Source organism: Hippopotamus amphibius, chromosome 11, assembly GCF_030028045.1.
Source record: "Hippopotamus amphibius kiboko isolate mHipAmp2 chromosome 11, mHipAmp2.hap2, whole genome shotgun sequence".
NCBI lineage: Eukaryota > Metazoa > Chordata > Mammalia > Artiodactyla > Hippopotamidae > Hippopotamus > Hippopotamus amphibius.
The window spans coordinates 94,985,979-95,130,157 of NC_080196.1; the positions used below are offsets into that span (position 1 = coordinate 94,985,979).

The 144,179-nt window shown below is 37.4% G+C and overlaps 4 protein-coding genes and 1 long non-coding RNA gene across 16 annotated transcripts in view; 4 read left to right on the forward strand and 1 right to left on the reverse strand.

Annotated features, from left to right (window-relative positions):
• Positions 1-10,827, forward strand: part of POLI (DNA polymerase iota) — a 23,285-nt gene extending 12,458 nt beyond the window's left edge. For both annotated transcript variants that reach the window (XM_057698231.1, XM_057698232.1), the window contains exons 7-10: positions 392-483; positions 2,732-2,862; positions 7,973-8,178; positions 9,751-10,827. In XM_057698231.1, the coding sequence (XP_057554214.1) occupies positions 392-483; positions 2,732-2,862; positions 7,973-8,178; positions 9,751-10,572 (1,251 nt within the window). In that variant the 3' untranslated portion in view covers positions 10,573-10,827. The remainder of the gene's footprint in view (positions 1-391; positions 484-2,731; positions 2,863-7,972; positions 8,179-9,750) is intronic.
• Positions 10,828-26,045: 15,218 nt separating this feature from the next.
• Positions 26,046-53,642, forward strand: LOC130830961 (uncharacterized). Its single transcript, XR_009047921.1, has 4 exons — positions 26,046-26,743; positions 27,592-27,664; positions 28,937-29,103; positions 53,268-53,642. It is a non-coding gene; the product is annotated as an uncharacterized LOC130830961 (long non-coding RNA).
• Positions 29,056-58,060, reverse strand: STARD6 (StAR related lipid transfer domain containing 6). 8 transcript variants are annotated; one of them, XM_057698233.1, is made up of 10 exons: positions 57,259-57,398; positions 56,547-56,630; positions 54,992-55,085; positions 54,759-54,808; positions 53,825-53,889; positions 50,640-50,715; positions 39,187-39,313; positions 35,906-36,023; positions 33,489-33,582; positions 29,056-29,826 (listed from the first exon to the last, which is right to left on the reverse strand). In XM_057698233.1, the coding sequence occupies exons 3-10, from the start codon at positions 55,079-55,081 to the stop codon at positions 29,625-29,627; spliced, it is 822 nt and encodes a 273-aa protein (XP_057554216.1). In that variant the 5' UTR covers positions 55,082-55,085; positions 56,547-56,630; positions 57,259-57,398; the 3' UTR covers positions 29,056-29,624. The 8 variants fall into 8 exon arrangements, with proteins under 8 accessions (XP_057554216.1, XP_057554217.1, XP_057554222.1 ...); XM_057698234.1 differs by lacking the exon at positions 56,547-56,630 and having other exon boundaries at positions 57,259-57,384; XM_057698239.1 differs by lacking the exons at positions 50,640-50,715; positions 53,825-53,889.
• A 143-nt stretch (positions 58,061-58,203) lies between these two features.
• C11H18orf54 (chromosome 11 C18orf54 homolog) lies at positions 58,204-97,719 on the forward strand. 4 transcript variants are annotated; one of them, XM_057700536.1, is made up of 9 exons: positions 58,204-58,341; positions 58,929-59,015; positions 60,679-61,007; positions 62,064-62,846; positions 63,326-63,476; positions 71,704-71,806; positions 77,809-77,940; positions 79,248-79,315; positions 97,489-97,719. In XM_057700536.1, the coding sequence occupies exons 3-9, from the start codon at positions 60,725-60,727 to the stop codon at positions 97,613-97,615; spliced, it is 1,647 nt and encodes a 548-aa protein (XP_057556519.1). In that variant the 5' UTR covers positions 58,204-58,341; positions 58,929-59,015; positions 60,679-60,724; the 3' UTR covers positions 97,616-97,719. The 4 variants fall into 4 exon arrangements, with proteins under 4 accessions (XP_057556519.1, XP_057556520.1, XP_057556521.1 ...); XM_057700537.1 differs by lacking the exon at positions 97,489-97,719 and adding an exon at positions 84,647-88,166; XM_057700538.1 differs by lacking the exon at positions 97,489-97,719 and adding an exon at positions 80,037-80,742.
• Positions 97,720-104,930: 7,211 nt separating this feature from the next.
• LOC130830965 (uncharacterized) lies at positions 104,931-116,312 on the forward strand. Its single transcript, XM_057698253.1, has 9 exons — positions 104,931-105,014; positions 105,971-106,192; positions 106,683-106,889; positions 108,116-108,346; positions 109,243-109,396; positions 110,722-110,831; positions 111,377-111,490; positions 112,783-112,929; positions 116,178-116,312. The coding sequence occupies exons 1-9, from the start codon at positions 104,931-104,933 to the stop codon at positions 116,310-116,312; spliced, it is 1,404 nt and encodes a 467-aa protein (XP_057554236.1).
• The last annotated feature ends 27,867 nt before the right edge of the window (positions 116,313-144,179 follow it).

A 144,179-nucleotide genomic window follows, 5' to 3' on the forward strand; every position in this document is an offset into this window, starting at 1 on the left:
ATTGTTTGTTCATACCTTCTCCTCTTCCCTTACTCCCTCTCCCTCCCATTATTTTTTTAAGATGAAGATACTGTACTTTAGGAAGGTTAAGGGACTTGTCCAAGGTTAAACTCGGATTCAAGTCTTAGGAGATGAAGAGCCTCACTGTAGTCATACAGTAAAGCTTAGCATTGGTACTGGAACTTTGTAATTTTCTTAACTCCCAGTGCACTTTCTAGTGGAGTATAGTAACTTGCAGATAAAAAAATTTAATATAGAAGTGAACTGAATGGCTCAAACTAAGCACACGAGGTAAGTTAGTAAAGAATGTGTTGAATACTTGACATATACACTGATAAATGGATATGTTTATTTGGGTTTACATTAATCCTTATTTGTGCTTCTTTGGTAGTCCTTTAGTGAGGAAGATTCATTTAAAAAATGTTCATCAGAAGTTGAAGCTAAAAATAAGATTGAAGAACTACTTGCTAGTCTTTTGAACAGGTGATTTTTCCACTTTGCCATATCATCTTATAGATTCTGTGTATAGTACATGGAAAGAATACTTGATGTTCTGAACATGTAAAGATAGATCATTATAAAGTGTTGCAAGGATGGTAACAGATGTTTTTAACTAAATTTAATTCATCTACTTCCATTGGTCTTAATTTAGCAACATTGTGGTTTATGGTGGATCTTAAGCTGCTGATCGTGACCTAAGGGAGTTTTATGGGTATCTCTAGAATCACTACACCTATAAATTTCTGATGATTGAGGATAGGAAATTGATGGAGAAAGCAGAAAAACCCTTTTATCTCCTGTACCTCAGACCATGTGAAAGAAAATGGAGTCAGATGAAGGTATAGCTTAATGGACCTATGTGTGAGCAGTGGGAGTGCTTGTGGGTATGTGCAGGGTTACTGGCCCGTAAATACATGAAGAGTGTCAGTTGGGACTATGAATATCCGAATAGCATTGCATAAACTGAACAAGACATTTAGTTTTCTGATGCTCCTTTGCCATCATGTGTCTGTTTCTCAATACTGCATAGAAGAGTATTCTCTCTTTTCCTCCCATTTCTTTGATTTCTTAAAATGCGGTGTCAGAGGCCTAACAGTTTTGGCTAGGTGTGCTTCTGTAATGATGCTAGGATGGCTGCTGTGACTAGAGAAGATGGGTTTTGGATGACTCTAACTCTCAGAAAACTGATGAAGTGAAATTTCCTTCCACTTTGCTGTCACATGCATTGCAGTTCTCATGTCTTGAGCAGGGCCATGCAGCTCATCATTTGCTATATGACCCAGCTTCAGTGATATGACTCAGGCTGAGCCGGTGAGTATGCTAGTGAAACTGGGTCATTTGCTTTGCTTCAGCTAAATATAAGGCTACTATGAAATGTCTGGTCACTGGAAACAGTTCTGCACATAGAGAAACCACAAGAATTATATGTGAAGACTCAACCCAGAAATTAGTCTGATGCTCTAAACCTGTGAAATACTATTAACCATTTCCCCTTATCTCTGCTTGGCATTCTGTCTTCTACAAAGTGGCCCCTTGTTTCAGGGACTGAGGTATATAATGCCATCTAAGTGACTGGCCAAAAAAAATAAATGTGTATGTGTGAATGTTCTTGAGCATATGATGATTAATACTGTAGGTATGTGTGAGGTATAAAATCATACCTCTAGGTAGTGGTCCATTCATCCATTCTCTAGGCATTGGTCTTAAGATGGCTTAGAGTATAACCTTTTTCTAGTATGTCTTAATTAGTTAGAGGAACCAAATCACACTCTTTGAATTGCATATTAACTTAATAGAACAAGTTTAACTGGAAGATATTTAAACTAGTAACATTTACAGGAACCATTTAAGAAATTTTATCTTAATAAAGCAGCAGTCCAGAAGTTTTGTGATAAAGCAATAAGAAAAAAATTATTTACTACAAAAATCTAAATTATCTAATTCAAAATCAATTTGTGTATGTTTAATAATATTGATATTTTATGTTTGTGATACACATGGAAAGGAAAATGTTATTCTTTGATGACATTTATTTTCTCTAGTAATTAGATTTTCTACTTTTTAAGTGAATTTTCCACGTCGTTAAAACTTTTGTTTTCAACACTAAAACCAAAATCATTTGGATAGAACACTTTTTAAGATGCGTGGACATGTACTTACCCTCCTAAATATAGTATATAATTGATCTTTCACATTATTGTGTAATACGCCATATAATGGTGATATTACTAACTCCCTTGGATCTGTTTGAGGAGTGCTTTGTGACAGAATAATCTCATTAAAATTTTTTTTCTTTTTGTAATCTTATTTCTTTAAATGTGTAAAAAAATGGTCATTTTTCATATATTTTCTTGTCAGTAAATGATTCTGTTTCTTAAATTTCCTGATGATTTTAATATATTGTTTTTAGTTATGTTTTAGATTTGAATTATCAAATGGTTTGCTATGATTATATCTTATTTCTCTTCTTTTTCTGATAGCACTCAATTCAGCACAAGGCCTGAGAGTCTTACATTTCAAATTTCAGAGCTTTATTATGTAGACTTTGTGAAGTTTACTTGGGCTATTCAAGGGCCTTTATTGTCTACTGCCTAATTATCAACTGTATTTATAATTGTTACAGTTACTAAATCTGGCACCTTTAGATAAATGGGGTATGGTAGACCATTAAAAAAAAACTTTGGATAATACTTTTTCTAATTCCTTGTTTCCTCTTTCTCTTTATTTTTAGAGTCTGCCAAGATGGAAGGAAGCCACATACAGTAAGATTAATAATCCGTCGGTATTCATCTGAGAAGCACTATAGCCGTGAGAGTCGTCAGTGCCCAATTCCATCCCACATAATTCAGAAGTTAGGGACAGGTAATGGAGTGATTTTCTGATAATTTAGTTGGCAGGTTGAGCTCTTGAAAAAACAAATTTTGAGTTAGAAATATGATCCAAAGATGGGTGGTCTTCACAGGAAGTTAGTGAACTATTAAATACGAGGGTGAGTCAAAAATTATCCTCACTCTGGCTGTAAAATTTATAGAAGTTTGAACATAACTGGAGTGCAGATAATTTTTGACTCAACCTCGTGCTTTTATCTTATATGAAATTTTCACTAGAAAATTTTGTTGTTTTGTAAGAGATATTAAAAGTAAAGGGTCAGTTAAGAATGCTTCCCAACTCCAGAGAAAGCAAAACTCTGATAATTAATTATATAGCGTGAGATAACTTCTTTACGGGCATTTAGATTGTTCCCATTTTTTGGCTATTATGAGAAATGGTGCTGTGAACATTTGTGTGCAAGTCATTGGGCAGGCATATGCTTTTGTTCATCTTGGGTAGGTTATAAGGAGTGGGATTGCCGGGTTGTACGGTAAGTTGAACTCTAAGAAGCTGCCAGATTTTTTTCCAAAGTGAGTGTAACAGTGTAGATTCTCACCAACAAAGTATAGAGGGTTCCAGTTTTTTCATATTCTCACCGACATTTAGTACTATCATTTTCTTCTATTGTACTCATTCTCATGTGTAGTGGTATTTCATTGTTCTTTTTTTCTTATATGGATAGTACTTTTGATATCATATCTAAAAATTCTTTGCCTAACCCAAAGATCTTAGATATTTCCTCCTGTTTTCTTTCAGTAATTTTGTAGTTTTAAGATTTATACTTAGATCCACTTTGAATTAATTTTTATGTATTGTATAAAGTGAGAGTCTTAGTTCCTTCTCTTCTGTGTGGATATCCAGTTGTTCCACAGAATTTGTTGAAGAGATACTTTCCCCATTGAATTGCTATGGCACCTTTGTCAAAAACTAATTGACCATAAATGTAAGGGTTTATTTTTTGACTTCCTTATTCCATTGATCTATATGTTTATCCTTACACCAGTTCCTCCCTGTCTTGATGCTTTGTTGTAAGTTTTGAAATTAGGTAGTGTAAGTTCTCTAGCTTTGTTCTTTTATGAATAAGAATTTGATTTCTTGATTTGTTATAAGCTTATTCTGATTTTCTATTTGTTTTGATTATTTGTATCTTCTAGTAATGTATGCATTTCATCCAAGTTGTCTAATTTGTTGTCATGAAATTGTTAATATCCCCTTATAATCCTGATTTTTGTAGGGTCTATAGTGATGTCCTCTCTTTAATTCTTGATTTTGGTAATTTGTGTATTTTATTTTTTTCCCTTGGTCATTCTTTTTTTTTTTTTTTTTTTTATTTTTTTTTTTTTTTTGGCACACGGGCTTGGTTGCTCCGCGGCATGTGGGATCTTCCTGGAGCTGGGATCGAACCCGTGACCTCTGCATTGGCAGGCGGATTCTTAACCACTGCGCCACCTAGGAAGCCCCTCCCTTGGTCATTCTAACAAAAGTTTATCAGTTTTGTTCATCTTTTCTAAGATTCCACTTTTGGTGTCATTGATTTCTCAGTTGTCTTTCTACTTTCATTTATTTCTGCTCTAATCTTTGTTATTTCCTTCTTTCTGGTTGCTTTAGGTTTAATTTGCCTTTTCCCTCCTGGTTTCTTAAGATGGACACTCACGTTACTTATTTTATACCTACCTTCTTTTCTAATAATTCAAGTTTAAAGTTATACATTTCCTTTTAAGCAGTGCTTTAGTCGCATTCCACTAATTTTGTTGTGTTTCTTTTTCATTAAAGCTAAAATAGTTTCTAATATCCATTATGATTTCCTCCTTGACCCTTAAACTTATTTAGAAATTTGTTGTTTAATTTCCAAATATTTGATTATTTTTCAAATTTCTTTTTGTTGCTTATTTCCAGTTTGATTTTGTATTGATCAGAGAACATACTCTGAGTAATTTCAGTCCTCTTACATTTATTGAGCCTTATTTTTTCGCCCAGCATATGGTCTGTCCTGGAGAATGTTCCATTTGCATTTGAAAAGAAGAATTGAGCAACACTCTCAAACCATCTTACTTAACTAAAATTTATGGACTACTCCTCCAGAATACCATTTTTGAATGGCAGTTTATCTGGATTTATAATTCTTTACTGTTTCTTTCCATACTTTGAATATAGTATTCCATTGCTTTCTGGTTTCCTTTATTTTTGGTGACAAGGCAGCTGATAATAGTTTAATCAGGAGAGATTCCTATTAATAGTTCCAATCAAGAGAGAATAACCACACAGAAATTTGAACAGGGAAAGCATCAAACAATATTATACTGCGATAGGGGAGTGACTATAAAGATACAAAAGACACTCTAAGAGTACCCAAGTGCTAAGGAGAAGTATTCAAGAAAGGGGAAACCTGGAAAGGAGAGCCCTCCTACCCCTCAAGGGGAAGGTATGGTTGCAGGACACTGGATGGTGGAGAAATCCTTTGAGTTACCTGGCTCAGAGCTGGTGCATAGTTATTGGGCAAAGAGAATACTACCCTCTGACCCACAGATGAGCTGAGGCTGATTGGTGGGCCCACAGGAGGCATTGGGATGTTGGGAGTTTGCTCACTGGCAGGGCAGTGCGTGAGCTAGGGTATGCAGGTGTCTGTTGGGAGGGCTTGCATTAACAGTCTTCCAGGGTGTGGACAAGCTGAGACTGGTAGGTGTTTGTACTGAAGGAATCCTCATTCTTCTGCTACTGCAAAGGTAGAGGGTATGGTGCTTACATAGGAAGAGCTGGAGGAAACAACCCTCTGTGGCATGTGCAAGTCAAGCCTATCAGGTGGGTGTGCTGGAGGAGCTGGGCACTGTTTACGGAACAGGCCTTGTGTGTGCAGTCTTTGAGTTGGTAGAGCCATGGGGACATGGTCACAAGGCTTGGACTGGGGCTGGAGGTTGCTGAGTGTTACACACACATGTTGCATGGCAGAGCACTATTGGATATTTCCACACAGAAGCACTGCACACACACCATGTTACTGGAGCAAGAAAAAGTAAATGATAGAACATTGGAACCAGGAAGAGAAGCCCCCTTTCTTCTTTAATGGTCCTCCAGTTCTAATGACAAACCTTCACAATTGTGTGTTCAATGTAAAAAAAAATTTTAAAGAGTCCAACCCACTATCACACAGCAGGTACTGAAGGGTGATGTGGAGCTGAGAGGCAATAAATTGTTACCAGGCATGGTTGTCTTGTTGTTCTCCTTTATGTGATGAGTCATTCACCTCTCTTTTTCAGCAGTTTGACTGTGTATATCTGTTTTTTTGTGTTTATCCTACTTGAGATTTATTGAGATTCTTGATTCTGTAGGCTAAATTTTTAAATGAAATTTGGGGAGTTTTGGGCTCTTATTTCTTCAAATACTCTTTCTTTCATTGTTTTTCTTTCTTTTCCTTTCCTTCTGGGACTGTCATTGCACATATGATGGTGTGCTTGATAATGTCATATAGTTGTGTACAATTCTGTTCATTTTTCTTCAGACTTTTTTTCTTTTTCTTTATTAGATTACATAATTTCTTTTGAGCCACATTCAAGTTCTCTGAGTCATCCGTCACCTCAGAACTGTTGTTGCACATCTAGTGATTTTTTTGTTTGTTTCGTTTTGGTTACTATACTTTTTAACTCTAGAATTTCCATTTGTTTTTGTTTGTTTGTATGTTTGAGTCTGTTTCTTCATTGAGTCTCCCTCTTTTTTGGTAGCGGTTATCATATCTTATTTTAATTCCCTAAAAGGATTTTCTTTAATTCTTTGAAAATGTCTATAATAGCAACTTTGAAATCTTTGCTAAATAGAACTTAAAGTCAATTTCTATTGACTACTTTTCCCCCCTGAGTATGAATCACCTTCCTGTGGGTTTTTTTTTTTTTTTTTTGGTATGTATTGTAATATTTTGTTGAAAAGTGGACATTTTAGATAATATCTTGTAGCAACTCTGGATTTTGATTTTTTCCTCTGTGGGATTTCTTTCTTTGTAACTTGTTTGGACTTAAGCTGCAAAATCTACCTCCCCTGTGATGTGTTGCCTCTGATTTTTTCTGCTTTTTAGCTTTTTTTCTTTTTTTAATTTAAATTTAAATTTTTTGTTTTGGCTTCCTAGGAGGTTACCTCTGTGCATAGTTTGGTGGTTAGACAATAATTGGTCAAAGGTTTGCTCAAATATGCAGCCTGGAAGGCTTTCATTTTCTGTCAACAGATAAGTGCTTGGGTTGGAGAGCACTTTCAAAATTTAGGCCTTTTTCAAGTCTGCTTTGGCTTTTATTTCCTGCTAGTCCCTCTTGCATCTCCCTGGTATGCTTGATGCCATTCTAGTGAGAGACATGTGGAAAGCTTGGGCTGCCTCTGTGTGTGCAGCTCTCAGCTGGGGTTGTGAGGAGAGCTTATCTAGTCCCTCTATGGTTCTGTCATTTCCAGATCTCCTCGTTACATTTAGGGCTGATCCACTGATCTTTCACTCATCCCCACCACAGTTGCAACCCCAGCTTAAGAGCTATGTGATTTCCTTTGTTTCCTCCCAAGTTTGTTCATTTTTCTGGCAACACTGCTGGGTGTGGGCTTTTACGCTCTACCTCGAATCAGATCAGTCCTTTCTGACTGCAAAGCTGCTGACTTTCACAGCCAGCCTCATCCTGGCAAAACTGCTATACCAACTGCACTGTGTAAATGGGGAATACAAACAACTCCAACCAGCAAGGCTGCTGCCCCCACTTTATTACCTAGGATCCAGTGGCTTTTCATAAATCAGTGTTTCTCACTTTATTCGCCTTTGGTTCATTCCAGAATCTCAGAATGCTTATTTTTGACCATTATGTTCAGTTTTATTTTAATTTTATGGGGAGATTTTCTCACCTCATCATTTTCCTGTAACTAAAAGTTCCATATTTCATATCTTCTGAAAACTTTAACTCATTTGGCAGTTGGTGTTAATGTTGAGATGTCCCAGTTCCGTAACAGATGTCAAGATGTCTCAGTGATGTGTATTTAGGATTTTAATTTCTTAATCTAAGCAATATAAATTAGATTAAGCTCTTAATATTAATTATAATATAATGTGTTTAGATATTGTCTTCTTAAACATTTTATTTAGGAAATTATGATGTGATGACCCCAATGGTTGATATACTTATGAAACTTTTTCGAAATATGGTGAATGTGAAGATGCCATTTCATCTTACCCTTTTAAGTGTGTGCTTCTGCAACCTTAAAGCCCTAAATACTACTAAGAAAGGGACTATTGATTATTATTTAACGCCATCATTATCAACAACGTCACGCTCTGGCAAACGCAGTTTTGTAAGTACACTGTTACTGGATTTATATGGTTAAATTACACATATAAATTTGTGTTTGATATAATTTAGAGATTCTTTTGGGTGATATGATTTGAGTGACTTATATATAGTGCCTTTCAGATTATGGTTACTAGCCTTAAGCATATTGTACTGTGATCTAAGAATAAAACATAAGCATCACTGGATAAAAGAGAAAATCTTGATAGAGGTTCTCTGTTTTGAAACTGTTAAAACATTCTATAACAATATATAGGAATGTAATGATTAGCTCATATGAAAATATTTTCAAATATTGGAAATGTAATTTTGTCGTCAGTTTATACATAAGCAGCGCCCCCTCCCCAATGTTTTTATTCAAGTATTTAAATTTTCTTGGTTTTGAAATTATATTAAATTCTGGTAGCAATACTGATAGAATATACTGCTCATTTTACAGTTGTAGAAATTAAGAGTGTGGCAATAGAGATGCAGAGGCCAGTCATATTTTCAGATGACTAAAAGGAAATGCAACTTTTGTTTACCAAATGTGGGATGCTTTAAAAAATAATCATCTTTTACTAAATTGTTTGTGCCTACAATTAACTCTTAATTTTAAATGTTTTTATTATTTTCTTTATTGTTTAATCAGTCACTGTAATTTTAGTAATATATTCATTTACATTTAAGCTTATAATAAGAACAGAATAGTGTTATGGAAATACTGAATTAATGCCCTCTTCAAATTACTTTTTTTTCAGTGACCCTTTTTATCCTATTTATTAACTGAAATTTAAAAAGATGTTTACTTTTTATTTTTTAATTAGTCTGTAGGATAAGAATTAAAGGTCTTTCATTCACAGTAGTATTAGAGAGGTAAATGTAAGTGAAAGTACCTTGTACATGTCTGGCACACAGTACATGCTCAATAAATACAGTGACCCAAATCTCTTCTCCTTTTACTTTATTGAACTTACTAATGTGTTGATGTTTCCTGAACTGCATTTGACTATCTGTACATTTCTACGGTGCTTAAAACTAGAGGGAAAAGGTATGCAAAATAAAATGGAAGGTGTTTTAAAAATTTTATTTCATGTGAATATAAAAGTGTTTCATTTTAATAATGATATTGGATTTTTACCATAGAAATATTTTTTTTCTTTCTGTTAAATGTTACACTTCAAAATAGGGCATTTTAGGAAACCATGATACTATCTGTGCATATACATATGTTTTAGATACCCTTCGTGAATCATTTATTTGTACAGGCCACCGTTCTTTTATTCACAGAATTGGAAGTCTGAATACATGATTGTTAAGGTCCTTTCCAGGTCTCCAGATACATACCTACCTTCTGGCTCAGTGCTATCTAGGAAGGAAGCCCTCTTCCTGGAACAATGAGTAATAATCCACACAATTGTATGACTCATTGTGGTGGATTAATCATTTCTGGTTGTGTGGAACTGACCAAAAGGATTGAAGTTATGGAGTAGGATAGAAACATGTTGGTCAGATAATAGCTACATTCACACTTCAGCAGCATGAATATTTACAAGATATCAGATATCTAAATTATTCTGTCATCCTTATGTTCTAGAAAATGAAAGACACTCACATGGAGGATTTTTCTAAAGACAAGGAAACAAATTGGGATTTTCTACCAACTGGAAGAATTGAAAGTACAAGAACTGGGGAGTCTCCACCAGATACTACAAATTTTTCTAAAGAAAAAGACAGGCATGAATTTCCAGTCTCCTCACTTCCTGAGGGTATTGACCAAGAAGTCTTTAAGCAGCTTCCAGTAGATATTCAAGAAGAAATCCTTTCTGGAAAATCTAGAGAAAAAGTTCAAGAGAAAGGAAGTTTGAATTGTCCATTACATACTTCTAGAGGAGTATTATCTTTCTTTTCTACAAAACAAATTCAAGCTGGTTCCTTAAATCCTAGAGATCATTTATCCAGTAGCAAACAGATATCCTCCGTATCTCCCTGTGAACCAGGAACATCAGGCTTAAATAGCAGTAGTTCCTCTTATGTGTCTAACCAGAAGGATTATTCACATTATATAGACAGTAGCTTAAAAGATGAACGAATGAGTCAAGGACCTAAAGAATCTCAAGGATTCCACTTTTCAAGTACAAACGCTGCTGTATCTGTTTTCCATTCATTTCCAAATTTGCAGAGTGAGCAACTTTTCTCCAAAAACCATACTACAGACAGCCATAAACAGCCAATGGCAACAGTCTCTATTCATGAAGGACTTACAGAAAATAGAGAGCAAGATTCTACTGATGAGAAGATTACCCTTCCTTCTGACATTGATCCTGAAGTTTTCTATGAACTACCAGAAGAGGTACAAAAAGAACTGTTGGCTGATTGGAAGAGAACAGGATCAGATTTCCACACTGTACATAAATAAGCATGCTCAGAAAAAAGGGAAAGACCATTGTTCTCAGAGTAGCAGTTTATTAGGCTCTTCTAAATTAAACACTAATACTTTCAATAATGTAGAAACACAATATAAAACGTTCCAGATAAAGCAAACGTAGTTATGGGAAGTAAATTCTGGCACAAAGCGTAAGAATATTCATAACAGAAATAATGTAAAATATTACCTTCCTCTTATTTCTAAAGCTATTTTATATTGCTTTTCAATAAAAAAATATCATGGTCAGCATTAGTACATTTTCCTTTCATTGTGGAAACATTGGGAGGAAGATATATGACTGCATATTAAAAAATAGAGTAGCCAAATCATTGGTATACTATACCAAAAAACAGGTTATTTTCTTTGAAATATGGAGTTGCTCAAGAAATTCGCCTCATTAGGAAGTAGCCATAAGAAAGTCTGTTGCCAGCTAACCTGCTAAGAATGTATATGTCTTTGACTGAAGTACTATGTACTATTGGGTAAGCTGATTTTAGAAAAAATTACCAAAACAGTATATATTCAATTAATGCTTTTTAGTACACCTGGAACCTACCATTGCTGCCTGGCACACAGAGGGTACTCAGTAAGTATTGAATGAATGAATAGGCCCAGTGGGGTACTGGGCAGGGGAGTGTATATGTTGTAAAGAACTAGAAGGAACTCTGTATACAAATTGATTAAGGGAAGGGTGACACCAGAAATTCAAAGTGGTAGGTCTTTAAGAATGTCACATAATGAAAGAAGTCCATTCCCTCTGGCCAGTCTGTAAGTCTAAATGCAATGGATTGGATGTGTTTGAGTTTTCTCTACAATTTTGTAAGTGAAGATTTGGAGATGAGATTAAGGCTCTTATACCCACAACAAATATACACAGTGACTGTGTGTAAGAGATGTGTATCCTCTTTCTCCCACTGTCGTTGCACCCCCTTTGCCTTCCAGGTTAAAAACTGGATTAAAGCTTGTGGACATTTTATAGTTTGTGAGACATAGAGGATGTTTCTAGAAGACACCAAAGTATGGCTCAGCACTGGTTTGGAGGAGTTCTGTTCTCAAGTTTATATCCTTTCAGATATAATCTAAAGAAAAGATGATAAATATAAAGTATACAAACATGAGTAAAAGTTTAAAAATATTTTATTCTAGGTGATGACTTTTAATTAGTTTTAGATTTCTTGAAATCTGAAAGTTCCCTAACAAGAATTTTTAACAGGGAGTTTGGGGTTATCAAAAACAATAACTTGGAGCAAGAATATCAGAAATTATTCACCATGCAAATAGTGCTTTGGATCAAAAGCTATAGAATTTTCTACATGTAGTATTCTGGCAAGGTAGTTAAACTCATGTGGAGGAGTATATTACTTTTTTAGACAATACATTTTTTAAAAGTTTCTAGTAATCCTTGTAATTATTTCAGACTGAAATCATTGGACAACTGGAAAATTTAAAGAAAAAAAAAGGTTAAGAAAAGTAAAGTAAACAGTTTGGGACAGTTTAAAATAAAGTAGTAGTTAAAATTACACTTTCTTAAGTGAGAATGCAAGGGGTATATCACCTCTGCTATTTATTCTGTGGCCTTAAATTGGTCTTTCAATGTTTTTGTGCCTCAGCATCTGACTTTTTAGGTTATCTTTTATCTCTATCTACTTTTAATAAAATAATCTATTTTTTCCCCTTTGGTGTTATACAGGTTTACTGTAATGTTTGGAGATGCGCATTTCTTTTTATTTATTTTTGGTGTATGCTGGCTTCCTGTATCTTTCAATTCATTTTAGTTCTGTAAAATTTTGAGCCACTCTTCAAAGATTGCTTCTGTATTCTTCTAGGACTCCGATTGCACAAACGACAGACTTTCTTACTCTACCCTTCATGTCCTTTAATTTTTCATATTTTTCATCATCTTGTTTATCTGTGCTGCATTTTGGTTAATTTCATCAGCTCTGTTTCTTGTCTTCATTTTTCAGCAGTGTCTGATCAATTTAAAACGCTAATGATTTTAATGTCAATAATTATATTTTTCATTTGATTCTTTTTCCTGTTTGTTCCTTATAGTCTCTTGTAGAAGATTGTCCATGTCTAATTTTAAAATTTTCATAAATATTTCATATTGTATCTCTGATCATTTCGGTATTTGAAGTCTTACAAGTCTAAATTTTTAGATATTGTTGTGTACTGTTTTGGCTTGTTTTCTTTAGTGTGTAGCTAAGCTAAATCTGTGGACCTAAATTGTGTATGCTTCCCTTCAGATGTGATTTGCATTTGCTTGCAGTGAGGCTGTACCAACCCACTGGCACCACTGTAACCCCGGCAAGGTTCCTGACTGACTGCAGTTGTCTTTGTCTTATTTTCAGCTCTCAGACCTTGCTATACTGTCCTAAGGTTTTGTCTCTAGAGATCAATTGCAGGCTGCTATCTCCATCTGCCTTCAGGGTAAACCCCACCTTTCAAGTTTGCTTCTTGACTGATACTTCCTGCTCCTTTCCTACTTTTGTTTCAGCTTACTTTTTTCCCCCTGTGTGAGTGTAGAGGGATGGGACCTGTTATTTTCTCTTATATAGTACAACCCAGCAATGAATTAAAAAGTTTGTGTTCTTCAGAATCTAGTGTTTTATATTGGGAAAACGCTTAAGAGTATCTGTCCCATCATAATGCAGAAGTGCAAGTCTGTTTGGGCTTACTTTTTCCATCTTATTTTGTGCTTTCTGTTTTTCTGTTTTTCTATGCTATGCTTCTTTCCCATTCTTATCCCTTTCTTGTCTTCTTTTTGGATTGGTTGAATTCTCTATTTTCCTTCTACTGATTTGAAATTTAAACATTGTAAGGTTTTTATTATCCTTACAAATTTAACATGCTTAATATCTAAAAATTGTATATATCTGTACCCTCTTTCCAAACAACACAATGATATTAAAATATATTAATTTTAGTCAAATTCCTCTTGTTCTTTATATAACCTCTGGAGTGGATATTGTTAGTATTTTATATAGTTAATGTTTGGGCTTGCACACATGTTTATCTTGGGGGGGTGGGCCCCACATTTTTTTCTTGTATTGCAGATGTTTCTTCAAAGCAGAATTTTTTTTTACTTTCTCAAATTATGTCTTCAGAACTATGGATTTATATTGACTTCTCTTGGGCTGTTTTAAGATACTTTTATCTTTGGAGGTCTGCAGTTTTTACTATATGTCTAAATATATTTATTTTTATTATGTTTGGGATTGGGTGCTTTCTGAATTTGTAGATTTATATCTTTCATCAAATCTGGATTAATATCAATATTAAAAAATTTCTGTTGTGAAATATGTATACAGAGAAGTACATAAATGAATGGACATGTTACCCATGAATTACATTGGGTAATTATAAGCAACAACTATGTAACTATCCAGGTAAAGAAATAAAATATATCAAGTGATCAGGAAGTTCAGAATTTTTTTTTTTAAATTGAGATGTAATTGATATATAACATGTTAATTTCATGTGTACAACATAATGATCCGGTATTTGTATATATTGCAAAATGACCTCCATAATAAGTCTAGTTAACATCTGTCACCACACATAACTAAAAGAAAATTTTTCCTTTTGATGAGAACTTTTAAGATCTAAGAAAGTCAAGAGTTATTTTTGGAGTTTTTGTTATGTAAGGAGGATTTAGTAAATCATTGACCATGTGATTGAACTCCATCTCCAGCTTTCCTGTCCTACCCTCCCTGGATGTCAGGCTGGCTCAAAATCTCAACATTCTAATCTTTCTGATGTGAGCTATCCCCACCCTAAGTCATCTTGTTGATATAAGCTATCTAGGGGCCCACCATGAATCACCTTATTAGTATACATTGTCAGTGTCCATGATGAATAACAAAGACACTCCTATTGTTTGAGAAATTCTAAAGGTTTTGGGAGCTCCATGCCAGGAACTCTGGACAAAGACCAGAAAAATTATTCTACTGCACAATATTTTGAAATAAGTTTTGAGATGTTTTTATGGCCCCAAATGTGCTCTACCTAAGTAAATATTCTGTGTGCACTTGAATATGTATTTTGCTGTTGCTGGAGTGTTGTATAAATGTTAGTTAATTTTATTAGTGTTCAAGTCTTTTGTATCCTTACTGTTTTTTTATTTTGTATATTCTATTAATTGAGAGGATTATTCACATCTCCAACTATAACTGTAGATTCATCTTTTTCTCCTTGCAGTTTTATCAATTTTTGCTTCACGTATTGATATTTCAAAGATGCATTAATCTTCAGGACTATTACATTCTGATTAATTGACCCCTTTATCACTTTGAAATGAACTTTATCCCTGATAAATTCTTTACTCTGAAAACCAGTTTCTTGATGATAGCCATTATAGCTTTTTTCTGATTAATGCTAGTATCCTTTTGTATCCTACCTATGTGTGTCTTTATATATAAATTGAGGGGCTTTTTTGAGTACAAAAAAGATAGTTAGGTCTTGCTTTTTCATTGAATTTGATATCTCTTCCTTTTAAGTGAGGTTTTTAGACTTTTATATTTAACATGATTACTAATACAGTTTTGTTTCAATCTACCAATCTCCTCTATTTTCTATTTCCCCCCGTGTTCTTTGTTCCGTTTTCTCTCTCTTCCTCCTTTCTTGGCATTGAGTATTTTTTAAAATAATTCTCTATTATCTCTTTTATTAGCTTATTAACTATAACTCTTTGTTTTGCTATTTTAGTGGTTGCTCTAGGGTTGATATTATACATCTAATTTATCACAGTCAGCCTTCAAAGTATAAACTACTAATTCTTGTTCCAGGGCCTTGCAACAGTATACTTCCATTTCTCTCCAACTGGCCTTGTGGTATTATTAACATACACTTTCCTTCTCTGTATATTATAACCCCACAATACATTTTTTATTATTTTAATTTTTGCTTTATACAATCTACTTTTAAGAAAAGATTTTCAAATATTCAAAAAAAGCTGTTAAACATACCCACGTTTTTGATGTGCCTCATTTCTTTGTGTGTATCCATATTTCCATCTGTTACTATTTCTTTCTGCCTGTTGGATTTTCTTTAACATTTTTCTTTGTAGTGCAGGTCTGCTAGGCATGAATTCTTCCAGCTTTCTTATGGCTTATGTCTTATGTTTTTAATTTTACCTTTATTTTATTTTATTTTAAATTTTTTTAAATTTTATTTTATTTTTTTCTTATAAGAACTTTTATTGAGATACAGTTAACATACAACAAACTGCATATATTTAGAGTGTACAATTTGGTATCCCAATCTCCCAATTCATTCCCCACCCCACCCCCCCGCCCAACCCTCCCCGCTTTCCCCACTTGGTGTCCATATGCTTGTTCTCTACATCTGTTTCTCTGTTTCTGCCTTGCAAACTGATTGATTTGTACCGTTTTTCTATAGTCCGCATATATGGGTTAATATACGATATTTGTTTTTCTCTTTCTGACTCACTTCACTCTGTATGACAGTCTCTAGGTCCATCCATGTCTCTACAAATGTTCCAGTTTCATTGCTTTTTACAGCTGAGTAATATTCTGTTGTATATACGTAGCACATCTTCTTTATCCATTCATCTGTTGATGGACATTTAGGTTGCTTCCATGTCCTGGCTATTGTAAATAGTGCTGCAATGAACACTGGAGTGCATGTGTCTTTTTGAATTATGGTGTTCTCTGGGTATATGCCCAGCAGTGGGATTGCTGGGTCATATGGTAACTCTGTTTTTAGTTTTTCAAGAAACCTCCATACTGCTCTCCATAGTGGCTGTATCAACTTACATTCCCACCAACAGTGCAAGAGGGTTCCTTTTTCTTCACACCCTCTCCAGCATTTACTGTTTGTAGATTTTCTGATGATGCCCATTCTAACCGCTGTGAGGTGATACCTCATTGTCGTTTTGATTTGCATTTCTCTAATAATTAGTGATGTTGAGCAGCTTTTCATGTGCCTCTTGACCATCTGTATGTCTTCTTTGGAGAAATGTCTGTTTAGGTCTTCTGCCCATTTTTTGATTGGGTTGTTTGGTTTTGGATATCAAGTTGGATGAATTTATATATTTTGGAGATTAATCCTTTGTCTGTTGATTCATTTGCAAATATTTTCTCCCATTCCGAGGGTTGTCTTTTCATTTTGCTTATAGTTTCCTTTGGTGTGCAGAAGTTTTTAAGTTTCATTAGGTTCCACTTATTTATTTTTGTTTTTATTTCCATTACTCTAGGGGATGGGTCAAAAAAGATCTTGCTGTGATTTATGTCGAAGAGTGTTCTTCCTATGTTTTCCACTAGGAGTTTTATAATGTCTGGCCTTACATTTAGGTATTTAATCCCTTTTGAGTTTATTTTTGTGTATGGTGTTAGGGAGTGTTCTAATTTCATTCTTTTCCATGTAGCTGTCCAGTTTTCCCAGCACCACTTATTGAAGAGGCTGCCTTTTCTCCATTGTATATCCTTGCCTCCTTTGTCATAGATTAGTTGACTGTAGTTTATCTCTGGGCTTTCTATCCTCTTCCATTGATCTATATTTCTGTTTTTGTGCCAGTACCATACTGTCTTGATCACTGTAGGCTTGTAGTATAGTTTGAAGTCAGGAAGCCTGATTCCACCAACTCCATTTTTCCTTCTTAAGATTGCTTTGGCTATTGGCTTTTGCATTTCCATACAAATCGTAAAATTTCTTGTTCTAGTTCTGTGAAAAATGCTGTTGGTAGTTTGATAGGGATTGCATTGAATCTGTAAATTGCTTTGGGTAGTATAGTCATTTTCACAATGTTGATTGTTCCAATCCAAGAACATGGTATATCTCTCCATCTGTCCATGTCATCTTTGATTTCTTTCATTAGTGTCTTATAGTTTTCTGAGTACAGGTCTTTTACCTCCTTAGTTAGGTTTATTCCTAGGTATTTTATTCTTTTTGTTGCAATGGTAAATGGAATTGTTTCCTTAATTTCTCTTTCTGATCTTTAATTGTTAGTGTATAGAAATGCAAGCAATTTCTATGTGTTAATTTTGTATCCTGCAACTTGACCAAATTTATTGATTAGTTCAAGTAGTTTTCTGGTGGCATCTTTAGGATTTTCTATGTATAGTATCATGTCATCTGCAAACAGTGACAGTTTTACTTCTTTTCCAATTTGGATTCCTTTTATTTCTTTTTCTTCTCTGATTGCTGCGGCAAGGATTTCCAAAACTATGTTGAATAGTAGTGGTGAGAGTGGACATCCTTGTCTTGTTCCTGACCTTGGAGGGAATGCTTTCAGTTTTTCCTCATTGAGAATGATGTTTGCTGTGGGTTTGTCATATATGGCCTTTATTATGTTGAGGTAGGTTCCCTGTATGCCCACCTTCTACAGAGTATTTATCATAAATGGCTGTTGAATTTTGTCAAAAGCTTTTTCTGCATCTATTGAGATAATCATGTGGTTTTTGTCTTTCAGTTTGTTAATATGATGTATCACATTGATTGATTTGCTTAATTGAACAGTCCTTGCATTCCAAGTATAAACCCCACTTGATCATGGTGTATGATCCTTTTAATGTGTTGTTGGATTCTGTTGGCCAGTATTTTGTTGAGGATTTTTGCATCTAAATTCACCCGTGATATTGGTCTGTAATTTTCTTTTTTTGTAGTATCTTTGTCTGGTTTTGGTATCAGGGTGATGGTGGCTTCATAAAATGAGTTTGGGAGTGTTCCTTCCTCTGCTGTGTTTTGGAAGAGCTTGGGAAGGATAGGTATCAGCTCTTCTCTAAATGTTTGATAAAATTCACCTGTGAATCCATCTGGTCCTGGACTTTTGTTTGTTGAAAGATTTTTCATCACAGTTTCAATTTCATTCCTTGTGATTGGTCTGTTCATATCTTCTATTTCTTCCTGATTCAGTCTTGGAAGGTTATACCTTTCTAAGAGTCTGTCCATTTCATCCATGTTGTCCATCATATTGGCATATAGTTGCTTGTAGTAGTCTCTTATGGTGCTTTTTATTTTTGCAGTGTCTGTTGTAACTTCTCCTGTTTCATTTCTAATTTTATTGATTTGAGTCCTCTCCCTCTTTTTCTTAATGAGTCTTGCTAGAAGTTTATCAATTTTATTTATCTTCTCAAAGAACCAGCTTTTAGGTTTATTGATTTTTGCTATTGTTTTCTTTGTCTCTATTTCATTTATTTCTGCTCTGATCTTTATGATTTCTCTGCATCTACTAACTTTGGGTTTTGTTTGCTCTTCTTTCTCTAGTTTCTTTAGGTATAAGGTTAGATTGTTTATTTGGGATTTTTCTTGCTTCTTGAGGTATGATTGTATTGCTATAAACTTCCCTCTTAGAACTGCCTTTGCTGCATCCCATAGGTTTTGATTCATTATGTTTTCATTGTCATTTGTCTCTAGGTATTTTTTGGTTTCCTCTTTGATTTCTTCAGTGACCTCTTGGTTATTTAGTAGCGTATTGTTTATCCTCCATGTGTTTGTGTTTTTTACAGTTTTTTTCCTGTAATTGATTTCTAATCTCATAGCATTGAGGTTGGAAAAGATGCTTGATACAATTTCAGTTTTCTTGAATTTACCAGGGCTTGATTTATGACCCAAAATGTGATCTATCCTGGAGAATGTTCCATGTGCACTTGAGAAGAATGTGAAATCTGCTGGTTTTGGATGTAATGTCCTATAGCTATCTATTAAATCAAGCTGATTTATTGTGTCATTTAAAGCTTATGTTTCCATCTTTATTTTTTAAAGATATTTTTACTGACTATAGAATTCTAAGTTGACACACATTTCTTTTCTTTCTCTTTTTCTTCTTTAAAGAAGTTGGTCCACTGTCTTTTGATTTGCATTATTTTCAAGATGAAATCTACTGCTCTTTTTTTCTCTAAATAATATTTTTTGGAGGGAAGGGGTGCAGGGGGCTGGTTACCTTTAAGATTTTCTCTTTGTTACTAGTTTTAAGAAATTTGGTTGTGATATTCCTTGGTATAGTTTTCTTCATGTTTGTTGTGCTTGGGGTCTGTCAAGCTTCTTGAATCTATTAGTTTATACTTTTCATCACATTTGGAAAAAATTCAGCCATTGTTTCTTCAAATATTTTTTATTTCCCCTACACTCTTTGGGAACTTGAATAAGACGTGTTAGGCTGCTTGAAGTTATGCCATAGCTCATTGATAGTCTGTTCATTTTTTTTTTTTCTGTCTTTTTTTGTGTTCCCTTTTGGATAGTTTTCATTGCTCTGTCTTGAGTTTCACTTTTTTCTTCCATAGTATCTAATCTTATTTCTAATCAGTGTAGTTTTTATATCAGACGTTTCATTTCTCTAGATATCTGATTTGGGTTATTTTAGTATCTTCCATATCGCTACTTAATATGCTCAATTTTTCCTCTACCCTCTTCAACATATGGAATATTAATTATAATAATTGTTCTAAGGTCTTTTTCTACTAATTCTGTTGTCTGTGTAATTTCTCATCTATTTCTATTGATTGGTTTTTCTCCTCATTATGAGCCATATTCTTCTACTCTTTGCATGCTTGGCAATTTTTTAAATTGTATTGCAGACATTGTGAATTTTACATTATTGAGTAATAGATGTTTCTGTTTTTCTATAAATATTTATGAGTTTGGTTCCTGACCACTACAATTAGTTACTTTATTAGGTACAACCAGAGCAGCATTTAGTCTAGGGACAACGTTACTCTCTACTGAGGCAGAATCCTTCTGAGGACTCTATTATATGCCTTGTGATTTGTGAGGTTTTCTACTCTGGCTGGTTCTAACATGAAATATTTCTGGTCCTCTGTAGGCTTAGAAGATTGCTCCCTCTGCTCCTTTCACATGGTTCCTCCCTAAGCCTTGGGTAATTTCTTCACATGCATTTGCTAATCAGTATTGAGCTGGAGACTTGAGAGGTGCTTTCTATAGTTATCTGTGCAGCTCTCTCCTCTTCAGTACTTTGCCCTGTCAACTCTAGTCATCCTGATATCTTCACACTCCAGGCTGTGTCTCCTCAGTTCACAGAGACTACTAGATTCTCTCGCTTCTGCATCCAGTACTGCACCCTGGAAACTCTCTTCAGAGAAATAATCTAGGGCAATTGTTGGGCCTCATTTGCAGAGTTTTCATTTATGGTATTTAATTTTTTAAGAGTAATCTCTTGTTCTCTAAACATTCTTTTCTGTGGTCATGTTCTTGTTTCTTGGATACATTATATTTTCATCTCTTCAAAGATATTACTGATAGAACTGCCAAAGATTTCCTCTACTACATAATGTTTCTTGAAATTGCTTTTATTTGTTTAAGAGTATGGAACTAAAAATCTGGAAGCTCTGGTAGCTTGGTAGGACTTGTCAACTTTAAATTCCACGAAGGATGACCTTTCTGGGCCATTTTGGGGAGCACTCAGTATCTTTAGGTCTTTCCTTTGAGGCTGGTTATGTTTCTCAAAAATGATGCTTAAATTATCCTGCTTGGATTATAATTATCTGGCTACCTGTGTTATAGGAACAAAGTAGGGGAAGGCAACTAGGAGTTTCAGCATGTAGTGTACATAAAAGTCATTTAATTCTTTTAGTACACTTGCTAGGTTGCCAACCAGTGTACCTGGCATTGTCCCATTCAGAGTCCATCTGTTTTACTCATCTCTACAGAATAAACCTCCAGTCTTCTGTTGGAGCTCGGGAGAGAATCTGGGGATATAATTCTCAATTAGTTTTTACCCACTCCTCTTTAGCAAGTCCTGTTATCATCACATCACTATCGTAGCACGAGTCCTGTGGGGAAAATTAGGTTTTACCAGTTAGATATACTCCCGCAATTTTTGAAAGGTGAAAGTGCAATGAAAGTTTTATGGTGAAGGTGAGATGGAGTCTATCTTCCTGCCCCTTTTGGCTATTTTCTGCTGTCAAGTAAGGTTGTGCAAGAATGAGTCATTTTTAGAATAACATTCCTTAGTCTATTCAGTTTTCTGGAGATAGAATTGTTATGGGGTTGGTGACTAGACTCCTTGTTCCAGTGTCTGGTCATCAGCTCATGGATGTCAAGACCTATTTGTGCAAGTATAAGTAATGATTTCCTGCTATTTGAATTACAGGTATAATATATGTTCTTGCATTTAATGGTTCCAACATAGATTTAGAGGTAGTTGCTCTCCTGGCAGGTTGCCTCCATAGTATTTTGGGAGACATTCCCCAGGGCCTAGAACCTGCCCTTCCCACTCTTCCAACAATGTACTAGGTGACTAATTAGCTGGATTAAATCTATCTCTTTCTGCTTAAAATACCTAGATTGTTTCTGTTTTGTACTGTACTGAAAGGTACAAAGTTCTATTTCCTTTTCTTAAAAGTCTTTTTGAACTTTTTCTTATGCTCTGTATTAAACCCAGTTTATTAGTCCTGTCTTTATTTTACTTATTGTTTTAAACAGTCATTTTTATTCTGCATTAAGCAATACAAATGTTTGAATTCTTTGATGCAAGACTTCAATTCTTCATCTTATTTATTATTTCTACGGACAGTTTTATTCATGTTGGCCTTTTCCTTCATGCATTCTGTGATTTTGGTGTGTGGGCTCATGTTTGCTGGGCTTTATCTGTGGGACTTCTGCAATGTTTGGGTATGGATGTGTCCCTCCAGAAGATATTTATACTTGCTTCTGCCAGCACTTTGGGAAATCACAAGCTTGGACCATTTTAATTTCTCATCTTGAAAATTAAACTCTAGATCTGGGCTGAATATAGGCATGGATTCTCAGGGAATACTCCTACCCCCCCCCCCCCCCCACCGTTCCATTCGTCTTTTATTTTGCGATTGGATTCATTTTTTCAGTTCACCATTTTACTGAGAGGATAGCCCTGTGAGGTTCCTGAGCAGTCTTATCCCAATTACCTGCCTTGTATGGCCCAAGGTTTTGTCTTGTGTGCAAACTTATATTTAATTATTTGTTTTCTTATTTACCTGATTTCTCTTTTGTCACTTGTACATAAATTATTGAATTGTGGACATTGGAACAGAGGAGAAAATCCTCACCATTCCTTGTTCTTGCTGGCCAGCAGAAACAACCACAAAATAGGAAAACTGGCTTCTGCCTCACTTACAAGTCTCACAAGACTTCATGCAGTTGGTATAGCCTAATTTTCAACCAGAAGACTAAAGGCAAACAACCCCTAGGATATTTGCTTTTTGTTTTGTTTTGCTTTGCTTTTTTAGTTTTCTAACCTCTCTAACTAGAAGCAGGTAGAACGGAGGTAAGCCAACACACAGAATCTGTCAAGTGTGTGTGTGTGTGTGTGTGTGTGTGTGTGTGTGTGATTTATCTAAGCCAGACATGTGGATACACATATATTGGGATAGAAAAATTTGAGATGTTGATAAAATATTTCATCTTTAGACCTAGACTTACTCTAGTTCAGTGTCATCAACTTTTTTTGATGTAATGTCCTAGCAGTGAAAACAGTGTGGAGGCACCTACTCCCAATAGCTGTACATTTGACCAGGAATTCACCGGAATTCAGCTCTAGCCTTGATATAGGTAGTATTTAGCCAGATTCAGTTATTTGGCTTTTGGGTGGCTGAATGACCAAGTACTTCAGCATCATTTGTGGCATCACTGAAATTGTGCATGAAATTATCAGTTGATTATGTAGGTTACCATCATATCTAATCTGTTAATCTACTCATTTAGATTTGTTATGAGCTTTTATTATCACACTTAGATTTATTTTGAGCATTTGAGTATTCACTTCCAAATACAGGTAAGCATTCTAGATGTAACCAAGTTCCATTAGTCAAAGAATACATTTGTAATTATTATTGCAAAATAACATGTTGCAGTAATCAATAATTATGAGAGCTATTAATTTTATGTTGAAAACCATTAACAATGTTCAGTTATTAAGTAGGGAGATTGACAGTTAATATGAATGTTGAGAGAGTGCAAATACTCGATACCTTTATAATGAACACATATCCTTTTTGAGTCAACAAAAAAATGTATGGTTATTTGTTTTGTGGCATTGTTTTGTTAATAGATAACTATTACAAAAGTTAATACCCGGAAATGGGGAGCTGTACAACAACACCCTGAAAATATGGCATTGGCTTCAGTAGGGAGAAAACTGTTAGCAGAGGCTGGAATAATGATGAGGAAACTGCTTCATTAAAAAGCTTTTATGAGACATTTGATAAAATAACTGCCTGTGGTACCTTGGAAAACAGAAAATACACCTAATGAACTTTTGGCTTTGGGCAAGGTTATCTCCAGGCAAAATGTAGAAAGCGCCACCTGGTGGCTTTTAGCTACATGGGTTAAAGTATTAAGTACAAGAAAAAGTTGGGCTTTGAAAAAAAAAAAGAGGGTTAGGTTGCAGGAAGCGCAAGGTAATATAGAGAGCCAGAACTACTAAACTGGAAAACTTGTCATCTTATCTTCAGCCACCCCCATTAGCAAAGTCTCAAAGTGAGATGTGAGCATGTGTCAAACATCAAATCAAGATTGTGGCTGTCAGATATTTTGATAAGACTTCTGAGAGAGTTAAGGTAGGCTGAGATCTCCTAAAGTGGACAAAAGCGTAAGGGTTTTGGTTTTGGTTTTGTTTGCACAGAAGTCAGATCCAAAATTAGCAGTAGGAAAATCTAGAGAAGTGTATGCTGATGCCAATTATAGGGATGTGACTTGTGAGTATGTAATGGTCCATAACCAGACAGACACAGAAAGCTCACAAATTTTAAAGAGAGTGGTACTAGCTGCCTGGACTGAAAGGGTCGGGGGGGGGGGGGGGGGTGTCAAGCTATAAAAAAGCCTCTCGGTCCTTGACTTTCTTTAGGTAGAAAGCATCCTGAGAGTTATTCAGCTACTAACAAGGATCATTTCTTCACAAAAAATAAAGGAGGGTGATGGGAAAAGAAGGACATCTCAGTGTGACAAAAAGCTGGAGAACAGTGTCAGGGAGCAGCTCCCAGAGAGCAGGGTTGGGTCTAATCAGGGAGCGTTTCCCCGTTGTCAGAATGGTGGGCCTAGTGGGATATCAGAATTGTTATGAGCCAGTGACTCTGTGCTTCCCATTCTTCCTCTTTTCCAGTGGGACTATTTACTGTGATTATCCTGTTCCTTTTTTTATTACTGTATATTGCATGTGTGTGTGTTGAGGCGAGAGGTAGGAAAACTTTTATTTCATAGGTCTCTGGATCAAGAGAAGCTGCCTCTGAACCTGATATGTATCACAAACTGCTAGGCTTGAAGTCTGATGCTGTGATTGTATGTGGCTCTTGCATACAGTCATGCATGTAGAAGGAATGTGATTATGACCAGAGACTGAACTGTCATAGATCAGTTGCATTAATGGTCTCACTTGTTCACCTCTTGTGTTCATACTCCTTTACCACATGACTTTACAGTTTCACTAAAAAGGCAGATTGTTTCTTTGCTTATGGATTACGAGTTTGGCTGAGTGACTTGCTTTGTCAGTGGGATGTTAGACTTGAAAAAGCACTTACAGTTTTTCCACTTCCTTCCCTCCTTTGCCTTCATCATGAGAACATCCCCAGGCTAGGCTGCTGGAGGGTGGAGACTCTCGAAGCAGAGCCAAGTCCCTCCAGTTGTTCCAGCCCAGGCTATCCTTTCTTGGATGACCCACAGCCAATTGCCAGGCTTGGGATAAAGAAAGTTAATTGTATACCTCTAAGATTTTGTGATTGTCTATTATACATCATTATTGTGGCAACTGATAGTTATACATGATAAGTCATCTTAATTTATGAAAAAGATAATGTGAAGAAAGTGTTAGTGAAAAAAAGTGGTAGTGAAAAACAACTTACTTTGTTCAAGCAATTAAATCCCAAAGCAACCTTCAAATGGAGGATAAAATTTAAAGTAACTCATTAAAACGATTACTGTAGACTGCCATTTTGCTAAAGGATTTTTGAGATTTGCCAAAGCTTTGAATCCTAAGTTTCAGAAACTTCATTCTGAAACTCATATAACCGAAAAAACTTTTCCCAGATTTTATGTCCAAAGGAGTTAGTAATATTATGTGTGCCACTTGAACCTGTGTGTTGAAGGTGTACAATATAGTGTCTGCAGGTATAGTCTAGAAGTTGACAATACTGAGAAATTATTTTTCCCTGCACACCAATGTCAAACTTTAAAATGTAGACTTCTGAAAATTTTAAACAAAATAATAAATATCTTTTTATAAAACTTCAGGTTTATCCTTATATCTCAGTTCATTCTATAATGGTAATAATAGGAGCGGGCCTTGATTTGGACAAATGCTGATTTTAATACTCACCTATTTGACCAAAATGTATATTTAATTCAATGTACTTCCATTTTTACATAGTTTGAAATTATAAATTTTGTTCTATTGTTGTTAGATATCTCAAGACATGAAAGACATTTAGGATAAAGCTCATTTTTGTTAGTGGGTGTAATTTTATATTTCAAATAGTCTTGATAATTTTTGCTAGCTTTTTATGAGATCTAACTACATACATTATTATTGTTTACTTTGTAATGTTGCAAAGATCTCACATTAGCGAAATGTCAGCTCTGCTATATTCTTGTTTGTTTTTGCTTTCATTATTTGCATTTTCAATCCTTAGTTTCTTTATAGAAATCTTTTAAACTCATTTCTCCATTTTCCAAGGATTTTAATGAAAAATCATTAAAACTGTATCAATTTAACTGTACCTCCTAGAAAACCCAATTTGTCAAAATATACTGAAAGCCAGCAATCGCTTTCAAACCTTCCACATTATGGAATTTATTCTTACTCTTGAGAATGTCTTTTATAATATATGTGTCTCAGGACCCTTTCATAAATGGCAAGGTGTGACACTGGAGTCAAGGTACAGAGTATATATTAGTAATTAGTAATTGATTTTTTGAAAAAAATAAATTTAAGTAGAAGTTGTAATATTTTATTTCTGCACCCCAGTGGAACTTCCCTTTTGCTTTTTCTACCACAGATGCTGGAATACCTTTAGATGCCAGGCATGGCTGTGTGTTCCACTCTTGGCTAATGAGATGTGAACATCTTTGACTGAATGTGGGGGTTTCCAAAAAAGCTATGGAACAGGATGAAATCAATTAGAATGTCTTTTTTAGCTTTTACCCTTATTCCTCCCGCTTGGAACACTGGGACAAGTGCCACTGGGACAGAAAGACAAAAGCTACAAGCTAAGCAGAAGTGAGTGATGTAGGGAGCCTCCTTGGTCCCAATTATTATTATCTCTGTACTGCGCACGCCGAGACTTCTTGTGTGAGAGCAGTAAACCTTTCAAAATCTATGTTCTCTGAAAGTCCTTTTTTTTCTGCAGCAAAATATTTTCTTAACTGATATAATCATGTTGCACTGTTCTGGTTCATTAACATTGTATGTCCAACATCATGGTTAGATAAGATCCAAGATATAGAGGTACACAGGGAATAAGCATTTCATTCGATTAAATGTAAACATTTTGTTTTGGTAATTCCAATAATGTCTGAATATCTGAAATTATTAGGAGAGTAGCATGATTAGAAAGATTATTTAAAAGATTCACAGAAAACTCTAAGTTTAGAACTGTTAAATTATTTTTATTTTTCATATTATTTGGATGACAGTTGTGTGGGATTTTCGCTATTACAGATGACAGCTTCCATATTTCTTCATAGGGTCTTTCCTAGAGCACATGTTTTCAATTTTGATGAAGATTAATTTTATCATTTTTCCTTACATGGATCACACTTTTGGTATCCAGTGTGAGAACTCTACCTAGTTGTAGGTTCTGAATATTTTCCTCCTAAAATTTTTATAGTTTTATGTTTTACATTTATATCCATGTTTCATGTTAATTTTTGTATATAAAGTGCAAGATTAGGCCTTTGGATGTCAGTTACTCCAACACCATTTGCTGAAAGGCTGTCCTTCCTCCTTGAATTGCTTTTGCACCTTTGTCAACCATCAAATGTGATGAATATACTCCTGAGGACAGTATATGACATTTAACATTTTCACCTCTTTTTACCCATTCTGATGTTCTTTCCTTTCCGAAGGACTATGGATCCTATTGAAACTTCCATCTCAACAGGCGGTTTCCTAGTTGCGGTGTAATGCAAGGGCTGGTGGGTGAGTACATTCAGCTTCCTCACCACCCTGGTGAAAGCAGAGCACTGACCGACACTCACTGCAGATGTGTGGGGGCAGCTCAGCTCCGCTTCCTGGCAGAAATGGGCCCTGATTTGCATAGATTTGTTGCCTCCAAGTGCACGCATAAGCTCAGCTCCCCCCTGAGCCCCGAAGATACCAGGGAGGGGGAGGGGAAGTGGAGTGCTGACTGGTCCCATGCCCCACACCTCATTTTACCTCGTTGATGCAAGCGAGATGCGGAGGCCCAGATTCCCACTGAGCCCTGCTGACACCAGGGAGGGTATATTAGCTTCCTACAGCTGTTATAACAAGTTACCACAAATTTGGTGGCTTAAAGGAACAGAAGTTTATTTTCACAGTTCTGGAGGCCAGCAGTCTGAAGTCAAAGTGTCAGCAAGGCCACACTCCCTCTGAAGGATCTAGGGGAGAATCCTTCTTTGCCTCGTTCATCTGCTGGCATTTCTAAGTGTTCCTTGGCTTATGGCTGTAAAACCCCAATCTCTGCTTCTGTCTTCACATGGCCTCATCTCCACATCTATCCTTTGTGCATTTCTTATGAGGACACTTGTAATTGGATTTAGAGCCCACCCAGATAATCCAGGCTGATCTCGTTCTGAGGTCCTTAACTTAATCACATCTGCCGCGATCCTTTTTCCAAATGAGGTCACATTCAAGGTTCCAGGGATTTGACAAGGATATACCTTTTGGGGGTTACCATTTCAGCACGTTACAGAGGGGAAAACATGGATACTTGGTGGGGAGGAAGGCTCAGCATCCGTGCTGGGCCTTGGTGACACCAGGGGTCAGGGAAGCTGACTGGTGACGCGCCCTTCCTTGAACTAGCTGGTTAAGTCTTGTTGCTGCCAGCTGAGGGTGAAAGCTCACTTTACCACGGCTCCCACTAAAGCCACTCCAGCAGGGATAGCAAACCAGTGTACCTGCCTCTGCCGGTGGAAGGAAGGTGGAAGATGAGCTCCCTGTTCAACCTTGCCGACACCACGGGGCGGGGGGAGTCCAAGCACCACAGTCTGCTTCTGCAGCGCAGAGATGAGGTGGGGTGGGAGATTCGCTTTGCTCTGCTCACAGACACCACATGGTGGGGTGGGTGCAGTTTTCAGGTTGATGTTTGGCTGGTGGTCTGCTGGACCACCCTTTTGTTTGTGGACACTCCTATGGCGAGGAGGAGTGGAGGAGTGCGCTTTTTCCTAAAGCTTCCCCCGTCTCTTTTTTCTTCTATCTGCCTGTCAGCAGTTCCAGGTTGGAGGCTTCTGCAGCACCCTGTCTGGAATATATGAACGACGGCAATAAGGAAACCCCGAGAACTCACTGCTAGAACATTCCTCAAGTCCCCAGATCCTTGGCCAGTTTGCCTTCTTCTTTCCACCTGTGCTGGAGTCTGTCTGTGCTTATCTGTCATGGTAAGTACAGAGTCTTCTAGTTTTACGAGGAAGGACTTGAGAGGAACGGGCTACTACATTCTGGCCAGACCAGAAATTGATTCATGATTCAGCTGCCAATTCCAGATATTAGTCGTCAGACATTCTAGTGGAATTCTTTTCAATTTTAATGTTTATGTTTCCTGCAGTTATGAATTTAAGCAGTAAGTGAAAGAAAAACAATTTAAAATATATTTGAATCTTTAATTAATGCTGACCTCTGACTGTATACGTTTTCTTACTGATGCTTTTTGGCAGAGCATTTTCCAGGGAGGAAAACAAAAGATAAAAGTGCATTAAGAACACTTGTTATTTAACATTATTCTTATATGAGATTAAAAACTATATTTAATGCTGCTCTCTTGTACAACTATAAGCTCTTATTTTCACACAGTACCTTCAGTAATTTGTTCAAGAATATTGTTTAGAATAGTGTAACAGGATTCATGCACACTGACTTAGAAGGAAAAGGCAGTAACTGCCACACGTGATTTTAAGTGGCCTCATTTCTTCTTTAGCAATGACGAGTGCCCATTATGATGATATCCACGTCCTGATGGAATTTTGTGGGTCTTTATTCCATCTTGTACATTGAGGATGAAGCTTACTAAATTGGAAGGCATAGTTGCTTCAATTATTGAGGGGGCCAATTTTCCTCTCATTTCTGTCTGGACAAACATCACTAGTTTGGAGTAGGCTGGGTTCCTGTAAACAAAGGAGGAGTGAAAAAATATAAAGAATTTTTAAGTTCATCTATTGAATTTACAAGTTTATAAGGAGTGGGATTCTTGTCTTATTCACCATTGACTGCCCACATAGTGCTTATGACAGGGTAAATAGTTACTGAAGGAAGGAAGGGAAAAAAATATAGTGATTTGCACACTCATAAATAACTATTTTACGTAAAAATATTAAGTAGTCAGACTATATCTTAAAGTCCTTCAGTTTTAGTTATCATTTCCTTGTCAATTTTATTGACTTTTTAACATTACAAAAGTAATATATGCTTATGAAAGTTTAAACAGTAGAGCATTTTCATAATTCCCCCTCATTCTGTTCCCCAGAGATAATCACTATTTATAGCTTTGACTGTATCTTTTCAGATTATTGTCTATGGATGTGTTAATACAAAGATAGCACATATGTACCCCACATATATGCACATGTACATTCTTGTTTTTACAAAAATGAGACATTTATTTTTCTAGAACTAGTTTCATTTTCCTCTTAGTATGATATTATGCACCTCTTTCTGTGTCAGTCTATACAGGTCAGCTTAATTGTTTTTCATGATTGCATGTGGTGTTTTATACTCTATCAACCAGTCCTCTATTGACCGTCATGGGCTTTTTTCTCACTTTTTGCCACTATAAATAAAGCTGCAATAAAGCATCCTGTAATATATCCCTTTGCACTTCTATAAATATTTACGCTGAGTTTCTAGGTCAAAGTTTTTGTGCATTTAACATTTTGAAATGTTATCTCCAAACTGCCTTCCAAGAAGACTGTAGTATTTTATATTCTAAACCAGTGATCTTCAAACTAGAGTATATGAAGACTTGCCAAGGGATATAAGAGGCCGAATAACATTTAAGGGAATACATTTTCAAATCTCTAACTTTCATGCACCTTTTCATTAAACTGATCTGAGGATACACCTCTGATGGAGATGTTGGCTTTTCTTTCCCCACCAGCCTATTCACACCATCCTTCTATTACTTTACAGAACCAAGGGATGCCTGTCATCCCCCCTGAATAATACTGAATGGTACCAAGGTGCTTTACTCTGGCACATAAAAATCTTTGAGATTTTGCTAAAGGGAAAATTCAATCTATTGGAAATGAGTTGAGAAAGTGAATGACAGATGACTAGGTAATAAAACCTTACCAAGTCATGTCAATTCTTTGCTTTCAATAAAATGTAAAGATCTAATTGAGTTGTCAGCTGATAGGTCATTAATAACAATTTTTGATTATACGTCACTATGTAATCTATGGTACATAACTCAGAATAATTTCGAGGGATTGAATGACAGAGCTAGAGTTATACTCCATTTTAACTCATTTTTTGTGAACAAAGTTTTTTATGCTTATGTTCGTAAAAATGCAAAGTAGAAGTGGACTTGATATTAAATGCTGTCTCATTCTATTAGATGAGATATCTAGATCAGCGCTTTTGTCCCATGTTTTTTACAGTTAAATGGGTGTAACTGATAGAATCATGGATTCAGTCTGCATAGTTTGAAGCTGAGCTTTGCTATTAGCTGTGAGTAACCTTGAGAAAGTTATTTAATCTCTCTGGCCTTCCATTTTCTTTTCTGCAAAATGGGGATAAGTAATACCACTGACTTCATGAGGTTACTGTGAGGATCAAATAACTGACTTATTTGGTATATGTAAATTGTAACAGTGTCTGGCACTTAGTAAGTGCTAAGTTTTGCTAATAATATGTGTTTTCAATAACAATTTGCTTTTATATTTAACAATTATGTAATATATTTTTATTTTGATCAATGCATAATAATAATTTAAACCAGTACACATATATATATATTAACATTTAGATACTTAGGGTCACAGAAAATAAAACAAAGTTTAAAATTAGGTACTTATTTTTACAGAGGTATGATAGAAAATAGATAGACAGTGATTAATCAAAGAACCCAAAGCATAAAATATATTCTGTTAGGATAAAATTATGCAAGGGAAAAAGAGTAAAAATATGGGATCAAGGAGAAAAGAAATGACATAAAATTTCTGACTGTTAAAGCTCATATGTATTTTGAAATTGATAATGTAATGGTGGGTTTCAAGTTGTTACAGTATTTAGATTCCATTGGATGCACTTAGAAGGATGATATAACCATTTTTTTGAAGTGTCACGATTTAGAGTATGCTGGAAATTGTACCCTTTTAATATAATGCTATGAAAAATTTTAATATCAGCTTAACAATGTGCAAGGCAGTGTACAGCTTTACAAAATTCTCTTGGGGGGTTTGAAGACCACTGTTCCAACAAACTGTGCGTCTGTTTTCTTATACCCTTCTCTATGCAGAGTTTAGATGATTTTTACATTGTCTCAAATGGGTGGACTTACTAGCAGTTTGTATGGTCTTAAATTTCTATTTGGGTTTAATAGAGTTTTACACACTTTACACACTTTACTACAGAAAATATATCTTGTAAGTTTACTACAGGTCTTGGGCTGCATGGAAAGAGAAGGTACAAAAGAATCGCTTTTTTGTCAGTACCCTTCTGCAGCAGGATGCCAGGAGGAGTTCCCACCCTAGGTGGGATATCTACATTAGAGCTTTTGTCTCATGTTTTTTTTGCAGTGGAAAGGGAATGGTGACAAGGTGCAAAAAGGGGAATTTGCCTGTGAAGCACGGTTTAGGTTGTGTAGCTTTCCAACTAGAGTTCCCACCAGCAGCTGATTTACTCTAGCTGATTTGGAGTAATAATCCTTCCCTTGTTTTTGTTCTTTCCTGCTGTGCAGAATAAAGTCTTGGCTATAGATTCAAAATTGACAGATGGGCAGAAAGGCCATGTCATCATCATCATCTGCACCAATGATCCTGTCCATTAATGTAAATATTTGTGAATTTCTTTTAGTTCTCTAATTCAGTAGAGAAAATATTAGGAATACGGGTCTAAATGTAATTTTATTTTGACTTCCTTCACATAAGTATTTTTATCATATTGAGTGGTTTATATCTGACCAACATAACGTTTTACATCTGGCTTTATGTGCCAATATCTTTTATTTAATATAAAATCATTTAGTAAAAAATTAAAATGTAAGGAATTCGTGGAATGATATACATTGAATTAATATATATGCATTTACAGATGTATTGGATGTTAGCATCTTATCACTAGGCTGTCCACCTGTGGGCAGTGACTCATCCCTAATTTCTCCAGGTCTTCCCTTTCTGAATTTACCTACTGGTCGGCTCATTCTGCAGGTATCTATTCTCAGTAGGTAGTCCATTGGAAAGAATTTATTCAAGGTAAAGCATTCATTGCTGATAAATGTAACTGTACTACAATTCTAGAGAATTTATTTTTAATTTGCAAAGATTCCTTAATAATTCACAGAAGTGACTCTAATGTAGAAACATATAACATCAGGTTAAGGTTAATTGGAGGGGGTGAGGATGTTTGTGTAGAAATCTAAAGTCATACTTTATAGTGAATTATCCATTCTGATTATACCTAAGATGGAAATACTTGAAAAATTATTTTAAAAATTGTATTCAGGGGCAATTTTTATATACCGGCACATATTTCTGGTGAGTTAGTTAACAAATTACAAATAGAACTAAAAAAACTGTTAAAAAAATAAGTATATGGAAATATCACTTACTCTTGCAGAGGTGAACATATATAGCCACAGGCATGATTATAACCACGGATATAATTCGAAGACTGAGGATATGCTGGAAAATCCACACTAGTAGCTAAGTGATTAAAAAAAAATTAAAATGAAACCTATTCTACAAAGATGAAAAATTCTGTTTCCAGTAGCATATTTTAAAAACTGTATAACATAGCATTTGATTTAACTTAGTTATTATCAGCATTGACATTAGTTTTATCCATATGTATCCATATGTATGTATGTTAGCACATTTGAATGTGTACACAGGCCAAAAATGAAAAAAATATCAGTATGACCTGTACTGTCCTCTCAAACTTTTTCATGCTAGTACTTCCAAGGATGCTATTACCTTTTACATACAGGGAAAACTGTTAAAAGTATCATTTAATTACTTTCTGAGATTTGAAGCAGAAATCATAAAGAAAAAGACTATTCTATTAGGATAGTGGGTTTATAGACTCTTTGGTTTATCATTTTTAAAACAAAATATTTGATGTAGCTATTTGGTCTGTCAATAGAGGTAGTTTAAATGCCCTTTCCTGCCAATTTCCTGTAACTAACTTCAATGTGTAATAAAAAATCAGTAGATTTTGTTTCAGGAATTATGCATCATAACTGTATATTATATGTGAAGGTAGAAGGGAGGTGATCTGATTATGATTAAGTTTATGATAATTATATATGCTTTTCGTAAAAATATTTAAAAATATATAATTTGTTTATTCTGTGCAACAAAATCCTGTTATTGTCAGAGAATTTTCCTATATGATTTTAACATAAGCAATCACTTCTGTAGGAAATACAATGTGACACTAGTTTAGGACTAGCTTAGGAGACAAATGTGGTTGAATGAATTTCCCATTTTTATGACCTGTTTCATCATCTTAACAGGGCCAATATGTCTGCAAAATGGTACTGCCAGAAGTGATATTAACATATTTTTTCTCTGTTTAAAATATGGAGATTACATTTGTCTTTATTTTTAAAATTTTGTTATATTCCACAAACAAGTATGGGTCTTATGTGAGGCACACAGTGTGGTAGTTAGCACAGATTTTGGGCAATCAGAAAGACTTGAGCTGCTTAGTAGCTATGTAACTTGATTTCTGTGAACTTCAGTTTCATAATTGGTGAGAAAATGCATGTAAAATATTTAGCTCAAAGCAGGGTACACAGTAAGCTAAACAACAACAGAAACATTAAGAAAACTCAGTATTCATCCAAAACTCATTCAAAGAAAATCGCTTAAAGCAAATTCAGTAGTGATCACTGAATGATTGACTATAACTATTTACTGATTTTATCTTCCACACTTCTTTTTTATCTTCCCTCTGACCACTAAAAATGAGATACAAATGGAATGCTTTCAAAATATAGAAAAGAACAGATCTATGATTGAAACAGACAGTATTTTGTGCTATAGGCAGTGAATAAATTTTTGTGTGCCCTCATTTAAAAATGAGACAACTAAATGACAACTGTATGAAACTATATGAGACAACTATGTGAAAGTGATGAATATCAGTCCCCAGTGGTATAGGCAGCAGAGTAACTGTGTGCGTGAGTGCTTTAGGAGAGCAATGACTTAGTCCGGACTCTGAAACTTAAGAGTCCTACAGATACATCAAAGTAACTGCAACCTTGTTGGAAAATAGTAATTAACAGCACTTAACTGTCCCTATCCCCAAGTAGTTTACAGTAGGGGAAACTATTCACATAGGAATAGTGAGATTAAATTGAATTACCAGGGGAAAAAAGGGCTCTAGGCCACTGTCCTACCAAAGTCCCTTTACCATGAATTATCTTGAGTTCTCGGAGTCCAAAGATCTTTGGGGTGTGAACTGGTATGTTTTAAGTGAATAATGCAAATTAGGAAGTGGTTATACATTTGCATTTTACAGAGTGACACATTATTGGGGGGATATAGATAAGGATATATTAAAACCTCCAGTTTTTAAAAGAAATATAAGCACATTTATGAAAAGACCTATCTAGTGAAATTTTCTTGAAGAATTTTTTTCAGTTTCTAGATATACCCATTCTATGTAATCCAAATATAAAAGTATATATCCAAAGATCACTTTTGTTTCTTAGTAGTTTTATAATGTATGCTGTGAAGTTTTAGCCTGCAAGTATCTATGTGTACTCAGTGCTGCAGGGTATATGCTGCAGAAAGACCAGGAGATACCATCATCATCGACTATGATGCACATGGCACTTCTAGAATTAGGTAAAACTTCAGGCTTATCTACATTAACATGTATTTATTGGTCTCACTAAGTAAATACAAAAATAAAGAATTAATTGAAAATAGTGTTTCTTTCAAAGTGTGAGTTAAAAGAAAAAAAATTTATTAATGACTCATAGTAATTCCAAAGTGTGGGCAAAATCTTTCAACTTACAACTGATGATATCCATATTCCCTTCGTAGTGCTTCAAATACACTAAGTCGATAAAGTCTCGGGGGGAAATTGACCCCATAGCAAAACTCTGTGTAATGGTATGACATATGCATGTGTCCTGAAACAAATCAAATCATAAAGATTGCAACAGTTATTTAATATCTGTTCTGTGTACTGCTCCCCAAAGAATTTCACTGCATAAGGTTGGCCTCTATTTGGAAAAAGCAGGCCTTTGAGGTTTTAAGAATTTATCAATAAGTCAACTTGCATTTTCAATGTTAAAGAAATATTAGATGTATAATTTAATAAGTGCAAGGCAATAAAAACAAAAATAAATGAGTGGGACTACATCAAACTAAAACGCCTCTGTATAGCAAAGGACACCATCAACAAAATGAAAAGGCGACCTACAGAATGGGAGAGAATATTTGCAAATCATATATCTAACAAGGAGTTAAAATAATCATAAGTGTAACAAATTCAGAAAGGAATCTTGATATTATCTAATCTTTGAATTTTTAGATGAAGAAATTGAAGCCTAACATTAAATTACATGTAGAGCTAGAGATATGTACAGAAACTAGAATCTGGATTTCCAGTACAATATTGTGTCTACTACATCACATTGACTAGGTAATATATTCTGAAAAATATATTGACTTAGCAGCCTGTGGTGGAAGGCCTAAAATTAAAGACCAATATAAGTGCTGCTCTGACATCTGATAAAATTGGGAGGGTCTTGAATGGCCTGACTGCAAGTTCCTCTCCCCACTCTGTTCCCATAGATAAGAACCCTTAGTCCAACAACCCTCCTTGTCAGCAGGATCAGACACAGTTCCTACTTATACCTGAGTAGTGGGTTTCAGTTCCCTGCTACCCTACAGAATTATTCCAACACTCAGTCAGATCCTCCTGCAGGAATCAGGGGTCACCTCAACCTCCTGATACTACAAAGCCTGCCTTGCACAACCCCTAGTTACTCACTCTGTTCCTGAGTGCAATTCCCATGTCACACTGTTATGACATGGTGTGTCCTTGACAGTTCAGCTAAGCTACTCTGTGGTATTGCTGCTTCAGCATCCATTTTGTTTGGCCAAGCAGCCGGCAGGGGCCTTAAACTAACACTAGCCCTCTCATGTAAGGACATGCCCCAGATAAGAGCCCGCAGAGTCACAAGCAAGTATAAGTTCCTGATATGACTTCCCCAACAGCCCTTCTGATCAAGTCTCCCCCACTTCTCAAGGCCTTCCCCTTGTGATCCCCTTAGATAAGACCACCCTGTGGAGCTTACCAAAATCCTGCTCTTTTTGGTTCCAATTGGTCAATCTGGCCTTAGCCCAGGAACCCCAAAGCACTCCACCCACGAACCCTAATAAAGCCATGTGCCTCAGGTCCTGCCTCTCTGTCTGCACCCTGCCTAGACCTCCCCATATGGGGCCCTTGAGGTGTGCTGTACACTTCCCCCAGGACCTGTGAGTAATAAACTTCTCTATTTCAATTTCTCTTGTGGTCACTGTTGAACCTGACTCACTACTGGCACCCTCTGCTCCACTAACATGTTAATTTAACAAAGTCTTAACAGTCCTCCTTTCCTGGGCTGTGATTAAGGATTAATAAATTCTGTTGATCTCATTTGTCTAGTGCTCGTGTCATGTGTTTGACCACCACTATAACCCTAGAGCAGGAATCCCTTCCTCACCAATGGGGTGAATGAGTCAATTAAAATGCACTCCTGGAAATGAATGCTATAAACATTCATAGGAAGGCAGACTACTACTTCTCATAGTATAATGTGATTCAGAGATACTGTGGTATACTGGAAAAGGCATCAGATTTGGAATCTGGAGATCAGGTATAAGTCCTGGTCCTAGCATACATTGGCTGTGTTGACCTTGGGCAAATCACAAAATTTTTCTGGATCTGTTTTCAAGGTTTTTGATGCCAAATCTAGTATACTTTCCATTATTACAGCTAACTTGCAGCAACAGCAGAAATTTCTGACATGCTAATGAAACTGTATAATTAACATCATACAATCATGAATGAAACAGTCCAATATTTGGATTTTCATTTGTGATGGACCATGTTCAGATCCCAGTAAGGTCATGGACATGTGTTCTTTGTGAATAAGAACGTCAGGGCCTCTCTACAAGATGAACCTGCTTTACCTTCCTGGGCTTTTCTACAATCTCATCCCCATTCCATATTTTAAAAGTAGTTTAATAAAAGGAGGTAAAGTTAACCTACAGAGATCTAAATAAATGAGAAGGCGATGGCAGATATGTGGGACGTGTGTTTGTTCTGATGAGTGAAATGCGACTTGGAGATGCAAAGAACCAAAAAGACTCAGTGATGTGGAACTTTACAAATGCAACTGTTTGCAAAAATCATAAACGTTTACATTACTCCAACACTCACATTTACCAGCTCCTTCTAATAAAGCTATTATTAAACAGCTTACTGAGGCATAATTTACATACCGTGAAGTCTAGCAGTCTTAATAAGTGTCAGACCTATACTCTGCTCAACCAGAGTTCAGAATCCCTCATCTCACTCCTGTCTTCTTCCTGTTTCTCCCTCTTTCTACCAGATATCAATCTTTCTCATTTCATTCATTCTTTTCTCCTCCTGAGCTTTCACTCGACCCTCACCTCATCCTGATCTTCTCCCTTTCTAATCCCTATTTGCCTTTTGCATTCTGTCTTTCTCTCACCTCTACGACTTTAATTTTCTACTTCATTATCTATATTTTTCCTTTCTCTGTTTTTATTCTCCCTCTTCATTTCTGAGATAATGTATTTGAAAGTGTTTCTAAAACTACAACCATCTCTATAATGTTATTTCACACTTACTCTTTAAGAAAGTCACATGCTGTTTTTTGTTAAGTCCTTACGGTAAGTGTCTACAATGTTCCTGTTATCTAGTGTATTATGACTAAGATAAATCTGCTGGCTTCCCAGCAACAAGGCATGCTTAATCTTTTTTTTCCACCTAATGGAGGAGGTGAATCCATGAGTTCAGTCCCCTCAATAACCAAAGGCACACATTTCTGCAGGAGAGCTGACCAGATTCAGAATGTGGTATTCATTTAAAACAGAATAAAGATAATTGGAGTTGAGCTCTTGACAAGGAAGTTTTAATTTTTATAAAAATTTCAACTTGATTTGAATCTATAAAATACAACACATCCACATAATACAGATGTAATAAACTCAAATCACTAAGATATAAAACTAAAAGTATATTAATACAGTAAAAGTCCAATATTAAACAATAATTACCGAGTCAATTTTTTGTACCATGTTGTATACTTTCAATGATTTATCCCATGTAACTCTGTTCTCAGGTTTGTAGAGGAAATCAGATAGTTTAGATGTTGATTCTGGAATTATTCCTTCAACACGATATCTGTAGTTAAAATAAAATTCAAAATTTAATAAGTTTAGTCTAAGTTGAAAAATGTAATGCTATCACAGTATAAAGCACACTAATTTAGCAAATAATGTGAAGAAACTTAAAGGTAATATCAGCAATTTAAAAGACTAATATTCAATTGGAAGTAGCCAGGTTTATTCAAATATGCATTGCAATAATATAAATTATTTAAAAACTCATTTTTCTATAAAATTTTGTTTATAATATTTCTATAGTTGTCTTTTTAAAGGGCTACTTTCATTTAGAATTTTTCTAAACTCTTTCTCATAAACATTTACCTGCTGTATTTATCATAAGCCAGTAGTGACTGATGAGAAGTTTGTGTGGTTGTGCACATTATCTTGTGGCCTTAATTTTGTTTGTTTCCCATGCTTTTTATTTTTTTATTTTTTTCATTTTTATTTTAATTCATTTTTTTTTTTTGCTGTACAACAAGGTGAATCAGCTGTATTTATACATATATCTCCACATCCCCTCCCTCCCGTGAATTCCTTCCCACCCTCCCTATCCCAGCCCTCTAAGTCATCACACATCATCTAGTTGATTTCCCTGTGTTATGCAGCAGCTTCCCAAGAGCTATCTTATATTTTGTAGCGTATATATGTCGATGCTACTCTCTCACTTCGTCCCGGCTTCCCCTTCGCCCCCCCACCCCGCTGCCCCACCCCTTGTCCTCAAGTCTGTTCTCTACATCTGCATCTTTATTCTTGCCCTGTCACTGGGTTCATCAGTACCATTTTTTTAGATTCCATATATATGAGTTAGCATACGGTATTTGTTTTTCTTACTTACTTTTTTCCTCTGCATGACAGACTCTAGGTCCATCCACCTCATTACAAATAACTCAGTTTCATTCCTTCCTATGGCTGACTAATATTCCATTGTATATATGTGCCACATCTTTATCCATTCATCTGTTGATGGGCATTTAGGTTGCTTCCATGTCCTGGCTATTGTAAATAGTTCTGCTATGAACATTGTGGTACATATTTCTTTTTGGATTATGGTTTTCTCAGGGTATATGCCCAGTAGTGGGATTGCTGGGTCATATTGTAGTTCTATTTTTTTAAGGAAACTCCATACTGTTTTCCATAGTGCCTGTGCCAATTTACATTCCCACCAACAGTGCAGGAGAGTTCCCTTTTCTTCATACCCTCTCCAGCGTGTATTGTTTTTTGATTTTTTGATGATGGCCATTCTGATTGGTGTGAGGTGATACCTTACTGTGGCTTTTACTTGCACTTCTCTAATGATTAGTGATGTTGAGCATCTTTTCATGTGTTTGTTAGCCATCTGCAGGTCTTCTTTGGAGAAAGTCTATTTAGGTCTTCCGCCCATTTGTGGATTGCGTTATTAGCTTTTTTGGTATTAAGCTGCATGAGCTGCTTATGTATTTTGGAGATGAATCCTTTGTCCGTTGCTTCATTGGCAAGTATTTTCTCCCATTCTGAGGGTTGTCTTCTTGTCTTGTTTATGGTTTCTTTCGCTGTGCAAAAGCTTTTAAGTTTCATTAGGTCCCATTTGTTTATTCTTGATTTTATTTCCATGATTCTAGGAGGTGGGTCCAAAAGGATCTTGCTTTGATGGATGTCATAGAGTGTTCTGCTTATGTTTTCCTCTAGGAGTTTTATAGTGTCTGGCCTTACATGTAGGTCTTTAATCCATGTTGAGTTTCTTTTTGTGTATAGTGTTAGGAAGTGTTCTAATTTCATTCTTTTACATGTTGCTGTCCAATTTTCCCAGCACCACTTATTGAAGAGGCTGTCTTTTTTCCATTGTATATTCTTGCCTCCTTTGTCAAAGATAAGGTGCCCGTATGTGCTTGGGTTCACCTCTGGGTTCTCTATTCTGTTCCATTGATCTTCCTTCCTGTTTTTGTGCTAGTACCATACTGTCTTGATCACTATGGCCTTGTAGTATAGTTTGAAGTCAGGAAGCCTAATTCCACCAACTCCGTTTTTCCTTCTCAAGATTGCTTTGGCTATTCGGGGTCTTTTGTGTTTCTATACACATCGTAAGATTTCTTGTTCTAGTTCTGTGAAAAATGCCATTGGTAATTTGATCGGGATTGCATTGAATCTGTAAATTGCTTTGGGTAGTATAGTCATTTTCACAATGTTGATTCTTCCAATCCAAGAACATGGTATGTCTCTCCATCTGTTTGTATCCTCTTTGATTTCTTTCATCAGTGTCTTACAGTTTTCCGTGTACAGGTCTTTTGCCTCTTTAGGCAGGTTTATTCCTAGATATTTTATTCTTTTTGTTGCAATGGTAAATGGGAGTGTTTCCTTAATTTCTCTTTCTGCTCTTTAGTGTATAGAAATGCAAGAGATTTCTGTGCATTAACTTTGTATCCTGCTACTTTACTAAATTCATCAATTAGTGCTCGCAGTTTTCTGGTAGAATCTTTAGGGTTTTGTATGTATAATATCACATCATCTGCAAAGAGTAACTATTTTACTTCTTTTCCAATTTGGATTCCTTTTATTTCATTTTATTCTCTGATTGCTGTGGCTAAAACTTCCAAAACTATGTTGAATAATAGTGGTGAGAGTGGGCACCCTTGTTTTGTTCCTGTTCTTAGAGGGAATGCTTTCAGTTTTTCACCACTTAGAATGATGTTGGCTGTTGGTTTGTCATATATGGCTTTTATTATGTTGAGGTAATTTCCTTCTACGCCCACCTTCTGGAGAGTTTTTTCATAAATGGATGTTGAATTTTGTCAAAAGCTTTTTCTGTGTCTATTGAGATTATCATATGGTTTTTACCCTTCAATTTGTTAATATGATGTATCACTTTGATTGATTTGCATACATTGAAGAATCCTTGCATTCCAAGGATAAACCCCACTTGATCATGGTGTACGATCTTTTTAATGTGCTGTTGGATTCTGTTGGCTAGTATTTTGTTGAGGATTTTTGCACCTATATTCATCAGTGATATTGGCCTGTAATTTTCTTTTTTTGTGACATCTTTGCCTGGTTTTGGTATCTGGGTGATGGTGGCCTCGTAGAATGAGTTTGGGAGTGTTCCTCCTTCTGCTATATTTTGGAAGAGTTTGAGAAGGATAAGTGTTAGCTCTTCTTGAAATGTTTGATAGAATTCGCCTGTGAAGCCATCTGGCCCTGGGCTTTTGTTTGTTGGGAGATTTTTAATCACAGTTTCAATTTCATTCCTTGTGATTGGTCTGTTCATATTTTCTATTTCTTCCCAGTTCAGTCTTGGAAGATTGTATTTTTCTAAGAATGTATCCATTTCTTCCAGGTTATCCAATTGATTGGCATACAGTTGCTTGTAGTAGTCTCTCATGATCTTTTGTATTTCTGTGGTGTCGGTTGTTACTTCCTCATTTCTAATTCTGTTGATTTGCATCTTCTCCCTTTTTTTCCCTGATGAGTCTGGCTAATGGTTTATCAATTTTGTTTATCTTCTCAAAGAACCAGCTTTTAGTTTTATCAATCTTTGCTATTGTTACTTTCTTTTGTTTTTCATTTATTTCTGATCTGATCTTTATGATTCCTTTCCTTCTGCTCACTTTGGGGTTTTTTTGTTCTTCTTTCTCTAATTGTTTTAGGTATAAGGTTAGGTTGTTTATTCAAGATTTTCCTTGTTTCTTGAGGTAGGATTGTATTGCTGTAAACTTCCTTCTTAGAACTGCATGTGCTGCGTCCCATAGGTTTTGGGTTTAATTCTTAATTTAAGGATGTAATGTGATCTAAAGCAGAGGTCAGCAAACTTTTCAGTAAAGGTCCAGATAGTAAATAATTTAGGCTTTGCAAGCTTCATGTTCTATGTTGCAACTATTCAATTTTGCTAGTGTAGCAGTGAAGCGGCCATAGATAATATGTAATAAATGGGCATATCTGTTATAATTAATCTCTATTTATAGATACTGACTTCTGAATTTCACTTATTTTTCACATGTCAAGATTTGGACAAGTAACTAACCTTTATGTTAATCCATCAATAAAATTGGGTTTGGCTGTCACAATCAATGAAACTAGGATGATGTGAGAAAACTGGACTAAAACCCACTATTTAGCAATAGGTTGTTAAATGAAAATGAAATCTGAATAATATTGGCCATATTTTCTCTCTCTGTTAATCATTCTTTCCAAACTAAGGAGCTAGGTTTAAGTAAAATCAGAATTTTAAACCTCTAAAAAGTTAAAATTTTTGGAGGAAGTGAGGTAAAAACTAAATGTTATTATTACAGACAATAGTTGAAATATTTATGAAGAGTTCTTCCTCTGAACCTTGTTTTTATGATTTGGTAAACAAGTAATTCATTAGACTTTTTTTTTTTTTTTGTATGTTAATCTCTCTTTAAAAGCTTAGCTGGTCCATAATTTTCTCTGTGAGATATCCTAAAATTTTCTTAGTATGTAAGGTTTCCTTCCTTCAGGTCTAGAAAGTTCTTAAGAGCTTATTATTAAGCTCTATAGAAGACAGTGAGAAAATAACTTGAATAATTATCAGATCTATGAAAAAGAAGTCAGATATAAAAGTTAAAACAAAACTATTGTTAAGGGGTTTGTATATACCTCCATGGATTTTTTTTAAGCTCTTTATTGGAATATAATTGCTTTACACTGTTGTACAAGCTTTTGAGGTACACCAAACTGAATCAGCTGTATTTATACATATATCCCCATATCCCCTCCCTCCCGCGACTCCTTCCCACCGTCCCTGTCCTGGCCCTCTAAGGCATCACCCATCATCGAGTTGATCTCCCTTTGTTATACAGAAACTTCCCACTAGCTATCTATTTTACATTTGGTAGTGTATATTTGTCTGTGCTACTCTCTCACTTCATCCCAGCTTTCACTTTACCCCTGCCCCCAAAACCCATGTCCTCCAGTCCGTTTTCTTTCTTTTTTTTTTTTCTCCAGTCCATTTTCTGCATATGCATCCTTATTCTTGCCCTGTCACTGGGTTCATCAGTACCATTTTTTTTAATTAATCTGTTCTAATTATATTGCAAATTTTGAGGCTAAAGAGTTTTTAACCTTTTTGTATTTCTAATTAACATTGAATTAGGTGTCTTTTATTAAGCACTTATTTTATAGTTACTGATAATGACTACTCTTAGTCTTTTAATAGCACTCTTTTATTGACTGAGTGATCAAACGTTTACTGTTTATTATGTTGACCCTTGAACAACATGAAAGTTAGGGGTACTGAGCCTCATGTAGTAAAAAATCCATGTATAACTTTAGAGTCGGATCTATATATCCGTGGTCTCTCCATATCCACAGTTCCACATCCAAAGATTCAATCAGCTGCAGATCCTGTTGTACTGTAGTATGTATTTACTGAAAAAAAATCCGCAAAGTGAAAACCCGTGTTGTTTAAGGGTTAACTATATATATATATACTTCAGCCTAGTAGAGAGCCAGGCATACAATCAAACAATTATTAGATAGTTTGATAAGTGTTGAAGAGATATAGAAAGCAAAAGAATTTCAAGATTAAAAGGGGAATAATGTGCTGAAAGCTCTTTTTGGAAGGTTTGCCCAAACCCTTTTATAGTTTGTTTTTTAACTTATTGGCTGCATTGGGTCTTAGTTGCTGCACTCAGGCTTTGTCTAGTTGTGGCGAGCGGGGGCTACTCTTCTTTGTGGTGCACAGGCTTCTCATTGTGGTGGCTTCACTTGTTGCAGAGCACGGGCTCTAGGCGCATGGGCTTCAGTAGTTGTGGCACACAGGCTCTGTAGTTGTGGCTTGTGGGCTCTAGAGCGTATGCTCAGTAGTTGTGGCGCATGGGCTTAGTTGCTCCCCAGCATGTGGGTTCTTCCTGGACCAGGGATCAAACCCATGTCCCCTGCACTGGCAGGCGGATTCTCAACCACTGGACCACCAGGGAAGTCCTCTCTTTTATAGTTATTCATGATAATATTAGGGATGGACAATATTTAAATGGAGGACATTCACACATCAGCTGCTTTTTCTATTTTGGCGAGGAAGTTTCGGTTTTTAATCTTGTGTAATAGTACACACATTACATGTAATTTACAAAGGCATTTTGCTTTTTTCATTCAATACTTTGTTTTAAGATTTTATGCATATGGATAGCTATACTTGTATAATATTTTAAATGCTTAGTATAGAAGTTCTCTATATTTTTAATTAAAATCCTTTATTAATTATGTACATTGCAAATATTATATCTCTGGCTACAGCCTACCTTTTCACTTATTTCTTGTGGTATAGAAGTGTTTAACTTTATTGTAGTCAAATTGACCAATATTTTCCATTATGGTTTGTGCTTTTTTATGTCTTCTCCAAGATATTCTTCCCTATTTCAAGATCATTAAGCTATTTTCATACATTTTATTCTAAAATTTTATAGTTTGTATTCACATTTAGGACTTTAATCTACCTGGAATGGATATCTGTGTATAGTGTGAGGTCAGGATCTAATTTTACTTTTTACATGTAAATAATCACTTATGTTAGCACAATTGATTAAACAGTTCATCCTTTTCCATTTTTTTTTTTGGTAATGCCTTATCTGTTACATATCAAGTTTCCACACATGTGTGGGCCTGATCATACCCATATATTGTTGCAAAGCCCCCCTGACATTTGAAAGAAACTCCCTAGAAAAGACAGGAACTTATTAAAAATTCTCTTGATTGAGGCTGGCTTGTAATAATTCTAATAATACTTTATACCTGTATCTGCATATTTCTTTACACTGAGATACTTAATATTTGTTTTTGCTGATGTTTCATAGTTGCTAGTATACAAAGGCAATAAAATGAAAATGTTAGGAGAGTAGCATATAGAGTCAGCCCACCTGTTTCCAAACTCCAGCTCTAGTTCTTACCAGTTATATGACCTTAGGCATAAGGTTACTAATCAAAGTCTTGGGTTTTCTCATATATAAAGTAGAGAGAGTAATATTTACCTCACAGGGCTGTCATGAGGACTAAATAAATTAATGTATTTACAGGATAGTACATGGCATGTATTAACTGTTCAACACATGTTAGTCATTATTATTTCACATATATTGATTCTTTTATGAGAGTCATCCCACTCTGCCTTGTATTATAGGTATTTATATACTTTTCTCTCTTACAGACTAAAAACTCCTTGAGGAACAAATCTGCTGGATAAAATAACGAAAAATTAACTTTAAGATTTTTTTTTCTTGAGAATGTCAAGATTACAAGCTTTACAAGTATATGCATTGTTTTGATCACCACTATACTACCAGCACCTAGAAAGTACTTAATTAATAATTGAATATAGTGAATGAACAACATCACTTTAAATCAATCTAGATACACTGCTGAAAAGTCATAACTGGAAATCATGCCTTTATAAATTAAGTGTCTTGTAGAACATCCTGTTTTGACTTCATAGTCTTCCCTACTCTATTCATTCAATAATTCATTCATTCATGTACTGTAGGGAAAAGTCTTAAAATACTATGACTTTAAGATTGTCTAATTATTAAATATTGTATTTCACATTTAAGCCTGTAACTCATCTGGAATTTAGATTGGTATAGCTATGAGGTAGAGATCTAATTTTAAGTATTTACACTTTTCTGTTTATCATTCATTAGATAAATATTAATACTTATCAAGCACTTACTATGTGCCAGGTATTGAGGCTACAGGGGTGCTACAAGACAAACTGTTTCTTACCCTCAAGCTGCTTTTTGATAATAATAATTAGAGCTTCCATTTACTAAACACCTAGTATGTGCCAGACACTGTGCTAAGAGCTTTGTATAAAGTATTTCACCTAAACCTCACGACCCTCATACACACACACATACACACACACACACACATATAATTATTATTTCACTTTACAGATTGAGAATACAGAGATTTGGAGGCATTAAGAAACATGTTCGACTCTCCTACACTGTTAGTGGAAATGTAAATTGATGCAGCCAGTATGGAAAACAGTATGAAGGTTCCTTAAAAAACTAAAACTAGAGTTACCATATGATTCAGCAATCCTACTCCTGGGCACATATCCAGAGAAAAGCATAGTTTGAAAAGATACATGCACCCCAATGTTCATTGCAGCACTATTTACAATAGCCAGGTCATGGAAGCAACCTAAATGTCCATCAACAGACGAACAGATAAAGAAGATGTAGTATATGTATAACAAAGAATGAAATAATGCCATTTGCAGCAACATGGATGGACCTAGAGACTTTCAAACTAAGTGAAGTATGTTAGACAAAGACAAGTGTCATATATCACTTTCATGTGGAATCTAAAAAATAATACAAATGAACTTATTTACAAAGCAGAAACAGACTCACAGACTTAGAAAACAAACTTACGGGTACCAAAAGGAAAAGGGAGGGTAGAAATAAATTAGCAGTTGGGGATAAGCAGATATGAACTACTGTATATAAAATAGATAAATAACAAGGTTCTACTGTATAGCACAAGGAACTATATTCAATATCTTGTAATAAACTATAATGGAAAAGAAAAAAATGTGTTTGAGTTCATAACAATGCAGGATTGAAACTCTGACTGCTTCCCAATCCCATACTCTTTTCACTATAGTATACTAATATACTTGCATATGTGTTTCTTTGACTTAGATATGAAAATTGTTATGGGAGGAAAGAATGGTCCCTAATATACATATAAGTTTATCAGCATTTGAGGATTTGTGATTTTTCATATCTTCTGTTTAGGATAGGGGTTAGCAAACTATGTCCCATAGGTCAAATCTAGCCTATTTCCTGCTTTTGTAAATAGTCTTATTGAGACACAGCCATACTTATTCATTCATTTGTTGTCTATGTCTACTTATGTATTGTGCTTTTGTGCTATTATGGCAGAGCTAAGCAGTTAGAACAGAGACCACAGGAGCTGCAAAGCCTAAAATATTTACTCTCTGTTTCTCCACTGAAAAAGTTTGCCAACTCCTGGTTTAGACTGTCTACTCAATGGCTAATTGTTCATTTTCCAGTCATTTGTAAAGGTGAGAAAAGTTTGAGTTATTGGTATTATATGACTGCAAGGCAGAAATTATTTATTTTGTTTCCTATAAGATTATAAAATAAAAGTTGTGTCTTGGGTAGAGGGTAGGTTACTAGTTTAAAAGTACCTTAATTCACTAATTAGAGGTGTATTAGAGTTACTGGCTTTTAAAAAATATGTAAATATCATGCCTCTTTGAAAATATAAAACATCTCTATGTCTTGAATACTTGAGTCTATCACTCAATGAACAATTCAGTATCTACTGTGTTCAAGACTCTTCAAAGATATCAATTTTGTCATATTTGAATCTAAGAACTATATTTTTATATCTACTGATCATTAAAATGAACGGTTCTTTGGTTATTTTACTAAGACCTATAATAAAGCTTCATGCTCATTATGAGTAAAGTGACTTCAGCTCAAATTTAAAATATTTTAATTATTCTCTCTTGTCTCTCACAGTTTCTGACAAGCTTTAGCTGGTATGTGGGGTAACCGATACATGAAATTATGTTTCTTACAGATCATCATGTCATGAAGCAATGAACACCTTTTAGTAAGTGTGCATTTGTTTCAACATGCTAATCTGAACATGGGTCTCTAAATCATTTTATAGCTTTTTATGGCTTCTGTGAATGAGTACTGCTGAATAGTAACTAGGAGGATGAGGGAGAAGAAGAATAGTGTAGAATGCCTATTTTTGCCCACTTGAAATTATAAACCTGGCAAAGCACCTGTAAGATGACACACTTTTTAGAGATCTATTTTTGGCATTTCCTATGTGATATTAGAGTTGGGAGTGGGACTTCCAGAGTGGCTATGTGAGAAGCTAAGGAAACCCTCTTCTACAGTCACTGAACTGGTGAACATTATTTTTAAAAACTACTTAAATTTCCCTAGAAACTGACCGAATGGCATACAGGAAATGAAGAAACATTTATTCAAGAACATCTACTAAATCTAGGTAGGAAAAGCCAGAGTCTATAGCATTTTGCCATGATCTTCTTCCAGCCAACCCCCTCACTCTACAGAAGCTCTGCTCCAGCTGGGTGCAGATAAGAAGGCAGGGGCCTCCCTCTCCCCACCAGATCCAGGTTGGGGCTATGGTTTCATCCTGGGATCAGCAGGACACTGACATCTCTCATCCCCGAAACTCTCAGCTCATGTTGTAGAAGCTCTATTCCCAGCACGCACTGCTGAGAAGACTAGGGTTTCCCAATACCCAGATCTCACTGGTAGGGTGAGGGCTTTGCCCAACGCACAGCAGGCTGTGAATGCTGGGGCCTAAACTGCCCCTCACTCCTAGAATAACAGGAGCAATCTGAGAAAGTCATGATACCATCCTTCCCCTATGCTATTCACTTGCTCATGGGGTAGAAGTGTTACTTGGCTTCAGTGTATTGGTGCATAGGTCCTGCTCAGAGGTAAGGTATAAGGACTGGCAGCATCTCAGCTACGCCTAGGGAGACTGATTTCATCTGAATACAATGTGGAGAAATTTTCAAAAACGATGGAGATTTTGTTGATGAACAATTAGAAGAGGCTGATAGCTACACAAAACTAATAGCAACCAAAAAGGCTAGACAGAAGTTCAACAGAGAGAATGAGGGAAAGATACAGATTAAAGAACCACTTAAGTTCACACCCATCGCTGGGGGTCTGGAAGGCTGTGTATATGCAACAGGCAGCCCCTACTCAGAGCAATCAGAGTGAATGTTAGGCTGCCCCTACTCAGAGTAATGAGAGCCGATATACGAGGCTGCCCACAGTCAGGAGATGTCAGAGTGGGTGTACTAGGCTGCCCCAACTCGGGGCAATCAAAGTGGATTACTAGGCCACCTCTACTAAGGAACATTCAGAGTGATGTACCAGGCTGTCCCTAACTGACAAGCAATGAAAGCTTTGTACTAGGCTGCCCTTACTCAGAGAAACCACACTGGATATGCTAGGCTGCCCCTACTTAGGAGCAATCAGTCCAATATGTGACTTGACTGACGTGCTAGCATTCCCCAAGCCACACACAGATTAATTAGCAAATGGCTGAAGTCACACTGGCTCAAGAGAGGTAAGCATAACCTCTGAGTCATCACTGACTGAGCAACAAGCTATTCTGACCATTTTAAAATACAATCGTACTTGTCACCGGTGGTTTGGAAGAATATGTGTATCTCCAAGGCTGTGTCCTCTGAGGAATGAGTGATGACACAACTTCCAAGCTACAGGCCTCCTGGCTACATGCAGGGCAAAACCATAAACTCCCTGAACTGTGAAAACAGTTTCCAAGCCACACACAGAATTGACCATAAAGGGTAAAAATCTTACTGGCTTTGGGGACCAAGCACAACTTGTGACCAATAATGGCTTATGTTGACCCAGGGATGACCTATAGGAAACCAGGCTGAAAGATAAAAACAAGGACAAAAATCAGAGCAGGAATATCTGAGGCTGCAGACTGTGGGGAAACAGACTTTACGGAATTAGTACAGACAAATCACCCAAATAGCAAGAAGACCTGGGTGAGTGGGTGGAATCTGTATCCAGAGTTGCTGTAATATATTACCTAAAATGTTCAGTTTTCCTTTAAGTATTTTTTTTAATTGATTGATTGATTTTGGCTGAGTCACTAGGCATGCAGGATCTTTGTTCCCCAACCAGGGATCAAACCTGTGCCCTCGGCAGTGCAAGTGTGCAGTCCTAACCACTGGATCACCAGGGAATTCCCCAAAACGTCCAGTTTTCAAGAAAATTGTGAAGCATGCAAAGAAACATGGAAAGTGTGATCTATACACAGGAAAAACAACCAGCAACAGAAACTATTTGTGGGATATAGGAGTAAAATTAAAAATGAAAGGAAATTATTTAGCTTAGTGTGTGACATACAGTAGATTAATAGGAGAATTAATAGGAAACACAGGAGAATGTGCCAGCTGAATTGTGTGCTGGTAGGTCTGTATTTCATCTCTTGAAGGTAGAAAGGAAAAAAATTCCAACCAAAGAACTGGCCCCCTTCTCATGCATATAGGCAAGTGCTCAAAGCTAACCACAAAAGGAGTTTTTGGATGGGAAATTAATAAGCAAAGGTGAAGGTGCTGAGAAGATATCCTCGGTTTTTGTTGTTGTTGTTCTATAGTTATAGGGGAAACAAATATGTTTAAGTACTTTCTATTTGGCAGTCAATATAATATAACTAAAGTCCATAAATTCATTCAGGAATGATGAGTGTTTATGTGACAGGCACTGTTCTGGTGTTGGGGATACTACGATGAACAAGAGTTTGTTTCTAGTCGGGTTCCTGTTCAAGTTCCTATTCTTATCAAGTTTATATTCTAGTAAGAGAGAAGTAATAAATAAGACAACAAATGAAGAAGATATATTTCATCTAGTGATACGTGCTATGAAGAAAGTAACAGCAGAGTAGGGCAGTAAACAGTGGCTTGGTGCATTTGAGAACTTTGGCCAATCGGCCAGGAAGGTCACTGTGAAGAGCAGCAGTGAAGCTGAGATCTTGAAAACGAAAATGAGATCAGCCTTGGAAAGGTCTGGGTGAAGAGCATGCTAGGCAAGGGAAGAGCAACTATGAAGGCTCTGAGATGGGTTTAAGTTCAGTGCGTTCATGCAAACAGTAGTCTGTGGCTGGAGCATAAGGAGAGGAAGGATGCAGTGGTAGGAGAGGTCAGAGAGGTAGGTGGGGGCCAGATAGTGCCCTGCAGAGCATAATAAAGCCTTTAGAATATTTTAGGCAGGGAGCAATACTGAATTATATTTCAAAAATCTACTTTAGCCATTGTGTGAAGAATGGGATGTAGTTGGGTAAAGGTAGATACGAGTCCATTAGGAGGTTACTGAAATAATCCATGAGCTGAGAGAGAATGATAGTAGGGAGAAAATGAAAAATAAATCACTTCTCTCTGCACATATCTAGTCAATTAGAGATTCTGTAGAATCCAAATCTGAGATGAGTGACTCATTATCTAGGTCAATGTTTTGAACAACAAGCATGTTCTCTGTTGAAAACATCTGGAAGAGTCTGAATTACAGTTTGACAGATTACTTTAGGACTTCTCTGAACCTTAGAGTGAATCTCCAAGAAGAGAATATAGTCTAGAATGTTTTGAAAAACTTGACACTGCAACCCATTTTCCCCCACAGGGGATTCTGAGGGACTACAATTTCTCCCAGATACTAGCTTGGCAAACCATGTTAGACCACGCTGTAAATCCCCAAAGTGTGTAATGTTTACACTCAGGTGTCCAGTCTAAATTAACATGCATGTTTCTTGCTTTGATTATTTATAACCCTTTAAATAAAACTGTGAAGCTTGCAGTACTGGAAAAGTTTTAAGCCTCCCTAGGTTTTTCCCTTGATTTATTTGAGTGCAATCTCACTTTCTTCTCATTCCAAGCTGGGAGAGGTAAACATTTCAACTGAGGCAGACCAACCTGACCAACACGTTCAGATTGATTTCCTTTGGAAGAACCTAAATATCTACCCCAGCTGATTTAGAATAATATAGGTGTTTTGAAAAATATTAACTACTCCAGTGACACACTCCTTCTGTACATAAACATGCTAAGTTTAGAAGAATCAGTGGGCTGTGCTTGACGAAATAAGCAGGCAAAATTGAGATCTGTGTATCTTCTAGCAGTCTTAATTTTGAAGCTGTGCTTGATATTTATTGGATGATAGTTCAACTATAAAAAAGAATTAAAAGAGAGTTTGCCAAAATCAATTGTGTGATAGGCAAAATCACTAGGCAGCCTCTAAGATGCCCCTCAGTGATCCCCACTTTGGTGATCCCTTTCCAAGTCAGGGCTGGATCTAGTGATTCACTTCTAATAAACTGAATATTGCAAAAATGATGGGGGGAGGGGGCAGTCATCACTTCCAAGATTAGGTTCCAGAAAGACTTTGGCTCCTATCTTGTTTGCTCTTTCTTTTGCTCTCTCCTAGATCCCTCCCTCTGAGGTAAGCAAACTGGCACGTTGTAAGCAAACTGGCACGTTGTGAACAGCCCTATGGAGAGGCCTGTACATCAAGAATGGAGGAAGGCTTCCAGCCTAGAGCTGGCAAGTAGCTGAGGCCCCCAGTCTGACAAGCCCACGAAGAACTGACTGCCAATGACCACGTAAGTGAGCTTGGAAGCCCCAGCCCACAACTGGCTGCAGCCTTGTGAGAATCCTTGAGGCACAGGATTCTCAAGCTAAGCTACACATGGATTCTCATGGTTTATGAGACAGTGTCTGTTAAGTCACTAAGATTTGGGATAAGATATTGTGTATTAATAAATAAACTAGTATGCAGTGCATATAAACTTCACTTAACACAAGTGCAAAAATGTTTCTTTTTTTTGTGTGTCTGTGAAGTATGGCATGTAAGAGTACAACATTGCTGATAAAAAATTTCAATAAAGCTTTAAAATGGCCTTATTGAGGCTTTTTCAATGGCTCTAGGCATTGTGTAGAACACCTTGAATAAAACTACCCAGAGAGTATTTGCAGGATAAATACCTTCCAAGGTTTCTTTGATGCATAGGTTGCTGTCCACACTGGTCTGATCTCGAAGGCACCAAAAACTACAACATTCAAAAGTTTATTCCCATAGTTTGCTTTGGCTTGACCTTACCCACTCTCTCCTTAATCTATTTTTGAAAGTGCCACTATTAGCATCATTAATTATTTAGATAACAAAGGTAGGGATTACCTTCCTGATAATTATTAAAATGAATAGGAGAAAGCATACCAGCTTTGTCCTACAGTAAAAAAATTGAAATGAAACACAAGATAGATAATTATAGTCAGATGAAAAAAAGAGCAAGAAGCACAAAACAGAGTAGTGAAAAGAAGGAATGGACCCCTCACCCCCCCAGAAAGAAACTAAATAATATTTGGTTTTCTCAATAACGTATGAGGATCTGATGGCATAATGTGAAATCATGAGCAATAAATGAACAACTCTTAAAAAGAAGGTTAAAAATGTCAGCACAATTTCCCTTAGTGTACTTGTATTTGAAATAACAGGATCCTCAAAAATATACTTAAAAGCAGCTTACAGAAAAAATTATATATATTAGCAAGAGGAATATAGTGGAGAAATAAACTTTAAGTGGTTCATTTAATGGAAAGGTGAAGTGCTTAAAAGACCACAAAATACTGTTAGCAAGAAGATGCCAATCTATTTTTACAGTAATTATTTCTTGAAGTGGCAATTTCCTATCTTAGTGAATTATTCACTAGAAGTGATTTTTTTTGACTGTCTTCAGATTTGAAAATTAGATGGTACATATTGCTCTATTTTATTAATATCACATTTCAATCAAGTGACTTTATAATTAATTTCTATTTCCTGTTCACTATCAAATAATGTTTTGTAGCTAATGAAGTAGCATTGAATTCAATGTCACTGAATTCAAAACAATGATTGTAAATAGGAGATTGTACTCACAGATTCCCATGGAATTTTTTAGAAGCCTTGCTGGAAACAGTTATCTTTTTCTCAAAGGGGAATAAAAATCCACAAATAAATTAGCTGTCAGATACAGAAAAAATGAAAAACAAAAAATAAAAGTAAAAACTCTTTTTTTCAGTTTGTAAAAGAAACTAAAAAAAAAATCTTTGCAATGAATTGCTTCTCATTAAAAAACAAACTCTTGAAACATATTTAACTTGTTTTCTTACTGAAGTCTTAACCACTTTCCAGCCTGATGTATCTTGATAATAACCTAAAATTTCTTGAGCAGTTTGTTGGGCAAGTGCCTTATAGTCCATCTACCTGCAGAGTTTTAAAAACAAATGACTGGTGAGAATGTAATCATACAAAAATTTTTTTAAATGCTGTATTACATTTTAATACAATTTCTATGTTTGTCATATAGCAAAGAACAATAATTCCTTTTGCATGCACGCATGCAAGAATCTCTTCCTTCTTACTCATAGTCTTTCAAATGAGAAAATGTGACATAGTACAAAGAGCAGGCTTTGGCTCTGGAGTCAAAGAGGCCTGGGTCAAATTCTGTCTCTGCCACTGACTAACTGTGAACCATATTATTTAATATTTCGCTTTCCCCATTTTCTCAAGTTGTAAAGCTGGGACAATACCTAACCTGATAGAACTGATGTGAGGATTAAATGAAATAATGCACTTAAATGTCTTACCCTTTGCCTGGGATAAAATAGTTATGCAATAAATTATTACTTCTAACAGCTAAATCATGCTTCCTTTCTCTTGTAAAGCAGTATAATCTGTTGATCATGTGTTATTGGGAATTCATCTTTTTAAAGTGAGTGGCAGTGGCACTAAATGATCTGACCCTTGGCTTCCTCTCCAAAGACAATTCCTACCTGTTTCCTCTCCCACTTAGCTCCACTCATACTGACCTCCTGGCTGTTCCTCAAATACAACCAAGCAACTTTCTACCCTAGGGTTTTTGTACTTGCTATTTCCTCTGCTTGTAATGTTCTTCCCCAGGATGTTCACAGGACTGACTCCTCTTCATTGGTGTCTTTGCTTAAATGTTACCTCTTCAGATAGGAACAAATTCACATCAATTCAATTTAAACACATTTATTTACTCAGTCCTTGCTAAGGGTTAGATACTGTGGTAGGTGTGGCAAAAACAGTTGAGTAAGATGTTATTTCTGCTTTGAATGAGCTCATGAAGGTGGAGTCTCACTGTTCCTTTGGCCCATCATCCAGTTTTCAATTAAGGGAAGCTGGCTGGTGTTGTGGAAAGAATGTGAAAACAGAGAGCCGGATTCAAATCCTGGCTTTGCCACTCACCACCAACTTTATCATTTGGGGTAAAATGCTTAAACTGTGCACTTCAATTTTCACTTCTATAGATTGGAGATAGTACTACCTATCTCATGGGGTCATTATACAGTTTAAGTGAATTAATACATGTAGCAGTGATTGAAACAGTGTCGGGCCCCTTCTTGGTGATCAAAAAGTTTTTTTTCTTAAAATAGACACATTTAAATATACCTTAAAAAACAAACAACCCCCCTCCCCCCAAAAAAAGTCTCCTAAGAGCTGCCTGAATAAACCTTAAAGTTTATTAGCACATCTTCCTTAGCTCTCACTTAAAGGCCTTTAGGTTGGATCATAAGTCTATTTTCTCTTGTTTAGTTCTCTGACAAGGCACGGCACCTCGTTGACATCTATACTAATGCTTGAAAAGCATTAATAAACCATTATAATTCCTCCTTCCTAGTAGATTCTTAGTTTCTTTACCTTTCCTAGTAAATCTAGTCCAGAATTTTAATAACTATTAGAATTCTTCTCCAAATCCTCGTGGAGATCTCCATACCTTTCAACCTGTGAAGGAATGAAGTGGAAGTAGAATTATTTTGATCCATGAATTAGGTAAATATATTTGATAATTTCCTTAATATTTTCTAAGTGTCCTTTATTTATACTTTAGGAACTCATTTGGAAACATTTGATATATGTTTCCTCAACGGAAGAAAAAGGTTGTAAGCGAAACATTAAAGATAATGCTTATGAAAAGAAACTTTAAGAAATTATCTTTAAAAAGGATAAGTTAAAAAGATACTTAGATGGAATGTGGATAAAAATGTCTAAGATTGTAAGCTCACACCATTAACAGTCCTTGGCTGGTCCCCGACCTGGGATTGTTCCAGCACATATAACACAGTACTTTATTTCCTACCAGCAAATACTTGACACTGAAGGATCAAGAAATTGCAGATTTTTGGCACATACCACTAGAATGTAAACTTCCTGCACGGGGTCTGTCTTATTCACTTTCAAATCACTGGCACTACTTACTGCCACAATAAACGTGTTTAACTGAACCACTCAACTAAATTTTATAGCTTCTGTACTTCTTCATTTGCTAAGAAAAAAAGGGAAGGTTAAGCTTAGTGGGCTAGAGAGGGTGAAGAGAAGAAAAGAGCAAACAGCAAGACTACAGTTGTGTTACCTGGTGATGTAACACTGGATGAGCTGGAACATATTCAGATGGAGTAATGGTCAAGGATATCTTCACCCATAGGGTCAGTGGAAAATAAACACAAACCAATATTGAGACGGCATCTTTTTCTGATACACCACTCGGTTGAATCTGGATTCTTCGCACCTCATATCCTGTCCCAGCCTTGTAGACAGGTTCACACATGTTGTTAAGTGGGTCTTTACATCTGTCTGTATAGTCTCCCTCTTTCTGGGCTGCCTGACTGGGTCCCCAATCCGTGCTGGGTCACTGCCATTCTTCCCTGGGAATCAAGGTCCCCAAGGAGTTTGTTAAGTTCCGTCCCTGGCCAAACTCCCTCCCCCAATCCCGCGTCTGCTTTGAGGGTGAGGGGCCGGCTGGAATCCCAGGAGCTCCGGGTTCAGGGATGGGAAGGGGAAGGCGCTGAAAAGGAGGGAAAAATGTGGTCGGGGGAGCTGCCCCTCCGCCGAGTCGGTGTCTTATCCTGGGAGGGGATGCTCTGAAAGCGGGGAGGCCAAGGGTGCTGGAAGGGCTGGGGCTGCGGGGCTGGCTCTCAGCGACCGAAACGGCAGCCGCCAGGGCCCCCGGTCCCCATCCCCGCCCCGTTCCCTCACGAAGCCCCGGAGAGCTGGCCGAAGGAAGCTCAGCCTGTCATTTGCTCAGACCGGCCGCGCAGAGCCGTGACCGAGGTGGGGAGGGAGGCAGCGACGCGGAGATAGTCCAAAATCTCCCCACCCCAGATAGACCCGGAGGGAGAAACTACACCTCCCAGCCTGGAGCGCGACCTAACGGCCCGCCCCGCCCCCTCCACCACCCCTGCCCTTCGCTCCTCGCCCCGAAGGCCCCCAGCGCCCGAACGCCACGCATGCGCACCGCAAGCCGGCGCCATGTTGGGTCAGTTTGAAAGCGAGCGCGGGCGTCGCGCTGGGCTGTGACGGCGAAGGAAGCCGGGAGCGAGCGGCGCCTGAGGCGGGGCGGCGTCCCGGTCGGGATGCATTATCGTGTCTCCCGTCCGGTGACAGGCCAGGGCTTTGGGTGGAGTGTTGTCTTTTCTCTCTTATCGGGCTTTCGTCGGTGAGTGCGGCCCGAAAAGGGGGTGCATTTTAGAAAGGCGCCCCATCCTTTGACAGCCCGAGGGGAGGGGAGGGCTAAGGGAAGGATGGCGGGGAGGGCGCGGGATGAGAGGCCCAGTGGAAAGCGGGCAGCTTTAGGGGGAGGGTCGCGGAACGGGACGGAGGGGACCTGACCTGAATCTCCGGGCTTTATCGGCTGTTGAAGCGGGCGGGGAGGGAGGGTCTTGGGCTTTAGGGGCCGTCACCTCGGCCAGCCTCCGTCCGCCCTCTCTTATTGTCCAGAAAGTGGTTTGTGAGAAGCCTGTGTCTGTGAGTGCGGTGGGGGTTGGGGGGAGTGGGTTCTGCGATCCCCGGGGGAGGTGTGTCCTAGTTAAGGGCGGAAACTTTGAACGCGAAGATGCTCAGCTGCAGGGACGCCGGCGATCTTCGCTTTCCACGGTCATTAATTCTTGTCTGTTTGCTGCAGAACAAACACGCGTTGCTTTTCATAAAGCAAATCACAGAGCTGTTATTTCTAAGAGTTCTGCATTTCCTGTGAGCTATTCCCATTGGTTATTTGACGCTGTACGTTATGTTTTTGAATTAAAGGTAGTAGAAATCCCTGGCCACTTGTTTAACATTCTGTTCGTCGGAATGATGGATTTCCTTTTGGAGATACACACAGAAGTGTTAATGGTAAGATACAGGAAATTTTCTTCTAAATATGCCTGTGGCGGAAAATCAGAAGTGGGTGGGTAAAGAGTTTGATTGTGTTGGTAATTGAAGCAGGATGATGGGTGCGTAGGAGTTGATCAAACTGTCCTTTTGTGTACTTTTGGAAACTTTGCACAGTAAGCGTTCAGTTGTGGATTTTCTTTTTGCCTCCTGTGAATTAAGATAAATGTTATTACCCACTTACTGAGAGCTATAATCCCAGCAGCTTTCCCTTTTAGGGAATTGTTTTTGTTTTTAAGATTTTTGTAAAATAAAATATAAAATTGGTAACCTGTACTGTGTTGGAATAAAGGAGGAAACGTTCGGTAAAGTTTGTTATCCAAGCAATATTTATTTGAGAAAATTTAAAATTATTAGTGAGAGGGATGAGGAAAAGGCGGAGCTGACTTGGTCTAGCTATCCTTTAGAGGTAGGTGTACCAATAGTACCACAGCATTCAGGGAAACCAGAGGCTAAATAACCATTATTTTATGTTCTGCTGCTGCTTCCACTGACTAGTGTCAGCTCTGACCTTTCACTCTTTTCTTCTTAAACGGAAAACTTTCTCACTATTTTAAAGTCAAATTTGACAGTTATTAAGATTACATTAAAAGTTGTTATAAATTAAACATTCCCGAAATTATAGCCAAAAATTAAACATTAATTTTATAACATCATAGCATGTGTTGTCTTAGACATTAAACTTTCATTTTTGCTTAAGAAAATCCATTGATTTAATTCTGAAAGAATGTCATATTATTTAATGAAGTAGTCTGTTCATTCTGTTATTTCTTAGGTTTTCAAATATAGACCCTATTGTCATATTAAGGTAGACCGGAATTCTCTCAATTTTAATAATAGAAAAACAGATGAATACATTAATGCAATTTCCAGACTATTAAGTCTCCTTTGAAAAAGAGGTGGACTGAATATGTTTTACTTAAGAATTGGAAATACTGAGGGTAGTATCAAAAATGAATGTCAGAAAATGATTATTAACTGTTATTTTAGGAAAAGAGCATTTTGCTAGCTCATTTTATCATAAGACTTGCAGTTTATTTCTTCATAGATGAATATTGTAAATTATTTTGTTTTCTCAAGTCTTGGGGGAAGGGATTGGCTAAAGTTGCATATTTGAATTTAAAGTATTGAAAGTGGATATTCTTCATTGTTCCTTCTTGTTTCAACTACATCATTTGATGCCTTTTAAAAACTTATCAAGCACATACTATGTGCAGTGCGTGGTGGTAGGCTTACGAATTGAAAAATATTTTGTATAGAGGAATGTTAGGTATTGTGATGTCATAGACTATGTCAGCATAAGAAAAGACTGTACGTCAGTAGTTTTCGGGACTTAAAAGAGTGAGTACTTTTCCCTTGTTTCTTTCTATGCATAGTCTTAGATAATTTTTGTATACATAATTCCAGGCACATAGTAGGTGCTCAATAAATGTTTTCTAAATTGATGATGAAGGAATTCATAATAATTAAAATAGAAAATCTGTAATGTGCATTGCCTAAAAATAGTTTATAGATAATGGATTTTATTTTTTAAAGAAAATTATAGAGAGTTTACAGATTTAGTAATTTCTCTGTGTATGGCTATTATTCCTCTTAATTGGAACTTTGTGTTTTTCTATTGCAGTTGTTTTTAAGAGAAATGAATAGAAATAACCCATTTTGAGGAAACCATGGCAAAATTAAATACAAAACACAGAGCTTGTTCTCGGGAATCTTCAGTATCTTCTCTGTTAACAAGCAGCAACCTGAGTGGTAGTAATTCCTCTAACTCTGATGGCTCTTTTCAGTATAAGGATAAACTGTACAGTTCTGCATCTCAGGCTCTGCAGGCCTATATTGATGATTTTGATCTAAGCCAAATGTATCTTGGTGCAAGCACTGGAAAGATTAACACTGATAAATGTTCTGTAAATATGCCAGAATCCTCCAACTATATTTATAAACCAAACAATGGTATGCTTTATTCTTTGCTTTCTTTTTGTCTACCGATTTAAAGCATTTTGAGAGATGTATTGTACCCTTGGAAAACTAGATGCTTTTTTTGTTTGTTCTTTTGGGGTAAAAATGACTTATAATATTGAGCTCTGGATATATTTCTTAAATAATTCAGTAATTTTCTGGTTCTCAGGAGTTTTCAGGCAAGATCCTCTTTTGACCTTGGAGGAGAAGCTCATGAAATGTAACTAATAATAGCAGATGGCTGATCCTAAACCCTTAAGCCATTCTATTATAGTGTGATGGAAATGGCATTGACTTGGTGGCATTATAGTGTAATGGAAATGGCATTGGCTAGCTTTCATTACCTAGCTTAATGACTTTAAACAAATCTCAGCCTTTCAGAATTTGTACTTGATCAATTCCAATTGATGGGGTAGGGCTATACTAGTCTTCCTGATCTGTATTTTGTGGGACAATAATATTCACAAGATGCCGAGGGTTCTACCTTGGTAAGGTTTCCATGAAGACAAGTTTGGAAAATGCATTTGTTGATAACCCAGTTAACACTTTACTGAGCACTTACAGAATAGCCCCTAGTGTGGAAAAAGTTTACATTTAGCTCTTAGAACTGGGCACTGTATTCCGGAAGAGGAGAATTAGAACAGCTGTTCTTTGTGTGTTAATGCTATTGCAGAGTTAGTAGGCAAGAAAGCATATTGTTTTTCCACCTAGTTTAATGACTTTTTTTGCCTGTGTTGCAGCCAGTTGAGTGACCAATATTAATGTGAGTGTATTAATGCACTGAGTATGTCTAGAAGAAGAAACTTAAAGAAATAGTAAATTAAAGAACATGAGAAAATTTGGGAGGTTAGAGAGAAAAATGTAACAAGTAGTTAAAAGAAATTGAGATGTGAAGGAAAACACATCCTATTTCATCAATCTATATCTTTTATGTTTTTAATCAAAGCTTGAGTGAAGATAAAGGGAAAATGGCAAACATGATTCTTAATTTTTAATTCTCATTTTTATATGTGGTACAGGAAGATAACAGAATTATGCTTTGTTTTTCAGCTTTTGAAAATCTTGATGACAAGAAAGATTTGTCCTTTTCCTATAGAGGACAGACTATTCATGACATAGACTCCATTAGCCTAACAACTGATGATCTATTAAAACTTCCAGCAGATGGATCATTTTCTTTCACTTATGTTGGATCAGGTCACGAAATTCGCAAGAAAAACAAGAAATGCACTGGAAGAATGAGTTCATCCGACAGTGAAAAGAATCAAAATTTTCAAGAACCAGTCGCTCTCCTGGGCAAGGATAACTTAGTTACCCCAGTTGTATACACAAATATAAAAGGAAAGCAATGTGATGGGCTAAAAAACCCAAAACTTGTGAATAAGGCTAATAAATGCATTTCTGTATCATCTTTATCTTCTTCCAAGAAATCATCTTTTAGGGACAGTTCAGAACACAGTCTTGAAAAGAATTACCCAAGATGGCTCACTAGCCAGAAGTCTGACCTTAATGTTTCAGGGATAACGAGCGTACCAGATTTCAAGTACCCAGTGTGGCTTTACAGCCAAGACTTGCTACCCGATACAAACAGTCAAAGGGTTTATCAAATATTTAAAGAAGATCAGTGTTCCCCTAGGCATAGTTACCAGGCACAGAGAACTTCTCGGCTAATGAATAAATTAGATTGTTTTGAATATTCTTTTGAACCTTCGAACAATGCACATTCCTTGAGTGATGATAAAGGATTAGTTAATCAATATAAATGTGATTCTGAACATAGCCAATGTCAGTGTGAGAATCTGCCTCTCCCGGGATCCAAAAAGCCATTCAGTGGTAATTGTTTTGTTTTGTTGTTATTTTTAAGAACCAAAGAAAGTGCTATAACTTAACGTCACAGCTAGGAGTTTTTGTGTTATATTTTTTTTTTTTTTTTTTTTTGGCACACGGGCTTAGTTGCTCTGTGGCATGTGGGATCTTCCTGGAGCTGGGATTGAACCCATGACCTCTGCATTGTCAGGTGGATTCTTAACCACTGTGCCACCTAGGAAGCCCCTGTGTTATATTCTTGATGTAACTGTAGAGTGATATATCTGTTTTGAACTCTTATGGCCTTCATTTATGTAGCATTTTGTGACTAGAAAATGTCTTTTCTTTTTTCTTTGTGTCACAACAAATGTCACATTTTAACATAACTTGCTATTACAGATATGTGTATATTCCAAATTATCTGAATTCTTGTTGCCTTTGTGAGATTTTGCTGTGCTTTGCGTTTATTTCCTTTCTTAAAGAATTATTGTGGTCTTTTAAATTAGGTGACAAAATTGAATTGCTTATCCTGAAGGCCAAGAGAAATCTGGAGCATTGTACTGAAGAATTACCAAAGTCTGTGAAAAAGGATGACAGTCCTTGTTCATTAGATAAACTTGAAGCAGAAAGATCATGGGAAAATATTCCTGTTACTTTGTAAGTTCCAATAGAAAAACTATTCAGTTTTCCAAATGGAGAATGTCATGTGAACATCTGATTTATCTTTTAAATAACATAATGATAATTAATAATGGTAATAACATGGTAATTCTGTAGAACACAGCTTTTAGTGTTGCTTGCTTTAAATTGCATTTTTCAGTTGTTACCACAAGATGGCACAATGTTTCATAATCTTAGGTACATTATATGTCTGTTACATAGTCCTTTTGTTGCACTATAAAATATTGACATGTTTCATGTGAGGAATTAGAGCCAAAAGCAACTATTTTGCAATTGAAGAAAGCTATGAAATTCTTGTTACTTTCTTTTTTTACTTTAAGTTTTTTTTCTTCCTCTATATTCTCTCCGTATATTATTCATTTTTTTTTCATTTACATTTTACTTTCTTAGTTGTGATTTTCCATGAATAATGGTGCATTTTCTTGTATGGTAAATGTTTGAAGTTTCCAGGATTGTTTTCATTTGTGTGCTTAACCTTTCTATGATGTAGTTTCTCAGAATAACTTAAAAAGTGTTTACCTAGATACCCATGAATGTGAGTATAGAGGAAGAATTGAGAGCTTAGGAAAGGTTTTTCGTGATATTATTACATATATACTCATGCATTCATAGTAATCCTATATCCTGCCTTAGGCTCTGATAATTTATTATCTTCAGTTGTCTAAGCCTTCATTCTGTTATAGACAGTCTGTTAATTCCTGAATCCTTTCTTCAATTATTTCTCAGTTGAACGTCTTATTTTTTTGTATGTGGACACTGACTGTAATTCTAGTTTGGAATCTTGGCTCTGTCACTTCCTTGCTGAGACTTTGTACAAAGTACTTCTGCTTTGGGATTGTGAGGATTCAGTTAATTAGAAAATAAATATAAGGTACTTAGGACAGTTTCTGATTTATGATGCTCTCTTGTAAATTGTAATAGTGGTGATGACCATCCAGAATATTTTTTGTTTGGCTTCATTTCTAATTTTTGGTTCATTAATATCTTAAAAAAACAAACTTGGATTAATAATTAGCTCACTTAATTCTGAAACTTATCTTTCATGTATACTAATTTCTTATTTTCTTATCAGTTGGTTGTATTTGTAGTTGTATCTGTATTTGTTAAATCCTATAGCTGCAATACTTTGCTTTCAAATGGGACCAAAATGGGTGAGCAAATAATATCAGAGATGCTTAAATTAAGAGTAAAATTTTTGAATACATTAAATGTATTTTGTAATTAGATACAATGACTTCTGACTTGTATAATTATTATTAATGGTTTGTCCTAGTACATTATGGTACAGTAGTTGATTTTTGGAAGATTAAATTCGTATTATGATGGTTATGTTTTACCTAAAATTAGTGATGGTGTGAGAAGACCTAACTTTAGTGTGAAAATGACAAATCATTATCAATCTGTCATCAAAAACAAAATAGACTAGGGAATACTAAAGGTAGTGCACTAAAAGAAAAACTACAACCAGACAATTGGTTTTTTTTGTTTCTGTTTTTGTTTTTTTTTCTTTTTCGTTTAACTTTCTCTAATGGAAAATTTCGAACAAACACAAAAGTGGAAGAATAGTATAATGATTCCTTATATACCCGGCACCCATTTCTATAATCAGGTAAATGCTTTTTGATTATAGTTGGTGGCTATATGAACTCTTTGGTAAAGAATGGGAGAAACGACTACTTGGGAGTGAGAAAAGGTTCCTGATAAATTACAAATCAAATGAGTCAATAATGAAGTGCTGCTAATTATTGAGAAAAAATTAGCATTATGACATTTAAATGTTTTAAGAAGATTCTTAGATATCTGAGTACTTGAGTTAGAAACATATATTGTTATATAAATGAGAGAGATGGAATGAATTTCTTTATTCTCTGTGACTAATAGAATTTGGTTTGGGGAAAATTCTTGCTTTTGCTGGGGGTGCCCTTTCCTTCTCCTTGAACATCAAGAAATAAACTATTATTTATTGAGCTTCTATTAAATATAACAAATATATAGAGATAATTTATGCAATACTTCTGTAAGTGGGAGTACAAATGTAGAAACTGAAGTTAAGATAAAGTTTTGTGAAGTCATATGGTGAGTGGAATTGGTATTTGAACTCAGGAGTTTTAATTTCAAAATTGATCCTTTTCCCACTTTAATCTGTCCTTTATGTTAGTGCCAATTTTGGAGGAGAAGTCTGTCCTGTTGCTTTGACGTGGAAGAGCATGTAACTGCCATCCCAGTAGAAACTTATAAATTTGTGTATTAATTTTGAGTAACTGTTTAATTGGAAAAATGTACTGCTTATTTCAAACAAATGAACTTTTGGAGGATACTTATATTTGAGGGCTTATTTGTTTAGTTGAAGACTAATGTCTTCAGTTTCTTTATGGTTTTTCCTTAAAGCTTTTTTTTTTTTTTTTAAACGTAACTAATGCCTTTTATTTATTTATTTATTTTTTTATTATTTTATTTTATTTTTTTGGGGGTACACCAGGTTCAATCAACTGTTTTTATACACATATCCCCATATTCCCTCCCTTCCTTGACGCCCCCCCCCCCTCGAGTCCCCCCCACCCTCCCTGCCCCAGTCCTCTAAGGCATCTTCCATCCTCGAGTTGGACTCCCTTTGTTATACAACAACTTCCCACTGACTATTTTACAGTTGGTAGTATATATATGTCTGTGCTACTCTCTCGCTTCGTCTCAGTTTCCCCTTCACCCCCCGCCCCCTCCCATACCTCGAGTTCTCCAGTCCATTCTCTGTATCTGCTTCCTTGTTCTTGTCACTGAGTTCATCAGTACCATTTTTAGATTCCGTATATGTGAGTTAGCATACAATATTTGTCCTTCTCTTTCTGACTTACTTCACTCTGTATGACAGATTGTAGTTCTATCCACCTCATTACATATAGCTCCATCTCATCCCTTTTTATAGCTGAGTAATATTCCATTGTATATATATGCCACATCTTCTGTATCCATTCATTTGTTGATGGGCATTTAGGTTGCTTCCATGTCCTGGCTATTGTAAAGAGTGCTGCAATAAACATGATGGTACAAGTTTCTTTTGGGATTATGGTTTTCTTTGGGTATATGCCCAGGAGTGGGATGACTGGATCATATGGTAGTTCTATTTGTAGTTTTTGAAGGAACCTCCAAATTGTTTTCCATAGTGGCTGTACCAACTTACAGTCCCACCAACAGTGCAGGAGAGTTCCCTTTTCTCCACACCCTCTCCAACATTTGTTGTTTCCAGACTTTGTGATGATGGCCATTCTGATTGGTGTGAGGTGATACCTCATTGTGGCTTTGACTTGCATTTGTCTGATGATGAGTGATGTTGAGCATCTTTTCATGTGTTTGTTGGCCATCTGTATGTCTTCTTTGGAGAAATGTCTATTTAGGTCTTCTGCCCATTTGTGGATTGGGTTATTTGCTTTTTTGGTATGAAGCTGCCTGAGCTGCTTGTATATTTTGGAGGTTAATCCTTTGTCCGTTGTTTCATAGGCAATTATTTTTTCCCATTCTGAGGGTTGCCTTTTAGTCTTGTTTATGGTTTCTTTTGGTGTGCAAAAGCTTTTAAGTTTCATGAGGTCCCATTCATTTATTCTTGATTTTATTTCCATGATTCTAGGAGGTGGGTCAAAAAGGATGTTGCTTTGATGTATGTCAAAGAGTGTTCTGCCTATGTTTTCCTCTAGGAGTTTGATAGTGTCTGGCCTTACATGTAGGTCTTTAATCCATTTGGAGTTTATTTTTGTGTATGGTGTTAGGAAGTGTTCTAATTTCATTCTTTTACATGTTGCTGTCCAATTTTCCCAGCACCACTTATTGAAGAGGCCGTCTTTTTTCCATTGTATACTCGTGCCTCCTTTGTCAAAGATAAGGTGCCCATATGTGTTTGGGCTTACTTCTGAGTTCTCTATTCTATTCCATTGATCTTCCTTTCTATTTTTGTGCCAGTACCATACTGTCTTGATCACTATGGCCTTGTAGTATAGTTTGAAGTCAGGAAGCCTGATTCCACCTACTCCATTTTTCCTTCTCAAGATTGCTTTGGCTATTCGGGGTCTTTTGCGTTTCCATACAAATCGTAAGATTTCTTGCTCTAGTTCTGTGAAAAATGCCATTGGTAATCTGATCGGGATTGCATTAAATCTGTAAATTGCTTTGGGTAGTACTGTCATTTTCACAATGTTGATTCTTCCAATCCAGGAACATGGTATGTCCCTCCATCTGTTTGTGTCGTCTTTGATTTCTTTCATCAATGTCTTAAAGTTTTCTGCATACAGATCTTTTGCCTCCTTAGGCAGGTTTATTCCTAGGTATTTGATTCTTTTTGTTGCAATGGTGAATGGGAGAGTTTCCTTCATTTCTCTTTCTGCTCTTCCGTTGTTAGTGTATAGGAATGCAAGAGATTTCTGTGCATTAATTTTGTATCCTGCTACTTTACTAAACTCATCAATGAGTGCTAGCAGTTTTCTGGTAGAGTCTTTAGGGTTTTCTATATATAGTATCATGTCATCTGCAAAGAGTGATAATTTGACTTCTTCTTTTCCAATTTGGATTCCTTTAATTTCTTTTTCTTCTCTGATTGCTGTGGCTAACACTTCCAAAACTATGTTGAATAACAGTGGTGAGAGTGGACACCCTTGTCTTGTTCCTGTTCTTAGAGGGAATTCTTCCAGTTTTTCTCCATTGAGAACAATGTTGGCTTTTGGTTTGTCATATATGGCTTTTATGATGTTGAGGTAATTTCCTTCTATGCCCATTTTCTGGAGAGCTTTTATCATAAATGGATGTTGAACTTTGTCAAAAGCTTTTTCTGCATCTATTGAAATGATCATATGGTTTTTATCCTTCAATTTGTTGATATGATGTATCACGTTGATTGATTTGCGTATATTGAAGAATCCTTGCATCCCAGGGATAAACCCCACTTGATCGTGGTGTATGATTTTTTTAATGTGCTGTTGGATTCTGTTAGCTAGTATTTTGTTGAGGATTTTTGCATCTATATTCATCAGTGATATTGGTCTGTAGTTTTCTTTTTTTGTGACATCTTTGCCTGGTTTTGGTATCAGGGTGATGGTAGCCTCGTAGAATGAGTTTGGGAGTGCTCCGCCTTCTGCAATATTTTGGAAGAGTTTGAGAAGGATAGGTGTTAACTCTTCTCGAAATGTTTGATAGAATTCGCCAGTGAATCCATCTGGTCCTGGGCTTTTGTGTGTTGGGAGATTTTTAATCACTGCCTCAATTTCTGTACTTGTGATTGCTCTGTTCATGGTTTCTATTTCTTCCTGGTTCAGTCTTGGAAGATTGTATTTTTCTAAGAATGTATCCATTTCTTCCAGGTTATCCAATTGATTGGCATATAGTTGCTTGTAGTAGTCTCTCATGATGTGTTGTATTTCTGAGGTGTCCGTTGTGACTTCTCCTTTTTCATTTCTAATTCTGTTGATTTGCATCTTCTCCCTTTTTTTCTTGATGAGTCTGGCTAATGGTTTATCAATTTTGTTAATCTTCTCAAAGAACCAGCTTTTAGTTTTATTTATTTTTCTTATGGTTTCTTTCCTTTCTTTTTCATTTATTTCTGCTCTGATCTTTATGATTTCTTTCCTTCTGCTCGCTTTGGGGTTTCTTTGTTCTTCTTTCTCTAGTTGTTTGAGGTGTAAGGTTAGGTTGTTTATTCGATCATTTTCTTGTTTCTTAAGGTAGGACTGTATTGCTATAAACTTCCCTCTTAGAACTGCTTTTGCTGCGTCCCATAGGTTTTGGGTTGTTGTGTTTTCGTTGTCATTTGTTTCTACATATTTTTTGATTTCCTCTTTGATTTCTGTAGTGATTCCTTGGTTGTTTAAGAGTGAATTGTTTAGCCTCCATGTGTTTGTATTTTTTGCAGTTTTTTTCCTGTAATTGATATCTAGTCTCATGGCGTTGTGGTCTGAGAAGATGCTTGATATGATTTCAATTTTCTTGAATTTGCTGAGGTTTGATTTGTGACCCAAGATGTGATCTATCCTGGAAAATGTTTCGTGTGCACTTGAGAAGAAAGTGTAGTCTGTCGTTTTTGGATGGAATGTCCTATAAATATCAATTAAGTCAAGATGGTCTAATGTGTCATTTAAAGCTTGTGTGTCTTTATTTATTTTCTGTTTGGATGATCTGTCCATTGATGTAAGTGGGGTGTTCAAGTCTCCCACTATAATTGTGTTACTGTCGATGTCCCCTTTTATAGCTGTTAGTATTTGCCTTATGTATTGAGGTGCTCCTATATTGGGGGCATAGATATTTACTATTGTGATATGTTCTTCTTGGATGGATCCCTTGATCATTATGTAGTGCCCTTCCTTGTCTCTTTTAATAGTCTTTCCTTTCAAGTCTAATTTGTCTGATATGAGTATTGCTACTCCAGCTTTCTTTTGACTTCCATTTGCATGGAATATCTTTTTCCATCCCTTCACTTTCAGTCTATATGTATCCCTTGGTCTGAAGTGGGTTTCTTGTAGGCAGCATATAGAAGGGTCTTGTTTTTGTATCCATTCAGCCAGTCTGTGTCTTTGGTTGGAGCATTTAGTCCATTTACATTTAAAGTGATTATTGACATGTGTGTTCCAATTACCATTTTCTGAATTGTTTTGGGTTTGTATTTGTAGGTGTTTTCCTTTTCTTGTGTTTCCTACTTAGAGAAGTTCCTTTAGCACTTGTTGTAAGGCTGGTTTGGTGGTGCTGAATTCTCTTAACTTTTGCTTGTCTGGAAAGCTTTTGATTTCTCCCTCAAATCTGAATGAGATTCTTGCTGGGTAGAGTATTCTTGGCTGTAGGTTTCTCTCTTTCAGGACTTTCAGTATATCCTGCCATTCCCTTCTGGCCTGCAGAGTTTCTGTAGAAAGGTCAGCTGTTATCCTGATGGGTTTTCCCTTATATGTTGTTTGTTGCTTTTCTCTTGCTGCTTTTAATATTTTTTCTTTGTGTTTAATTGTCGTTAGTTTGATTAATATGTGTCTTGGTGTATTTCTCCTTGGGTTTATTCTGTATGGGACTCTCTGTGCTTCTTGGACTTGGTTCATTATTTCCTTTCCCATGTTGGGGAAGTTTTCCACTATAACCTCTTCAAATATTTTCTCAGACCCTTTCTTGTTTTCTTCTTCTTCTGGGATGCCTATAATTCGAATGTTGGTACGTTTAAGGTTATCACTGAGGTCTCTGAGGCTGTCTTCTAGTCTTTTTATTTTTTTATCTTTTTCCTGCTCTGTGGCGTTTATTTCTCCCATTCTATCTTCCAACTCACTTATTCGTTCTTCTGCCTCAGTCATTCTGCTGGTTAGAGCATCTAGAGTATTTTTAATTTCAGTTATTTTGTTATCCATTGCTGTTTGTTTTTCTGAGTTCTTATGAACTGTTTCTTGTACTTTCTCTATTTTGTTATCGAGATTTTGTATCATTTTTACTATCGTTACTCTAAATTCTTTTTCAGGCATTTTTCCTATTTCCTCCTCATTTATTTGGTCTTGTGGGTTTTTTTCCTGCTCCTTTGCCTGCATGGTGTTTCTTTGTTTCCTCATGGTTGTCCAAGCTTTTGGGGTTGCTTGTCCTGGTGATAGAGGTGTTTATAGAAGACTGTCCAAGCCTCAGACTAATGTCCAAGTTTTGGAGTAGACGAATATTCAGTCGGCTATGTCAGGCTCCCCGCAGCCCTTTCTGGTGTCCGAGGCCGTCTGCTGGTGTTCAGCTGGTTCTCTGTGGGAATGACTGCGTCCTTCCGTGCATTCCCAATGCATCTGTGGAGAGGGATGCACTCCACGTCTCTCTACTTCGCCGCCATCTTTTTCCTCCCACTAATGCCTTTTAAAAATATATATGGATGATATTTTATTCTCCTTAAGTTGTATGAAAATGGCCTGAAGGACTTAATCCAGAAGGCGGAGGCACGGCGCCAGAGCTCCCCGGGAACCGGCGCCCGTTCTGGGCAGCGGCAGCAGCGCCGCCCGCGCAGCCGGACCCCTTCCTTAAAGCTTTAAAGAAGCAGCAAGGAGATAGGGAGGGATGAAGGAAGAAGTTTACGGAGAAGATGAAAGAATCACCAGGCAGCATCAATATGAATCCTAATGGTTATTTAATGGTGACCACTTTAATTCAAATGATAACCATCAGTTATATTCTGTCTGATTTTTATAAATTGGGGACTTATTTGCTGTCTTGTTTTCTTAAATCCTAGCAAATCGCCTGTTCCTGTTAACTCTGGTGATAGTCCTCAACAAACTTCAAAGGCAACATATACTAACAGGTTCCTTGAAGACTTTTTAAATAATGATAATCAGGTGGGTGATGTTAAATCTTTTTAACTTATTAAAAGAATATTTATGACTAATATATAGATGTTCTAAGTTATTTAGATAGTATAAAACAAAAATGACTCAAATCCTCTCTTTCCCAGGGCACATCCATAAAACCATCACTCCTAGAATTATTGATAATTTTATTTTAGTATTCTAAAGTAGAGGGTCCTGGGATTGAACTCTAGAGGGAGCCTAAATTGTCATTACAGTGTTTTTTGTTTTTGTTTTTTCTGGAAAACATATAAAACAGACCCTTATAGAGTAGATTATATTTTCACATAAAGTGGTTGCTTATTGAGAGTTATGTTGTTAAGATACAGTTATACATCTTTGTAATTTAAAATAGGAAATTTATTATCCGGTTTTATAAAATCAGCATATGTGTATCTTGCAAGTAACCCTAAAGTGTAAATGTGTATATATGCACATAAGGAATACATATAATACAATTTAGAAACATAAGCCATGGCTGTTAAATGTTGAAATACCCTTTTGAGATCTTAGCACCTGGAAGATTTGAGAGATTGAGTATTCAAAACAAAAATTAGCTAAAAATTTTAATAAAATATGTATCTTTTCCTTCAGTGAAATTTACTAGAGAAAGTAGAGGCTGTCAGAATATGTCTGACCTTAGAGCTCTATATAAGATACTATAGCAGATGCTGGGTAAGTGAGGCTTAATTATCAAATATTTATTTGGCAAATATTTGAGTACCAAGCACTTTTATAGGAACTGTATTCCTAAAAGAGAGAGGAATCTTTGCCTCTTGGATTTTCTATTCCAAGTTGGAGAGATAAGCTGTATCAAAATGTAATATGTAATATATAAGGGAGTACTACAAATGTTATGGAGAAAAATTCATTGGGATAGAGAAATTTTAGCTAGAGTAGGTAGGAATGGCCTCTCTAGTGAGGTGATATTTGTGCCAAAACCTAAAATGAGTGAATAAGCCGTGTACCCATAGGGAAGTAACTTTACATGTAGAGGGGATAGTAAGTGCAGAAACCCCAAGGCAGAAAAGTGTTTGGCATGTTCAAGGAATATCAGAGTCTAGTCATTGTAGCTCAATCAGAATGAACAAGGAAGAATGGTTAAGAGATAAGGTAGAGAGGTAACCAAGAGTCACATCATGTAGCTGTGTAAGCAATGGAATGAAGATTTTACATTTTATTTAAGTGAGATGAGAAGTCACCGAAGTACTTTGGAGGAATGAAGGTATCACATCCACGTTTTAAAATATAAAAAGGCAGCTAGAGGACTTTCTAGGTGGCGCAGTGGTTGGGAGTCCACTTGCCGGTGCAGAGGACACGAGTTCCAGCCCTGCCCCGGGGGGATCCCACATGCCACAGAGTTGCTGGGCCTGTGTGCCACAACTGTTGAGGCTGTACTCTGGAGCCTGTGAACCACAGCTGTTGAGCCTGTGTGCGGCAGCTGCTGAGGCCCGCGCGCCTGGAGCCGGTGCTCCATAGGGGGAGAGGCCAGTACATAGTGAGGCCCCCCCTCCGCCCCCCATGTGCCACAATGGGGGGCAGTCCCCATCTCACTGCAGCTGGAGAGGGCCCGTGTGCAGCAGCAGGGACCCAACCCAGCCAATAAATAGATAAAATGAATAAAAAAATAAATTTATTTAAAAAAAAAAGCAGCTGTAGACTTGAGAGAAGCTAGAGAAGGACAGGGAACCCAGTTAGGAGGCTTTTGCAGTTTTCGAGAATAGGGATTATGAAAGCTTGGGTTAGGTGGGTACGTTGGAAGTGGTCAAAAATTGTTAGACTTGGGATATGTTTTGAAGGTGACCTTGTAGGATGGGGATAGAGAGGATTCAAAGGATGAGTCCAAGATATTTTAGCCAAGCAACTAAAGGATTGGGTGGTGCATTTTACTTAGGTAAGGAGCACTGGTAGAGGCACAAATTTGCATAAGTGTTTTGAAGTTTGAGATGGATAACTGTTAAATACTAACCAGCTAATCCCTTTTCTTCTGCCTTTACACACACAACCTCACTATCATGGTGGTTTTTTATTTTTAAATAAATTTAGATGTACAGAAAGTTGCAAAAATAATACAGATAGTTCCTGTCACCCTTCTTCCAGCTTCTCTGATGTTAACATCTCATATATCATAATGATCACATAAGTACAATACTGTTACCTTAACTACAGACCTTATTCTGATTTCACCAGTTTTTCTACCAATGTCCTGTTGCAGGATCCAGCATTGCATTTAGTTGTCATGTCTCCTTAATCTACATCAGTCTGACAGTTCCTCAGTTTTTCCTTGTCTGTCATGGCCTTGACACTTTTGGATAGTTACTGGTCAGTTGGTTTTCTTGTAGATAGTTCCTCAATTGGGTTTGTCTGAAGTTTTCTCATGATTAGGATGAGGTTATGAATTTTTGGCAAGAAAGCAACAGAAATCATGCTGTGCCCTTCTCAGTGCATAATATCAGAGGGTTCATGATATATTGATATCATTGCTAATATTGATATGTTCCTTAGTTCAGGCTGCTGTAATAAATATGCCATAGACCAGGTGGCTTAAACAACAAACATTTATTTCTCACAGTTCTGGAGGCTGAGAAGTCCAGATGAAGGTGTCTGGTGAGATCCTGCTTCCTAGTTTACAGATGGCCATCTTCTCCTTGTATCTTCACATGGCAAACAGCAGAGAGGGAGCCAGCTCTCTGTTTCTCTCCTTATAAGGGCACTAATCCCACTCATGAGATAACCTAGTTACCTCACAGAAGCCCCTCCTCCAAATAGTGTCACATTGGGATTAGGCTTCAACATTTGAATTGTAGGGGGACACAAGCATTCAGTCCAGAGCAATATGTTAATACAGTAATATGTAATATATAAAATTATAATATGTTAATGCTTGTTATGTTAGTCTTGAACTCTTGGTGCCTACTGGCTTTCTCTTTAGTAAGATTACAGTTTCCCCTTGTAATTAATAAATACCTTAGGGGAGATACTGTGAGACTATGCAAGTAGTCTCAAACTTTCATCCACTAATTTTAGTGTCTAATGGTGGATCTTGTCTTTTTGACTACATTATTAATTGAAATTCTTGTGTAATGAAGAACTATTCCTTCTCTCCCATTTATTAAACTATTTATATTGGGTCTCATAGACATTTATTTTATTGTAGGTTTATAATACAATATTATTACTTAGTTTGTTGCTTAAATTGTTCCAGTTTAGGCCATAAAGCGTTGCTTCAGATTGGCTCCTGTGTCCTCTTAACATGTCCCTATCCTTTTTTGAGCACTTCTCTGAGGAGCCATGGTTCTTTTTATTGGAAAATGGTGTTGAGAAACTAAGATCTAGTCAGTAGGTGTGCTTATTGCTGCTGGGTTGTTATTTGTTCTAGACTTTCTCAGTAGGCAGACTTAGGAAACATATGTTTACTAAGCCACATGTGCACACATATGTATTTCTGTATCTACGTATGTATATATATTTTCTATGTAGGTATAAGATCATGAGTTCATGCTAATACTGCTTATTCCAGTCCAATACCACAGGGTTTGTTTTAGCCCTTTCTGTTCCTTATTTGTAACTTCTTTCTCTTCTGGTGAGAATCTCTATTCTTATTATCTGTAATAGGTTTACTTATTTTTTCAGTCTTAGCATATGCATAGTTTTCAGAATTGCTAACCCATACAGCTGTAAGAAACACATTTACTAATTATTTGTGTATGGTTCTTTTTGTCTTTAGCCTTATAATATCTGGTCACAATATTCCCTTCCAAAGTTATCTTGGTTATATTCTGCCCAACTCCTTTCAGTGAGGTCATGTTGTTCATTTGTAATACTGTTAGGTGGTTCATTTTTTATTGTATAAATTGGGTAATTCCCACATTTTATGTGGTTTAAATAATTGTTTTTTGAATATGTGAAATATTACAATAGTTCTAAGAGTCAGAGCTATAGAAAAAGATGTACTCAGAGACATTCGCTACAAGGATTTAATGACAAGTCTCAGAACAAATTCTATCAAACATACCAGCATTTATTAAATATTCATTTGTGAATGGCACAGAACAGTTCATATAATCTGTTTTGTAGTTTTCTGTTTTGGTACTCTGACTACAATTTTGCCTGAAAAGTTCACTCAAGGAAGACATAGCAGATTTCAGAGGCAAGCTTTTGTAACTTTCATGGTTGGCATTAGGCAACCAGAATATCTTCTAAACCAGTGGCTGGATGCAGCTCATTTAGAGATAATGCCTCAGGTGCTGTCTCCAAGGTTGTAGGAGTATAAGTGGGACTGGATCCTTATGCCCGGTTTCTTTCTTTCTTTCTTTTTTTAAATTTTGATAAAATATACATAATATTTACTATTTGACCCTTTTATAGTGTATAATTCTGTGCAGAAAGTACCTTCACATTGTTGTGCAACCATCACCACTATCTACCTCTAGAACTTTTTCATCTTTACCAGCTGAAACTCTGTACCCATTAAACACTAACTTTACGTCCTCCTTTACCCCTAGCCTCTGCTAGCAGCATTCTTCTTTCTGTCACTATGAATTTGATTATTCTAGGAACTGTATATGTTTTAGTCTGCTGAGGCTGCCGTAACAAAGTACCATAGGCTGGGTGGCTTCAACAACAGGTATTTAGTTCTCACAATTTTGGAGGTTGGGAAATCTAAGATCAAGGTGCTGACTGATTCTGTTACTGGTGTAGGCTCTCTCCCTGGCTTGCATACAAGCCATCTTCCCACTTGTCCTCACATGGCCTTTCCTTGAGCTTATGAGGATGCTAATCCTATGGTTTCAGGGTCCGAGCCTTATGACCTCACTTAACCTTAATTTCCTCCTTATAACCCTATCTCTAAATACAGCCACATTCAAGGTTAGGGCTTCACCATGAATTCTGGGGGGACACAATTCAATCTATAACATTGTATAAGAGGACACATACTATATTTTTCCTTTTGTTACTGGGTTATTTCACTTAGCATAATGTCTTCAAGGTTCATCCATGTTGTATCATTTGTCAAAATTTCCTTCCTTTCTTAGATGGAATAATACACCATTGTGTGTATGTATCATGTTTTGTTTATCCATTTATTTGTTGATGGATGCTTAGATTGCTTCCACCTTTTGACTTTTGTGAATAATGCTGCTATGAACATAGGTGTACAAATATCAACTATGAACATAGGTGCGCAAATATCAACTTGAATCTCTGCTTTCACTTCTTTTGGGTATATAATCAGAAGGGGAGTTACAGGATCATTGTGGTAATTCTATGTTTAGCTTTTTGAGGAATTGCCATACTGTTTTCCATAGGCGCTGCACCATTTTATTATATTCCCACACCTTGTTTCCTTTACTCTGTTCGTATAACTGTCTGTTGAAATATGTTAAAATATAGACATCTTAAGAGGCCTCTTTTCCACTTTGTGGATAGTTATCAGCACACAGCAATTCATTTGAAAGATGTGGAAATAAAGGTAAGACTTTTAAAAAGAAGTTTAAAAATATCCTCTACAGGTTCTCTTAACTGACCACCTTATATGGCTAAGTGCTGTTGCTCTTTTTGGATACAGAGAAGATCAGTGGTAATCGAAGTGTGAGTGTTTTTAAGGTAGCAGTGAATGTGTGGTTCATAAAGAGGTGAAAAACCAGCATTCTCTGTGTGAAAACATGTTTAAAAGTGCGGAGAGAATATGATATTTCAAATTCTAGTCTTAACCACTATACCACCAGGGAAGTCCCTGTACCATTCATTTTAAAAGAACAGGGACTAGAAAGGATATGCCAAACTATTAATAATGATTGTTTTTAAGTGACTCCATCAGGGGACTGGGTAAGGGGAGGTTTATGAGTTATAGTTTTTATTTGTTAAAACACTTTATTGACATGTATTGTTTGGATTTTGAATTAATTTTATATTGTGGGGAAATAATACAAAATATAACTTTTCCTCTTCTGAATTTGAATGGTTCATCATTCATCTGTTTTAACTTTTAGAGCTGTACCCTTTCTGGAGGGAAACATCATGGTCCTGTTGAAGCCCTGAAGCAAATGTTATTTAATCTTCAAGCAGTCCAAGAAAGTTTTAATCAGAATAAAACCACAGAGCCAAAAGGAGAAATTAAACAAGTAAGCAAACTTAATTTATGCATTGAAATCTATGAATGTGAATTGAGATCTGTGAAGGATAAGATTTCCTCCTAGATCTTTCTTAGTTTGACCTAGTTTTATGTTAAGAAACATGGTATATAACACATGTTGTAGAGTTGTACTGTTGTTTTTCTTTTTTTTAGAAAGCAACTTACTCAAATTTAATACTATAAGATTTTTGCAGTTGTGTACCCCGAATGGATTGGTCTATTAAATTTATGGTTATAAATACAACATCATATTTAGATATGATGATATTACAGCTATAGAAGAACAGGGGTGTCAAAGTTGTTTTTTAATGTCCTACAAAATTATTTCTGTCTAGTCCAACTTCTTATATTTATATTTGGGGTGGCATGGAGAACCTTTCAACATTAGGCTTCTCCCCATAACCTTTGTCATCTGAAATTTAATTTTATTACCATGTATTTATTGACTTTTAATACCATTATGTAATTTTTTATTTTAAAGCCATTGTGTTTTTGTGTATTTCCTAGGAATTGGAAAACTGTTTCTGCTTTGGGCTGATATTTCATAGGGGTTGATTTGTCCTCACAGTAATATAGTGTTTGCAAAACTAGCTTTTGTTCTCCCAAATCTGATTGTGAATTCTAACTCTGCCACTTAACTAGCAAGTGTAGTATTTGTACAATCACTTAACCTCCTTAGTTTCCATTTCCTCTTCTGTAAAATGAGGTTGTTGAGAAGACAAATTGAGACAAACTGTTGAAAGTACTTAATATAGTGCTTGAAACCTGGTAAAAACTTAATACCTTGAAAATACTTAATAAATTTTAATTGATACTGTTTATTTTTTTATTCAGTAGAGCTATACAGAATTCAATTTTCATTACAAGTGAGTGGATTAGATTTTAGGAACTATCCCAGGCTACTTACTTAAGTTGTATTTCTTAATTTTTCTCTTTACATTCTGAGGATCATAACATTAACATACAGTGCAATCCATCCTTCTTTTCCTTTCCCTTTTAAACATATGTCTTGAGACATAACCTTGTTCAGTAAAGTCATAATTTCAAGCCAAGATTTGATTTTTAATGAACAAACATTTACAAGCATACTTTAGGACAGTTTCAAGATGAATCAAAGTTGTATTTTTAGAATAAAATATGTATATATTTAATGCTTTACTGAAAATTATTTGCTAGAATTATTTCTTTGGGAATGCAGACAATATTTTTAATGCTCTTATTAATCACATATTAAATAGCATTTAAGTTTATATGATATTTTCACTGTTTTATTATATTTGGTGTTTTTAATAATAGGTTTCAGAAGATTTCTCTAAATTACAGTTGAAGGAAAGTATGGTTCCTATTACTAGGTCACTTCAAAAGTAAGTGTTCTATGTTAATTTCTGAGTATGTTATGGATACAAATCTATTTTAGCCATCTCTGATTGAAACCAGAATGTTACAGAATGGAATTAAGTAGCTCTAGGAAGAGATGTACTAGGTATATTTAAGCTTCTCGGAGCATATTATTTAATCTGGAGATTTTCTCTTACACTTGTGCTATTTTCTATTTAAAATGTTCTTAGGACCTAATGAGATAACTGTAGGTGCTTAAAATATAATAGATGTGAATGGCCTAGAGAAATTCTTTTTTCATTTCTAAGTAATACCAATAATTTGAGATAGTATTGGTGTGGCTATCCTGGAAGAACAACTTGCACATGAAATATGTTGTTATATATTCTCTCTAGAAGAGATAAATAATCATTAGTAAGTGTATCATTATTTGACATATCTCCACAGAAATCTAAAGTGGATATAATGTTCTGGATATAAAGATAGGTCTAAATGCACTAAGGTGTTAATGTACTTATTTTCTTAGTTACATTATCTTAAAAAGTTGGGAAGAATACAGTTCTTTCCTATAGTCATGATATTGGTAGAAGAGAAGGGTATTTATTTTATGGATTTCCTTGTGTAACTATGAAGTGCCCTCAAAAGATGGAATACTGAGCTTAGGAAATGCTAAAATTAGTTTTTTACTTTGTAACACCATTTTGCTTGTGGGGCTAAACAAATATGGTCCACCTTTTGTCCTTTCAGAATTGCTTAGGATTCTCTCATCTAAGGAAGTGGTGGAAAAGTGAAACACTAGACATGTAAACTTATGACTCTAATTGTCATGATATATGTGTATCATTTTTGTTTTCATACTTTAAAAACTATGTATATATGTGTGATTTTTTTCCCCCTCTACTTAATTTATAGTATTCTGGGTAGAAATAATGCCTCTTTCTTTGTAGCTTGACATAGTCTTGGATATAGTGTTTCATATTTAGTAGGATTCAGTGAATAATGATACTAATAACTAACATTTACTGAACATTTACCAAGTATCAGTGTTCTAAATGCTTTCGTATGTAATTCATGTGATCTTCACAGCCCTAGGAGGTAAGTACTATTATCTTCATAATACAGATCAAGTAAAAAAATCAAGTAATAAAGTAACTTGCCCAAGGTTACATAGCTAGTAAAACAGCACTGGGATTCAAAACAGACAATCTGATTCTACAGCCTGTGTTTGCAGCACTCCTCTCATTAATGATAGTGGTCCACTATCCTTTTAGACTAGATGCAGTGCCTCAATTGATTAGGATGAAGACCTCATTCTGCCTTAAAATTTAAAGTAGATGACCTCAAGCTTTCCATGGTTCTTAAAAGCATTGATATCGAACTTGTCACAGACTTAAATGTGTTTTCTAAGTTAAAGTACATACCCTGGAAGATGTTTTTCTTGGTAAAAATGAATCCTGAGCCATAAGTAATTAAACACAAAAGTTGATACTGATTATAGGTGCTTTTACCATTTTCTGTAATTTTTTTTTTGATAGTGGTAACTTTCTTCTAGCTTAGACAATCAGTAATCTTGCCTACATATAGAGTACCATTTTTAGAGAGTGAGACATGTTTTGTTAGATGGCTTTTCTCTTTTGATTCTGTTGGAGCAGCTGAAGCAATCTTAATTTGGCTTTTACTTTACATTTCAAAAGTATTATCAGTAAGGCATTTGTACTATTATGAAATAAGTTTAGACTTAACAAAAACATGTTAGTACTTTTTTCCCCATTATTTTCAGTCTTTAGATTGACTGTTTTAAGGACTATGTAAAATTAACTCAGTCTCAGAATTCCTCTTTCTAGACTGCAAAATGTTCCATTTAGGTTTATGGTCATTTTTTCATATTTTAAAATAAATAGACCCAACTTTTGCAAAAGTTACAGAGTGTACCTTGGGTGCTTTCATGACCTTTCCTAGAGTGAAAGTCCTATTATTTCTCCCCATTCCTCAAATAACTGTTTTTCTTTCTAACAGTTTGGATTGATTGCTAACCAGTTTTAAAATATCTTTTGTTAGCCTTAGGAAACTCCAAGATCTTAGTATGAGTTCTTTTAACTCCCTTGGACACTCAGTTTTCTTATGTTCTCCCATTAGAAATAACTGAGAAAGGTTCATTGGATCTGAAGTATAAGTGACTGGTAGCAGCTTAAAATGTTATTTTTTCCAGAGGGATTTTGCTTTTATTAGGAATCAAAGTTTTAATTGTTTTGTATCCTTATAACACTTAGCTTTGTCTTATGCATTTACGTATTAAAATTACCATCTTTAAGCAAATGAAAAAATTGTAGTTTTTGAGCAAGGGCCTTTTCTAGAATCTTTCATTATGTCATGTAAGCTTAGGTTGGTTGTGAAAAATGAGCAGTTGTATATTGCTCATCGTATACCATAAAGGTGAGCAGTAGCAGACGATTGCAGAATCACTAATCATCCAAAAGTAATTTGTTTTTGGCTTCAGGATGTGTTGTTTTATATATAATTTGGAGATGAATGTGTAAGATTTTGTAGTTCTCAATACCAAAGGCCATACTGTGAAAACCAAACTTCGTGATAGCTGGAAAATTGTCATTTCTCACATCTCTTTTCCTGTTCAATTTTCTGGTCTTCATTCTCTAATAGGAATATTCAGAATTAGCTCTCAGACTTGCAAAACATGACCCTAAAGCAAATATTTTTCTTTATTGTAATGTGCTCATACTTTGCTTAGATCTAGGAGACAGTGGGCAGTTTGTTCAGAAAAGCCTTTCGTTCAGTTCTTGCTGGATACTAGGCTGAGTATAGGCCAGTAAACATAGTATTTAAGAGAGCAGCCAGTATAGTAGTACTAATAGAAAAACAAATGCATGATATCAGCGAGTAAATTAAAATATAGCTAAATTGCAATCACATAATCAAGGTTACTGAGTTTCTGTGGGTTGATTAATATTTACTCGAATGGTCATCAATAGATACATTGTCACAATAAGAAATGAGGTTTTTAATTTCCGTTTTTAAGGTGGATGAGTATTCAGTGTTGTAATATAACCGTTGTTGATGTTTTCCCCATTAGCCTGCTTTTTCACCTTTTGAGAGAAGAAAGTCAAGAATAATTTCCTTCTACAATTTTATCCTTCCCTTCTCCCTACACTTACCTTTGAAATACCAGTCACTTTTGATAGCCTCTTCTCTAAGCAGATTGCTATATTCTCAAAAAGGGAGATAGAGGTTAAATGAAAGGAACTGCCCCTTGATTGTGTAGCTCACATAGGGGACTGAAGATTTCACACTTCTCCTTCGCTTTTTTATTCCTTCACATTATTACCCACCCCCCTTTCTACCTGACATTGTGTTTTATAGGCATAAAATATACTACATGGGATCAGAAAGGAAACCAGTTATGGTGAATTAACTATGAAAATATTAAAATACATTTCTAATTAGTAATATATGCTTCTCTTTATTGTATTTAAAATAAGACAATACATTTAAAATACAGGTAAGTTAAAATTCATTTTGTAAAAACATGTATTAGCATGAAGGCCTTTTGCATAACTTTAATAAAAGCATTAAACTATAGTGTGGTCTTTTACTTACCTTTCACATGTTGATCAGCAAGCAGTTAAAGGGAATCTTGGAAGGCACTGATGTCTGGGTTACCAGGGAGACTTCACTATTTGGTGGTTGAACAACTAGACTTCAAGTTGTCTAATAGTTGGTCAGTTATGTCATATGAACTTTTGGACTGTAGTCAGAAAGGCTTAGAGTACATACCTTTTAGCAGTGGGTTTAATAACTGTTGTAATTTTATAACTATTATATAACTATTGTAATTTTGAAGCAGTGATGAGTATAAGCATATTTGCAGTGACTGTAATGTGATATGAGAAAGTTTCTGACTTCTGTGGCATATGAGGTCACAGATTTTGGTCTGTTGCTTACATTCATAAAGGAAGGAAATGCTAATTTAGAGGTAGCATTTAGTGAAAATAAAGATGATTTTTTTTCCCCATCCAATTTCATAGACCCTCTAAAGGATCTGTTGACCCTCTGATTTGTAAACAGTAAGATCAGATTCTAGCCACTTGGTCATCTTCTTTCTCTTGAATCACAGCCTGAAACGAAAAAGAAAGATAAGCCCCAAGTAGATTTATAGATTATCTTCTTCCTCATAAATATGTCTCTAGGAAGAAAATAATTCTTTAAATAGAGAGAGATTACTATAGGATGTAGAAATAATAAAGTCTTATTTTACCTCTGATTGTTTAGTAACTCTGGGTGAGTTTTTGTCGTGTAGTTAATGAAGACGACAGTCTCAAACATTAACAGAAGCTTCCAAAAGGATGGCAGAATTCAGATTCTTATTACATTTGAGTGAAAGTGTCTAAGAAATAGAGTACAGGGAAATAGATGTAATGCAGTAATTAACACTACTAATTTCCTCCATCTCCTTATCCGTGGTAAAGTGGAAAATGTATTTTATTTAGTATAGATTATTGAATCTGTGTTGGAGACTGTAGAATAAGGAGCTGTAGTCATCATCTTTCAGTAGCTTCTCACGAATTTCTCACTTTAGAGATTACTGTGCATCATAATTGATATATTATTTCTGTTTTTCTTGGTCTCCTATTTATCAGAGATCCAAAATATGGTTGATTAATTGATATTTTCTGAGTAATCCTCAAGGATCTGAGGGGTAAGGGAGAGGGAAAGCTGGAAGAATACTTTTAGAGGAAGACTGGAAAGTTAAGGGCTCCTGTCTTCTTGGTTTGTCTGAGGGATGATTGAGAAAAACCAGGTTGTTGGTATAATACTGTCTTATTCAATGTAATTGTCATTGGTTTCCCCCCATGCCTAATAAAAAATGAGTTTTCCTTGGTTGTAACTGATTCTTTAGTGCTGTTTAAATTTAACTGTCTTGAATGTATGTTAAAAATGAATTATGTCCTTTATTAAATGATATCTGGAGTATATCAAAAGGTATCATTTCACTCTGAAAATTTCATGAGAAAGATGTTTTAAGTGTGATACAAATGACACCTATTATTGTTTCTTATTAGGCTACTTGGCACACTTTCAAAAAAAAAAAACCCTTAAATGTTAAACATAATTTTTTTAAGTAAGTGTTTATAGAATTTTAGATTAGTTATTTCAACCCTCAGTTATTCAGATTGCAAGGTTTTGTAAAGAAAAATTTTCATAGTTCTGATACTAAAAATATCCCATATATTTCTCTCATACTTATTTTGAAGTTAATAATGTAATCACCATTTCTTACTGTCTGCATTACTTATTCAGTCCTTACTATTGGCTTATGATGTGTTTTATACTTTTTAATGAAGGGCTTTGCACCATTTATCTCGCCTGAGAGACCTGGTTGATGATACCAGTGGGAAACAGTCACCGAAAATGTGAAGAGGAAAATAAAATCTAACCAATAAATAGTCACCTCAGAACAAAAATGTATTTTTTTTCCTATTGCTTAAACTGACAAAGTAATCATAAGCCATATATGATTCTGTGATTGGTTGAAGTATTGAATTCTTTTTGAAAACCAGACTTGAAAATGTCTGTAGATTTTTGTGGCCTGTCCTCATTTTGTGCCAAAATACCAGAAGGTGAACTGGAAGGACCCACACTATAGGTCCTAGTCTGACTTTGGTCTTCAGCCTATCAAATGTCTAATATTCAAAGATGGATAATTTCCGTTCTTGAAGCCTACATGGACTTAACCTTCTTCAGCATCCTCATCATTTTACCATCTGATTCTGGATCATTAAGAAGTTTTTCCTGGTTTCTATCCAAAATCTGTTAAGTTAAATAGACTTTTTATAAAGTTAGCATCCACTTAAGGGACTTAATGAATATCAAAATTGTTATGGTGTATCTTATCCATATGGAAGTATGTTACTTTCAAGTTTCATAAAGCAAACATTTAAGAATATGTTGTATTTACAGATAACATTAATTGATGCAGTGCTAAAAGGAATGTTTTATATTGTGAATTCCAGGAAAACCTCATTTAATTAATGTTTTGATTCTATGTCATAGTCTTGACAGTACTTGACAGTTTATAAAACATTTTGGGGGGGATACTTGAGAATTTAATATTTTGATATTAAATTATTTCCCAGATTTAGGTTTTGAGGTTAGCTCATACTAATAAAAATTATATCAGTGACCAGTTAGTTGCTTTATGAAATTTGATAACCTAAATGAATATGGAAAATCAGAAAGCAACTCTGTATTTTAAAGCTATTTTGTAAGTGCTGAACTTTCTTTAAAGCAATCTGTAGTCTTTAAGGTTTGTCACTAGCTAGAACTGAACAGAGCTTTATAATTTTGCAACTTCTACTAAGTGAGCTTCTAATAAGCAGGAAGCATCTTTAACAAAATGAAGAAATAAGTCATAAGATGTGGCGAAGTATATAAAAAAAAGCCTGATGAAATTAAAGAATATCTATGTATGTATACAAATAGTACAGATTAACACTACCCAAATTGGAGCATTTTTGCTAAGTAGCTTTACTGTCAAATAGGAATTTCTGAGAACATTGGGTCAAAGAATTTCCGCCCCAATTTAAAGCTCTATATATAACGTTTCTTATAGGACTTACATGTCAAAGACTGGAGTGAATCCTGTCTTTTTTTCCTCGCCTAGTGAGTCAGAGTCATTGTACTTTTTGCCCAGTTTGAGAGTCACTTGCTAATATGTTTTGTTTACTCTGTGGAGGTGTTGTTGCCACTGACATTCTATTTCTGATTATGGTCTTCTGCTTCACAGCAATTAGTTTGCATACAAACGACATTACTCTGATGATTGAAATGTGGTTGGCTGTTAAAAGTGCAGATAGGTTTTAAGTGGATGAACATGGATCTGAGTTGAGCATGTTCCAGTGAAATCCAGTATTCGTCGAATTCAAAAGGCAGAGCAGAGAAAGATATCAGAGAATTACATATTATATGTTGATCAGACATAATATATTTAGTGTACCTAGAAAACACCTTCAAAGGGATTATGCTTTAATGACTCTAAGTAGCACTGATTTGGTTAGTGCTCCCATTTGCAAGAATGTATCTCCAGTACTAAATAAGACGTCTGTTCTGAAGTTCTGTCATAACTAATATTTTAAGAATCTTGATTATGCTTACCCCAAAGTATTTTTCCTTTTGTTTTAAATATGGAAGTTTAAGTTTATGAGCAAAAAAAGAGAATGAACTTTATCTAAATGATTAATTCTAACCTTTAAAAAAAGGAATATGTAGGAGATTCAAATAAGAAAAAATGTAAATGATAAGTGTTCAAAAATTCTTTTAAGGAATTGATTTAATTAATTGTTAAATACTTCAGTATTTTTTATTTTGAGATTTCCGGAGGAATAAAGGAAACAACAGTATTGAGACTGCTGAGTCGGGAACTTAAAGCCAATGAGAACAATTGGATTTTAAAAATAGCATTGTGAATATAAAATTTTATCAACCTTTTTCTTTCCTTTAGGTAGATTGAAAAATATTTAGTAGAAAAAATGATAACATTTTAATAAGACATTTCAAAGTTTTAATTAAGTATGAAGAAATTTAACAAACCGAATTAATTCCAAAAATTGAGATCAAGGGATAAAAGTGTGATGTATATGTGAAAACTTGAAACTCAACTGTATTTTCTTTATCAGTAAGAACTCTCAGTTTTTTCTGGGACAACTTATTTCAGTTTCAATAGAGATTTCTGACCAAATTGAGGAACTCTGTCTTCTTGGGTTTGTTTGGGTTATATATCTCTCTAGTTATGTTATTTCTTGTTGAAATTTATAAATGTGGATTTTGGGGGGTATTATTTTGTGTTTAATGTTTGAGATAATGTCTTGTTAAATCATACGCAGTTATACCAAAATGTTGCCTGAAGAAAAATCATGACAAGGTTTCTTTTTCCCTTCCTATGTTTTGAATACGTGGAATCACTCATAGCTTTGAATTTGTTTCCTTTTTTCCTGTCCCATCTTTCAGTATGACTCAGAACCTCTTTGTTAGATGTGCTCTTAAGAAGTAAACTTGCCAAAAGGCAAGTAGTTTGAAAGGGGACAAAATTCATCTGTGGCTAAGATCATTTTCCTTTTTTGAAATAAAGTAGGTTTTTACTCTCCCAGTTTATTCTACATTGTCCTTACCATAGATCAGACCCGTGAAACAACTTTTTTTTTTATAATATAGCAACTTCGTTACCGTAACCGAGACTAGTCCATTTGCCTCCTAATACCTGTTTCACCCTTAAGCATTCTTCCCCTCATGTTCGGATCATACACCCAAAGACATCCACACTAGTCTTTGCAAGATACTGTTGTGCACACCACCGCTGTAGTCTTACTGATTTATTTCAGCAAATTTGCTGTAGCTAAATTGCTTTACTTAGGTTCTCCCAAACTTTCTATATATAGTCTCACCTTTATGCATATTATTACCCATACTTGAAATATTCAGTTTTCTTTCACTCTGGTTATTTAAAGCTTGTGACTCTGCCATTTCTTTGAAGCTCTGACAGAGTTTATACTTCCTTTTCCAAACATTCTAACCTTCCAAACTCTGGTAGGTTGGCTCTCCTTTTTCCTTCCCCATCACTCATTTGGCTGTTACAGTTCTTGTTTTATGTTTTGGATATGCCTCTTGAAGCAGATTTGTATCCCTAGGGGAGAAAATGTCTCAAAAAATATTAGATGATTGGTTTTGTTTTGTCTCCTCGATAGTGTCTCTTATATAACGATGTATATAACGAGAAACATGTAAACTTAAAGTGTTAGTTGATAATTCTAAGCCTGGTTTGGTGTGTAAGGTTATAAGCTCAAGATAGGAGAAACCACATCCTTTATTTATGTGATGTCCTGCAAATCCTTTTTAAAATGAAGTAAATTAAACCTATTTTGAAAGATTTCTTTTTTGATATTGCAGTTTATCAAGTAAGATTAACATTTGTGTATTTTGGATGACTAGGCTATAAGCTTTCTAACCTCTTGAGCCCTCAAAACTTTAAGATTTTTGAATTTTTATATATTCTGCATTTCATCAGGTACATGAACTATTTTATAGATCTGGGACTAAGTCTAGGGAAACTTTCAGTGGCTGATTTTTATTTTGTTGCTTCTTTGAGCCTGGCTAGATAGGAAACTCTCAGTCTGGGTCCAATCTAGAAATAGAAACCACACAGTGATTTTAAACAAGGGAAGCTTAATATAAAAAAGTTTTAAACTGGTAAGACTCCCGGGAGTTCAGCGTTTGCAGCAGCCGAAGAAGTGGTGTTTCCCAGGACCTGGCTGCCTTCCTCTCTCCCACTTTCCACGGCGGGGTAGGGGTGGGGTGAAAACTATGACAAAAGAGGTAAGACATAAGAGAATTCTATATGGTACCCCAGAGCTAAGGGAGAGTACTCAAGAAAGGACAAACTTGAAGAGGGAGTTATGATTTGGGTTCAGACCATGTGGAAGGGGTAGCTGCAAACCGCTGGATGGCAGAGAGTTTAGTGGTTTGCCCAGACCGGAGTCGATTTTCAGTAGCTAGGCAAGCAGGAAGCCATCCTTCGGGATTCAGGGAAGCTGCAGCTGGTGAGTGGGTGTGGGCCTGGAGAGGGAGTGAGGATCCCTTCTGCATGCTGGACAGTTCTGGCAGGACACCTGGAGCATAAGGGGTTTGTATTGGAAAAGTCAAAGGAAGGTGATAACCAGCCTGGGCCAGGTCTGTGAGATCACCAAGGAGAACCACACATTCTGGGACTGGGACTGGGGCAGAAAACCATGGAGTGTCTTCATACCCACCTTGTTTACTGATAGTGGAGCTGCCAGAAAGCAGGTGAATTTGGAGCTGAGAGACAAGAGATGACTGGCTCAGGAACTTGTCAGGTTCTAGAAAGGTTTTGGTGGGAGAAAACAAGGGAAATAAAAAAAATGCTTCACCTGTCTACCTCTGACCTTACTGTTTTGCATTATACCATGTAGCTTGTCCAAACCAGGAACTTGGCATAAACGTAAAATAGCAAAAATGTCAGGTCATTAAGAAAACAGGCCCAATAAGAAATCTTAGGCCAATATTGTCAAAATCTAATGAATCTGATAATTTTGTAAAAGAAAACCGATCTGAACTAGAAATTTGGGACTATTATAAATACTCTGGAATTAAATGAATGATCAGAATGTCAGAGGAATTGATTGCATTCCTTTAACTGTTTTTCATCAAGGTGGCCACATAGCTTTTATATGAGTATTTCTGGAAATCGAATGTTTCCTGCAATTAGAATGCCTTGTTTTGTAGTAGTATGTTGCTTCAATTAAGCCATGATTTCTTCTCTCTTCCACATATTACTCTTAATTTTGCCTTTCAAGACAATCTCACATGCACATTTTAGTCTTCCTAATACTGAAACAAAAAGTTCTTCCATCCTTCAGGCCGCTTGTAGTTTCTAAACTTTTTTCGGGACAAAGTTTTATGTTTGTAATTGTCTCACTTTTTTCTTTGAATGCTGTCTAGCTTTCCCTCTGTTATTTAAATGTCTATATTGTACAAATGATCTAGAGCCCTACTTAACATCAAAACTCTAGAGTATGCACTTTATTTTTTTGTATTGATGTATGATTGACATACATTAGTTTCAGGTGTACAACATAATGATTCGATATTTGTATATAAGTCTAGTTAACATCCCTCCACTTTATTTTTTATTGCCACACATAGCTAATTTTTTTCCAGCGTTGTTGAGGTATAATTGACAAAACTGTAAGATATTTAAAGTGTATGTCATGATGATTTGATATACACACATTGTGAAAAGATTCCCTCATCTTGTTAGTACATTCTTCACCTCATATTTATTTTTTTCTTTTTTTTCTGTTGGGCTTTTTTTCATTTTTTTTTTTTTGTTTGTTTAAATGTGGCATCAGATGTCCAAGATGCAGATTAGTTGCATGAAGAATTCACATATGATTCTTTGATAATGTGTCATTCCATTCAGCTAGCCTTTATTTGGCTCTGCATGGCAGTGGAAGGAGGAAAGAGGAGTGTGAGGGTGGGAGAGATGAAGACAAGGAACTCAGGTGATGAAAATATATAATGGATACAGTTACACTACCAGCAGGTAAGTGTTGTTTCAGAGAAATGAAAATGGAGCAACTGCTGTTAAGGCACAGACGATGGAGCGGCTAAGTGGCCAGAAGAATCAGGAATGAGTTCACTCAAGAGGGAATGCTTGAGCTGATCTCCAAAATGAACAAGTTTGCCGTCAAAGAAATTGGAGTTATTAAAAAGGCCTGGTACAAAATTACTGACTTGGAAGTGTATGTTGTGTGTTGTAGTGGAAGAAACCTGCGCTTTAATATCAGGCAGATTTGTTTTATGATTCCACCATTTATTAGCTCTTTGTTGTGAGCAAACTCCTTGATCTTGCCGGAGGCTTTATTTAAATTTCCCTTGCATTTGTAGTAGCTATGTTGCAGGTTTGTTTCAAGGATTAAGTGGTAATGCCTCACACATGTGAGTTCAGTAAACACTAGCTGCTAATAATGGTATTGCATGTAGGTGGGGGAGGGGCTAGGAATAAGACCCTGGTGATTCTACCCTGGTGGCTCCCCATTCTACTCTCTACATTATAGCAAGAATTATCCTTGAAAAAACATGTCTGATGATGTACCTCTTCTCAAGATTTCCAGTGGCTTCCCACCTCAGTAATTGTAAAGTTCCTACCCTAGCCTTAATAGCCTTACGTGAGGCTTTTTAGTCAACACCTCTCCCTTCATCCCCCAAGGCAGGAACCTTTCCTACCACTCCATTTGCTCTCTGATTCAGCCACATTGGTCTTGCTGTTATCAACTAACTTCAAACATGCCTCTGCCTCCAGGCCTCTGCAGTGTTTCCTCCATCTGGTCAGTCTTTCCGCAAACACCTCTCAATGCCCTCCCTCACTTCAGATGTCTGCTCAAATGCCACTTTATCAGATAGGCCTACACTCTCCATGCTGGTATACTTTTCCCCCTTACCCTACCTTATTTTTCTTCACTGTTGAGGGCAGAAGCTTAGCATTATTCACTGTTTACTTAACAACTAGAATAGTGCCTAGCGGTAATTAAAAGTGCTACATAAATAGTTGTTCTCTGAATGAATGAGGCCAAGAAAGTGGCTTGGGGGCCCATCTGAGGCAGTTGTTAGGCTCAGCTAAGAATTTCAGATTTTATTCTGTAGGCAAAAGGAATGGGACCAGTGTTTTTGCTGCAACTTCAAGTGAATGTTAATTTTTTTGTTGTTGCTGTTAGTTCCTACATTGATTTGTGACTGCAGTTAAGCTGAACTTTTTTCCAAATACAATTTTCCTTCTTTCCAGTAGTTTTTTAAAACCAGATACCATGACGTAAATGAATTATGTTAGTAATTTCTTTAGAAAGTAAGGAAAGCTAGAAAGCAGGCCTTATTTAGTTTTTGTTCAGAAATACAGGTTTACTGAGGTTCCTATGATTGTTTTATTGTAAAATAAGTCCCCAGAATATAGGTTTTATTTTCTATAATAATATTTAGATGGTTCTTTGTCTCAGTTTGCAGTACTAGATGCTATTTGATTTACTGAATGAGTTGTGTTGGTTTTTGGATGAGTATAAGAAGACAACAGAAATAAGCACAAAGAAGTCTCTTGGAGTGGGAGTCAGAAGCCCTGATGACAGGAGCCCTGGAAGGGCCTTGATAATGCCCCCCGACAAACTAACCATTCTGCACCCCTTCAAATCATTTCAGTCTTGATTTTTTTTTTTAAGACCTGGGGGGAATATGAAAAATTTTATTGAGAAAGAGATTTACTTCATTATTCCCAATTAAAGTAGAATCAATATTTTATTAAAATGAGCAAACTTTAGCAAACATTTTCCAACTTTCTGCTGTAGTTATCTTTTTTTAGGTGTGTTTTTCTGAGACATTTCTTATAAGGGTTTAAAATTTAAGCGTCATATTTTCCCCCCTTGTTAGTTGGGGTACATTGGGCAAGTTGTAGCTGTAAGATTCGATTTATAAAGTAGAGCTATGGGGCTGCTTCATACAGTTGTAAGGATTGAGACAATACCTATAAAGTGCTTGCTTAGCACAGTGCCTCACCATAGGAAGTGCCCAGTGTTAGCTATTATTGATAAATGCAATCATGTCAGTACTTGTTTTCAGAATTTCAGCTAGTTGGAATTGTTGCCATTTAGCTGCCTGTGTATGGATTTAGAAATTTCCTGTAGAAAGAGATACAGGTCAGTCTTAGTAAGGACTGTTTAAACGTTTTCCCACTAGAGGGCACTATTTTGGCAGTAACAAGATTAAGAAATTTTGTGATTGGCCTACTATCCCTTCATCTGGCTTTGAGCTGAGCTCCTGGCATTCATTCTTTAGTTACAACTTTTGAAAACTATGCTGGAATATGTTAAGAAATTCTCTTATCTCCCTCCCTTCCCCCACCAAGGTATAACTGTCGTGTTTTGAGCAGAAAGAAGCATCTCTCCATTCTGTAAACCAGATCTATTCTTTAGACTGTAAGCATTGTGATTAGGACCCCAGTTCTCTTCTTCCTCTCAAAGATGCTTCAGCCCAGGTTCTTCAGCCCACTGATGTCCTTTGTGCTCTGTCTCTCCTAGTTACCATACCCAGACTCATGTCATGGAAGGGTATTTGAGCCTAGGGACATGCTTTTGCGATTGTAAAGTGGTGGCCCTTGAAGGAATACTTGGCTTTGGGTCTTCAGCAAGATATAGGCTTGACATCATGAGTTGGGAGTGGAGGTTCAAGGGAAGTACCCTTGCTACTCATCCTTCAGGCCTCATCCCTATACATACGATTAAAGCAAGTTTAGCTGGTAGACTAAGCCAGTGGCCATAGCCTCCCCAACACTCTCATTTCAAGTCAGAAAAGAAAAGGTGTGAGGTGGGGAAGGAGAGAAAACAGAAAGGGACAACAAAAGGTGAAATATGAACGTTGATAATATCACTATTTTGAATGATAATATCACTATTTTTAACTAACAGACCCTGCTTAGGTTAATCTTTTTATGGATTAGTAGAAGCTTCAGATTGCTAGCTGGTGACCATGCCTACAAAGTAACTTTACAGGGGATGTTATAACATCCACATCCTAGTTTGCTTGTGACTTAGTTTGCATGTGACTTGTTTTCTGTATACAGTGGAATGTCAAATTTAAGAGGCCCAGTTTCTATGTCAGGTGTCTACTTAGCCAAGGCCACATAGAGGAGCCCCCAAACATGAAAGGATGAGTAAGGTATAGAGGTAAGGGATGAGGAGTAGAGGGGAGGGTCTGTAGGGATGACTGAAAGGCTGGGAATTATCTATTGACCAGTAGGGATAGAAGGGAGACTACCCTTTGAGTCATATTTGTAAAGTTCTGAATTGTAAAACTAGGATCTGGAGTCTCTGTATCCCAGTTCTAGGTTCTAGAAATATCTAGATTTTATAGCATGGAGTTTTTATAGCGTTCTCTATGACCCATAGTCTCAGGTTCAGGTGGAAAAGTCCAAATTCTTAGCGTTATCTGTGTATCGGGGGCTTTCTGGCTGTTGCAAGGCCTCACTTGTCAAGAATGACACAAATGAGGGCTTTGGTTCAGTACTTTGAACAGTATCTTGTCCAAGAACCACATATTCTGACCTCGAATAAAAAGAGGACAAGGTAGGAATGCTTTTAATGTTGGCAGAGTTGAAATAAGGGGTGAAATTAGAGATGACTAAGGGGTTTTCTCAAAACTACTGACTTTAAAAGTGAGCAACCACTGGTTGTACGGGAACTAGTTTTTAAACAGTCTAGTTGAAGTAGTCATCCTTTTAATAAAGCAGGATCCACCTTACCTGGAAGAGAAGCTAATAAATGATGGTTAACTGATTCTTATCACACACCTTTCTAGATAATCCTAGGTTCTGAATCTGAGAGTGGGAAGAAATTACATCTGTGTTCTAGAGCAGGGATGGGCAGACTATGGCTCGCAGTTGGAATTTAGCCTACCACTGGTTTTCTATACACTGTATAAACTAAGAATGCTTTTTATGTTTTTAAATGGTTGAATAAAAGTTAAAAGATGAATATTTTATGACATAAAGATAACAATCTCTATCAACATTACTAGACTAACCACTCATCACAATGTTTCCAACTTACAGGAAAGCAAATTAGAAAAAAAAAATTTTAATCATCACAGCAGAATTTCTTCAAAAACATTTAAAAAAATGAAAATGAGGCTGAAGTCACAGTAAGTTTAGAATGGCTCGTTTGTTAGCTAAGGAAAACTGTTTCCTGATAGTTAGTTTATTAAATTCTGCTTAATTGCAACAGCTGAAGGAATATGTCCAGAGAAACGTTGTTTGACTGTTAACCTCTTGGGGAGAATAACTGACCAAAGAGTTGATGATATTGGGAGCAACATTAATAGTTAAAAATCAAGGCAAATGATTTCTTTGATTTTTCTTGGCTCTTGATGAGTCCAAAAGGTGTTACTGATACTAAGTTGTTGTTTTAATACAGAGGTCAAAGCTGAGTTTGAAGTGCCAAAAGAATTAGCCTCTATGAATAGTTGCATGTTACAACTAAAAAGAGGGTAGATAGTTCAAAGAATCTGAGAAAAATTAATCAGTAAACATGAAGTGGAATCTGCTATGATGTATTACAACTTACAGTGATAAAAATGTGTGAAGCAGAGAAAAAAAGTTGTACAAACTTAAAAATCTTGTGAAAATATATGGTGTTTATAGCTTATTTGTGATATTATTCATTAGCAAGTGCTTTGCAGAAAATATTTGTGTCTACCAAGTGTTACTGAACCAGTAGTATCAATGGTGAACTTCATTTGATCTTATGGACTTAACCTTTATCAGTTCTGTGAATTTTTATCAGAAATAGAAGCTGAATCTTCTCTCTTGCCCAAGCACACATCAGTTTGATGACTCAGCAGTGGTAAAATTTTACTGTGATTTTTTTTTTTAAATCTTAGGGCCAAAACTGAAATTTTTGTTAATGGAAAGAACCAGTGTTCCTCTATTACAGAACACTGAATGGCACTGGAGACAAGGCAGATAAGTTTTTTAATGAATTCAACCTAAAGGTGCAAGGCAAAACATCAATTATATGCAAATCTTATGTATGGTGAAGTCGTTTTGATGGCAACAGTGTTGCTTGAATCTTAAGTAATGTCAAACACTTGCCATGTTTTTAAATGTTAAAACAAGAAGCAAGATCTCTACTCCTCCACAAATTTGCAGTAGACAGATTTTAAAGCTGAAGTAGTTTCAGCAGCAATTTTTTTTTACCTCCAAGTATAAAAAAGATTTCCAAATTTAAATATCTGTTTAATTGTACAGTTGGAGGGCTTTCACCTTGTCCTCAATTGGAGGTGATTAATGTATTTTAAAAAGGCAACTGTCAAGAGAAACATCTAACAGAATTCTCTACATGCTTCCCCAGTGATGAATATGCTCAGCTAAAATAATATGCTTGTGGATGGGTGTCAGTATTTATCAGTAACTATCTGTGTGAAAAGATGTTCAAAGATGAAATATGTAAAATCTCACATAGGGCAGCATTAACAGATGAACAGTTGTAATGGGTTTTGCTGATAAGGAGCACTAACTTTGAATCCCAATGAAGCAAAATGTGTTCTCTCCAAAAAGAATTCAGTTTTCCTCATTAGACTTGTATTATGAAAAATTGTAGTCATTTTGAATTATATCAAACATTTGTGGAAATTTATTTTCCCTCTTGGTATATAAGTACCTATGTAATATCTTTGGTTTTGCTGCTTAGATCACAAGGACTAAAATACTTACTATCTGGCCCTATTTGGGAAAATTTTGTTGACCTCAGCTCTAGAGGAATATTTTTGGAATACAGGATTGAGGAGTAACTCTCTAAATACACAGCAGAACTATATATTGAATATCTGTAGCCCTGTGGGGATTCAACTGCAGCGTAAGGCCTGAAGCTTTCTACATACAGTATTTTAAATTCTTATTGACAGATCCTTTGTCCCAGAGACTTCTGAACATAGGAACACCACCAATAATAAATGATTAATATGTAAACATATAAAATTTTAAAACCTAACTTTTCTAAGTACTATAATGATTGCCAATTGACTAATTAAATTCCTTGAAGTAACTTAAATTGCAATTCAAAATAGTATATCTGATTATTTTGGCCACTTTAAATAACAGATAGAAAATATATAAATTCAGTGATTTAAAAAATATTTCTAGCATTATGGTTAAACCTAAAACATCAACATTATGACTTTAATTCATTATTTCTGTATTAGATCCTGTATTTTCCAAGGATTATTGTTATACTTCTTTTGATAGCTTTTTAGGGTTTTAATAATATTTTGATTATTATCCAGGGTTTTATTAATTTCATCTAATGTTGTAGGAACTGAGTATCAACAGTTAATTATTGGTTGAGATATTGGACCTGTTTATGGAAACATTAGAGGAAGTCCCCCCTTTTATTTATGGTTACATCATGAGTTTTACCTGTTACATCATAAGACCTTAAGTACATCTTCGTCATACATATTAAACTTTTGAAACTTGGTATTTATCCCAGAAATAATTTAACCTTTAAATTTCCCGTGGCCAGCAGTACCGGAGCCATTGTCCTGGCGTGTCGACATTCTATAAACATACGCATTCCTTAAATAATTATATTATGATTAGTAGGGCCACCTAGGAATTTCTTCTCCTGGGAGATGAGAATGGGCTCTATAATTATCTGTTCTCTTTAGAAATTTAGCTTATCCATCCTTTTGGAACACACAATTTGAACCCCTCTTTTGCTGGGTTATTGTGTGTAACCACAGGTGCTGATTAGTTGTTGAACCTTCTCCCTTCTGGATTTATGTGGCCACTGGTGTTTCTCAGTCCTTCCTGGTTTGGGTATAGTATCTGCTTTCCCCGGATTACTCATCAAACTCAGTGTTCTCTTCCCTATGTTTACTGCAGTATCTACATATATATAATATACCTGTAATTTACAAACAGGTGTATCATTTTAAAATTATTTTTTATTCAGTTTACTTTATTATAAGTTGATATTGAAGTATGTGATGAAATCTTTTTTAACATGAGTCTTGCATGAGAGGAATGTGGCAAAAATCTTTGAATATACATTTTATTTAAAAATCTTGGACTTCCTAGGTGGAGCAGTGGTAAAGAATTTGCCTGCCAATGCAGGGGACACGGGTTCGAGCCCTGCCCTGGGAAGACTCCATATGGCACGGAGCAACTAAGCCCGTGTGCCACAACTATTGAGCCTGCGCTCTAGAGCCCATGAGCTACAACTACTGAGCCCATGTGCCGCAACTATTGAAGCCCACGCGCCTAAAGCCCGTGCTCCACAACAAAAGAAGCCACTACAATGAGGAGCCTGCGCACCACAATGAAGAGTAGCCCCCCCTCGCAGCAACTAGAGAAAGCCCGTGTGCAGCAACGAAGACCCAACACAGCCAATAAATAAATAAAATTAATAAATTTATAAAAAAAAATCTTTTGGAGCCACAAGCAAGATTTGGGTGGAGCCACACAGTATTATTGCTTATGAGTAAAGAAGTGAGTATATATATATGGTGGAATTCTCCAGGTGGGCATATCAGGATTAGCTAGCTGGTATTTCTTCCTCAACTCCATCCCTGGGTTTTGAGGGATAATATTTTGCATGTGTCAGTGTCTGGAGACAAAAAGAGATTGGCAACCCCTTGTTACACTGTATATTTTCATCCTTTAATGCTGACAAAGATATCTTCATAGTTACATATATTTTAGAAAACCAAGTTTGTGTGTAACAAGAAATATTGGGGATTTCTTTGTTTGATTGTTTGTTTCCAAGGGGTCAGCAGGGAGTCTGGAGTCAGACCTGTCTGTGTAGGAGGCTCTACCTGGTGCTAGCTGTATGACCCTGGTTTAGTTAACTTCTCTACACTTTGCCTTTCACATTTGTAAAGTGGGGCTAGTGATAGTACCTACGTCATAGGATTGTCATGAGCATTTAATGGGACAGTAAAATAGATCATAAAGGAAGCCTCAATAAATTTTAGCTATTACACTACTATTATTGTTATTAGTCCCTAGTAATAGAAACATATAATGTTTCTATGTTTCTTTTGCATTGGAGCATTAGAGTGTTGCTTATACTTAAATAACTTGAGATCATTGTTCTCTCTCGTGATTTATCTGTTGTCTGCTTCTTGGAGAAGTTATCTATGCCCTTCTAAACAGATACATCATTAATAGAAAAAACAAGTCTCCTATATATTAATATTCTTCTATTGTTAAAATATAGAATATATTATCAACACTTTATATTACCTTTTATCCTTTGAGTGTCATTATGAACTTAGAACTTTCTGCAGGTTTAATACATTCCAATTAACCGCAATTAAACTTTTATTTGAAGTTCCAGTTATCACAATATGGCCTGTGAGGTCACTTGAAAACCTCCTTTGTGTTGACATTCTTGAAAGCATCACTGCTTTCTGGAAACAACAGGACACCAGACCTTCCTGATTTTTTCCTGCCATAAGACGTAGTCATAACCTCCTGCCAAGGAACCAGGAGTTCTTGTTCCTCATAGCAGGGAATCGTATTAGAGATCAAAGTCTGGACACTAGAGAAGCACACAAGAGTGGATGGAGGGCAAAAGCACAGTGACTGCAGGTGCTGTTGGACTGTTTTTAGTAGTGACAGAGCTGGAAATGTCTACATGAATTCACATTTATATTTCTTATTTAGCTTGTCATATTCCTATACTATATCAGGTCTTTAAAAAAAACAATTCTGTAATGTGATTTCACTGATCATTTAGATGTTATCCTATTTAACAGCATTCTAGAAGGGTATGATAAAGGATGACTGACGAAGCCTGGATGCGATGGTCACTAGTTGGTGATGGTTTGGGGAAGAGATGTGATTATATTGAATGTAAAGATAGTGTATGAGTCAATCATTTATTCATTTAAGCCTATTAAGTGCCAGGCCTTATGCTCAGCTTTAATGATGATGTCTCTGTTCTATGTAGCCTATAATCTAGCAGTGGAGGCATTCAGGTTACAGATAATTTTATATATAATTAAAATGAGAACTTCAAATGACACATACAGGTGTCCTGAGACGGTATGATAGGAGCACTTAACCTAGTGTGGGGTATTAGAGTTCAGATAGATGGGAAAAAGGAAAAGGTGGAGGTAAGGAACAGTGGCAAACTGTGGTCAGAGGAGCTTGCTGTACTTGGAGACATTAAAAGGCCCACACAGATAGGAAGTGAAATTGTAGCTACTGAAGTCTCGTAGTTTTTAAAGAAATAATTTATTACTTTTTGTTCCAAATCTTTGTGAATTATAAAAAGTTATAAAAAAAAATCTGTGAATTACATGTTAAAAAAAAGGGTCAGAGTTTACAGACTGTGTTAGACCAAGAATGGAAAAGAACTGAGGATGTGCCAGCATGGTGACTGGTAATCATAGTGTCAGTGTTTGTCAGCAGATGTGCACTGACATTGTTTAAAACAAGTTCCCCCGAATGTGTGTGATTACCTCAGAGATGGTGCCTTCATGACCCATGGTCTCAGTACATACTTGAGTCAGTCGGCAAGGCTTTGGAATGGAATAGAGGCTTTTGGGGTATGTTTATTTTTTCCCCAGGTCAGCTGCTATGAAAATGAAAATTTTCAGGTTATTTCTGTTTATTCATTTATTTAAATTTTCCTGGAGTATAGTTGATTTACAGTGTTGTGTAGTTTCAGGTGTACAGCTCTCAGTTTGTGTCCTGAGGAAGGAATCATGGTGTGTGTTTTCTGTTGTTCTTCTCAGCCCCTCAGCGCACTGCTTGTCTAAGACAAGTGCTTGATCTGTTAGTTTGCTGTAGTGGTTTTTGGCTGAGGGTGTCCATGGACTGACCCTTGAACATAGTAATTTACTTGGTTGCTTCCTTCTTAACATTGTGAGTTTTTGCTTTTGTCTATTAAATTTTTTCAGTCTGTGGTATACAGGTCCAAGAGATGGTGTCAGAGGAAGAGACTGGTCCAGGTGTGTAGAGCCAAGTGAAGTATAAAGTATGACGTGTCTGAAAAATAACCTGGCTCGGGAGAATTGATCATCTGTCAGAAGGATTACCTAAAACCTCTCTCAAGTTTATTCCAAGGACACATCTCTCTGGAGTAGATTGAAAGCAGACAGGATAGGTGAAGATTTGAAGGAAACGTTATGTGGAAGCATTGCCAGGAAAGTGAGAAACTTAGATGTATATTTATTTCTCTCTGAAGAGGGAAGGCAGACAACTGTGAATACCTTCAATTTCATGGTGAATTTAAAAGTTTTCTAGGGACTTCCATGGGGGTCCAGTGGTTAAGACTTCACCTTCCAATGCAGGGGGTGCGGGTTCAATCCCTGGTCAGGGAGCTAAGATCCCACATGCCTCCTGGCCAAAAAACTAAAACATGAAACAGAAGCAATAATGTAACAGAAATTCAGTAGAGACTTTAAAAATGGTTCAGGGACTTCCCTGGTGGTCCAGTGGGTAAGAATCCATGCTCCCAATGAAGGGGCCCCAAGTTCGACTCTCGTTGGGGAACTAGATCCCACATGCATGCTACAACTAAGAGTCTGCAATGCCGCAACTAAGAAGACTGCATACTGCAACTAGAGATCCCGCATGCCACAGCTAAACATGCCACAACAAAGATCCCGTGTGCTGCAACTAAGACCTGGCCCAGCCTAAATGAATAAATAGTAAAACAAACAAACCTGTTAATGTATTTGTAAAAAAAAAAAAAAAAAAGACTTTAAAAAGGTCCACATCAAAAAAAAAAAAGTGTATGTTGGAAAGGGCTTATGACCTTATCCATTTACCTAAAGAGTAAAAAAGATACGAAGAATTTATATTCCTTGTCTATGGGGACATGCTTGTTACCAATAAAGCTGAGAATAGCATAAAACTCCCTTTTCTAGGAAATTTTGCCAAACTCCAGACAACACCTGTTCTGATCTCTTTATTAAACTTGTTCCCCCTCACACCACACCCTTCTGCCTAACTCTGCTTATACTTTTCCCATTGCACTTAACACTTTCTAATATAGTATGTATATTACCTCTTTTTATTTATTGGTTTATTTGTCCTGATTCCTCTAATAGAATGTAAGCTGCATGTTGGGCAGGGAATTATTGCCTAGTTTGCTGGTAGATCTCAAGCACTTAAAACATTGCCTGGCACATTGTGAGCACTCAACCAGTATTTGTAGAATGAATGCATATGAGCTGTAACAGAAGTTTTCTGGAGTTGGACTCAGCTGATTTTGTTGTTCATATCACCACTCAGTGGCCTTCTCTTCTAATATGCTGTTGGATTAGCGCTAAAAATTACACATGAAGCACTTATTTTGGGGAACAAACAAAAGCTGGGATGTTGAATATTGAATTATTATGTCCACGGAATCTTGAAAAAAATAGGAGTGTTGGGAATTTAGCATTGTTATTTCTCAAAATAATTATATCTCCAGTTCAAGTGAGTAGAGTTAGATAGTCCTAAGGGTTATTTAATCTAGCCTTGATTTTATACACATGAGGAAAACTGACTTAGCAAGGTTAAGGAACTTGTCCAAGATCAGATTGTCATGCAGAGCTGTATGAATGGAATATTTTCATTTTCTTAGAAGTTCAGAGTTTCTTCCCAGCTCTTTCCCTTTTCTGATACTTATTTTAGGAGCCCATACCCACATAACACCTTTTAGTGTTAAGAGTTCTTCCTGAGAACATTCTGAAATGGGCAACGGTGGGCTTTGGGAGCAGTGGGAACGTGTATTGAGCCCTTTCCCACAAATATCTGAAATTTAAATGTATGGCATTGATTTTGAGGTGATAAAATATTTAAATTAAGTTTTATCTGCTGGGCCAGTAAGGGAATTTCCTCATCTTCTTATCAGGGTAATATAAAAAAAAATTTTTTTTCTTAATTTTCCTTGTGCATTTATTACTGGTGTGAATCATTACATTGTTGTCTTTGAGACAAGGGTCTATATCTTCTGTGATACTGGTAACTGTCTCCAGTGTCTGGTCATCCAAGTTGAGCAATAGATAAGAAACATTTGCATAATAAGAGCGTTGAGCAATCTTGTTACTGGTAGACATGTCAAAGGAAGAAATCAAAGAATTGCCAACTTTATCTTATCAGCTTTTTCTACCTGAATCATGATAGAAGGCAGATAACTTGGAGGTGGGGGAGGCTGGGGAAATGTTCTTACTGAAGCATGGAAGCACTGCCTTTTCTCCTCTACCAGCATGGCATAAAGGAAGAATCTAGTTGGCTCAGGTTTTCTAAGAGAAACAATATTTTTTGATTGGATGTGTTCCAGGAAAATAAACTCTCATTTAATGAAGAGCTACGTCGATATGTATTCAGTTTATCCCTTTGATAGATATTGCAATCAGCAGCTCTTAGCACTTGTCAAATTTATTAGTATGCTCTAAGCCCTTGTGATGGAGCCAAACATTCAAAGAATAAACGTGGCAGCATACGTTAGTGGAAGTAAGGGCTAGAGATGTAAATTTGTAGAGGTATAAATTTGTTTTAGTTTGTGGTAAAAAATAGACTGCCCAAATGTATAAGGGCACAATATGACAGAACTTTATTACTTGTTTGTGCACGTAATAACGTTGTTTGAGATGAGTGTTCTTGGTTGGCAGGTGGGTTTTCTCTACACAGTGAATCAGGGACCTAGGCTCCTTCCCTCTTAGATCTCTGCCCCCCCATCCCCCATCGCCCACCGGACATCACTGCATCCAGCTGGTGAAAGGAAGAATGTGGATGGCAAGGACTTATCTTCTTTTTTTAAAAGTCTTAGCTTGGAAATGGTGCACAACATTTCTGCTCATATTTCGTTGACTAAAACTCAGACACATGGCCACACCTAACTGTTAGAGATTCTCAGAGATGCTGGGAAATATAAACTAATCATGTGCCCAGGAAAGAGAGCTGAAGGGTATTTTTTTGAATTTTCCTTCTCACCTCCTTCCCTCTCTCCTTCCCTCCTTCATCCTTCCCTTGCTTCCGTCCTCTCTCCTTTCCCTCCTTCCTTCCTTCCTTCCTTCTTCTTATAAAGCTCATCCCATTTTTTGAGATGTTAAAATGTAGAATTTATTCTATCTAATAAATGCAGAAGGAAAATTTAACAGGAAAAATATGTCTTATGGTACTCTGATAGCATGATGAGGAAATCACCTTGCTGGCCCCACAGATACATTATTTTGAATATTTTATTACCTCAGAAATCAATGCCATACATTTAAATTCCAGATCTTTGTGGGGAAAGGCCAAATTTATATGTCACTGACACATATTTGATTTGATGAGATACAGTAGGAAAGCCACAAAGTCACTCCCCATCACTTGAGCATAGGTTAACCTTCAGCCTTGTCAGAGCCTGAGCTGCCTGACCCAGATAGGATCTGTATTTTTACCACATGGTCTGTTACTAAATTCTTTACAGACAAACCAGAAATATCAAATAGAATGTAACTGACTAAGTGTGCCTACCAAGTGAAACCATGTTGGGACTCGAAGTCTTAGCTTAAAATTATGGTTTCAGAGAGGCTTTGTCTTTTCTTCCCATTACAAACAGTTATTCTTTCTATCCTCGCAAGATCTTGTACATATTTCTATCATAACAAAGCACATTTTGGGGGGAACTATTTGCTTTCTTTTCTGTTTCTCCTACTAGATTATAAGCTAATAAAGGGCTTCTTAATGTGCAGAGTGGTATACAGCCTGGAATAGAGTAGGCATTCAACCATGTTTATTGAAGGAATAAAGGTAGTAAGATAGAAAGGAAAGAAGGATGAGTGACTGTTTGGTGGGTGATAGTAGCAGTTTTTAGCTTACTCAGGCCACAAGTCATCACCAGGAAAGATGATGCAAAATGAACTTAAAATGAACATTTAACTTTCAGGTAACAAAATTATGCAATAAGCAAACTACATAGAAAAACCAGTTACATTATCTAGAGACAGGACTGATTTGGGTGAAAAAATGTTGTACTAGACTGAACACCCACCATCAAACTCTGCAGAGAACCAATGCCATGGGATAATCTTGATAAAGGGTGCTTCACTCCTACACAAAAACTAGTTGTGTGATTTGGGGCAGGTATCACACCTCTTTGTGTGTCAGTTTCCTGATTTACAAAATGGTAATAATCATCACAGTACCTGACAGGATTGCTGTAAGAATTAAATCCCGTGATGTATGGAAAGCACTTAGTACTGTCCCTGGTACTTAGTTGAAGGGAGGAAATAACTGTTAGCTACTGTTGTTATTATCTGTGTATGTGTCATTGGTGAGCAAAGAGTTGGGGACCAAAAGAAGTGTTTTATTGGTCTCTAATTTGGCAATTCTTTCTATGGGTTTTTTTTAAAACTGAGATTACTGTTTAAGAAGCAGCTTCCTTATTTCATTTCCTTAACTTTCAGCTCTATATAAGCACTTGCTTACTTAAGAATTACCAGTCTTCTCCTCTCAAGAGATCTCTCCATTTGCTAAAGCTACATCCGTCCCCTGTTTTTCTTTTGCAGTGAATTGCTTGGCCCTCTTTGCCAATGGACAACTTAGCATTTGAAGTGCATGAAGATGCAAAGCAGAATGTTGTGTCTGTGGGGGAGATGAACACCATCTCCCAAATGGTAAGAATCTAAATGGGAATTTACATCTTGAGATTAGTTTCCCCCAAACCTTTATGCAGATCTCAGGAAAGAATCCCTCTTTAGACCAGCTTTCTTCAAGTGAGTGTCTTCAGAAAGGTAGTCCTGCTCTGAATATATCCTGACTTGCTTTCTCTCTCATAAGCTCTTTTCTTTTTTCTTTTTAAATTTTTAAAAATTTTTTTATCTTTACTGACATGTTACTTATTCCCATGCAAGTACCTGTATGTGTAAATGTACTTGTACATTCTGGAACCAAAACGTTCTTAGAAAATTCTACTTAGAACCTTTTTAATTTTCAGGTGAAGAAACTGATAAATAGGGGCTAATTGATTGACTTGGAATGTATTTCTTATAAAACTTAACTGAGTACTTAATGTTCTAGTAATTGATTCTGTGCCCCAGCTCTTAATATGTTTATTTTTATCCTTGCTTATTTGGATGTCATCTGGGTATATGGGGTGTGTGTGAGTGTTGGGCTCTGCCCCACAGTCCTGCAGTCCTTGTATTTGCCCAGCTACTAGACTGAAGAGAGAACCTGAGTCAGTGACAGAGACATCAGTGATCCACTGGGCAGGGAATCTTACAAGTCAGAGGCCGAGGTCCTGGAGTGACACCTACCGTTTCCGGCCGAGGGCAGGCAGGACACGACAGCCGTCTTCCTGCGCAGTGGAGGAGGAGGGTGTCAGTTATAGGGAGCATGACATCAGAAGGGCTCCTTGATTGCCAGGGGACTGCCGCAGGGCATCTCCCTACAGTTCTTTGGGTTAGCCACCATGGCGAGGGCCACCGTTTCCTGCTGATGAGTGAACATACTGGAGCCGTTCTGGCCTGAGGGCTGTGTGTATGTATTGTCTTAAATAAAAGAGAAAAGAAACCAAGTGAGAAAGGAGGCCATATTTCTGGTGCATCAGTAATTATTTCATAATTTCTCCTAGGAAAAGAAGAGGCAGTGGTCACTGATGAGCATTTTCCTGGTGTGCCTCTTGGCCTGCACCATTACCACAGCAGTCGGAGTCCTGATTCTCTCCTTGGTTTATGTTAACAGCTTCCAGCCTCATTCAGAACCTGGAGCCCAGCCTCTGCAAATAGCAGTTCCCGTGGTGCAAAAGGGTGTTGATCCAAAATTCCAATTTCTTAATCATTTACCTAAATCCAAGGTATGGAACACACGTATTAGGAAAAAGAATCATCTATTATAAATGGTGATTTCAAAACAAAGCGTCCGTTGCTTGTTTCCTAAGCTTTGTTTACTCTTCATTGGAAGGAGGCAGCTGTGGGCTGTTTAGATGAAGGGAAGTGAGGGATAGAGAAGAGGGAAAGTTGGCTGAATGTTGGCTCCAGGCAGAATTTTTGTTTAGTAGATAGATCTATGTTTGGCTGGCCAGAAGTATAGGAAAGCCCTCTGTTCTTTTGCTAACATAGGTGCCCTTGTTTATGTCTAACAGAGGCTGACAGCACTGCATGTACCACTGTTGTCTCCTGGAGTCTTGCAGACCTATTCTTTCTCTTCCTTTTTGGGGGACTCCAGTATTCACCTCACCACCATTGCCTTTTCCATTGTGTTTCCCTCTCACTCTATAGGCCATGGTGGCCTCACGTTCCTCAGGCGATGGCCTCCAGGCTGACGGTTTGCTTACGACTTTTCAGGTGTTCGAGTTCCCCGGTGGTGCAATCCAGTGGGCCCGGTACAGGAACAATGCGAAAGACTACCTCAGCATTGAAGAGGAGGCCTTTGGCAGCAGCTTGAACAGTCAGAGATCACAAATGACTCTGGGGACCCTGAGAATAAGAAGCAGTGGCCTGCGGGCCCCTCACTGGCACTTCAACGCTAACGAACATGGCTATCTTGTACAGGTATAACCAGTTTGCCCGCAGTCTGCACTTAAGCATTTGTGCTGTGTGTCCTCAGGCTGTTGTTTAGGTTGTTGCACAACCTACTTAAATAAGTGATAGACAACATCCAGGCTTTGGCTGTGTACTCAGTGAGATTAGTTAGCAGTGCCTTGAAGCATTAACCTGTTTGTTTTGATTATTCTTGGCATCACTTTGAACTTCTTTCTTCAGTATGAAATCATTTTTCATACATTGTTAAGCTAAGATCACTGTTTTATCCTTTGAGCCAAAGCTAAAACTGGTAGCTCTGATCTAATGATCCAAGAGACTACAGCTTCCCTCTAAGGAAAAAAGCAGTGACTGGAATAACCAACTAGTTTGCTGATGTACAGCCTGGAGTTCCTGAAATCAGCCAGTTGGGTGCCCTTTTGTGGTTTAGACCTTTCAGAATTCTTTGAAAGTCAGGGGAGATAGAGCTGGAAGTGAAATGAATGTACTTACTTGAATTTCAAATAATTCATTAATTCTGAAATATATTTATGGCTTCTGTATTCCAGACATTGGGGAAGCTGTAGTGACTAAGTTCTCATAGAACTTTCAGAGTTTGGTCTTACCCTGGTGATCTTGTTAATAGATCAGCCATAGATTTTTTGGGTGTGACATATTTCTATTGTTGTTGATAAAACTCCTTCTTTATACTTGGACAGTTCACTTAATTTTAGAATTTATGACAGGAAGAGGGATTAGAGTTTTATCTATATGAGATTAAACCCTTCTTAGAAGAATACCTGGTCACACAGTAAAAGCACTATGGCATTACTATTACTATTAGTATTATTAAAATTGTGTGCAGACTTTTTCTTATCTGGAAAATACATATGCATCTGTATGCCCACACACACAAACACATGCAAGCACACACGTGCATGTCTATGAGACCGTCTATGAACACACACATGTGCCTGCAGTCTTTTCAAATGATCAAACCAATGTGAACTTTAAGCTCTAAATGCTCAGTGGGGGTGCTATTGCCCAAAAGGTGGCAAAAACTGGTTGTTTGTGGGGTGAAAATCTTATGTATAAAGCACAGGTGTACATGTAGTGCATGAGCAGTAGGTGTACACAGATCTACGGTACCTCTGTAGCGTTCGCATTTCATAGGGTGGCGATTAGACAACATGGTACCTTGGAAGGGAGGTTGAGGGGCATTGCTCTGAAGTGATGTCGATGTGTTGTTTCTGTTTCAGGGGAGCGCATGGATTGGCGTGGTTGATGATGGTGCTGTCGTTACCACGTACAATGTCACAGCTGGCCAAGTGATCTTCTTCCCTAAAAACACAGTGCACTGGATAAAGAATGTGGGGAGTGAAGACTGCTTTTTCTTGCTCTTCTTTTCTACACATGACGAACTTCAGACCCTGGATGTTGATGATGTATTTTTTTCTACCCCTGAGGACATTGCTTCCAGGTCACTTAAGGTCTGTACCACTGTGAGAACAAGTCCCATGAGGGTATGCATTACATAGGCACAAAGAGGGCATGAATATTCGAGTTTCTAAGGTGGCAGTCAATAAAGTAACATTTGGGTAACGGGCTCAAGAATGTAACATTATGTTCCTACTAAACACATAAAACCTGTTGAAGTTGAATTGCTCTTTACCTTCCCTTATGAATGACTTCTGTAGGAAACTACAGTATAATGAATTGGTAGAAAGGTTATGATACAGTTAATACAAATTACTATAATTTTCATCCCTGAAAAGTCATAAGCTTATCCAGGGAGAACTTTGCTATTGATAATGTAATTGTGTTTTCTTACTCTAATGCAGAGGATCAATCCCACAGCTTTCCTGAGGAATAGCTACTTTTGGTCTCTTTCAGGGGTTATATTGTCACTGGAGGGACTGCTGATGATGCTGGGGACAGAGGGTCAGATGTGGATGCTCACAGTGCAAAGGGGTGATCAGAACTGGTGATGGCCGTGAGCGGCACCTGGAAGGGGTTTTGTGGTAAATTCAGGAATTGAGATAGTGAGATTTTGAGGTTTATCTTGCAGCAGATCCGGCTCTAATGTTACAGGGAGAAGTAGAAGAAACGAGTCATTAGTGAGAGTACCAGCAAGCATGGGAACCAGTGTATATTTTGCAGGAGTTTGTACTGATCATAAAATCCGAATGCCAATACTTTGACTACTTGAAAGATTTTCGTAACAATCACAAGCCTTAGGCTAATTGAGGTCAGCTCTTTTGACTGGGCCATCCACTGAAAACCACACTGGTGCCAATGCTGCCTTATCCTCAGCTACCGCCCCTTTTATTGCTAAAATTTGTAGAATGTTTCGCAAATATCTTATATGGTCTCTTGTGTGTTTCAGCCTGAAGGTGGAGTTAATTTCATTAGAACCTTCCATAAGCAAAAAGAGGATCAGGGGGTCAATCTTCCTCCCAATTTGGCAGAACTGGTTGTCAATGCTAATTACTCACAGTCTCCAGATGGCGTTGTGTGGAGATACTTTTATGACCTGAAAGGTATAGTATGTTATTTTGTGAAGGCTTTTTAGTTAGGTATTTACATATATCATTATTTAGGTGTATTGGATTGACATGCAATGTGTTTTTTTTACATCGGGTCACAGTCAAGAGAAGTTTGAAAAAACACATTTCTCAACAAAGTAGGAAATGAAAGAAAAGGCCTGGAAGCTAAAGAGAATGTGGAATAAAAATTCAGAGTGTGAAGGGGGTGTATTGAGGCTGGAGGATGCTGTAGGAGAAGAGGCTGATGAGAGACGAGGGGTCCAATCATGTAGCAATTAAGTGGTTTTAAATAGGAGAGTGACACAATGATGTTTTTAATTTACATATTTTTAATTAATTAATTAATCTGTTTGTTTAATTGAGGTATAATTGACATGCAACGTTATGTTAGTTTCAGGTGTACAGCACAGTGATTCAATGTTTGTATATATTGTGAAATGATGACCACAACAAGTCTAGTTAACATCCATCACTATACATAGTTACAGGTTTTTTCTCTTGTCATGAGAACTTACAAGATCTTAGTAACTTTAAAGTATGCAATACAGTATTATTAGCTATAGCTGCCTTGCTCTACCTTACATCCCCATGACTTGTTTATTTTATAACTGGAAGTTTGTATCTTTTGACTTCCTTCTCTCATTTCAACCACCCCCAGCCCCTGCCTCTGGCAGCTACCAATCTGTTCTCTAAATCTATGAACTTGGGCACTTAGGTTGTTTCCATATCTTGACAATTGTAAATAATGCTGCAATGAACGTGGAGTGCAGGTATCTTTTTGAATTGGTGTTAGTTTTGCTTTTGAAAGTGATGACCAGTCCAGCTGAATTGTGGAGAATGATTGAAAGCAGCCAGGTGAGAGGCAGGGTGATGAGTCAGGGGGCTCCTGCAGTCCCTCAAGTAGGGGATGATGGTGGCCTGCACTATGTGAGAGGGAAAGAATTGTTGGAGAAGCAGAGAATTTAGAGATGCAGGACTGACAGGACTTGGTTGACTGATTGAGGGGTGAGGTAGAGATTGGTATTTAGGAATGACTCTCACGTTTTCCAGCCAGGTCCCCTGAGTTGAATGTCTGTCTTAATGAGGTCACCCTATGTTAGGAATTTCAGGGGAGATTGGGAAGGCCGTATAGTTTCTGACAGCATCAGGTCAATATCTTGGGGGCACATAGGATATGGTGTTGGCAATTCCTACCACATAGACTTTCTGTGACTATAGAAGGGCTGTGTACTTACTGGGACTGCATTTGGCTCTCCTTTCGTAAGTAACATTTTGAAGTAGTTTATCTTATTTTGTTTTTTAAACTTCATCTGATTCAGGTTCAAAAGAATATCGATTTCCAGGAGGAATAATACAATTGGCACAATACTGGAAAAATGGAAGTGGACTAAGCAACAATGAAAAAATTTTTAGTGAATTCCTGAACCAGGTAATTGACAAAAATGTTTTAATGATTATTAAAATGGATGAAATATGAAGTTTAGATTGGATTCATCATTTTTTTTGAACAAAGGAAAAGGAAAGAGATAGTCAAACACTGGTTGATTTGATCAATGCAAACTGTTGACTAAAGCCTTAACTTCTTGGTGTGGATGGTTACATTACTAAAGAGACTGGATGCTTGTGAGATTTCTCTTTTCATTTGTTTTAAATGCTCAACTGGCTGTATTGCGTAATGACTAAGAGCACAACTGTGGCATCAAATTCCTAATTCAAATCCCAGTTCTGCCACTGTGTGTCCCTGGCATACTCAACCAACCTAGGTTTTAATTTCATCTCATAAGGTTGGTGGCCACCTTGTAAGATTGTTATAAAGGACAAGTGACATAATAAATATAAAGGACAGAAAAAATTGCATGTTCTCAGTGAGGGCTTCATCAATATTAGTTATTATTATGATTATGTGAATTTTTAAGCTGCTGAATTGGATGTTGGCTAAATAACTGGATTTCATTTTTCTTTTTCTTCCTCAAGCATCAAAATGCCCTCACTTTGAGTACACTCAGGATTTATAACAATGGATTACGACAGCCACATTTTCATTTTAATGCAAATGAAATGGGATACGTACTAAGTGGATGTGCAAAGGTAATTTATCTGTGAACAGTTTGTTTTTTTTAACTTTCCTTTTCAGTGCAGAAAGAAGCAAACAGGAGGTATTTCTTTGTTTTGGTTCAGTTGTTGGTAACATAATAGGACCCCATGCTAATGGCTTTCTGGGCACAGTTTCCACAGAGGATACCATGCAGGTCCTGCTAGGTAACTTCCAAATTTGCTCGTAGCATGATAAGAGGCTAAGAACGTTTCAAAACTGATAAAGAGATTTATCCCAAATGGTGAGGGGCTGGAATACCTGCTTACATTTTCAAAGTTTCGAATTCTCAGGTAATGCAAGCATTTAATGTGCTCCACTTTGGGGACCGTGACACTGGCCATTTGCCTCTCAGTGTAACAGGAATGGGGGTGGTGGGGAGGTATGGAGCACCAGTGGGGTGGCCATATTATCCCCATTTATCAGGATCATCCTGATGTATACCTGTCATCTTGGTGACCTTGTTAATAGCACCCCCTTTGACTCTTCAGAGAGTCCTAGTTTGGATGATTATATGGTTACTGTAAGAAAAGCCACACAACGTAGCAGGTTACTACAGTGATCTGACAGTAGTTCCTCTGGACTTTCATCGGGCTCCTGGGGAGATCTACTTGTAAAATGGGCTTCTCTAGCGTGTACCTGTCTCAATCTTGATAGAAAGAATCAGACCAGACTGAAATTCACCTTTTTTGTCACCCATAGCAGAAGTTTTATGTTGTTAGAGGTGAAAGATTTAATAAATTAGAAAAGGGCATTGTAATCTTCCACAAATTTAATCTCAAGGATCAGATTTTACTTTTGGTGTGCTTTGCGCTCATGTGTGTGCGTTTGTATGCACAGTTAGTCTCTAACCCTTTTAGAGGAAGACCGTTACGATGCTGCTCTCCCAGAAGGCTGAATTTTCCCAAGCAAGTGGAAGGGAGGGCGTAGGGGTAGTAAAACACTGAAATTTAAATCCTCTGCCTAATTAGGGAATGTAATTGATAACCCTCAATTAGAACATGGTGATTCATGCTGTTTTTGCATGATGTTCTGCAGTATTGAATTCACTAATGCATTTTGAAGGACATTTACTTTAAGTAGAGTATCTTTTGATTTTTGTGGGACTTTGTCTCAGGAACAGGAGAGTTAATGTGAAGGATTGTCTCTGTTCTGCTGTTTACCCTCTCTGAGAAATCCCTTCATCACCATATGCTTTTATTCATCTGTTCTTCACTATGCATACTTATCCTTAATGCATAGTTGATTTTATTTGCTTAACTCCAGCATGGTTTTTTCCTCTCCTTAGGTGGGCATTATCAATGCTCAGCGTACCATAGAGTTTAACATTCACATTGGAGATGTGATATTTTTCCCCACTGGAACCCAGCATTACATTAAGAGTGCATGCGATGAGGATTTGCTTCTCGTTCTTGCCTTCAGCACTGGAGATCAGGTGAGAATAAGCCAGCTTAAGAGAGACTGCCTAGTGCCAGGGACGAGCAGAATACTCTGCTGATAAGCAATGTATCTGGGTCATAGGGGCCCTCAGCACATGTGTGTTGAATAAACGAATGAATGAACTGGCTGAACCAATGAGTGAGGAGGAAAATCAAATAATCTTTTCATTTGGTTACAAAGGGATCCAGTACATCACATTCCCTCTTAATTCCCCCAGTTCTCAACCAACTGAGAAAAAAGACCAAAGAGCAGTATATAGAGCTCCAGGAAATCATTTCTATTACTAATCAAGTAGGTATTAGAGAATGTAATTAATATCTGTGGGCAGGTGGATTTCCTAATCTGTCTCCAGAATTGGGTTGGTCTTCCAACACTGAGGTGGGCCCTTGTACTACCTTACAGCATAGAGAAACAGAGCATGAGTTTTGAAGTTTTGCCAGTTCCCAAACAGAGATGGAGGGGCTGAAGTGAGCATGACCAGTTTATTCTTCTGGAATTTACTTTGCAGAGAGATGAGAGAGAAAGAGAGAGAGAGAAAGAGAGTCTCTTGTATATGAAAAGAAACTTCAGGAGATGTGAAGTAACACTGAGTATGATTAAGCAATGCTACCCTGAAGGAGTAGCATTCCTTCCCATCATTCTTTTTTTTTTAATTGATTTATTCATTTTACTTATTTATTTTTGGCTGCATTGGGTCTTTGTTGCTGCACATGGGTTTTCTCTAGTTGAGGCTAGCGGGGGCTATTCTTAGTTGTGGGGCACGGGCTTCTCATTGTGGTGGCTTCTCTGACTGTGGAGCACAGGCTCTAGGTGTGTGGCCTTCAGTAGTTGTGGCACATGGGCTCAGTAGTTGTGGCTTGAGGGCTCTAGAGCACAGACTCAGCAGTTGTGGCTCATGGGCTTAGTTGTTCCGCAGCACGTGGGATGTTCCTGGACCAGGGATCGAACCCATGTCCCCTGCATTGGCAGGCAGATTCTTAACTACTGCGCCACCAGAGAAGTCCTCATTCTTTGTTTTAAGCAAATCTGATATATCATGATCTGTATTATAAAACATATTAAGAGGTATTATTTATTGTATTAAATGGTTGTTTACTTTAAAAAATTCACCCCAGTGTTCTCTAATTAGAGGGAGTAATATGTTTGAAAAACAAGAATAAATAGTGGAATTCAGTTTTAAACAGTCCTTAGGACTAGGTTCCCTGCTTCCTACATGGAGACCCAGCAAGAGCTCCAGGGGAGAGCACAGCATAAATTCAGCAGTATCATCAACAGGACCTGTGCCCAGAGGCAAGTCCATCCTGCGCAGGGGTGCTCATTTCCCGTGATGACACTTCCCTTCTTTGCTGGACACTGGAAAATTCCAGCATCTGCTTCTCTGGGTCCCTAAGCCTTCCTGGGGGTACCTGGGATGAGGTTTGTGGAGAGCTCTGTGAGGAGGAGATGCAATGGAAAGCTAGCTGTCGACTTTCTCGGCGGGAAGAGGATTCCAGTGTCCCCTACTTTTGGTGTGGGTCTCACTGCTACTGCCACCCCCTTGGTCACCATTCTCTACAGCTGTTATAAGAACAAATCATGAAGCAAAATGAAATCAATTCAAATATAAATAGGAAAAGAAGGTAAAAACTCATTAAAACAGGAAGCTAGAGTTAAAAAATTAAAAGGGAATTTTAAAAATGAGTAGAATAAAAATTTTATGTAAGGGTAAAAATACTTCAAAAAAATGTTAACAATGAAAATAAATATGAGAGATGAAATAAGTAAGATGAATGTGATGTGAAAGGCTAGTATCAACAAATTAAAACAAAAATATGAAAGAAGGATAAAACTAGCAATTGAAAATTATTAAATACAATTCGAAAATTAAAGATTATAAATCTTTTGAAAAGAGAGTAGAAATAGAGGGTTGTGTTTTTGTTTCCTTTTTTTTATGAAAAAAAAAAAAAAACAATTTAAGGGAGTGATCCACAACAGGGAAAAAAAAAAGAATCAGAATTTTGGGTAGGAGTAATTTTTTTTACCTCTACCCTCACCCCCAGGAATATCTGATATGCATCTTGAGGGAGGATCATCCCCACTAACCCATTCGAGGGGGTCTTAGGGGTTTTCTAATGGGGATATATTTTGCATAAGGGGTATGAAGGGAAAGAGGAGGGAGGAGGATGAGAGAGAGGCTGAGAGACAGAAACACATGCCCAGAGAGAAACACAGAATGAGAGACAGGGACACAGAGAGAGACATATGTGCCCAGAGACACACCGAGATGGAGACGTGCACAGAGACATACAGAGAAATAGACAGACAGACAGACAGAGATCTACAAAGAGAGTGACACAAACACAGAGGAAAAGAGAGAAACAACTCAGAGATACACAAATAGACATAGAGACACAGACAAAGACACAGAGAGAGACAGAGACCCATAAAGAGACAGAGACACAGAAGGAGAGACACACAGATACATCTGTACCCACACACAGACAGATGTATCCTCGGAGGGGCAGGGGAAGGCAGGCAGACCTGGAGACAGACAGACAGACAGACAGACAGACACACACACACACGCACACACACACAGATAGGAGAGAGATTCAGAGACAGGTAAGAGCAGAGACACACACAGACACAGAGGCAGAGACACAGAGAGAGCCACTACACACAGAAATTGAGAGGCTGGTTGAGAAAGAGAGGTAGTATCAGAGGGGAAGGGGTACAGAAAGAAGGACAGTAAGATAGTAACATAGAGAGGACACAAGGACAGACAGAGTCAGACCCAGCCAAATGGACAGCCAGGCCAGATAGACAGAGATTAACAACTGTCTCTGGCTGTGCAGGAGGAGGACCACTTACCTGGCAGCCAGGTTAGCCTCCATCATGTGCTTCTGGACATGGAGCTCTGAGAGGCCCTTTGGTCACTAGTCCCTGCTTATAAGTAGACAGAAGGTCTTGCTCCCTCTTTAAAGAGAACTACCTCCCAGTGGGATGGAGGTCCCTTCTAAAGAAAGCTTCAGATGCCTCAGCATCTCTAGCCATCAATCAGATTTTCCTTATTCCCAGAGTCGGGAAGGTGAGCTCCCCGTGGCAAGAAAGACAAGCGCACAAGGGGGCCATTCGCAGGAGTTCATAGTTCCTGATGTTACACAGCCATGTACCTACAGTCTCGAAAATACCTTGATGGCTGTAAGATCTTTGTAGGAACCTGAGTAGTTTGATACTGATACATCTTTTTGTTTCCACTGTCAGTTGCAAACCCTTGACATGGACGATTATCTCCAGGCCACAGCAGACCACATCCTGGCTCAGCTTTTCTTCAAGAAGCAAAGTGAGTTTAAGAAGATCCCTAAACTCAAGGAGGACCAGGCAATCAACCTGCCTTAAATTTGCTAATGTGTTCATATCTGTTCTTCGCTCTTCATATGTTATTACTGTTTTTAAAGAAGATCCGCTTGACTAATGAACTTGGAGCTCTTTACAGAGCGATACTGGGAAAGCAGGTGCGAAGCAGCCCCAATGAGCTCATTTAGCTGATAAGATCATAGGCAATTCATGCTAAGGGAACATTTCAGTGTACTCTGTGCAGATTATCTATGGAGGGGATCAGATAAATTAATATATTTTTGTATGGATTTTAGTAGCATGTATATATTTGGATTTTTGTTTTGTTTTGTTATTTCAAATTTATTACTCCAAATGAAAATCCATTTTTTTTTGCACTGAAACTTAGTGCCATGCTTGTATTTTGGTTATTCATCACTGTGGAAGGAAGTAGGGAGATAGCCCACGTATGTTGTACATACATCTAACTTTTTCTGGAGAGTTTAGCATAGGACCTTAGGTTAGCCATTCTCAATCCTTTTGTTGATATGAAGATACTTTTTATAATGCCCAAAATTTCAAGGACTCACTCACACGAGTAGTTGTATACTTATTGTATATTAGCTGAGAAAATGACAAATGAATTATGAATTCAATACTTCTTTGAAGTATTTGGATTTTATTAATCACATCATGAACTATTTACATTTAAGGAATAGTAATCCCTATATTTGAGGAGCATGTGTTTTATTTAGTCTGTTGACTGGGTGTGTATGTGGATTTGAGGATTACTTGCCATCACTTGGAAACTGGTAGAGGCTGGCGGTCTCTAAGTTGGGGGTTGTTGTCTTAAGTGGAAAAGAATTTGTTCAGATCTAATCTGTGCTTCATTTTTGCTTACAATTTATTTTTATAGGTATTTGGTACCTCTGCATTTTGCTTGGGTATCACCATCAGTTCTGGGCTACCCTGTATAAAACTCTAATCAGTATAGATACTCTTTCATTATATTTGCCTGACACATAATGGAATTTTTAGATATCTTAGGGTGTTTGTTCTTAGCCTAAAAAGAAACTGTATGTATGTTTTTTTCTCTCTTTCTCTCTTTCTCTCTCTGTGTTTCTCTTTCTGGATAACTAGCTCCGTTGACTATATAGAAGACAGAATCAGAAATGACTCACTTTTAGTGTGGGGAAGTAGCTATCTACATAACGTATGTAATCAGGTCATAAAAGGCCTGTCATCCCTTGGAATTACCTTACGGTGTATTTACCTTATTGCCATTTTCCAGGAAAGCCAGCTGAGATCAGAGCTTGGTAGCAAAGGGAATTTTGTGGTGATGGTATTGTTTTGAAGAGACTTTGTAGGGAATGTGTCACCATCCAGGAGGAGGAACATGGTTGAGAAGATGCAGGGAAGAGCACAGGACAATATGTGTATGGAAGGTGGATGTCTAAATAGAGGGGAATTGGTCATAAAAGGAAATGGAAATATGTGTAGACAGATTTTATTTGCAAATTTTATTTTGGGAATTTTTTAATATACTGTAAACAAGTTCATAATCCCTTTTCTTGTATCAGGAAGTGTTGTATCAGATTACTATGTGGTCATTTAATAAAGACTTTGTGTATCTTTGCATATTATTTTGTCATTTAATTTTAAATGAAACCTATTTTTATGGTTTTATGAATTATTGGATTCCCTCTATGCATCCTTGAAATTTGATATATCATCACCTAAAGAAACTATGTTATGGTGTTGGAACTTTCTGGGTTTCCTGATAATAATATACTGGAAGCCTGACTTAGGTTTCTGGTCCTACTGTGTATTTAAAAAAGAAAAATGTTAAAAATAAAAATAAATAATCTAAAGAAGACATGTCAATTGGAATATTGTTGGTATGTTATTTTATGGGGTTTTTGGGGGGTTTATTTTTGGCTGTACCGCTTGGCTTGTGGGATCTTAGATCCCCAACCAGGAATTGAACCTGAGGTCATGGCAGTGAAAGCACTGAGTCCTAACCGCTGGACCACCAGGGAATTCCCCGGGGTGGGGTGGGGGGTGAATATGTTCTTGATTTTCGTTTGGTTGTTCTAATTTCAGTCCATTTTCCCTTCCCTTCCCTTCTGATTTCTACTTTTCATACCATTTTATTCTTTAGGGTAACTTCATCCATTAATACTCAAGTGTTTTTAGGCTTTATTTATTACCAAGTCAATAGACTGAAGAGCGAATTACTCAATCAGACTATTTGGCATCATTCAGGCAAAACCCAGACATTTAACTGAAAACCTCCTTTAAAACTGAACCTACCTTAACCACTTTATATGCACAGTTTATAATGCAGCCACATTTGATTCATTTGAAAGAAATGAATCAAAGAAAAAAAGCCATGGTGATTTTGTGCTATAACTAGAAGTTACAAGTTGTATTTCTTCCTTGCTCTGCACTCACCATAGCTTCATGAAACTCGTATGTTCACTTTGGAGCACCAGTCCTTTGAACAGAAAGTAAGATACTGGAGAGTCCAGAAAAGAATAGCAATGCTTAAGAGATGAAAAACTGTTTTCTTCATTGAACTTAGGTTGGAATTGTTTGGAAAAAAGAAGGGTGGCATAGAACGATGAGGTTGTACAGCTGGTAGAGGCCACATATCATGTGGTCTCAATGCTTTAATTTTCAGAAATACGAAGTGAGACCTGAGAAGGGTAAGCTACCCAGATTGCAAGTGAGATATTTGAGGCCAAATCCAGATCTTTTGAGGTGCTTCCCAACTCCTGTGTAGAGTTTTTTGATTACCATCTTCAAGTATATAAAAGATTCCTCCACCTGAAGCAGAACTCTACACAAGAAAATGTACCGTCTTCAAATAGGAGAGGTGGCTTCTGTTACCCACACATCAGCAGCCCCAGTGCCAGCACTGCTTCTCCTTTTCTGAGCCTCCCACGTGCCGGATGCCCAATTTCAGCTGCTTCTGTAAAGAGGTGCTCAGAGCCTGCTGAGATCACAGGCCACTGTTCCTATCGAGCCAAGTATTCTCTGCTTGCATTTTCATTTTAAATTGTTATTAACAATTTTTTATACTGACAAAATGTACAGAACGTAAAATTCACTATTTTAAGCGTACAATTCAGTGGCATTACGTATATCTACACTGTTGTGCAGCCATCACCACTGTCCATTTCCAGAACTTTTTCATCATCCCCAACAGAAACACAATACCCATGAACCAATAACTCCCCATTCCCCTCTTCCCCCAACTCTTGGTAACCTTTATTTTATTTTCTGTTTCTGTGAATTTGCCTATTCTAGTTACCTAACATAAGTGGACTCATACACTATTACTCCATGCTTATTTTTATGACGTTTTTACTAATTCTCCAAAATTACGCCTTTCCTATGTACTTATCATTGTGCTAGGATACTCGAGACAAAAAAAGATGTGGCCTCAAAAAATTTATAATTTAAATGTTTCTTGTTTGATTCTATATTTCGCTTCCCTCCCCACCCCTGGATGAACCCAGCCCTTATCGTGAGTATTCAAAATAATGTTTATTCATTCAGACTATGCTAAAGGAGAACATAGTAGCAGACATGAAAAGAGTTAAAGAGGTGAGTCTACACTATTCGTCCATATTTCCGGAGACGTCAACTCTCGATCCCTTTTGTGGTTCCCGTTACACTGTCCTAACAGTCCTTGATCCTCAGAGTTTTCATAACTCTCATAAAATTGCTTTTCTCCTACTTTTTTGAGGGCAGGGCCTCATTCCATTCCCTGAAGTTTAAACATCCAGATAAGTTTGAGTTCTGTTTTTTGTTGCTGTTGTTTAAACATTAACAAGAAACCCCAGTGGCCTCAGCAGGTGCCGTTTACATCTCTTATCTTGGTTCAGGAATGCCCAACTTCATCCTACTGGCAATAAACCTATTGTTTTATTATCTTAGCCTTTTGAATTCAGATTCTTTCTTGGTTTCAGAGTGTGGAGTAGCTTTCGCTGAAAGGGAGCAAGCTTTGATGTACAGGCTAAATGGATATTGTACCAGGCGGTCCAGCTGTAGTGAGGGGGGCCCTGGACTCATCAAGAGTAAATTAAATAATAATAGAACTAGTACTAGTAAAGTTGGGCTCAAGTGATTTTTACAAAGCCTTTAAATGTCTCCTGTACCTCGATAACTTTTCCTCCAGAATCAGCACTGCTCAGACGATTATTGTCCTGGGAGACAATTCTGTCTCTCCTTGTAAGGAGTTATGGATAGAAAAGCCAAGAAAAAGAAATTTCTGTCAACCAGGATGGATTGTCCTTTCAAATGTACTTTCTCTAATGTTGTAAAATAGTCCATTGGAGATGGGTTAACAAGTTTATAGTTCTGAGCTCCCACCTGGCCTGGGCGTGGGACGGAGTTCTTAAATACAGACAGCTACACAAGAGAGAGAAGCAGGAACACATACAAGAAAAGGGAAAGCTATGATTTTAATTGTTGTTTTAAAATGTCATGTCTAAGGGCTGGAAAAGAACTCTTGAATTTCCTTCCCATAAGATATCTTCAATTTTCTCTTAAAATGTTTGCTTTTGGATGGGATACTTTTCTAACCAGACACAATCTACTTCAGCCCATATTTTTAGCTACCACGCCTTAGGTTTTTAAACTTTTAGCTCCACACTTAAATATAGCATACATGGAGAAAAGTATCCAATTAGAAGTGTACAGGTTGGTAATTTCTGCAGACAGAACATGTGCATCCAGCCTGCACTCTGATCAAGAAACATTACATTAACTGCAAGTCCTCTTGTGGGGCCAGCTTTAGTCACCACCCCCCCCCAATATGATAAACTTAGTTGTGCCTGTTTTTTTTTTTAATAAATTTATTTATTTATTGGCTGCGTTGGATCTTCATTGCTGCGTGCAGGCTTTCTCTAGTTGCAGAGAGCAGGGTCTACTCTTCATTGTAATGCGCAGGCTTCTCATTGCGGTGGCTTCTCTTTGTTGTGGAGCACGGGCTCTAGGCTCTCGAGAGTCAGTAGTTGTGGCACACAGGCTCAATAGTTGTGGCTCTCAGGCTCTAGAGCACAGGCTCAGCAATTGTGGCACAAGGGCTTAGTTGCTCCTCGGCATGTGGAATCTTCCCAGATCAGGGATTGAACCCGTGGCCCCTGCATTGACAGGCGGATTCTTAACCACTGCGCCACCAGGGAAGTCCTTTGTGCCTGTTTTTGAAATTTATGTAAATGGGATCCTACTCTCTGTGCTTTTTGGTGCCTGATTTATTATCCTCAACATTATGTTTTTGAAACTCATTCATATTGTTGCTCCTTCTCTTAACTTTTAAGCTTCTTAATTTTTTTTTCTCTTCAGATAAACAAACACTTGGCTTTTATGTGTCACCTCCTTGATTTAGTGTTGCCAGCCATGACACGTGTATAAGAGTGACTCTAAGTTCCTCCTAGTGGCCTTGATGGAGGGGGGCTGTCCCTGCTCTTTCTCCTCTACATGGTTATCTGGGAAGAACTGAGAGCTCAGAAGAGAGGAGAGGAAAAGACAAGGTCAGCGCTCTCTGCCTGAAGCTTCTTTTCCTTTAACACACTCCTCACTCCAACGGCTTCCACCCCAGTCCCTCAGGTGGGAGGAATGTGGAAGATGCGGCTACAGCAGCCAGGTTCGGTTCCATGGTGACTCTTTCCCAAACAGGAGTCGTTTTCCTCTAATTAGGGAGGGAGAAGAAGTAGAGGAAAGTGATCTAGGAACATATTACCAGTTTTCATAAAGGGATGATTTATTTGGCTGGTAATTTGTTCATGATTTTTTTCCCTCTCCTGGTGTGCTTGCCCCTGAGAAATGAGCTAATACTTTAAAAAATATAAAAATGAATTTAACAGCATCTTTTTCGAGAGAGAGTTTTAAACTTCACAAGCATAGAGCTTAGATGAAACAACCCATTTAAGTTTGAGCAATTGATTTTATAAAGATTTTTTCCCCAGGTCTCTTTGCAGTATGAAATTTATATAGTAGCTCTGTAATTTTGTAGGTCATCTTCTTCCTAAGTCCTTTTCAATGCATTCATTTTCATGCACTATGCAGAAGTAAAGCCAATAGCCGTCTGAATGTGTCAACTTCAAATACTAACGCAGTATCAGGAAAATCAACAGGCTGTTTCAACGCTCTTCCAACTTATTCTTCTGAACACAAAGGCAGTGAATATTCCCTGGAATGAAGTCAACTTAGATTCTTAGGTTACAGCCAAAGTGGTTATATTGATAAAACAAAGACAAGAGAATTATGCCTTTCTTTTCTTTTTTTTTTCCCCCATACAACCAAAATGTATTTTATTGAGACTGGAACAATTTACAGTAAAGTCCTCATGACAGCAGAGTGGAAAGATTTAAGTTTTACATGTCACAGTCACAAACACAAATCACATTTTTGCACTGAGGCACATAAGGAACGTGGCGGGGTGGGTGGGGCACGGGGAGGAGGGAGACAGAGAGCTGACAGGAGACACAGACCTAATGGGCCATCAGTGGGGAGGGTCCTCCACCAGAGAAGGATCGTCTCTGTGACTTGGCGGAATTTCTAGATGCCCTCAGAGAGGAAGGAGCAAAGCGAGTGCCTTTCTTTTCTGATGCTTCTTTACATATTTATAATCAGCATTTGCAGCACTGGGAGAAATGGAGGAGGAAGTGGGAGGAAGCAGTGGTTTTAGATGCTAAGGGAGATACAGACCCTCCTGTAACTCTGCAACGGATGCAAGAAGGGGTGTCAGGTGCTGGAATATGGTACAGGGGGTGGTGAGTCCTTTGGGCAAACCCCTTCTTACCATCCTTGACACTGGCTGCCAATTTGGAAAAGTCATCTAGTGGCAACAGCTCATTTGGAGAGGCCCCCTCCATAATCCCCGGATTGGGGCATGAGAACCATTTCAGTTTGCAAAATGAAATGTTCAGAATTCTGTATATGTAGGCACTTAGAATTCCCCAAACCCAAAACGTGAAGGTCAAATAGAATAAGAGACTCATCTTTTGAGGCCTCATTACAAAATATGCATGGAAAATTTGAATTTATTTTGTATTAAGTATTTTGGGACAGTCACTGGTAAGGGCACCGTGATCTGAATGATGAACTAGATGCAGAGCTGGGGCTCCAGCCGTCAGTCATCCACAATAGGCATGTAAGAAATTAACATGAACTCAAATTAGTATCTGAAGCCTTTCCCCAAAGTACCTTTGTTTAAAGGAGAGAAAAACCCCATCCATTAAGTGTTACAGGCCAGATTACTCTGTCACCTGCTATGGCATCTCCATAACTGTCTGGAACGCCACATAGCTTGTTACTGTGTTTTGGAGAATTCCTGCTTGCGGTAACCATACTTCCTTTATCAAAGGGCCCCATGTTCTGCTGTATTCTCTGCCTTCCTGATCCTCACCATTGCTTGACGTCACCCTACCACCATATACACGAAGGCTGTGAGGGAAAAAGAGACCTTCAGAGCTGGGAAGGGACCAGCTGGTGCAGTAATTCCAAGCTGTGCTCCTACAGTGCCCTACTCACGGCTGATGAGAGCCAAACTGGGGGTGTTCCAAGCCCCTGCTGGCCCTCACCCTGCCCTGCTTCAAACAAAACAGAAAAAGGTTTGAAACTCAGTGATCTAGTCCAATTGCTTTCCTTTCCAGGTAAGGAAATTGGGGTCTGAAGAGCTGACTTTCTGGATACAAAGCACATCAGTAGGGTAGTGACAAAACTGCTCTAGCAATAGAGGATTTCTGGGAATCAGAGGTCCAGCCCTCACTTATGAAGAAAGGAGTTAAAGGACAACGTAACTTTCTTTGTAAAGCTTTGATTTCCTTCAGAGAGTTTAACCTTTGCAAGGATGTGCTTGCCACCTTCTTTAGATTCTCTGTTTCTGGTATACAGCTTTGGAGAATTATACCTGCTGTTTCAAGAAGAAAATTCAATAGCAATTTTCAGCTAGTGCTTCTTGTGGCAGTGTGCGGCTAAACACAGGGAACTGTGGTGAAGACTGTGACTTTTTAGGCTTATCTTAGTCCAAAGCTCCCTTCCCACACTTTAGAGAAGGCCACGATGAAATGATAAACATGCCTAAACCACATCTCATAGTTCCTGGATGGCAACTTGACTTGCGGTGGTGCTGGAGAGCCTTATTGTTACTCCCCCTGCCTAAACCCATCTCTCCTTTAGACCCTCCCTCTCCAACTCCAGACTATCATCAACTGTCTACCTGACATTTCCACTTACTTGTCTAAGAAACACCTCAAACTCAGTATGAAAAAAGGTGAATTTCTGGTCTTCTCTCCCAAATCAGTTCCACCCAAGCATTTTTCATCTTGGTTAATGGCAGCTCTATCCTTCCAATAACGCAGGCCAAGACCCTCAGAGTCATCCTTGCCTCCTCGCTGTCTCACACCCTCCATCCACTCTAGATCTGAACAGTTCTCATTACCTCCACTGCTATCACCCTGGGCTGAGCCACTAGCATTTCCTCTCCTGTTTTGCTTCAGGAGCTTCTTAACTTGGCTTTCTTTCTGCCTGTGAATCTCACTTTCAGTCTATTCTAAACAAAGCGGTCAGAGAGGTCTTTTTTATAAGTCAGATCATGTCATCCTTTCTTCAAAACACGCCAGTGACTCTCCATTTCACTCAGAAGTTAAAATATCTGCCTTCGTTATCCCCCACCCTCTTCCATATCCCACTATTCCAAGCCACACCCTTCCAAGCCACCCCCAAGTCCCTCCATGCCCTTCCTCTTCCACGGTCTCTCTCTCCATGCCTCACCCCCATAACTTCTCTGGCCTCATCACTACTACTGCTCTTGCTTCTCCTGGTCACTCCACTCCGGCCACACCAGCCTCTGGCCCAAGCCTCAAACTCCCTTGGTGTGCTTCTGAATTAGGCAATTTGACCGGTGGTCCCCTCCGCATCGATCACTTCAGCCAGATTTCTAACTCCCTCACAGCTTTGGGGCTTTGCTCCAATGTCCCTTTCTCAATAATCATCTCAGCTAAATCATCAGGGAAATGCAAATAAAAACCACAATGAGATATCACCTCATACCTGTCAGAATGGCTATCACCAAAAACACCACAAATAACAAATGTTGGTGAGGATGTGGAGAACAAGGAACCCTCTAAACTGTTAGTGGGAGTGTAAATTGGTGCAGCCACTGTGAAAAACAGTATGGAAGTTTCTCAAAAAATTAAAAATAAAACTACCATATGACCCTGCAATTCCACTCTTGGGGGTACACCTGAGAAAAACAAAAACACTAATTGGAAAAGATACATGCACCCCAATATTCATAACAGCATTATTTATAATTGCCAGAATATGAAAGCAATCTAGGAGTTCATCAACAGATGAATGGATAAAGAAGATGTGGTATATACATTCAACAGAATACTACACAGCCATAAAAAAAAGAACGAAATTTTGCCATTTGCAGCAACATGGATGGACTTGCAGGGCACTATGCTAAGTGAAATAAGTCAGACAAAGACAAATACCGTACAATATCACTTATATGCGGAATCTAAAAAATACAACTAATTAGTAAATATAACAAAAAAGAAGCAACCCATAGATATAGAAAACTAACGGTTATCAGTGCGGGGAGAGGAGCTGGGGGCCACATAGGCTATGGAAGTAAGAGGTACAAACTATGAAGTATAAAATAATCTACAACGATATATGGTACAATACGAGGCATACAACCAATATTTTATAACTATAAGTGGAGTATAACCTTTAAAAATTGTGAATCACTATACTGTACCCCTATTATATATAATATTGTTCAGCAACTATACTTCAATTAAAAAATAATAAAAATAATTTTAAAAAGAAAAAAAAAATCATCCTAGCTAAAATGGAAAAATATCTGCCACCCACCCACACGTCTCCCCACCCATTCTAGCCTGTGGATACGCACAGAGAGATTTCCAGAGACAGACCAGTGGGAGGAGCGCTGGGAATTGTCGCGAGAGCGGATGCCCAGCGCCGTGGCCCGCGCGCTGCGTGGGAAATCCCGCGATGCTCCCTGTGCTCAGGCCGGCGGCTGGAAAGCACCACGGTGCTGAGTGCCTGTGAGAGACCCGTGGGAGTTCGTCAGAGCCCTGGCAGCCTTCCTCAGAGGGTCGAGGAGGCCGAAAGTCCCCGAGTGGGTGGGCGCTGTCCGCCGGCCAGGCCCCAAGCGCTTGCACCAGACCGTGAGAGCTGGTTCTACACACCGCGTGGTGCCTGTCCCTCCGGGGCGGTGCAGGGGGTCCCCGGGCATGCGGTGTCCTGCCTCCTTAGCCCAGGCTCCGAGAGCCCGGCCCGCGGCCCTCCCAGCCCCGGGGGCGCCGAACACGGCGGAAAAGGCCCGAGATGGGGCGCGCAGACGGACACCTCAGGCACGGAGAGGTGTGGACGAGATCATCGCCAGATAGATGGTGGCTGACGACAAGTGATGCTGGGTTAGTAAATTGCCTCATTCTTTAAGGAAAAAAAAAAAAAAAGAAAGAAAGAAAGAAAAGAAAAAAAGAAAAGGACTAGCTGGGTTCAAGTATATGTCCTTAAATTTTTGCCGGCTGTTGCCAAACCACCATCCAGAAGGATTCTTCTACTTCATATTTTCACCAACAGTGTGTTAATTCCTTGCTCCGGACCCTTGATAACACTATCTTATACAAAAAACAAACAAAAAAACACAAACAAAAAACAAACTTTGCTACTCCTACAGGCCAACAATTATATATTATTTCCGTTTTAGTTTAGGTATCTTTGATTACTATTAAGGATGAACATCTTTTTACATCATTATTGATAAGTTGTGGTTTTTTACTTTCATGAATCGTTCTTTGCCTGTTTTTTTTTTAATTGGCAAATTATGAAAACTCTTTATGCATTAACTATTTCTTAGCATTTCACATTGCACCCAGTTTACTTTTTATCTTTTTTTTTTTTTTTGGTGGTGTTTTTCTAGTCATGTGAAAGTTTTAAATGTTTAGATGATTAACTCTGTCCACCTTTTCTTTTATGGGATCTAGTTTCGTTTTGCTTAAAAAAGTCTCTCACTCCTCTTCATATGAATATTTATCCATATTTTAATCTAAGTTTTCTGTGATTTTATCATTTCACTGAAATCATTATATATTCTGGAGTTTATTCAGGTTTGATAGATGTGATAGGTTGCAGAAATGGCTATAATTATGCATGCTCCTCAGTACTACCCCTCTTTGCAATATCATGTTGCATCTCTGCCCATGAGGAGGTAGCATCGGTTTCCCCACCTCTGAAGTCTGATCTTGTGACTTGCTTTGACCAATAGAGTGGAGTGGGGGTGACAATGTGTGGTTCCAAGGCTAGACCTTTGGAGACCCTTCATACTTCTGTTTACTCTCTGGGAACCCTCCAGGGCCACCATGTGAACAAGCTCGCTGGGTGAGGAGATGCACGTGGCCTTGTTGTTCTCCATCACTCCAGCTGTCAGTAAGTCAACTTCCAGAGATGTGAGTGTGGTCATCTTAAACCAGTTGGTCCCTAGCCAAGATATGAACTGAGCAGTAGCTGATAGCAGCAGACACATGAATGAGAGCCAGGACCTGAAGAAGAGCTGCTCTGCAGACTCCAGTCCAAGTTTCTGTCCCACAGAAAAGTGAACTAAATAAATGGAGGTTGTTTTTAAGTCCCTAAGGTTTGGGGATTGCCTGCTTATATAGTAAAAGGTAACTTATGTATGAAGTAGGGAATCCTATTTTATTTATCCAGGGGTTAGCATATGGTCTAATATCATTACTGAATATATATTGTCTTGGTTCTGCCTCTGGGTTCTCCTTTATGTTCTATTGATTTGTCTGTCCTTTGTTTAATAGCCTTGCTCAATGATATGTTTCAGTATCTGGAAGGATAGGTCTCACTTCATTACTCTTTTCTCCTACAATTCTTGTATTTTGATTCTTCCAGATGAGCTTGGTATTATTTTTTCATATTACAAAAATATATGTGTTGGGCTTTTGAGTGGGGTGTTATTAAACATAAAATTTGAAAAGTATTTACATTTTAAAAATATGGAGCTATCTAGAAATACAATATTTTGAATAACTTATTGTCATTTTATATATTTCAGTAGAATTGTATAGTTTTCCTTATGTAGCTTTCTCATATTTTTTATTAAATTGATGCTTGGGTATTTTATATTAAAGGTAGGATTTTTTCATTATGTTTTACAGCTGATCACTTTAGGTTTTTAGGAAAGCTGTTGACGTCGATATATTAATTTTATGACTGACCACCTTACCAAACTATTTCTAGAAAAATGTTTAAAATTCGGTTTTTCAGCTATGCAAATCATATTGCAAATAATGATGACTTTTTCTCCTTTCCTCTGTTTTTTCCTTTATCTTGTTTTTGTACCTTATTCCTTTGGTTAGCACTTTCAGAATAATGTTAAAGAATAGTGATGATGAGGTCACCTTTTTCTGAATTTTGCCTGTATTGTTTCCTTTAAACAAGATAATAACTCTTTGAGAGCAGGCTCCATGTCTTGTTCTTTTATTCTTTTCCCCTTGATTCTTAGCACAGTGCCTTTCTTATATTTGGCAATAAGCAAATATTTAGTAATTTAAAGACCAAACACTTATTGTGGATCTTCTTTGTGTTGGACATTGTACAAGGAACTGAGTGTGCAAAGATTAAGAAAAGGTTCCCCAGCTTTAGGGCCTTTTAAGTCCATTCATATTATACAGACTTCGGAGTTGGATAGAACCAGGGGCAAATCTTGGCTTTGTGTCCTACCTGTTGTGTGACTTTGAAAAATTTACATCAACTTTCTAAATTTCAGTTTTATCCCCATGAAAATCTGGAAATTAATAGTAACCCTCTTATGAGTTTCTTGGGAAGATTGGATAATACATGTACAAGAGCATTTTGAAGAATTTCTGAGTAAATGAACAGAAACAGGAAATACAGGAAGAAGAGTTAGGGTAAATGGGGGAGAACACAGGCTCAGATTTGGACATACTGAGTTGAAAATGTCTGTGGAACGCTAAATGGAGTTTATATGCTGGGCAGCTGAATATACAGATCTGGAATTTGGAGAGATTTAGATTTATGAATATGCTACTTAGGTCCTTAATGTTTCAAGGCCCAGAAAAATCAGTCCGGCCACTATAAAGAGGGTTTTTTTGGGGGAAAGGGTGTGGGAGGAGAGGGGAAATACATGTGAAGCTAAACTGAAGATGGAAAGCCACCAGAATGGAGGCAGCTCAAGGATAAGAGAGTTATCAGGAGAGGCTAGTGCCACAGAGTGGTCCAGTGAGCTGGGGATGGAGACATGCAGTGATGTCAGCAATTAGAAGGTCTCTGGTGCCCTCTCAGGAGCAGCTCCACCACTAGAGAGTGGGAGAGGAGGGCTGATTGCAGTGCAAGTGGGTGGTGAGAAGGGAGAGAGCAGCTCTGCAGGGAGGATAGAGATGAGTGCCATGCTATCTGTTGGCTTGGTGGGTGCTTCATACCTCAAACCCATGCAATATCCATGGCTGGAGTTCAGATATATCTCTGGGAAACTCTTCTGTGGGTGACCACATCAGATCCTGTTTCTTTTGGGGGCTGAGACACTCCCTTGGCAGGCAGTCAACAGAGTATAGCCCTCAATGAGGATCTCCCCACTTGGAGATGGAATGCAAGGTGGCTTTGGCACACTGACGATTCCAGAGAATGCAGAGAATCTTTGGCTTCTTAGTGGTTCCAGAACATTAGCACAGTGGACAAGGTTGCAGTGCTTGGCAGATGGGACAGTACCTGGCAGAAGAAGCAGTGGTTCCAGGCATACTCATGATGTTCCGTGACAGCAGCAGTGGCTGGAGGATGCAATGGCACTTGGAGGGAATAACATAGGTGCTTTCCAGAACATGCAGGTTCCAAAGGGTGTGGTGGTATCTTATGTTACCAGAGGAGATGGGTGCCTGGGGGCTCCACCTGATACCTGACTAGGCTTTCCTGTGAGGATTCTCAGAAGTACACAAGGGGGCCTTGAGGGGTTTAGGGTCTTGTGTGGTAGTTAAGTGTAAGAGCCAGCAAAGTGGGGGTGATAAGCATTCCTGTGATCCCTTGTGCACCCGTGACTAGGCTGTACCTGAGGCAACATGGGTTACCAGGTGAAGAAATTGTTCCTAAATAGGCCACAGGAGCCCTAGCAGATCAGCTATTTGCTACTGTCTGTAGGATTGTCTCTACATGGAAAGTGTTTTAGCAGGACATGCACACACGCAAGTTCTAGGGTGAAATAATCTGGGAAACAGTGAGTTAAAAGAGCATTGAACAGATTTTCGTACATAGACCCTTTTATTAAAGGTCCCTGGTATCCTGATCCATTCGAGTTATATTCACTGAGCACCTACTAGGTAGGTGAACTAGGTACAGCAGTGACCACCACAGACACGGTCCTGGTGGTCTAGAAGGGGAGACAATGCTAATATAGATTGTGAATCTCTAGGAAGAAGGGTAGAGTATTCAAATTTATGCCGTGAATCCTTTCTGGAAGAACACCTTTCGTGTTTGGGATACCCCAATATCAAAGGAAAAGAAGTGGGAGGACAGCTGGGAGGGTGAGGTATGGCTATTTGGTCTCTAACTAAAGGACATTAAACAAGTTGAAACAAAGACAAAGAAAGAAAAAATACACACCACAGAAAGTGTTTATAAATGAACAATAAAGCCCCAATAGGGATGAGGTGAGAGGAAAGAGATTCTGAATTGCTCCCACCCTCCAGAGCCCTTCTCTCTCTCCTTGCATTGCCTCCAAATTATTTGAGAACCTATATCTCCGCTCTCACATATATACTTGATATTTAAACTTTTTTTTATCAGAAGCTGAAGTAGTTGTAAATGTACAGTTACCAGATTATTGCATGTGTGCTTCAAATATATTTTTGAAACTGTAGATTTGAGTTATCTAGTCATAAAATAGGCCCACCATGTAATTAATTGACAAAACTATTCCTCATTTTCAACCCAAACAGCCAAATCTTTCTGACAAAAAGTGGTTTTCTTCATCTTTTTAAATTCCATTCAGATACATTCCTTTGAAAACCATTCCACTTCTGAATTCTTGTCCTAAAGTGGAGGGAACGAGCCCACAAGCCGTAGAAGACAAAGGCTTACAGACTGCCTTCAGAGTGACTGTCACTGGGATGAAATAAGCGTTACCTCCTTCAGTACTTCCTACCTTACTTGCTCTGTTTTGCCCTCAAGGGAGAGGCTTTCTCAAATTGTCCATGGGTTTAGTGACCTGGAGGCTTTCTCGACCTGGGGTGATGCTCCAAAGTCAGAGTGGGTGAAGGCTGTGTCTTTCCTTTGTGAGGACGGTGAGAAGGATTGTGAAAGGGGAGGTGGCAGGTGACCCTGCCCCACATCAGAACCTGTGTAGGGCAGTCACTTTTAGGAAAAGACATAGAAATTGAGGATCTGGTGTCCATGCCCAAGTGGCCCCCAAAAGCCTTTCTATGTCCTAACATACTTGTACCCAGTTAAAACACCCCTGGTGAACTAGCCAGAGAGTAATGGAAAGAAGGCCCTTCTGGTTAAGTTCATGGTCAGTGCAGAGGCTCGGGGCTTTTGGGAGGCAATCCTAAGTTCAGAGCCCAGTTCAGACCCCACTTGAGGGGATGAATTTGTTGGGTGAGGAGCCCAGAGCTGGAAGTCACAGGCATTTGGGTTGGGAGGGAGGGGGCCCATTATCAGCACCTGGGGTTTTATCCTGTTACAAAAGAAAGAAATTCTTATTGTGTTGAGTTGCATTCTTCTGCTTTACCCTTCTCTCTGTTATCAGGTGTCACTGCATCCTCTGGCCCCCAGGTTTCTGTGTAGCAGGCTGATCTGTACCTGCCACAGTCTTCCCATTGCTGAGCCCACCAGTCTCAAGGAGAGAAATCCTTCCCATCTGCTCCCCACCCCCCCAAACCAAACTGCATCCCAGGCAGCAGTTGCCCCAAGTGATCTCATATCCACATATCATAAAACCTCCCTGGATCCTCTCAGCCTCTCAGCTATAAGAAAGTGGATCACTGTCTGAATACTCCCCCAGCTTCCTTCAATTCCCCCTTATAACACTTGTAATGTTGACTTTTTCCCCCTAAGTTGTCAGGATGTTTTATCTCCACTGCAAGAGTGGAAACTACTAGGGGCAATTATTTTTTCTCCTTATTCATTTTTGTTTCCTCTGACATACAAAGAATGGGGTGTCACCCATAGTAGGTACTTAACAAATATTAGTTGAATCAGTGAAATTGGAGGTGACATAATATATATATAAATATATGAACTATGTCTTGATAAAACTCAGGTCACAAGTATAGAATGAAATACATGTAAAGAAAAATATGAATACCAAATTTACAGCTGAGGTTTTTAGCAGTTATAATGGCTATTACTGGCTATGCATTATTGATGAGAAAATCCATGGTATCTGAGTGTGTGGTTCCTTGTTTTGATAACCACATTTTGTGGTTAGGATGTCAAGCCTGAAACTAGAGACAGCCACCCCTGCCTCTGGGCGTCAGATGGCGCTCCCACACCATTAGAGAAGTTTTTGCAAATTGCCTCACTCTGAAGTTTCTATTTTACTAAAGGGATGAGCTGTGGTTTTCCACAAAATCCTGCAACAAATTGATTTCCTGCAGACTTCTGAGGAAGTCTGAGCCAGAGCTCAGTTCTCCAAAAGGGGGTTTAATACACACACACACACACACACACACACACACACACACACACACACACACACACACACACACACACACACACACACGAAAACCTGATTGTAAAGCACCCAGCTCAGCCTGCATTGAAGGCCAAATCCTATTTCTGTCAACGCAGCAACACTGTCTCTTCTTGCTTGGTCTTTTTGCCTTTTAAACAGCTTCCTTATGGAGAACGAAAAGACCAGAAGAAAAGCAGAGAAAGAGAGCTAGAGAGTGAGAGGGTATTGTCTGGACTTGGGAATCACTGCTGACCTATAGAGAAACCCAGAGTGCAAGCACTTTGGACAAATCACTTGCCTTGAGGAAGCCTGGGTTTCTTCATATAGGGAACAATGAGGACAGTGCCTCAGTGCTTTTGGATCTTTGGGTGGCTGAATTTTTACTATATCCTGTCAGCTCTTATCTCCTTACTCTGTATGAAGTCTGGTGCCTTGACATCTCTCCTCCTGCTTTCTCTTCTCCATTATTCCTGAGTCTCCATGATCAGTCTACAGGGAGGAAGCGGTTAAGGCAAAACCCAACACAACCCAGCATCCTGTGTCACTTAGCAGTGGAGCCATTGTCTTCTCTGGGCCTCAGTTTACGTATCTGTAAGATGAGGCTAACAATACGTACTTGGAAAAATTGTTTTTATAAGAATTGAACAGAATAATGAATATATGGTGAATCATATGCTTTCTTATACCTCTGAATAAACAACAAATACAGACTAACACTTACCAAGAATTTGAGTCTAAAACCTTCATTAATTCATTTTTAGTGTCATTACTTCTAAGCCATCTCTTTTGTTTCTCTTCACTTGTGCAGGTCCTTTATGACATGACTGGTTTTCCATTCATTCTTTTATGAAACAAGTATTTATTGAGCACCTAATATGTTCCATGCACTCTACTCTGAGTATATGACAACAAGAAAAAAATCCCTGACCTCATGGAATGCATGTTTAGTGGCAGAAATAAATAATAAACAAGTACACATATAATATGTAATTACAAATATTTACTATGAAGGGAAAAAAACTAGCTTTTTGGTTTAAAAAAAATAATGAGGGGAGGGATATCTTAGGATGGTCAGGGGAGGCCTTTTTGGGGAGGTGAACTTACAATACAGAGGAAGTAGAGATGAAAGTGAATACTTTCCTGTGGAATAGGCTAGGAAAAAATCCATGGACACCTGCTGAAAGATTTTATTATCCTTAAATAATAAATACAGCTATGTTTATAATCATGTAATAAAACCATACATTCTATAATATTTTTAAGTTTATATAAATGTATTTCTTTGGGAGATTTCATCAAGTGTATATTTTACCCTAGTGCTTTATTTTCAACCTGGTCCACAGTAGGTACCCAATAAATGCTTGTTAAATGAATAAATGGTTACAGCAATCACCCAATGTAGGCAAGGCAGGGGTTACTGCTCCATTTCAGGGATGTTGAATGACTTGTTCCTGGCCTAATGGTTCAGAAGGGAGTGGAACTAGAATTAGAATTCTGACTTTTTTTTTTTTTTGACTTTTACTCCAGCAACTTTTTCAGTGTTTTAGTCTTTAAAATTAAAGTCTCATCTCATGTTTATGGAAGTTATTTTCAATATATTAGAGTGTTTAGGTGAGATACAGTCCACATGTCTGATGGAAAACCAGTACAATCTTGTGGGGGATAAGTTGTTTTCAGATAACACTGGTGTTAATCCTAATGAAGTTATCCACACCGTCTATACTCCACCCATAAAATCCTGGACAGGTTTACACCTGCCAATTGCTGATTCTTGGATGTGTTTCACAAGCCAGTGGTTAGCTCCAAAATTCTAATGCTTCTATGAATTGTTATGAAAGGATGATGCCAAAGCTTCAAGAAGGGTGCGGTAGCAGCACTTTGCATGTTGTAGAAAGTCTGTGTTTCAGGAATAGGAGTGGATCTCCTCACATTCTCATTTATATTCACCCCTCCTCTGTAAGAGGTGAAGTTCAAAGAGGTCTCAACGCGTATCTTATGTGTTGGTGGATTAGTAGATAACTAAAGAGATGCCTGAATTGAATGTTTTGAAGATAAGATCTCTGGTCAAAAAAAAAAAAAAATCTCATGGGGATCTGGATAGCCGCTCAATGGCTTTGTTTCCTCATTTTAGGTAGAATCTTTGCCTTGCAGTCTTTCTTTGAATACAGATCTATGAATCACTGTGCTAGATTCTGGGAGAGATGCAAAGAAGAACACAAGTTTTTTTCCACCCAATAAGTAAGTTTTTTCCTTCTTCCCCCGCTCCATCCCTTCCTCCTTCCTTTTTTCCTTCTACGAGTTATTTCCTGAGCACACACTGTGTGCCAGATACTGTGCTAGGCTCTGAATGAATCAAACAGCTAACATGTTGACTGCTCACTGTGGGCAGACTAACTGTTTAAAGTGCTTTTTATGAGTTAACTCATAGGCTCACAATCTCCCTTGATAAATCAGAAAGTGAGGTCCAGAGAGGTTAGATGATTTAACCTGAGGTTATACTGCTAGCGAATACCAGTGACAGGATTCAAACTTAGGCGTTCTGGCTCCAGAACCCGGGCCTTAATAGGGTCCCTGCCCTTAGCTTCTAGCCTTGTTGAGGGGACAGAAATGTAAAGAAATGAAGTAGAGTCCAACAGGGCTGTGATGGAAAAGGAAACAAGGAGGGCTCCTGGAGCTGCTGCCTGGAGGAGCTGGGAAGCCATCACCAGGCCTGAGACTGTAACTCTTGAGCTGTCGCTTAGTCACAAACAGTCAGAACACGAAAAAGCACTTCTTTTCTTCTTCACTGACTTGCTTTGCTGTTAAGGTGTATCACGCCACTGAGGTTACTTCAGTAATGCAATTTTTAATTCTTTTAAAAGTAATATAAGTAAAGCACTGGTTGAAGCAGTGAACACCATTTGGGTTTGTAAGACGTGTAGAGGAGTCTCACTTTATGCTCTTGATTTTCTCTCTCAGCCTCTTTTGTTCTTTGAGTCGGTGGTGGGGGTTGAGCCAGAGTGGAAATCTCAAGACACTGGGAGCTCTCCCAGGACTGCAAACTGATTACAACCACTAGAAACGGAAAGGGAAATTGAAGGAGAAAGGGGATGGATAAATTCAGCCACACCATTATGAGACTTTAATCTGTTAATTCTTTGTGTGCTCGTTGTCCCTCAGAATCTTGCATCTTCCATCTCCTTTCCCTGAAGTACAGTGTCGTCTCTTATTCCTGCCTGTCTGTAGTCCTGAAAGACGTGGCTCATAGCCTGCCTCCAAAAAGCCTGCCTCTCTTCGCACCAGCCCCATTTCCCTGACATCAAACTCCTGTGGTGCTTAAGATCTACACCACTCATCTCACTAGTGAACAGATTCTGCTTTTGAATAGCTGATATTTTCATATTATGACATCATATTTCATATCTCTTCAAATTCAACTCAGTACCCTTTTTCTTGAACAGGAGATTCTAGTTAACTATACAGCTAGGGTAGGGCTTCCTTTTAAAGCCAAGGAAATCTTGGTTGTGCACCTGTAAATTTCTCTCCTTTTAAGCTTGTCAGCAGGTAAATTTTCCTAATCCTATTTTGCTTAAAAATCAGTTCCTCTTGTGATGGACTCCTAACACTTTTGCATAAAACTTTATTTGTATAGAAGTTATAAAAATTTATAGCATGGTTGTTGCCTTTTTGGAGAATATTGCATTATTTTATGTACACTTAACATTTTTTTCTCCTAAAATACACATAATATACAATTACCATCTTAACCATTTGTCTATCCTTTTAAAATCTCCAAGATTTTGAGCTAAATAATCTGAATACATTAATTTTTTTGTATTTCTAATATTTCATAAATGTATAGAGCTCCATGTATCATTCATTAAATGTACCCTATTGGAACATTCTTGTTTCCTTTTTGCTGTTTTGTGATAAAAGTGAAAACACATATAAGGAATATATTTACATAATAAATTCACTACAGTTTAATTCTTGTGTTCCTAATTGATTCTGGATCCTGAAAGTTTAATTGATAAGTTCCCAGTTATGGACAACTGCACCAAGCTCATCACACTCTGCTTTTTACTGCCACACTTTTCTAGATTTCAAATGTTGTCAATACTTACAGCTGGCATTGAATTATTTTTGATGTTACATTGAATATTGTGATTTTAAGTGTTAAATAATACTAGTAATATGAATACTACTACTAATAGTAGCCAACACTCGTCAAGTACTTACTATGCTGCCAGGAATTTTTCTAAGTGATTTACACAGATTGAGTTGGCACTCGAAACATTAATTCCAGCCAATTCCTGTGCTGAGTAACACCTTATACCTTCTCATGAAGTTAGACCAGTATTAGATGCAGATGTCTCTTGTCTTCTCCTGGGTTTGTTCTTAGGATGTAAAGCACAAATATTAAAGTTCACCAAGAAGGGAGTCGCAAGCTATACTAGATTGGAAATTCCTAGAATTATTAATTTTTGATATTCCAAGTTATTATTTAGCACACAGATGTTTGAGAAATAAATTAATATTATTTCATTAGAGCCCAATAAAGCATAGGATCTTGATGGACTTTGAAATGGCAGGGGAAACAGCTGTGCGGGGAGCTGAGTTTGCAGCTAGAACTTACCTGTTGTTAGTGAGGAAGGTAAGTCAAGGAAAACATCTATTCCTGTCAAGGAAAAATTTAAAGTACGTGGTATTGGCTTTGTGAATGATTGCAAATGTCAAAATTCCATTAATTTGATTTTTAAAGTTTAAGGTATTCTGCCATTTGGTTACTCAGTATATGAATAGAATGACATTTATTCTACTTGGCTCTCTGTAAGCTGCACATGCACATTTATTTGAAGGGTATCATTTATCCCTTTAATGAGTATTTTAGGAGCACACCATGTTGGGCTAAATAGGATGTGTCAACTGAAGGAAAAGAACGCTGATATTTAGACTCTAATGGAAGACAGACCTGCTAAACATGGAAGTCTTAAGTTATAATGAAAAACAGTGTGGGATTAAGTGCGGTGAGTGATACAGACAAGATGATACATCTATAGAGTTCAGAGTAGGGAGAGAATAATCAGCTGAGGCCTAATGAGGAAGGCAGGATTCTGTTTGGACCTGAACTGTAGGGAGGGGAAGAAGAGGTTCCTTTAGGAGTGGAGGTATATTTTGACCCAAAGCAGGAATTAATACTGTCTGTTTTTGAGGTAAGGTAATGATTTTTTCCTGGCTGGAGTGTTTTTTTAAAGTTATTTACGGAGCTCTTAATACACGCCAGGCATTGTGTCAAGTATTAAGGTGCATGATTTAACTTAATCCATTATATCTCCCTATGAAGTAGCTATTCCTGAATCCAAAGAGGACACTCAGGCTAAAGGAGGTCAAGTCACTTGCCCAAAGTCATACAGCTTGTCAGTGACAGATCTCAAGTCTCTTGCTCACAAAAGTCTGTGCACTAACCATCTGCTCCCATCCCAATTTGTTCAAAACGAAATATAACCCAAGTGTCAATCTCTCTTGAAGACTTCTCTTCCTTCAGTATATTTAGGGATAGGTAGTTTTATCTCATGTTTCCCCTGAGTTATTTCTCCATAGCACACGCTCCTGCTCACTTCTCTCAGCTTGGCCCTGAGGTTCTGCTAATTTCATGGATGGCCACTGTTTGGACACTACAACCATTGTCCTCTTTATATGACCCTGCTGCCATTGTGCTGGCTTCAGCCGAATGGTGTGGAGAAGAACACAGTACCTTTACTTCTCTGTTACTTAATTCTTTACTGTATCACCAACATGAAACATTACTGAAGGAATAAACTGGAGGTTTTCTTAGTTTGGATGTAGGTTTAGTCATAGAAACAGAGACCCAACATTAGTAATGGCTTAACTATGATGGGAGTTTCTTTCTCTACCCTGTAAAAGTCTGAGCTGTTAGGGTGGCTCTCCTTCATGACAGGAACAGGGGCCCGGACTTCTATCTTGTTGCTCTGCCATTGCAAGGTAGCTGCATGTAAGGTCTGATGTGTGCATCATCATGTCTATATCCTAATAATCTTTTCAAGGAATGGCCTGGAAGTTGCATACATCACCTTCACAACCATACTGTTGGCCAAAACCTAGTCACATGGTCCTGCCTAGCTGCAAGGGAGGCTGGGGAATGCTGTCTGTATTCTCGGTGGCCAAGTAGCCAGCTGAAACTGAGAGAGAGAGAGGTCCAAATGTTCACCTTCATTCTTTTAAAGGATGCTGGGTACTCCTCCTTCTGCAGAAGTAGTTCTCACTGTTGGATCTCTCCTCCAGCACTATCCTTAGACATGACAGCCTGCAGCTGTACCTTTGCCAAATTCTGGGTTTTTCTATCTAGAGTTACCCATAAAGGACATGAGCAGAAACCCCCAGATGTTACAGAAGAGTGTTACAAATGCGGCCAAAGTGGCTTTTTGCGACACATCCTTTTTTTTTCCAGAAACAAAATAGAAATGAATGTCCACCTCACTCAGCTTTGCCAGCAGGTTCTGGGTCTCCACACAGTGGTTCTCAAACGTGGCCATCGATTGGGACTACTGGGGGAGTGTTTAGAAATGTCAATACCTGTGTGTCTTTCCTAGGGCTTCTAAGTTAATTGGTCCTGATCGTGGTCTGGGCCTCAGGATTTAATAGGTGATTTTAGTGCATGGCTGCTATTGGAAATCTGCTCTTTATCTTTTCTTAGGGATATCTCCCAAGGGATGCAATTCTCAGTGACTTATTTTAAAATGGTTCTAAAAGCACTTATGCTTGGCTGGTAGAGAGAACAATTGGTGAGCTGCATTGAGAATTGGTAGAATTAGAAATAAAGTTGAGATTCCAGATCCTCTGGATCCAAAGTGAAGTGACACACAGGTGCACTGTGGGTGGGATGACAAGGTAGCTGAGTCAGGCAAGATCAGAGCGAGGACACATCTCAGTGACGCAGAGGCAGGAGGGAAGGGGTGAAGAGATGGGCTCTGCTACTCCAGTCTTCTGAGGTAAAATTCTAACCAGGAGGATTTAGATTGACTGCGGGCTTTGGGAAGGTGCACAGGAAAGCAGGAATCCTGGGTGCGAGAGTAGAATTAGAATTCCCCTCTGTCAAACATCCCTCTTTCAGAGCGGCTTGGCTGGTCCTGTATACACTGAGGGGCTGAGAAAACGAAGGTTGGACACACCCTACCTCCCCCACCCCCTCTTCTCTACAAGCTTTTCCGCCAGGGGACTGTGGACAGTTCCTGCTCAGAGCAGGGGGATTTAGATATGACTTGGAATTGTAGAATTTCCTAAATCACAATTTACAGCTTTACCCTGTTGGTTCAGTTCATTTCTGCAGCCCAGGGGTTTTAAGGGGAGCTTTTAAAAATGGGACAGGTAGAAGACATTGAGAAATAGGAGAGAAAATTCAAGTTGATCACTTTTGACCTATTAAAATTTGGAGACATGGAGCCAGCTGGTGATGCCTGGGTTACAGTATTAGTCTTGCTTCACTTTAGTCCCCAAAGTTATTTTTGCTCTTTGCAGACATTTATTTGGTGTTTTCCTGCATCTCCTTGCTCTTTGATAATGGGTAAAATTTGATGTATATCCAGATACAATAATATTAAATGACTATGTTTGGGCTCGTATTACATTTCTGCCCTATAATAGTCTGCTTTAGTAGAACATTAGATTTTTCATTTAAGTGCACTACAACCATCGAGTTTGGCTTTTCTCCAGTTTTTTCTGTTGGATGCTAGAGGCAACAGTCTGTAAAATTTATACTTGCCTTGAACTCCTGTAGTTATGGGTTCACATCATTCTCTTTGAAAAATTACTTAAGATCTCTGAGTCTCAGTTTCTCTTTTGTAAAGTGGGGATAATTAATAGTCTCTATTTTATAGGGTTGCCTTTTTTATTGCTGTTTTAAAAATTATTAATATTATTTGGTTTTTACAAAAACCTGTTTTACAATGCTGGAACAATTTGGCCAACAACAAATAAAATAATATTGAACTAAAACTCAAAGTATAAAATAAAATAATACTGACATAATACATGATTGGTAAATAAATGGAGGGAGACTAAGCAAATTTGTGCAGAAGAATTGCAAATATTTCCAAAGTCCAATCCATTTTTCAATCCCAGGTCAAAACTGAAGTGTCTGATGGTAAACAAAACAAACATTAATTTGAAAAAAAAAACCTGGGATATCCTCAAGAAATCTTAGCACCTAATGATGACAAGTTAAACATGGAGAAGTCAGGGATGTTGCAGGGAAACATTCTCTCTTCAAAAACTATGAAAATGTCGATAACTTTCTACTTTGAAAAGCTTAAGGTTTTTTCATGTTTTTTTTAAGTGATTTTTAAGTTTGCAATCCTGTAATACAGTGTTTTGGCTGATCCTTTAGAGTCTTTATTTTTACCTTTCACTTAGGAAAATGAGGCTGGAGTAGTTATGTTTTTCTGGTGTCAAAGAGAGTAGACTTTGGCAATGTCATTCTTCCTCTTTCTCTTTGTGCCCTACTCTCCCCTCCAACACCTCACCCCCATCCCAATCCAACACCCCACCCCCTGCCCCAATCCAACACCCCACCCCCTGCTCCAATACTATTTTATGGTTATTCACCAACTCTTCCTTTAGCTAAAGAAAATATTTTTGGAAAAGTGAAGAATATGTTATTCTCCAAAGTTTTTTTCTGTTTTTCTTTTGAACAGCCCTAGAAAAGATGGGTATGTTTGAAGGTGTGAAAGAGATCTGGGAGAAGCTGGCAGTTGGTGTGTCAGGGATTTGGACTCTTGTTAAGCAAGGACTCCGCCAACATCACCTCTGACCTCCCTCCCTCCCAAAAGAGATCAAGTTTGTCTGGCAGCTTTGCACCATGTCCACAGGGCTTGCTGGAAGTTTGTATTTGCATAATTCTTCTTAATGAATGCTTCAGCAGTGCTCACCTTCATAGTTTTGCGGAACCAGTCTTGTTAAATCTCGTTTCATGTGAAATAGTTTACCAGTGCCGTACGTATGTCAAAGACCTAGGAGCAAAAAATTGTGACAGGATAAATTACTGAAATATTCGTTGATTGTTTTCTCCCGTTATTTCCCCTCCTTCTCTATTCGAGGAATATAGCCTGGTCTAGTTTTGTTGTTGTTGATTGTTTTTTGGCTCAGAAATTTTTGTTGGATGGAAAGGAGAAGCAACTTCTCCTTCGTTTCTTCTTTCTTCCTTCCTTTTTTCTTTAGCTAGGAGAGCAGGGAAATATAGCCATTATTTTGTAAAAACGATAAATGGAATATAATCTATAAGAATATTGCATCACTGTGTTGTGCACCTAAAACTAATATAATATTGTAAATCAACTATATTTCAGTTAAAAAAAGAGGTAATGGTCATGTCGCATGAGGAAAAGGGAAATAGATAAGGCCTTTAAGGGCCTGGAGAAATCAAGGCAGAAGATTCTCCCCAAATTCCTAAGTAAGAGATTTGAGGTCTCATGGGGGAATAAATGCATTGCTTAGGGGCAATAGGTGAGAAGTTGGGAAGACCCCAGAACAATGGCACTTAGGGGAGAAGAGACATTAAGCATGAGGGTGGCTAGTCCAGGTAAAGATCCCTAGTGCCCCCGTTATGGCAAGGAGGCCAAGTCTCCTTGGTCCTGCCCTTGTAGGACCACTCTGGGCTTGGAGGATGTTCACCCAAAGCTCTTCCTGCCTTTTCTGCATTCCAGGTGAACCTAGCAGTCTGGTGCAAGCTGGGAGTGGAAGGGGGGCTCTCCATGACTGGGAGGAAGTGCAGGCTTGGTGCCATATTAAGTTAAAAGGCAATAAAACAGCAGTATTCCTTGAACACCTGAGCTTGTGGACTGAGATTCATATCTGCTAAACTAGAATTAATTCATGCCTAATTGATTTGAGGGGAAAACATTAATCTTACACCCCAAAGGCAAATGTTTGAGTAAGCCCCAAGAAAAGCAGGAACTGTGTTAATTTCATGTATTAAGGGAGAGGAGAAGGAAAAAGCGTACGTAAATATATAGGGGTTGTTTTTCTATAAAAACTCAGGGTTCAGAAACCTTAGTCAGGGTTTCTTTTACAGAATATACACATTTTTAAATTCTAGGGGTTTGCAGTCATTTGGGGGCAAGTTTTAGGTGTGAATGGAGAGGGAGTCATTGATGTACTTCCCTGTTGGCTCTCCATTCCCTTCCATATCCTTTCTCATCTCTGGAAAGAGCACTGGACTGGGAATCAGGATCCTGAATTCCAAACCTTGACCTTGGCTGAGCCATATTTCTCCTAAATATGTGAAATAGAGGGGTGTGGCATACACGAGAGTGCCCAGTTGTGGAGGTTGAGGCTGGGGAGTCAGTGTGGGGAAATTGTAAAGAACACTGGACTTGCTCTGAGGACCAAAACTCAAAGTTTGGCTTTTATTACTTACTAGCTTTTATGACTTTGGGCAAAGTATTTAATTTTTCTCAACCCCAGTTTCCTGAACTGGAAAATGAATGTGTGTGTGTGTGTGTGTGTGCGTGTGTGTGTGTGTGTGAAGATGAAATGAAATGGTGTATGCTGGAGTGCTTTGTAAATTATAAAGTACTATACAGATTTAAGGCCTTTTTAGCAATCAATCAACATAGATTTGTGAGAGCCTGAAATATGGTGCTTGGCTCTAGAAGAGAGATGATAGGAGACTAAGATGACTTGAGGTCTCAGTGAACTTTTTGTTCAGTTGAGGACCAGAAACAATCCAGAGGACACTTAGCAAAAGAAAACTGTTAAAAAATTCTTATTGGGGCAGGACAAAGAGCTGGGGCATATTATTAAAAAATTATGACATTAAAGTAAATAAAAGCCAAATCATTTGCCAAGTCTTCTATAGTTTGCCAAAATAAACCCAGATGATCTTTCATTTTTAAAAATTGTTATTTTTTTCCTGGAATGTTATATATCAATCGTAGCAGCAAACGATCCCCATCCTAATCAGAAAATGCAAAAAGCTTCTCTGAGTGAGAATCTCCATGCCTGTTAAATCCCAGATCAGTATAGATTCTTATATTTTTGATTTCTTGAAAGTGGCTTGCCTGCCGGCAGTGTGGGTTTCTGGAAGAAACGATAGTAAGTTCCAGGTGTCACCATGCTATGCATAAATTATCCTGTTTAATCCTCACAACAGTCTTATGAGTTGGGCACCATCATTACCACCAGTACCC

Excerpts from the sequence above, each read along its gene's own strand:
- STARD6 (XM_057698233.1), bottom strand. The coding sequence starts at position 55,081 with ATGGACTATAAGGCACTTGCCCAACAAACTGCTCAAGAAATTTTAGGT. Across the intron at positions 50,716-53,824 it reads CATCAAAGAAACCTTGGAAG|CCTGGTTTCCTATAGGTCAT; the intron begins GTATTTATCCTG and ends TTTATCTTTCAG. Across the intron at positions 39,314-50,639 it reads GTGCTTGGTCCCCAAAGCCA|ATATCGTGTTGAAGGAATAA; the intron begins GTAAGATTTTTA and ends TTTTAACTACAG.
- C11H18orf54 (XM_057700536.1), top strand. The coding sequence starts at position 60,725 with ATGGCAAAATTAAATACAAAACACAGAGCTTGTTCTCGGGAATCTTCA. Across the intron at positions 63,477-71,703 it reads GAAAATATTCCTGTTACTTT|CAAATCGCCTGTTCCTGTTA; the intron begins GTAAGTTCCAAT and ends CTTAAATCCTAG. Across the intron at positions 71,807-77,808 it reads TTTTAAATAATGATAATCAG|AGCTGTACCCTTTCTGGAGG; the intron begins GTGGGTGATGTT and ends TTTAACTTTTAG.
- LOC130830965 (XM_057698253.1), top strand. The coding sequence starts at position 104,931 with ATGGACAACTTAGCATTTGAAGTGCATGAAGATGCAAAGCAGAATGTT. Across the intron at positions 106,890-108,115 it reads AACATGGCTATCTTGTACAG|GGGAGCGCATGGATTGGCGT; the intron begins GTATAACCAGTT and ends TTTCTGTTTCAG. Across the intron at positions 110,832-111,376 it reads TTAGTGAATTCCTGAACCAG|CATCAAAATGCCCTCACTTT; the intron begins GTAATTGACAAA and ends TTCTTCCTCAAG.